Source organism: Hyperoodon ampullatus, assembly GCF_949752795.1.
Source record: "Hyperoodon ampullatus genome assembly, chromosome: 12".
NCBI classification, from domain to species: Eukaryota; Metazoa; Chordata; class Mammalia; order Artiodactyla; family Ziphiidae; genus Hyperoodon; species Hyperoodon ampullatus.
The window spans coordinates 81,719,698-81,841,593 of record NC_136925.1 but is presented as its reverse complement, the minus strand read 5'-3'; the positions used below and the strand labels follow the sequence as shown (position 1 = coordinate 81,841,593).

The 121,896-nt window shown below is 44.9% G+C and overlaps 6 protein-coding genes across 7 annotated transcripts; 1 reads left to right on the top strand and 5 right to left on the bottom strand.

Annotated features, from left to right (window-relative positions):
• Nucleotides 1–389: 389 nt before the first annotated feature.
• Nucleotides 390–1,370, bottom strand: MAS1 (MAS1 proto-oncogene, G protein-coupled receptor; the record flags this gene model as incomplete). Its single annotated transcript, XM_079716105.1, has 1 exon — nucleotides 390–1,370. The coding sequence occupies one exon, from the start codon at nucleotides 1,368–1,370 to the stop codon at nucleotides 390–392; it is 981 nt and encodes a 326-aa protein (XP_079572231.1).
• Nucleotides 1,371–36,213: 34,843 nt separating this feature from the next.
• On the bottom strand, nucleotides 36,214–54,316 carry PNLDC1 (PARN like ribonuclease domain containing exonuclease 1; the record flags this gene model as incomplete). Its single annotated transcript, XM_079716951.1, has 19 exons — nucleotides 36,214–36,277; nucleotides 37,458–37,556; nucleotides 37,663–37,838; nucleotides 38,152–38,251; nucleotides 40,248–40,290; nucleotides 40,479–40,532; nucleotides 40,971–41,035; nucleotides 43,447–43,502; nucleotides 44,987–45,072; nucleotides 46,652–46,721; nucleotides 47,251–47,394; nucleotides 47,586–47,662; nucleotides 49,384–49,484; nucleotides 50,761–50,849; nucleotides 51,032–51,155; nucleotides 51,906–51,945; nucleotides 53,410–53,483; nucleotides 53,777–53,834; nucleotides 54,241–54,316. The coding sequence occupies 19 exons, from the start codon at nucleotides 54,314–54,316 to the stop codon at nucleotides 36,214–36,216; spliced, it is 1,596 nt and encodes a 531-aa protein (XP_079573077.1).
• Nucleotides 54,317–55,902: 1,586 nt separating this feature from the next.
• On the bottom strand, nucleotides 55,903–62,781 carry MRPL18 (mitochondrial ribosomal protein L18; the record flags this gene model as incomplete). The annotated part of the gene is made up of 4 exons (XM_079716652.1): nucleotides 55,903–56,504; nucleotides 57,171–57,253; nucleotides 62,239–62,425; nucleotides 62,730–62,781. The coding sequence occupies 4 exons, from the start codon at nucleotides 62,779–62,781 to the stop codon at nucleotides 56,437–56,439; spliced, it is 390 nt and encodes a 129-aa protein (XP_079572778.1). The 3' UTR covers nucleotides 55,903–56,436.
• A 4,610-nt stretch (nucleotides 62,782–67,391) lies between these two features.
• TCP1 (t-complex 1) lies at nucleotides 67,392–74,561 on the top strand. Its single transcript, XM_079716910.1, has 8 exons — nucleotides 67,392–67,453; nucleotides 67,761–67,942; nucleotides 68,337–68,463; nucleotides 72,093–72,268; nucleotides 72,642–72,765; nucleotides 73,078–73,270; nucleotides 73,416–73,579; nucleotides 74,272–74,561. The coding sequence occupies exons 1-8, from the start codon at nucleotides 67,431–67,433 to the stop codon at nucleotides 74,486–74,488; spliced, it is 1,206 nt and encodes a 401-aa protein (XP_079573036.1). The 5' UTR covers nucleotides 67,392–67,430; the 3' UTR covers nucleotides 74,489–74,561.
• Nucleotides 74,562–74,690: 129 nt separating this feature from the next.
• Nucleotides 74,691–87,749, bottom strand: ACAT2 (acetyl-CoA acetyltransferase 2; the record flags this gene model as incomplete). The annotated part of the gene is made up of 8 exons (XM_079716749.1): nucleotides 74,691–74,872; nucleotides 75,286–75,396; nucleotides 75,977–76,131; nucleotides 76,672–76,794; nucleotides 77,982–78,125; nucleotides 81,826–81,943; nucleotides 83,912–84,093; nucleotides 87,518–87,749. The coding sequence occupies 8 exons, from the start codon at nucleotides 87,747–87,749 to the stop codon at nucleotides 74,702–74,704; spliced, it is 1,236 nt and encodes a 411-aa protein (XP_079572875.1). The 3' UTR covers nucleotides 74,691–74,701.
• Nucleotides 87,750–94,762: 7,013 nt separating this feature from the next.
• Nucleotides 94,763–113,366, bottom strand: WTAP (WT1 associated protein; the record flags this gene model as incomplete). 2 transcript variants are annotated; one of them, XM_079716647.1, is made up of 7 exons in its annotated part: nucleotides 94,763–95,401; nucleotides 96,809–96,963; nucleotides 101,949–102,127; nucleotides 105,638–105,765; nucleotides 106,813–106,871; nucleotides 110,211–110,266; nucleotides 113,337–113,366. In XM_079716647.1, the coding sequence occupies 7 exons, from the start codon at nucleotides 113,364–113,366 to the stop codon at nucleotides 94,818–94,820; spliced, it is 1,191 nt and encodes a 396-aa protein (XP_079572773.1). The 2 variants fall into 2 exon arrangements, with proteins under 2 accessions (XP_079572773.1, XP_079572774.1); XM_079716648.1 differs by lacking the exons at nucleotides 94,763–95,401; nucleotides 96,809–96,963 and adding an exon at nucleotides 101,670–101,730.
• Between the last annotated feature and the right edge of the window lie 8,530 nt (nucleotides 113,367–121,896).

The window sequence follows — 121,896 nt, the reverse complement described above, 5'->3', positions numbered from 1 at the left end:
GAGTCAGCCTGACTCCAAAACCCATGTTCTTCCCGCTCTATGGCTTCACCTTCTCAAGGTCCATCAAATACTTGTACCCTTTCCTGTAAACATATGTAAATGTTCCTGCTGGAGTAGTTTTTATAGTTGATGGGAAAATGCTGCCAGGAGAGCTGAAGAGGAACAGAAGGGGATTTTTGAAAGCTGCAGAAAGGATAGAGTTCCAACATGTATTTAGGCATTTCCAGAAGGTACAGCGCAAGAGTACAGTCTCAGCATTAATTAGCATCTCATGCATATGGGGTAATGTGTCCTTCTATACCGTATTTAGGAGATATTCAGTTGCATCCCAAGCACAAACTATGGCTCATCTGTGTCCCACTGTTTTTGTCCACAATTTCCTCCACCTGTCAGACGACAGTCTCAGTTTCAGTGGTGGTGGTGGTGTGGTCTTCCGGGCGCCTGGGTTGCATCTCATCTTTGAAAGCCCTGGTCAGGACCACTTTTAAGGACTCCTTGAACCGCTTCTTCCTGCTGCTGCCCACGAAGAAGTAAATAAAAGGGTTGGCGCTGCTATTGATTGTAGAGAAGAGAAGAGAAATGTGGTGCAAGTTCCTGAACGTCGACCAGTACTCATAATAGAGCAGGTAGAGGAGCCTCATGGGCATGGCGAAGATGAAGAATATGATGATGGTGACCGTGATGACAAGATACAGCTTCGAGGAATGGGAAGCCCACGCATTCTTCCGAATCTTCACTACCAAGATGGCGCTGGACACCGCCATTAGTGGCGTGAAGACCAGGAAGCTCAGAATGGCTATGAAGATGATCACCGCCCTGCAGTCACTTCGGGAGTGAGTCTGTCCTTCACTGTCAATGCACATGACGTATTCCATGGTGGTCACTAAGCAGGAAAGTGTCCACAGGAGGGCACAGACGAATGCTGACTGGTGCTTGGGGCGATGGCAGCGGTACCAGATGGGGTACAGGACGGACAGGCACCTCTCCACACTGATGGCTGTCAGCAGATACAGACCCGTGTTGTAGCCAAAGAGAAATGTCACCGACAATGTGACAATTGTGTAGTAATAGCTGGAAGAGAGCTCGTAATCTAAAGCATAGTCGACAGACAGAATAAAGATGCAAAAGAGTAATGAGATGTCCGCAACAGACAAGTGGGTGATGTAGACGGTGAAGGGATTTCTTCTCATCCGGAAGCAGAGGAACCAGAGGAGAATTCCATTCTCAACAAAGCCCAGTGGGGAAATGCTCATGATCACCCAGTGCACAATGGGAATTTCCCGACGCGGCTCTGTTACTGAGGTGTTTCTGCTGGTTGAGGCGTTCGAGGACTCCTCAGCAACAAATGATGTCCCGTTTGCCTCATCCATGAGGGGACCTCAGCCTGGGCTCTTCAGGTATTTTTCTGTAAATAAGTTTAAGAAAAAATCAAGGTTGATGAATTGCAGTAAAAGGGAGACTTCAGCTACGGATTATAACCTTCAAGTTATACAAAAAGTGTTTACTAGACTGTACAATTCTCTTTCCAACAAAGATAAAATTAGACATTTCACTGAGAGGGAACAGATTTAATCATCTTTTTTGATCCCCCCCAATAGCCTTTGATTCTGTGTTACTACTTGCTTGCGGTTCAGCGCCAAAGGGGATCTGCCAAAGCAAGAGGAACAAATTCCTGGTGTCCATATCTGGTCTGGCCCGAGCTTTCTGAATGGTGTTTTGAAAACCATCTCATCTTCTGTGCCTTCATCTCCTGGCCTGAGAGACCAGGTTCATCACATTAAAATGCAATGACAAAATACATCTTTGGGCAATGCTGTTGTTGTCACTTTTTAATGCATAAAGTGCCATAAATGATGGGTGATTGAGAGGGTACCAATATTTGCAAAAAGTGTGAACAATTAGAAGGTATGTGTTTTATGTGGTTCAGTAGGGTACCAATATTCAATATGGGAAAAGTATGTTCAATAGGGTACCAATATTTTCAAAAGTGTGAACAATTAGAAGGTATGTGTTTTATGTGGTCTCAATATCTGTGATGAAGCTGTGCACCTACTCAGACCAGGTATGCCCTGCAAACCATCCCTGGGGAACAGATGGTGCATTTCAACAAGGTGTATTCATATCCTCGTGCTCCATAGGCCAGACCATGTGGCAAAACACTATTGACAGATACTAAACAAAGCACTAACCTAAAACCAATAAAAATGCTAAATATTTGAGACTGCAAAGCAAAGATTATCAGCAACTTTCCCTCACACTTTAGGAATTGCTAAATAAACATATGCACGGCTCCCACCCTCTTCCTGTTATATAACAAATAGACATAAGCCACTTCCACCACTGGGGAATGGAAAAGGGAGGTGCCCACAGAGGTCATCTCCTTTGTTCCAACTCATGACGTCTTTGGCTTTTTTTTTTTTTTTTTTTTGGTGGTGGTACAACATTGTTCTTTGCTTTTGGCCCTTCCAAAACAGGGTCCTATATGTGCAAAATAATTAACCTCTAGAAAGTTAATTTGTAGGTAGATGCCTTTTCTGAACGAGCTCACCTGAGGCAGAACAGTTCATAGACGTGATATTGTGTGAGCAGGTGGGCTGGTGAAAAGGCTAGTTCCCTCTCCGGTGTTTGATCCAGGAGCCCACAGAGGTCCCTGGCTCCACGGTCCTGAGACCCCTCTCCCCACTAACTCTTCCCTCAGCTGTTCTGATGACATCCTGGAAATTATTTTTACTGGAGCGGATTCTCCTTTTGTTTCATAATTAGATAAGATATAGACCCCAGTACCCTTAGGAGCCAAACACAAGGACCGGAATTCACAATTCCATGGCATGGCTGACCAAAGAGCTGCTGTACAGACCAGGCTTTATTTGAAGTTTGTAGGTAAGATAGCCATAATCCCCAAGTTCATCCACCAAATATTTTTCAGTGCCAACTTCAGGCCAGGCACCGTTTCAGGCACTGGGCTACAGCCGTGAATGAAACAGACAAAGCTTCAACCTCTTGGAGTTTATATTCCAGTGGGGAGGCAGTCAATAACCAATAACTAATAACAACAACACAAACAAATAGATGTCAGATCGTAATAAGCACCATAGAGAAAAGTAAAGCACAGACCACGGCGCAGACCAGAGTGTGGTTTTGGAGACAGTGAGACATGGTTGGATTCTGGATGCAATTTGAATTGCTAACAGGTGAGATATGAGTTATTGAAGGAAAAGAGAAGAGTTTGTAGCCACTTGCTGAATGGGCAATGTGCAGGGAGAGCAGTTTTGGGGGGGCCATACGGAGCTTGGGAAGCTCATGCAACAGACAAACGGAGCTGTCTCAAAGCATGTCGGGAGCTGGGGTGTGGGAGCAGATGTAGGCTGTGTGCAAAGAGGTGAAATGTTCCTCAGCCATAGAAAGGAACGAAACGGTGCCATTTGCAGAGATGTGCATGGACCTAGAGACAGTCTTACAGAGTGAAGTAAGTCAGAAAAAGAAAAACAAATATCGTATAATATCGCTTATATGTGGAATCTAGAAAAATGGTACAGGTGACCTTATTTGCAAAGGAGAAACAGAGACACAGATGTAGAGAACAAACGTATGGGTACCAAGGGGGGAGGGAGGTGGGATGAACTGGGAGATTGGGATTGACATATATACACTACTATGTATAAAATAGATAACTAATGAGAACCTACTGCATAGCACAGGGAACTCGATGCTCTGTGGTGACCTAAATGGGAAGGAAATCCAAAAAAGAGGGGATATACATATACGTATAGCTGATTCACTTTGCTGTACAGCAGAAACTAACACAACATTGTAAAGCAACTATACTCCAATAAAAATGTTACAAATAAATAAAGATCATCATGCACAGACACACACACAAAAAAACGACGTGAAACGTTAAGTCATGAGGCTAGATGAGATAACCTATGAAATATGGGTCATTAAAAAGGAGAAGAGGTCCAAGGACTGCGCCTTGGAGCGTTTCAAAGTTTAGAGCTTGGGGGAATGAAGAGAAGGAAGCAAAAGAAACTGAGAAGCTAGGAGCATAATTTATTCATGGGAACAGGAGGGAAGGCAGAGTGTGTGGTTTAAGATGCAGCCAGGTGGGTCCAGTGAAGAGGGAGTGTTACAAGTTGAAAGAAGTTCTCTTCTGAATGTGCAGTATCTCTTTTTTCAGCAAAGTCAGGAGCAAGGTCATCCGCTAAGAGTGAGGAGATGTTAATGGTTTAAGGAGAGAGGGCAAGAAGTGAAGTAATTAGGTGAAAGAGGGAAAGGACTGGGTAAATATACAAAGAGCAAGATTTCCGGGCAAACCTTAGAGCTTGACTGGATTAGTGCTCATGAATTTAAAGAGAGATGATTGGCATGACGTGTGCTTTTCTCCAGCTGGCTCAGCTGTCCAGGTGTGAGTGTGCAGAAAGAGGAGAGATGGATTTAACCAGGATTGGGGTTCTACCAGCCTGGTGCAATGGAAAGTGGGGGACATATTATAGCACATAGAAAGTGGGGGACACACTACAGCACATAGACTACGGAATTCAATAGAGTTAGGAGAAAAGTGAGGCCAGGAGAGAGGTGACAGAGGGTGAACAGGAAATAGGAGCCCTCGACTGTAGATCCCAGCAGTGTCAGAGAACTAACTGCTGAAGTCCAAGTACTAAACGTAGAGAACTGGAAAATAGGAGGCGGAGGTTGAACAGTCGGATGCTTGAAGCTGAGATTGCAGTGGTGTGGTTTGGGGGTTACTGGTATCAATAAATGTAGTGCATGGCCATGGGAATGAATTGCTGAGGGAGAGTGGAGGACAAGATCCTCTGAGGTGAGACCAGGACCTGGAGCCAGGGTGTTGGAAGAATTGTCTGCATGGACATTGAACTCACTGGGAAATAGGCTAGGATACAGGAATATCATTAGAAAAAACTGGCTGTGAGCCAGGTGGTAAATCCTTAGGGAATTTGGAAGAGTGGCCCAGAGGTCTGTAGACAGTCACAGCAAGGAGGGTGGTAAATAACATAGTTGGATGGTATGCACTTTAGAGCTGGGTGTTTTGTTGTTGGTGGTGGTGATGGTGTTTCAGGGGGAGAGAAGAAGCAAACAGAAAAACCTGAAACACAAAAACGGTAGAGGGTATGAAGGGTCTAGATCAGTGTTGTCCAACAGAAATGTAATGTGAGCCATGTGTGTAATTTAAGGTTTTCTGGGAGCCACACACAAAAACATAAAAAGAAACATGTGGAATGAATTTTAATAGCATATTTTATTTAATTCAATGTGTTCAAAATATCATTTCAATGTGTAATCGATATAAAAAATATTAATGAGCTACTTTAGCTTCTTTTTTTCACAGTAAGTCTTCAAAATGCAGTGTGCATTTTACTCTCATAGAGCATCATGCTTCAGACCAGCAACACTTCACATGTGCACTGGCCACACATGACCAGTGGCTACCATATTGGATGGCGCAGATCTAGGGCCATCACAAAACCAAAATCACTTACATGAGGGAGTCAGATGTTTTCATCTTTTAATAACAAACCTAAATCAAAGACAAGAAATGTAAAATCAGGACCTAATAAGAATTTTTAAGAAAAGGGACAAGAACATCTTTCTGACTCGGTTTACAGTCTGGAATCTCTCACGGACCACAGCATCATTCAGCTTTTAGTTTCTCATTATATGCAAGAGAGCTCTCGTGTACTCCTCAAAAATATCAGTCAGGAGTTAATACACAGAAATCTCTTGCATTCTTATACACTAATGACAAAAAATCTGAAAGAGAAATTAAGGAAACACTCCCATTTACCACTGCAAGAAAAATAATAATATACCTAGGAATAAACCTACCTAAGGAGACAAAAGACCTGTATGCAAAATACTATAAGACACTGATGAAAGAAATTAAAGACAATACAAACAGATGGAGAGATATACCATGTTCTTGGATTGGAAGAATCAACACTGTGAAAATGATTATACTACCCAAAGCAATCTACAGACGCAACGCAATCCCTATCAAACTACCAATGGCATTTTTCACAGAACTAGAACAAAAAATTTCACAATTTGTATGGAAACACAAAAGACCCCGAATAGCCAAAGCAATCTTGAGAAAGAAAAATGGAGCTGAAGGAATCAGGCTCCTGGACTTCAGACTAGACTACAAAGCTACAGTAATCAAGACAGTATGGTACTGGCACAAAAACAGAAATATAGATAAATGGAACAGGATAGAAAGCCCAGAGATAAATCCATGTACATATGGTCACCTTATCTTTGATAAAGGAGGCAAGAGTATACAATGGAGAAAAGACAGCCTCTTCAACAAGTGGTGCTGAGAAAACTGGACAGCTACATGTAAAAGAATGAAATTAGAACTCTTCCTAACACCATACACAAAAATAAACTAAAAATAGGTTAAAGACCTAAATGTAAGGCCAGACGCTGTAAAACTCTTAGAGGAAAACATAGGCAGAACACTCTATGACATAAATTATAGCAAGATCCTTTTTGACCCACCTCCTAGAGAATTGGAAATAAAAACAAAAATAAACAATTGGGACCTAATGAAACAAAAGCTTTTGCACAGCAAAGGAAACTATAAACAAGACGAAAAGACAACCCCTAGAGTGTGAGGAAATATTTGCAAATGAAGCAACTGACAAAGGGTTAATCTCCAAAATATACAAGCAGCACATGCAGCTCAATATCAAAAAAACAAACAACCCAATCCAAAAATGGGCAGAAGACTTAAATAGACATTTCTCCAAAGAAGATATACGGATTGCCAAAAAACACATGAAAGAATGCTCAACATCACTAATCATTAGAGAAATGCAAATCAAAACTACAATGAGGTATCACCTCACACCGGTCAGAATGGCCATCATCAAAGAATCTACAAACCATAAATGCTGGAGAGGGTGTGGAGAAAAGGGAACTCTCTTGCACTGTTGGTGGGAATGTAAATTGATACAGCCACTATGGAGAACAGTATGGAGGTTCCTTAAAAAACTAAACATAGAACTACCATATGACCCAGCAATCTCACTACTGGGCATATACCCTGAGGAAACCATAATTAAAAAACAGACAGGGGGCTTCCCTGGTGTCGCAGTGGTCGAGAGTCCGCCTGCCGATGCAGGGGACACGGGTTCGTGCCCTGGTCCGGGAAGATCCCACATGCCATGGAGTGGCTGGGCCCGTGAGCCGTGGCCACTGAGCCTGCACGTCCGGAGCCTGTGCTCCGCAACGGGAGAGGCCGCAGCAGTGAGAGGCCCACGTACCGCAAAAAAAAAAAAAAAAAAAAAAAAAAACCAGACAGGTACCACAATATTCGTTGCAGCACTATTTACAATAGTCAGGAAATGGAGGCAACCTAAGTGTCCATCGACAGATGAATGGATAAAGAAGACGGGGCACATATATACAATGGAATATTACTCAGGCATAAAAAGAAACGAAATTGAGTTATTTGTAGTGAGGTGGATGGACCTAGAGTCTGTCATACAGAGTGAAGTAAGTCAGAAAGAGAAAAACAAATACCGTATGCTAACACATATATATGGAACCTAAAAAAAAAAAAAAAGAGAATGTTCTGATGAACCTAGGGGCAGGACAAGAATAAAGACGCAGATGTAGAGAATTGACTTGAGGACACGGGGAGGGGGAAGGGTAAGCTGGGACGAAGTGAGAGAGTGGCATGGACTTATATACACTACCAAATGTAAAATAGGTAGCTAGTGGGAAGCAGCCGCATAGAACAGGGAGATCAGGTTGGTGCTTTGTGACCACCTAGAGGGGTGGGATAGGGAGGGTGGGAGGGAGACGCAGGAGGGAGGGGATATGGGGATATATGTATACATATCACTGATTCACTTTCTTATACAGCAGAAACTAACACAACATTGTAAAGCAATTATACTCTAATAAAGATGTTAAAAAATAAATAAATAAAATGCACTCACATTAAATATAAAAAGAAAATCAGTTAGGAAATGTGTTTCAACACATAAGATCAAATTGTATTTTTCTATTACGGTCAAACTCAAGTAACCAAACTCTCTTTCTAAAGAGAGATCATCTTGTTTCCGTTGTTTAACCAACATGTAGGTTTCAGTCACTGCACTAGGAGTTAAGGATACAGAAATAAATAAGACACAGTCATCTGCACAGTTTTACAGGCGAGGCAGACAGAACTAAATCTAATTCAATATGGGAAATGGAATAAAGGAGACTGACCACATCAGAGCAAACACGCACCAGGAAGCCTTGTCTCAGCGTTTCAAGGCAGGCTTCACAGGGCTGGACCTTGAAGGGTCAGTAGGAGTTTGTTAGCTGAGGAAGGAAAAGAAAGGCATTTTAAGAAAAAAGAACAGATGGACAAAGGCATGAAGGCAGGAAGGCACAGAATGTTGGTTGTGGAGTTTGAGGAGACTGGTGGACCCAAGGTGGAGGTATGACTTAACAAGAAATAAACAACTGGACTGAAGCATGAAGGCCTGGCTATGATGCTTCTTTAAATATCAAGCTTATTTTATAGGTTATGCTTATCCAACATTAGTGCTTAAAAATTATATGGGGTTGCTTATTAAAAATGCAAATTCCAGGGCCCCACTGTTTCAGGAAGCCTGGGGTGGGATACTGGAATCTGAACTTTCATAACCCAGGGCATTCTGATGCAGATGGGTCCTGGGCCATGGTTTGAAAAACACTACCTTACTGTATAGCACAGGGAACTCTACTTAATACTCTGCAATGACCTATATGGGAATAGAATCTGAAAAAGAGTGGAGATATATATATATATATATATATATACATATATACATATATATACATATACATGTGTATATATACATATATATACATATATATGTATATATATATATATATATATAACTGATTCACTTTGCTGTACAGCAGAAACTAAGACAACACTGTAAATCAACTATACACCAATAAAAATTAATTAAAAAAAAAAAGAAAAATACTACCTTTTGTGCTAGGGAGCCATTAAAGTTTCAGTGCAGGGCTGGGATGTGACCTGAACTGTGCTTTAGAAAGGTTACCCTGGTCATAGTCTACAGGCTGAATGGAAGGGAATAGTGGATGGATCAAAGAAACCAGTAGGGGGTTGTTGAAATAGTCCCAGTGAGAAATCAGAACTAGGATAATGACTGAAGGAAAGGACGGATTCCAGAGACATTTCAGAGAAGACTGGTGAGGCCCCAGGGACCATGAAGGGGAAGAGAAATGGAGGAATCAGCGGACAGAGCTTCCCGTCTGAGGAGGCCGTGTAGACAACTCCTGTTGACTGAGACCAGGAACGGGAAGGGTAGCGGCTGGGAGAACAAAGAATTCATTTCGTTTTGTGTTGAGAACGAAGCATCAGGAGGACACGCGTAAGGGTGGATTCCAGATGTGCTAGCCTGTGTGTTCTCTGAGCCCAAGGGCCTACATCTTTTAATAAGCAGAACTTCACAAAACAAAGAATAACAGACACACGAGATCTTTAGAACATTATTCATTACTGTGCATTGGCTTGATTATAAATTTCAAATGTAGTATGTATATGCATAGCTGATTCACTTTGCTGTACACCTGAAACTAACACAACATTGTAAATCAACTATACTCCAACAAATTTTTTTTTTTTTTTTTTTTTTTTTTTTGCTGTACGCAGGCCTCTCACTGTTGCGGCCTCTCCCGTTGTGGAGCACAGGCTCCGGACGCGCAGGCTCCGCGGCCATGGCTCACGGGCCCAGCCGCTCCGCGGCATGTGGGATCCTCCCGGACCGGGGCACGAACCCACGTCCCCTGCATCGGCAGGCGGACTTTCAACGACTGCGCCACCAGGGAAGCCCTCCAACAAATATTTTTTAAAATATAAATTAAAAAATAAATTTCAAAGGCAAAAGTCACCTAAGGTCACGTGTTCCTCTTCTATTCCCATGTCTCTGGCCTGGACTCCTGGGATCGCTCTCCTCATTTCCTGTTCTCCCTGCTCCAGTCTATCCTTCCCAGACCCTCACATTGCCACTCCTTCCTTTCCTAATACTCCCTCCACCACTCTGGTGTTACTCATTAATTACCTCTATAGCCATGACATTCCTCCTTATAGAGTTAAAATTATATCTTTGCATTAAACTGCAAACTCTTCCAAGGCAAAAGTTTATTATTCACGTCTGAATCTCTAGGACTTGACACAGCCATTCAATAAATACATACTGAATTATTCCAAGAGATAAAGGCCATCACCATGGCCCTGAGAATGCACCCTGGTTACCCATGAAAGAAAACCGCCATCTTGAGCCCAGGCCATCACATGTGTCTTAATCATGATGTGGTTGGAAAGCAAATAAAAATCCCATTAAAACTAAATCTCATTAAAAACTAACAATAACCCTGGGGACTTCCCTGGTGGTGCAGTGGTTAAGACCTCACACTCCCAATGCAGGGGACGCAGGTTCAAGCTGTGGTCAGGGAACTAGATCCCACATGCCGCAACGAAGAGTTCGCATGCCTCAACTAAGGAGCCTGCCTGCCGCAACTAAGACCCGGCGCAACCAAATAAATATTTTTTTTAAAAACCTAACAATAACCCTCCAAATTGATTTGTTATAGCGTGGTTTTATTTAAATGAACACATTGCTAAAGTTACATTCCCAGTCTTACCAGACCAAACTGAATTTCAGTCCCTCAGGTGAAATAGCAGATGGCAAGCAGTGCCTTGAACGCAGCTGGTCCTACCTGCTCACCACCCCCAGACCCTTTCTTCCTCCAGGCTCCAGGGTCATTTTGCAGACTATTCATCTCCATTGATGGGTGACTAAGATGTTTGAGGTCAGGGAGGGTAAGGAGAGTAGAAGTGTGAGTGCTGTAGCTGAAAAGACCGTCTAGCTCAGAAAGCAGTGAAGAGGAGGGGAAGCAGTTGCACTGCAGGATTAACTGCTGTGGGTGACCTGTCTCCCTGTCAACCCAGTTCTGGTTCCATGGGCTCTCTGTCCAGGCACACACAGCGTCTTCTTTGTGCAGCTCTCTTTCTAGGCAGCAATCATCTTTGCAGTGATGCATGTTTATCCAACCGTGACTGTCCCGGATGGAAGGAGAGTATCCTAACAGCACTCTGCGTCCCTCACGTGGTTGGTAACACAGCAACACAGCAGTAGAAACCCCACTATGTAGGAAATGGCATCATTCTGGGACACCCTATTGGCAGCATCAGAGAAGCATCTTCCCAGCCTCTCTTCCCTCTCATTCCCTACAAGTCCTAGGGAGACAGCAGAAAGGTGGAGCGTGAGAATGCCATTGCCTGGGACTTCAGGGTTCAAGGCATCTTCCCTTTGTGTTAGCTTTGGATCCTTCAGTCAGCTTGGGAGGCTGTTACGTATGAATGAAAAATATCGCCTGCCTTATCAGTAAAGGAAGCATGTTGCAGCCATCAAGTCATCACATTACAGCCACCCTGATGGTGAGCCCTGAGGGAACTCAGGATCGAGGCAGGGTGCCCTCCCCACCAACCAAGCAGCCAGACCCAAAATGATGCACCCTGAGGAGACTCCGGATGAGAAAGCACAGGATACTGGCCTCAGATAGCTGAGGTTGCGTACAAAGGAAAGATTGCAGTGAGTCCAGAGAGACTGTGAGATACACACATTCTCAACTAACTTGAGGATTCTTACTCCGAGCTCTTCCCACTCTGCCCTGGGGCCGAATCCTCTTTTTAAGACCTTACCTTTTATAGCCTCTCTGGTTTTTGTTTGTTTGGTTGGTTGGTTGGGTTTTTTTGCGGTATGCGGGCCTCTCACTGTTATGGTCTCTCCCGTTGCGGAGCACAGGCTCTAGGCACACGGGCTTCAGTAGTTGTGGCACGCGGGCTCAGTAGCTGTGGCACACGGGCTTAGTTGCTCCGCGGCGTGTAGGATCTTCCCGGACCAGGGCTCGAACCCGGGTCCCCTGCATTGGCAGGAGGATTCTTAACCACTGCGACACCAGGGAAGTCCTATAGTCTGTTTAATCTTAACACAAAATGAGGGATTTAACTTTTATCATTGTCTTTTTTCTAACTATAAAACAATATTTGTGTTCATTGAAGAAAATTTGAAAAATTCAATAGGAAAAATAAATCACATAAAACCACTACTCAAAATTAACCTGATCTAACATTTTGGGATGTTTCTTTTTAGTCTTTTTTTCTCCGTCTCACACACACTCTCTTTCAAAACTGAGATTGCATTTTATCATCTGTTTTGGTTGCCTGCTTTTTTTTTCGCTCAATATCATACTGTAAGCATTTTCTCTGTCAGCCTTTACTTTAAAAAACATGACTTTAATCATTGCTATTTGGATGTACCATAATTTATTTTTAATAATCCTCTAACTTTGGACATACCAGTTGCTTCTGATGTTTCACCATTATTTTTTCAAAATAACAAAACACTGTAATGAACTCTCTTGGATGCAGATTTTGTGCACATCTTTCATCATCTCCCTAGGACATATTTCTAAAACTGGAATTGCTGGATCAAAGGGTATAAATATTTTTCAAGATTTTAAAACATTTTAACAAGTTGTCTTCCAAAAATTGTATCAATTATACTGACATCACGGTATGAGAATGCTTTTTTTTCACAGCATATATACTTTTTTGTCCCCATAACATCTCCATTTTAAAAAATTCCCAACTTTGATAGGTGATTAAAAAGTTATTTTGATTTAATTTGCATTTATTTGATCTCTCATGAGTTAGAATATTTTTCATGATAACAGTCATTTGAATTTCTTCTCCGACATTATTTTTTCATGTTATTTTTTTCATTTCTTTTACTGAGTTGCAAGAATTCTTCGTAAATATAATACTTTGTCAAATATGTTGGAAATTCTTTTCCCCAGAAACTGGAGTATTTGATAGAAGATGTAAGAGGATACAGCTTGGAGTTTTCATAAAAACACTTCCTGACTCTTACAAGTCTGCCTGTCCTCTGTCGATAATTGAGGTTTAGAAGTTGAAGGAATCATGTAGATACTGCAAACCACTCTTTATTTTACATGTGAGGAAGCTAGCTCATAACTAGCTCGAGATTACATATTTAGTTAGCAGCCAAGCCAGAACCAGAGCCTAGATTGCCCAGGTCCAAGTGGGCACTATTTCTCCTCCCCACTCCAGTCTTTTGTCAACAGTTCATCTATGTGTGAAGTTCACTCACCCATGCATGTGGCTAGTAGAATTTTGGGGACATTTAACAATGGCCTTAATGTCACCAGAAGTGATTACCACAATCAATTTGACTGTTAGTAAAGATTTTTATTAAAAGCCTCAAGGACAGGACTCTTTGTTTATTAAAGAATGCCATTATTTATTAGAAGATGGATTTTTATTTATTAAAGCACCATCTCATCTACCCAATGCCAAACACTGAACAACAATAAAAACAGACAGGGATGAGTTGTTTTCAGTTTCTTCTCATACGACTTTCTTCTGCAAAGTGGAGTGACCACTTTGGTGATAGCAGTCATCACCACTATTAAGAAACACCTCTATTAGAAAACAATAAAAGTGAGACAGTCCAGACAGCAGCATCATGCTTTTAGACAAGTCCCCCAAAAGGGAGTAAGATGTAATCTCATCCTCGCACCCCTGCCCACACACAATACAAAGTGTGCTATGAGATTCTACTCCATCTCCTCGCTGTGGTCTCAGAAACGACACCATTGCCTAGACGCGCTTTCTCCCTTCTGGCTCTCTTGTCTCTTTGTAGTTTCTTCTCTGTCTCCTTTCCTGGATCTGTTCTCACCCTCCCTTTGGGCCACCAGGCTCCATTCCTGGCCTTCCTCCCTTCTCCCCCTCCCTGGGTGGCTTCATCCAATCCCCTTATTTCAACTGTTACCACATACTAATGAAATCCAAATCTACAGTTCTAAGTCAGACATCTCTCCGGAATATCAGACCCTATGACTAATAGCCCTGGATACCTCTAACTGGGCCTCTCGTAACAGCACACCAACCTCAGCTGATCCAAAACAGAAATCAGACCTTTGCTGCTGTTCCATACTTCCTCTGGTATTTTTAGTCTGCCAAGCCAAAAAACTGGATGTTTTACCAGGCACTACTCATCTTGTATGTTCCCTGCCCCAGTCCCTAGAATCAGCCATTTCTCCAAGGAGCCCTGGTTCCTTTGAGTAGAGATGAGTATATAGAAGCCAAGATCTGGATGTGGGCTGTACTTGTTGCTATTGAGGTGTCACTGCTCCCAGGCCCTCTCAGGGGACAGGGCTAAGGAGTATATGTATATAAATATATATGTGCAGGCATACATGTATGCACTGACATCCATATTTCCATAACTTTCTACATATGTATTGATTACCAATGACTTCATACTAACAGCTCCAACTTTGATCCAGCATCACTGAGTCCAGTTTAGTTTTCTTCCTCTCCGTATCTGTAATTCCCATCTCTGATGGTAAGAAACCTGACTCCCATTATCCTCAAGGCATTTACCTGTTTGATCAATCCACGAATAGGGAAACAATGTCCTCTGTCCACCACTGCCCATCCTCCACCCCCACCCAGATGCCCTCCCCATTTTGTTGGGTCTTTCGCCTCATGCTGCTGTCTCCTGCCCTGGGACATACTCCTCACCCAGCAGAAGCTCTGAACTTGGCTCAAGGTCCCCTCCCCCGCCATGCAGATGACCTCCTTGTCCTGCCAAGTCACTGCTACCTCTCTCACCCCAGCTGGGCTGCTCAGGCTCCACCACCTCATACAAGCCCCAGGCTATGAGAGAGGGTGTACTTAACACCCACCTCCCTCCCCGCAAACATCCAAAGAATTGTAGGCAGTGAGGCATCTGAATGCAAAAGAGATGTTTGAAAAAAGAGGTTGGACATTGTTCAAACTACATTGCAGGGGTGACTGTCTATTCTGCCTGTACTTAGCCTGCTTTGCCTCTGAGCCACGCTTTCACTCAAACTGACCATAGATGTGAGTCCTACACAAAGCAGCTTAGCCCCTCTGAACCTCAGTTCCTTCACATAGTTGGCACATAGTTTACTGTATTTCTGGAAGCCTGGGCTGTAAAAAAAGCTAGAGACTGAAAAGCATTTTGCCAATACGAGTCTCATGGAAACGCCAAACTGAGATCATAAATCAACAAGCAGGGAGAACAAGAATGGTGGTTTCTATAGAAGTTTAAGGATGTGGGCTGGCAGGTCTACTCGACATTGCTACCTGCATTTACTTCTCAACGAAAGTGAGAGGAAAAGGTGAGCAGCGAAGGTGACATAAAAGCAAGAAGAATGAAAGAAGGCAGAGTTGTGGGGAGTTTCAGCTTTAATGAGGTATAAGGCAGAGTTTTAAATGCTCTACGTATATGCTTGCTGAAGTTTTCTCTGAAGATCTAAGAAGCAGGCATCCTCTTCCACATTCCCATTCAGTTGCCCACAGCGCTCCCATGATCCTGAATTCTCAGTCTACCACGTCAGTCTTAAAAGGAAGGAAAGAAGGAAGGAAGGAGGGAGGGAGGGAGGGAGGCAGAAAGGTAAGGAAAGGAAAGGAAAGGCGAGAAAAGCCAACCAAATGAGTGTCCAGGGTAGGCCATCTGCAACCTTGTATGTTCCTAGGCAACAAAAAGGAGACCTGACCCTAGTCTAGACCTTCCAGGTGTGCACCTCCAGAGGAAAAGGCAAATCCTCCCCTCTGTGTGTGTGCAGTAACCTGGACAAACAGAAACCCATCTGTGAGATGGAATTTCCACGGCAGGTACGGGATCTGATGGGAATGTGCCGGCAGGAACATCTGTCCTGATATTAAACGCCTCATTCCCAGCTTCCTAACCCTTGAGCCATCTGCACAGAGAAGCAGGAACTCCTTGCTCCCTTTCCACGTGTACAGCAGGGTCAACTTAGACCACTCATCTCAGAAGTGGGGGGTCTGGGGGTAACTTTCTCTCCTGGGGGACATTGGCATCTTGATGGTCCCACTGAGAGGAGGAGGCTACTGGCATCTAGTGGGCCGAGGCCAGTGATGCTGCTAGACATGCCACAGTGCACAGAAGAGCTCCCCACAGCTAAGAATTTCTGGCCTCACGTGTCACAGTGCCAAGGCTGAGGCAGCTAGAGGCAGGCTTGTGTCCACCCTCTCACTGCTGCCTACATAGCGATCGGACAAAATCCTGCACATTCTCTCCCCAGTTTCCCCTCCCCACCCTGCCTGGGAAATATTGCCAAGATACATCAAAGAGCAGGAGATTCTTTTCAACAGAACCTTGCCACCCGTGGGCCATACACCTGTCTTTAGAAGCCACAGAAACCAATACTAATGCTGGTGCCCCCTGAGGAAAGGCAGAGGAACATCAATCCAGCCTCCAGCCAAGAGATTTCCCCAGAGGAATCAAATGCACTAACAATCCCTTCACACCCCAACACCTTTATCGTTTATCACATCCCATTAAACAACCTTGAGCACCTCCAAGTCCACCATCAGATTCGTGAATGGATCCTAAGATTCTTGTCCCCTGTCACGAGTCAAAAAGAAAAAGTTAACACAGAAGTTTCAACCCCGAAGTTGAAAAACGACGTCTGGGGACAGCTAACGCAGCAAAGAAGCAAATTTTCCAAAACGAAGGCAGGAGGAGACAGAGGTTTTTGCCAACAAACACCAAACATCTAACACACTATGAAAACAACCAGCACAGAAAGAGTGGCCCGGGCAATATCTTTTTGAAGAGGGAAAATCTTACTCTGGTTGTCAAGGGTAGCTGCACCATTAGAAACTGGGGTGCAGACGCACTAGGTCCACTTGCTCAGGGAGAGTCAGAGGTGGCAGCTGGAAGGCTGGTCCTTCGCATCCTGGGGCACTGCTGCCCCACCAGCCTGCAGGGTCTCCGGTCCCAGCGTGTCCTCCCAGGATGGCTGCAGCCTCCCTTCTCTGAGGAAATCAGAGCTGCTCTCCCACTGCTGAAAATATTGAGAAGTGCCAAGCAGATGGTCCCACGCTTATCAGCAGAAGCTGTGCTTCAAACGGCATCGTTCGGTGACACACGCAAGTGAAAATCTTCACGCTGATCCGCAATGGGAAGAAGCTGGTGACCATGTGAGGTGGTTGACCCCCTTGAACCACCAGTGCCGGCCAGGGCTGAGGAGCCAGATGGCCCAGAGACACGCTGCATGGGAGGGCCGAATCGCGTGTGCAGCGGAAAGACAGACCCAGCTCGAATTCCTGACTCAGCCTGTAACTAACCAAGTGATGTCTGCCAAGCTCTGGAAGACTCAGTTTTGCCCCCTGTAAAATGGAGCTAATCACGACCACCCAAAGATGCAATGGTTAGGGACTTCCCTGGCGGTCCAGTGGCTAAGACTTTGCCTTCCAATGCAGGGGGTGCAGGTTCGATCCCTGGTCGGGGAGCTAAGATCCCACACACAGCTAAGGTCCCACATGCCTCGCGGCCAAATAAACAAAACATAAAAGAGAAGCAATATTGTAGCAAACTCAATAAAGACTTTAAAAATGGTCCACATCAAAAGAATCTTAAAAAAAAAAGTTGCAATGGTTAAATGAGGCATAGGTAGACACCTGCACAGTGAGGGACATTTTGTTAAATAGTTAAATATCCGTTCCCTTCCTACAACCCATTTTCAGAGAGTCTCACGCCCACATGAGAGTGTACGTGTGATGCAGTGGAGGAGGGAGGGAGAGCGAACCCAGAAGCTACGTCCCAGGGGTGGACGAGCATCAGTGCCCAGCTGGCTTCTCAGCCTGGTTCAAAGACAATTCCTGGGAGCAGCTGTTTCTGTTAGGTGCAGATTCGCACCCAGGCAGTCAAGTTACTTCCCTGCCGCCACTCCCCCACCCCCATTCCCTTTGTCAACAGACCCTAGGTGAAGGCGCAAAGGCCAAGCCGGAGGCTTCTGGATGGTCTGAGTAGCCAAGCCCTGTGGTGAAGACCCTCCCCCGCTTCATGGCAGCATTTATTTCTTCTTTTTTCAAAAGTATTCCTTCATGGTTATTGTGTCAAAGTAGTCATGGACTCCCGGGACTGACTAAATCAAAAGAGGGCAAGGATGCAATTTCAGGTTCTGTGGGAAAGCAGACTTAGGAACCCACAGATGAAGCTTTCCTCGGCCTATCTTCATAAGCAGGAAGACGGAAGGCGAGCCAGACTGGTCTCGTGGGAAACCTGACCTGGGGCTCTGTCCTCCGTTGGGAAGAGGAGAGGGGTGACCAGAGCACGTCCCCAAAGACCTTCAAGCCACAGGCAAAACAGGGTGAGGTCAGGGCATTTACTAGGTAGGCAGGTGCTGAGCAGCAAATCAAAAATCGGGTGAACTCAGTGCGTTTTCATTACCTGGATTTGATGTTCCAAGGGAGGCAAGGTCAGCCTCCTGAAGACCTTTACGTTTCCCAGAGGATCATCAGAAACTGCAGGGAAAACCAGGACAGCCTAAGGCAAATGGCCAGGCCCAGAGGAAGGAGCAGCCAGAGGAGAGGGATCAGACACGGGGAAGCAAATACAGATCGGACGAGAAGGAACAGGCTGGCTGAGAAAGTGCCAAGGTCACGGGCAGGAAGGACGAGACCGCAAGGGAAGGAGGAGTGAGGGAAGGAGAGTGGCGGGCTCTGCTGCTGGGCTCCACGCTGGCTGCTTCTCAGAAGCTCAGGGACCGTCCAGATCTCATGAACGTTTCACCCTGTCCCTTCGGGGGCTATGAAACCCTGAGCCGAGGGACCAACGGGAAGGAAGCCTCCAACGTCATGATTTAAGTCAACAGAAGAGAGGGTCTCACCGATCTGCTTCTCCCAGCTCCTAACAGAACAGAGGAGTCTGTCCATCCTGCAGAGAACAACAAGTCGCCCCATTTGGAAACTGGTAACCGTCAGCAGGTACACCTGCTGGAGCAAGGCAGCAGGAAATGGTGCCTGGAGAGGTCGGGTGGAGTCCAGGCAGGGGGAGAAGACCCGGGGTGGGGGGTGGCCGTGTGGGGGGAGCCCGGAAGAGACGGCGTTCTCTGCCCCCAGATCGAGTGGGCAGTGGAAGGCACCGATTGTTTTGTGAGTAATTGGCACCACTAAGGAAAGCAGGAAGTCTTGCACATGGAGCCGGAATCTCACTGTGGTAGCTAATGATTTATGGTTAGAGAAAATACGGCAACTCTGTAAAAATAAAACTGCTTGCATTTAAGCCACAAATAGGTTGGCTATTTCTGTGCCCAGCTTGTCTTTGTGAGTAAACATCCTCCTCTTGAGAAGTAGGGAAAGTTGGGGCCGAGGGAGGTGTAGAGAGAAGGGGTAACGGAGCCCACGGAGCCCCGGAAAATGAAGAGTCCCCAACATCCAGGGTGGAAAGAGGTTCCATCTTCCGCCTCCACGAGTTCCCTACAGAAACAAGATCTCTCTTTCTCCCATCAAACAACAGGGAAACATGGTGGAGAAGGCCTGGGGAAGGACCTTATGGGACCAAGGGAGGAGGAAGCTTGGTAACCGAGGAGGCCGCAGAGTGGATCTATGAGTGCGAGAACCCATGAGTAGTAAACCCATTAGGTGGTGGAGCCCATAAGTTGACCCCCACGTGGGAGAATTCCTTTCTTCCATCAAGAGTTTACTCTTAAGTTTTAAACCCTCTCAAGGCCACGTATGCTTTGCTCAGCGTTAACCCCAGGGACGCCCAGTGAATTCCAGTCACATCCTCGAATGTTCTCCTCATCTGGAAGGACCTCTACTTCACCCTAGATATTGAGTCCTTGGTTATGACGAGACAGCCATCGAGTGCTTCCCCAAAGCCCAGGGCTCCCCTTAGCGTTAGAAAAACGGAGAGTTAGCACAGCAAGGGGGTAGGGCGCTCAGACTGAGAGAAGGGCAACGGCGGGGCAGTTGCGGGCGCTCATGCCCGTAGGAAAAGGACAGAACTCAGAGTCAGGGCTGGAGACAGCAGGTCCTCAAAATGGCGGGCAAGTCATTCAGCAGCAGTTGTCTTGGTTCACCATTTGGCCTCAGAACAGCTTCAGGTCTGCTAGAAATTTGGACTAGCGAACTTGACTGGAGTGGAGAGTGAAGCTTTATCCCATCCATTTGATTGACAGGGTCTCAGGGCAGGGCTGGCCCCGCCCTCTGTCCTCCAGTCCTGCAAAAGGGACTTCAGATCTCACTGGCCAGATAAAAGTCCAAGATAAAACCCTGAGAACAGAGCTCTGATTTGAATCCCATCAGCCTCGGGGACTCTTCGCCCTGCTTCTCCTCGCCTAGCCTGGCCCGGCATCGGTTGGGTCTCTCCCAAGTAAGGATCTTTACTTTCAGGGCGCGTTTCTAAAACATCAAATCTTAAAGAGAAATGCATTTTCTACTCCCTGCCCTTTGTTTTCCTCCAACTAGACAGGCCAGCGTGGCAGGGCCCGTGAGAACACCGTGGAGCAGAGACCAGAGCAGGTGCTGCATGGGGGGAAGCAGCCCCACAGAAATCTGTGGAAGCAGCCCTCCTGGGTGGACCTCGGGAGGAGCCTGAACCCAGATTGGACCCGGCTGTGGGAGGCTAGGTCCCCAGCCCTGAGCTTCCCCGGACCTTCCCTCGGTGTTTGGAATGTTCCAGGAAGACTCTTCCTGCCCAGCACCTTTGCAGGGAGAATGTAAAGTGACCCACAGTGGGGCGAGCGGTCCTCAAGCAAGTTGGCTCTCAGCACCGAGGGGCAGTGGGGACACTCTTGGTGCGGTGGTCACCCGTGTAGACGCAGCCCTGGGCAGTTTCCTTAACGGTAATAGATGGACCGTCTCCTGCTCTGAGTCAGCACCAAATCGGCAACACAGACACTTTGCCCTCTAGATTCCTTACCTAGATTGTAATCATGTGATCTCTCTTGTCCAAACATCATGAAAAAATCCACTTGTGAGAAAGAGTATTTTTGGAGCATTGCCTTGGGACATGGAATCTGTCCATCACTCTGGATGTTCTAAATATTACCCTGGGTTCAGCCCTGCATTCTTGGCCAGCATTGTCTCCGCCCCTCATAAAACTGCAATTTCTAAATTACCTTTTGGAGATATTCATCAGCCAGCATTTAGAGGCTCTATAAGAAAAGAGGCATAAAAGGATCAAAACTGTGTTTGTGTAGGAACTGGCCAGCACCCTTCCCGCCGTACCTCCAGAGTCCCCCGTTGGAGATTCCTGCGTCAGGAATAGCTGAGTTTCTTCTGAGCAGCAGCCACTTTGTTTATGTCAATAGAACACAATAAAGAGTGTAATTGGGGGGTTTTCTGTCCCTGCTAGGAAGCCTGAAGACACATCTTTGATCTGTCTTTGCAAATGCCCCACATGGTTTAAAAGAAGAATGTTCGAAATTATGAATTTAGTCAAAGGTCAAATTTGGGCACATTAAACTTGTATTCATTGTCTTTTTTCTGCCAATGACTGTGGAGTTTGGCAAACAATGTTTTTCTACCTACAATTTCCTCAAGGAGACTGAAAAAATCAGTCACCTTCAAATGACAGAAACTTAAATATTGGGACTACCACAAGTAGCTAACCTACATAGCTGTGACTCTGGACCCATGCAGAAGAGTTCTCTAACTTCTATGACAGCACCTACTAAATTATTTTATTAGAGGTACTTGTTTATGTGTCTGTCTTCCCCCAAACACTTAGCTCCTCAAGGCAGAGGTCATGCCTTTCTCATTTGGTACTTGCTGAACAAAAGAATTAGTTGAATAAATCAATTATGTGTAAAGCTGGGACCACAATTTTAAGTATTGGTTGTTTATTAATTGTTTCTTGAGTGTTAGTCTAATTTCCCCAGCTGGACAGCACATCGTTTGGGGAAGGAACTACATGTACACTTCCTGAGAACACCAGGGGCTGAACACTGCTAGATGGTTTGACACATATCCGGCTTCACGTAACTGAGAGTGAAACTCCTAAGCCCTCGGGTGAGAGTTTGCTGAACTAATCTGTCTCCGTTCATCACAACTAGCACCTGGCAAACCCTTCTGACTATATCACGATATCATGCTGCTGACTTCCGTTTGTTTAGGGTACGAGAGGGTCCTCGGTCATCAGTCCTGCCGTGTTTTAGAGGGACTTGCTACTCTCTTTTTAAAACCAGAGTGCCCGGGCTTCCCTGGTGGCGCAGTGGTTGAGAGTCCGCCTGCCAATGCAGGGGACGCGGGTTCGTGCCCCAGTCCGGGAGGATCCCACATGCCGCGGAGCAGCTGGGTCCGTGAGCCATGGCCACTGAGCCTGCGTGTCCAGAGCCTGTGCTCCACAACGGTACCGCAAAAAACAAAAACAAAAACAAAAAAAACCAGAGTGCCCTATGGTGGCCTACTGTGTACTTGCTAGGTGATTTAGGTGGCAAGTAACGAAGGTGAAAGTGCATCCAACTAACTTTGCTCCACTTGCCTGAAAATAACACGTATGACAGGCTCATTTTTGGTAAATCAATCTCCATACGTTGCCCTAATGAAGGACGCTCAGCGTCCACAGCCGAGAAAACAATAGTTAAATATTTCTGGCAACCGTGGCTCCTTTAGACCTACCCAGCGGCCCTATGATGGTTATAAAAATTCTATCAGACAAAAACGAAAATGTCCAGCCTACAACGGTGTAAATTAGGCAAAATAACTAAAATCAGACTTAATTTGTCCCAACTTTAATCACTGTTCTGGGTAAAGAGGCAAGTACAGTCAACTCCCATTCCTTCCGACTTGACCGCTAGGTGTGTCGTTCTCCAAGACCTTGACCTTGTGCTTTCAGTGCTTGCTCCTTCCTCATTTCCGCAGACCGATCACCATGCAAGGGTGAGCCAGGGAAACAAGATGGGGGGGATGCCCACCGAGCTCATACTCTTAGCAGAATGTGCTGGAGGAGAAGGAGGTTGTGCTATTGGCCAAAATGAGATTAGGGATTGTCAACCTTTTCCTTTGAAACTTCTTCCTGTGCTCTGCTGACAAGGATGTGTTAGGTCACCTCTTGTCACCATCCCTGAGTCAGAAAGGTTGGCTTTTAGACGCCCTCCGAGCCCCGAGGTGGGTGGCGCAGAAGTGGTCCCTAAGAGATGAGAGGAAAGCAGTGGGTGATGGAGAAAGCAGAGGCCTCTGTGCACAAGGCAAAAATGAGTGACCCCTGGGACGTGCACTTCCACCCCTCAGAGAATCCCTGGAACCCCTGGGGAGAGGTCAGTGTGGTGGGCAGAGACCTATCGATACAGGTCAAGCCAAGCTCAACCTAGGTTAATTTTATCATTAATCTGAGTTGCGTTCCAATCCCTTAAATAGTTCTGATACCCTGGAATTGTAAAAGGAGTAACCTGAGGTGAAAGTTCTAGAAAGTTCTAGAACAGGAACATTCTAGGCTCAAGAGCCTTTCCTGAAAAGAGAAAGAGGGAGAGGGTAGGAAACTCAGGCATATTACCCACTGGGCATTTTTGGTGGATGGCTTTGTAACAGCAAATATGTAGTCCGTGTATCACCTGACCAGCCACAGAGAGGCTCTATTTTGTCCCCCCCCCAAGCTGGGATCAGGGTTTTCCCTGCGTGCTTTTATCAGTCCAAAGATGTCAGGTGTCCCCCTCTGCTCTGGAGGATTGCGGAGCCGAAGGCTGTCCACTCGGCAAGGGGCTGACAGAGCAGGGCAGTGTCCCAGGCACAGATGGACGAGCACCTTGCTGTGCCATGGACGACAGCTGAGCTCGGGGACAGCAAGCCGAGAGGGACGGCTCGGGGCTGAGTCCTGCCCAGGTGGCTCTCCCCTCCCCCGCTGTAATCGGGCACCTGCCCCCACCTCTCTGGTCCACATGGTCCTTCTTCCTCCCAGCCTGTTACCACCTATCTAGTCACTGTCAGTGGAAAAATTGCTCTGCAAATAGGAGCCTGATCTTTCTGTCTTGGGCAGACTGCAGCCTCTTTTTTCCCCCTGTAACTTCAGTCAATGATTGTACTGAGCAATGCGGGCTGGGGGCTAGGGAGGAGCCTTCAGGGCACAATGGTGAGAAGTTGGATTATCAGGAAACCTGGGGTCCCAGGAGTCCCCCAAGAGAGGAGCTGGGACTCTATCTCCAGCCTCTGCCTCCAGAAATGGACCAGCAAGGGGCTGCTTGTGGCCCTTCCACTTAACTCCCCAGTGGCAGCAGATAAGCCAAGGTGCACGATGGCTTATGGCATGGCACCCCTACCCCCCCGAGGTGCTCTTAGCCCTACCTCCTGCCCGCAGGTGCTCTGACTCTACTTCCTGAAGCAAGGGTAGGACGCTCTCTAATGGGCAGCAGGTTTTTCTGTGGATTATGAAGTCTTGCCCTCTTTCATCCTCCTCCCCTACTTACGGGTATATTCATTTGCTAGGGCAGCCATAACAAAATACTACAGACTGGGGGCTGGAACAACAGAAATTTATTTCTCACAGTCCTGGAGGCTGGAGGTCTGAGGTCAAGGTGCCGGCAGGGTCGGTTCCTCCTGAGACCTCTCTCCTTGGCATGTAGACGACCGTCTTCTCTCTGTGTCCTCACGTCCCTCTGTGTGCGTCTGTGTCCTAATCTCCTCTTCTTATAAGAACACCAGTCATCTTGGATTAGGGCCCCCCCAAGGACCTCATTCTAACTTATTCACCTCTTTAAAGACTTGTCTCCAAATACAGTCACATCCTGAAATGCTGGGGGCTAGGGCTTCGACACCTGAATTTGGGGCGACACAATTCAGCTCACAACAGTAACCAATTAGGATAAGGCCCTAAGCTGTCCCAGGACAGGACACAGAGGGGCTCCAGCAGTTAACTGCCCTGCTCCTATACTGCAGCCCCTGGGTCCCCAGCAACACTCTGTCCCCCTCCAGCCCCCAGCTATTGCCTATTCCCATCTGAGCAGCTCTAGGATGCAGCAGCAGCCACTCACGCGGTTCTTGTGCTTGTCCCTAAAATTAGCTGCCACTGGATGAGGTTTCCTGTGTCTTGACTCTTTCCAGGCAGAGACGGGAAGCCTATGTTCCCCCCACCCCCCAACCTGAGATGTCTGTGGCATCACTGCTACGGATGTTATGGACAATCAATAGTCCAACATCTTTAGGAAGTTTACTTAAATCTCCCTAGTTGAGGCCCCCTTGGGAATGGTTGCTGGACAGTTCTGGATTTCTGCCCTTCCCCAGCTGAGGTCCATGCCATGTGCATCACCCCCATGTGAGAGGATTCTAGCAGGAGGTCCTTACCCTGAAATGTTGGGATCCTGGCCCAGGGGGGATCCGACGCGTGCATGACGCGTGACCGGGGCAGACATACCAATGCATACCCAGGCTTGTGCTCTGAAGTTCCTAGGAGAAGAGGTTCAGACACATTAATACCTGTGACGTGCTGTCTTGAAGAGTCTACACCCAAATGTCCCTGGGGTCAATTGTCCCCCTCTGGATACAGTAAGCTCAAGGTGCTCAAATTCAATCACCACATCCTGCCATCTTGAACCAGGAACATGCCTTCCAGAAGTCCACGATCATCGTTTGATGCCTCCAGAACCATGAACATTTATCAAGAGGAAAAAACCACCCTGGAACACGGCTCTGAAGCTCTTCTATTCTACTCTAGTTCACAGTAAAATGTTGAGGTCCCCGGAGACAAAAGCTTTACTAACACCCTCAGCTCTGGAACATCCCACCTGCATCCGCCTCCATCTCCTGCCCTGGCTGAAGTGGAACAGAGCTGCCTAGTTCCACAGAGTTCTCAGCCTTGGGGATGGGGGCGCTCAGCCATGAGTCCTTACCAGACTTCCAGCAGGAATATCTGCTGACCTCTTTGAGTCCCAAATTTTCTCAAGCCTTTCCTGAGGAGGACTTTCAGTGATCTACATACGGGACGTGCGGGAATGGGCATCCATAGCTTCAGTGCTGCAGCTCAGTCCATACTGAATTCTGAAATAATAGTTAGCTAAGACCACCTCATCTCAGACCGTCTGCGCCTGTTTTGGTTCCAGTGGGCAGTTATGTGAGGGGACCACGGCCAGTCCTTACCACAAAGATGGCCCCATACACATCCTCCTGCAACCAGTTTCTAAGGGCCAACTTGACTTTAGAAATCTAATTTGATGTAGGGTTCAAGTCTCACTATCAGACAGACTCTGATACACAGAACCTTCCCTGTGGAGGACATCTTTTTTGGTAATTTTTGTGTTAAAATACAGATAACATGAAATTTACCATTTTAACCATCTTTAAGTGTACAGGTCACGGACATTAAGTACATTCATGTTGTTGTGCAACCATCACCACGATCCTTCTCCAGGACGTTTTTCATCTTTCCAAACTGAAACTCTGCCCATTACACAAAGACTCCCCATTTGCCCTTTTCCCCAGGCCCTGGCACCCACCCTTCTACTTTCTGTCTCTATGGGTTTAACTGCTCTAGGGGCCTCATAGAAGTGGAATCATAGAGTATTTGTCCTTCTGTGTCCACACAATGTCCACCTTAGCATGATGTCTTCAAGGGTCATCCAAGTTGTAGCATGTGTCAGAACTTCATTCCTTTTATTATTTTTTAAAATATTTATTTATCTATTTGGCTGCCCCAGGTCTTAGTTGCAGCATGTGGGATCTTTTAGTTGCATCGTGTGGGATCTAGCTCCCTGACCAGGGATCAAACCTGGGCCCCCTGCATTGGGAGCGCAGAGTCTTAGCCACTGGACCACCAGGGAAGTCCCAGAACTTCATTCCTTTTAAAGGCTGGATAATAGTCTATTGTATGGTATGGAAGGTGCATGTAGCACATTTTGTTTCTCCATTCATCCAACGGTGGACACTTGGGTTTTTGGAGGACATCCTTTTTTAAGAGTGCTACATTATAGATCAATGTCCAGATACCCTTCTTTCTATCTAGTTTTCAGTAATGTTTCTGCAGTCAATAGCTTGGTATACTTCACTTAAAACTACACAGGAGGTACTTTGCATATACTTCCGGCCCTGGATGCCACATGTGCTGAGGGACCTGTATCAGGGTTCTTAACTGCAAACCACAGAAATAGACTCCAGCTAATTTGAGTAAAAAGGGGATTTACTAAAAGCACATTTGCTAGCTCACAGAATCTCCAGGAGGACAGAAAAATCCAGGCTAAGTAAGGACGCCCAAAACAACTGTGTGATGCTAAAATCGTGCAGCAGAATTAGCTCCATCAAGACACCGCTGCATCCTTCGTAAAGCCACAGGCGATCCAGTTGCTGCCTCACCCCTGCAGGCGCCCAGTCCCGCTGCCCTGGGGCCCCCTGGACACCACCCCCACCAGAGAGGATCCTCAGTGTCCCTCCTTCTTCTTGTCACCAGCAGCCAGGCAAAGCCAAGACCAGAAAAATCTGGTTGACTGTGCCAAGGTCAAATGCCTCGATTCATGGGCTTCCATGGTGGTGCAGTGGTTGAGAGTCCGCCTGCCGATGCAGGGGACGCGGGTTCGTGCCCCGGTCCGGGAGGGTCCCACGTGCCGCGGAGCGGCTGGGCCCGTGAGCCATGGCCGCTGAGCCTGCGCGTCTGGAGCCTGTGCTCTGCAGCGGGAGAGGCCACAGCGGTGAGAGGCCCGCGTGCCGCAAAAAAAAAAAAAAAAAAAAAGCCTCGATTCACAGGAAGGGAGCCTGGGAAAGTGAGACTCTCATGAGGTGGGGAACGCCCCCAGGGTGGGCAGGGGTCTGGATTTTGCGTGTTCAAACAGAGAAACAAAGATCCGGGTCAGGCTTAATGGCCTCTCCAGTCTGACCCGTATCCTCATCACAGGGAGCAGGTGTTCCAGACTGTGCTATACTGCCTTAGGCCTGATGAAGTGGAGCCCCTGCCCTGAGCCCCACACCTAAAGGCCCCCAGTGACCCTTCCCTATCCAGTCCCGCCCACCAAAGTTCACAGACCCAGTCCCTGGGTCCGCCTGAAGCCGGAGGTCATCCTCTGGGTACCCAGGACCTTGGAGCACCAGGGCACCAGTGGCATCAACTACAATCACCATACTGTGCAACCATCACCACTATCTAGTTCCAGAAATTTTTCACCTTCCCAAACTGAAACTCTGTACCCATTAAACACTAACTCTCCATCCCTCCATCCTCCGACCCCTGTGACCTCTAATCTGCTCTCTCTATGAGTTTCACTGCTCTGGGTACCTTCTGTAAGTGGAGTCATACAGTATTTGTTCATGTCTGGCTTATTTCACTTACCATGATGTTTTCAAGGTCCATCCAGGTTGTACCACGTGTCAGAATGTCCTTTTCAAGGCTGAATCATATTCACGTATGGACAGACCTCATGGTGTTTATCCACATGGCAGTCAACGGACACTTGGTTGTTCCCACCTTTTGGCTACTGTGAATAATACTGCAAACATGGGTGCAGAGTCCCTGCTTTCAATTTTGGGGGGTATATACCTAGGGGTGGGATTGCTGGGTCAAATGGGAATCCCATATTTAAGTATTTGGGGAACTGCCAATTTGTTCTCCACAGCAACGGCACCATTTTACATTTCTACCAGCAATGTACGAGACTTCCAGTTTCTCCACATCCTCACCAGCACTTGTTATTTTGTAGTTTTCTTTTTTTAATAATAGCTATCCTGGGGGCTTCCCTGGTGGCGCAGTGGTTGAGAATCCGCCTGCCAATGCAGGGGACACGGGTTTGAGCCCTGGTCCGGGAAGATCCCATATGGCGCGGAGCAATAAATCCTGTGCGCCACAACTACTGAGCCTGCGCTCTAGAGCCTGCGATCCACAACTACTGAGCCCACGTGCCACAACTGCTGAAGCCCACACACCTAGAGCCTGTGCTCTGCAACAAGAGAAGCCACAGCAATGAGAAGCCTGCACACCGCAACGAAGAGTAGTCCCCACTCACCGCAACTAGAGAAAACTCGCACGCAGCAACGAAGGCTCAGTGCAGCCAAAAATAAATAAATAAATAAATAAATAAAAGCTATCCTAGTGGGTATGGAGGGTAGCTTGTTTTATAACATTTAAATATTTAGATGTAGAGGGTGTGGGCTTCCATTTGTACTTTTATCTGAGCCTCAAAATTGCTAGGGCTGGGCCTGTTCTTACCAGTATAAATTTATTAGAGAGGTGTACTAGTTTCCTGGGGCTGCCATAACGAATTACCACAATACGGGTGACTTAAACAACAGAAATTTATTTTCTCATCGTTCTGGAGGCCAGAAGTTTGAAATCAAGGTGTCAGCAGGGCCTGTTCCTTCCTAAGGCTCTAAGGGAGGAAGCTTCCTGGTCTCTTCCAGCTTCTGGTGGCTCGTAGCACCCCTTGGCTTGTGACAGCATCACTCCACTCTCTGCCTCTGTCTTCACGGCCTCCTTCCCTGCGTCTGTGTGTCCTTTTCTGTCTCTTATAAGGACACCCCCATGGATTTATTGTTATGCTTTAATCCAGTGTAACCTCAGCGCGACCCTCAGTTATATCTGCAAAGACCTTATTTCCAAATAAGTTCTCATCCTGAGGTTCTGGGTGGTTGTGAATTTGGGAGGGCCACTGTTCGATCCACTCTAAGAGGTAATTCCCTTCCCAGTGCTCCATTCCACCAGCGACACGGAGCCAGCCCATCACGATGGTGCCATAGAGGTGAGAGGTAGCTCAGGTTGCCCCAAATTCACAGTCAAGAGCAGCCCAGACAGGCTCCGTGTGCAATGAATCAGGCAGAGGTAGAGTCACTCTGACTCAGGTACTGAGAAATACATCCGTCTTTAATTTTCTAGAACCAAGCTTAAACTCCCGTAACCATTTTGTTCTGGAAAAATCCTTAATCTTGGCACCCCAATGTTACTCATCTCTTCTAGCTTAAATTGTTTCTTTCGGGTAAGCAGGCAATTAAGATTTTCAGTTCAGTCACTTCAAAGTCCCACCCAGTCTTTCTCTCCCTTCCCCTCTGCAGAGTAGAGACAGCACTGCACGTAAGGGCAGCTTTGGGACCTCGTGGGGTCAGGGGGCTGTGTGAGCCCAGGGCCTCTGAGAGGCAAACAAGAAGGTAGGATTAACGTACAAGGACAGTGTGGGGGGAACGCCTGTGTAGAGGAAACGGAAAGGGAGCAACGGCTGGGACAGTTGCCAGACCACAATGCAAGTCTGACCCTGAGTGCAGGGACGGGAAGGACAGTTGGTGGACATGTCCTGACCTCCTGCAGAAGGCTCAGCAGGGCCAGTGGGGCATCCCTGAGCCCAGCTTGGCTGTCAGGGGAGTCCCATTTGCCCCAGCATCCTGCAGCTCAGCCTTGGCTGGGAGCGACCCCAGGAAAGTGAGGCCTCGGGCGTACATGTAGGGGGAGTCCCTGCCCCGGACACAGCGCTCCCCACAGCTGTCACCTGAGCTGCTGGTCTGGGGGCCTCCGCAGCGTCCTCCTGGCCTGGCTCTGGAGTGTCTCCCTGCTGCATCCCACCTCTAGCCCCAGCGGAAATGCAAGCGCTTGTTCTCACCCTGCGCAATGAAGCAGGGGCTCATCCAGGCTGCTACGGGACACCCGGCCCACCATGGTCACCCCCGGGTCCGTGCAGGACGCCTAAGGGCCCCTGCAGCCAGGAGGAAGCAGCAGCGTGGGACCACCTCTCCTGCAGGTCCCACACCCTCTGGGCTACCCTCCCCTTGGGGTCCGTGTCAAGTGTCCTCCTGTCTGGTGCCCCTCACCTTCTCAGGCCCCGCGCCAGCTCTGCTAGGACTTCCTGACCAGCACTAGCCCCTGAGTGTCTGCAGTCTGTCTTCAAATCGACACTCCAGACTGTAGTCCTCCAGACCAGACCTACTGACATTCACAGCCCCGCCTTCAAGTACCCAGGAAACCTCCTCCTCACTGTCTGAGCCATCATTTTCTAAACTGTTTTAAACTCCAGCCTGGGCAGTGATGTCCGTCCCAGGCAGGGGAAGAGAGAGACACAGGTGATAAGCTCTTCTGAGAACAAAGATACATCAAAACATATTTCAAAGAATAGCGTCCCTCCCTCACACTAGAGAAAAATGGAGTTTTAAATTGATGTCCGCCCCAGGCAGGGGAAGAGAGTCACAGGTGACAAGCTCTTCCGAGAACAAAAATACATCAAAACATATTTCAAAGAATAGCATCTCTCCCTCACACTAGGAAAAAATGGAGTTTTAAATGTCTCTACGGGTAGGCAGTAAGGAGCCCTTTGGGGTTCCTTAGTTTTTGGTGCCATCAAGTGGTGATTTAGGTTTTTACAAAATGGAAGTCATCTAATGAATATTTTTATTCTTCTGTTTCCCTGCTTCTATAGGACATTGGATTTTTATCTCTTCAATGGTTACTTTAGGGGAATTTTTCCCAAAAGACAAGGGAAGGTCCCTTTACCTTGGCAAACCCCAAATTAGTTAAATAGGCTATTTTTTTTTTGCTGTACGCGGGCCTCTCACTGCTGTGGCCTCTCCCGTTGCGGAGCACAGGCTCCGGACGCGCAGGCTCAGCGGGCCATGGCTCACGGGCCCAGCCGCTCCGTGGCATGTGGGATCTTCCCGGACCGGGACACGAACCCGTGTCCCCTGCATCGGCAGGCGGACTCTCAACCACTGCGCCACCAGGGGAGCCCTAAATAGGCTATTTTTAAAAGTCGGTGACTGAGATATTCTGAATTTCTAAGAGGCAGCACTCAAAAGGGATTTTTAATGAAGTTCCTTCGTTTTCTGCTCAGGATAACATCCCGATATTCAGCTATCGCCCACACTTCTCCTACACCCTAGTTGATGTTTGTCCTTGAACTGTTCCAAAGGTCAAGTAGAGATTGGAGTGCTGTCCCCCCTTGCAAGGGTGGGCGCTCAATAAATATTTGTCGAATGGAATAGATGGAGGGCTTCCCTGGTGGCGCAGTGGTTGAGAGTCCGCCTGCCGATGCAGGGGACATGGGTTTGTGCCCCGGTCCAGGAGGATCCCACATGCCGCGGAGCGGCTGGGCCCGTGAGCCATGGCCGCTGAGCCTGCGCGTCCGGAGCCTGTGCTCCGCAACGGGAGAGGCCACAACAGTGAGGCCCAAGTACCGCAAAAAAAAAAAAAAAAAAAGAATAGATGGATGAGTGGAGGTATAGGACTGATGTGGAGATTAAACAAATAATCTCTGTAGAGCAACAATGTACACGTAAGTATTTAACGAGCAGTAGCTATTATTATCATTATGGTTACGCGCTCAATATGAAAATTCAAAGCATCCTTGGACAACATAACATCCTTAAAAGCATTTAAAAGATCCTGAAATGGGGCTTCCCTGGTGGCGCAGTGGTTGAGAGTCCGCCTGCCGATGCAGGGGACACGGGTTCGTGCCCCGGTCCGGGAAGATCCCACATGCCGCGGAGCGGCTGGGCCTGTGAGCCATGGCCGCTGAGCCTGCGCGTCCGGAGCCTGTGCCCCACAACGGGAGAGGCCAAGGCCCGCGTACTGCAAAAAAAAAAAAAAAATCCTGAAATGACCTTATTCTTCTGAATCCCCTTATGTCGTCCTGGGTAGGGATAAATAGTAGGTCTTGTACGACAAGAGTTGGGATGAGAAAAAAATGTTCCCTTCCAGAAAGTCTAGAGTATCCGCCTGAATAAAGAGCGTAGAAAGGATATAAGGATATTATAATCTAAACAGGCCCCAAATTCAGAAATAAAAGTGGAATTTCACCCATATTTGTCCCACAGGCAACCCAGCTTCCTCCCATGAGTCACTGTGGTGAGAAGTTCTCGGTTTGGTGACGTCAGTCCAGCGCGATCTCCCCACCCATCCCCTGGGGTCCAGCGCTTCTGTCACTCAGACCCGCAGGGTGAATCTTCCTGACCAGGATGCATAGGTAAGTAAAAGCTAAAGGGATGCAGGAATGTGATCAGACCTCTAAACAAGTTGTGTGAACCTCAGCAGGAGGGATGGACCATTGGAGGCCACTACCTCTAGACTGTTCAAGAGATAAACCAGGGTGGTGGGAATGGGTCCTTGTCCTAAGTGTCAGGAGACACAGTACTAGTTCTTCTGGAGTGACAAGGAGTGGCCTAGGGGGCTGTGACAGAAATGGCTGCAGGGGGCCTCCCGACAAAGTGAGGTGCGATGGGGATGCAAGAGATCGGCCAGCGTTTCCATCTGCCCTCAAGAAGCAGGGTGGGGAAGAGAGAGAGAGAGAATGAGCAGGCCCCGGGGGCCCCGCTGGGGGTCTTTCTGAGCAGGGATGGGGTGGCCCATCCCGACGGAGACCAGATAGGGATGCGCCTGCTTCCCACCCCCTACACAGGAGGGAATGTATGAGGACATCGAAATAATTTTCTAGGCCCAAGAGGGAGCCAATCCTGCCCCGGGTTCCAAGTCAGCAAACCAAAACTTAGATAACTTTCGTGTCCCTGTAAATGTCCTGCTTGACCAGAAACGCAGTAAATTCACCCAACTTGCCAATCCGCATATGCCAGCCCAGCTCTGGGCTCTCCACTTATGTCCTTGTTCCTTCTCATCCCAAACAAGTGGCCCCAGCCAATCAGTTATTTTCTCTCTCTTGCTTCCTTGTCCTTTATTCTCTATCCTGTTAAAGCTTGCTGCCTTCTGCTTCATTTCACAGTTCTCCAAGCAGAGACTGTCTGCTCCCTGAAGTGTTAAATAATGTTTGCATCACCGAAATCGTCTTCTCTCATCATTTTTTAACAGTTCTGTCCCCGTGAGTCACGGCCCCAGGATGCTGGCTTAGGACCAGGACAGAGAGAAGCCAGACGGATGCCCCCCTCAGGCCATGGTGGTCTTTGCATCCTCCTCCCAGAGCTTAGCACCTATCTTAGGGTTGAGGGAGGAAAGAAGCGGGGACAAATGGGGAGCAGCCCTGGACATGAGAGGGTTGACCTGTTAGTGTCTCGATGACCTCTGCGTTGGGCAGGGAGCCTGCAGCAGGAAACTCAGTGGAGTTATGCACAGGGGAGGTTGCACTGTGCACACCTGAGCCTGTGCCTTGGGAAATGCATTCTGACTGTACGTAAACCTTTAGGTGTCTGGATAAAGCTTGGTGGAGGCTCTCAGACAGGCTGCTACATCAGCACTGAGGCAGATTTCGCAATGAGGTTACTCGCAGCTGGATTCGTGAATGACATTGTGGAGTGTGGATTCCAGGTTTACAGAACTGAACTTCATCGGTCCCTGGGCCCTCTCTCTCTGACTAGGTCCTCAGACAGTAGAAGTGATTAAAAGCTTAAATAATTAGCACTTTGAATGATATTTCATGCTATTCAAAATCTGCCCACTGGTAGGTTCCAATCCTCCCCAGGTGGACTGGCCTAATTAGATGTGATTAGTGAGCTGGCCGAGCTTTCTGCTGCAAAAGCCTTGGTCCCTTGCAGCTGGAGAGAGAAGAGGATGCCACCCACGGAGCTTGTGCTGTCTCACCCGCCCAACAATAACGATCTGGAACAGTGCCTGGCACAGAGCAGGTGCTTAGTAAATATCTGTGGGTGAAAGAACATGTACTCTAGGAGAATCAAATGTATATACATATTTTAGCAAAATGATGATTAGGGCCGTCGGAAAACAAGTGCTTCCTTTTTCTCCTGTTCTCCACAACATGATATTCCTTTTTTATTTGTAAAAAAGTATAAAGTCTGGCTTCCAAAGAGTTCAAGGCATCCCATGTCACACGTGAGCACAGGTCTCTCCAGATCACGCAGGCAGCCGCCGCTGGGGCTCCTCCACGTGGCCGAGGACAGGGCAGGAGAGCTGGGCAGGTCCTTGGGATGCTAAGGGAGTCGTATTTACAAATTCATGAGCTCAAGCAACCGTGCACTTCCCAGAACAGCCAGAGGTAACTCTGGACCAGCGTTCCTCAGTCTTGCCGTCTGAGAGCGCTCATTTTTGTACCTCCGCTTTCTCCGGCCGGAGCCAGGCTCTTGGTGGGGTCGCAGCACATTCGGGGATGGAGGTGGGGTTCCCATGAGGTTTGGGGACTGGGTCTACACCAGAGGCTTGGGACACCCTCCTAGGGAGAGCAAGGACAGAGTGGGCTGGAGGAGCAGGGAGGCAGCAGGGTGGCAGTTACCACGCAACCCTGTTCCGAGCAGGCTGGCCTGGGGTGGAAGAACAATGAAGCAGGCTGACCCCTGGGTCCCCCTCTGCAGTCTTTCCCTCCCAAACGTTAGGATCAGACGCTTCTCTTTAGGAAAAGGGGTCAGAGCAACTGATAGCAGGAGTTCAGACAGTGATGGCGGGAGGAGGAGGGACCAGTGTGCGTGGGAACTGTGTCACCACGTGGCTGAGGTTACTTAGGTACCGCGGTGGAGTGTTCCAGAGACCGCGGTGATGGGCAGGGCAGAGCCACCAGCAGTGGCTGCAGCGTCACTGTCGACAAGGTTTGTCCCCAGCAGAGCCTGCTTCGGCCTCTGCTTCCTCGTCATAAGGTGGGGACACTAGTGCTTACCCAGTAGGAGGACTGCGATGAGGGTTAACTAAGCAGGTGCTCAAGAAACGTGTTACTGGAGTACATGGGAGCAGAATGACGGCCCCTGGAGATGCCCACGTCCTAATCCCACAGCCCGTGAATATGGCACCGTGTGTGGCCAAAGGGTGTTAGCAGATGCAATTACCTCAAGGGCCGTGTGATGGGGAGATTATCTGACCTCTCCAGGTGGGAGAGGAAGGCTTTGCTGAATCCTTAAGTCAAGTTCAAGGCTGAGCACACAGCCCAGCCAAGTTCAACCTCTCACAGAGAAGAGCTCCTGATAAAGCTGAGTGAAGTGCCCAGCACTGCCAAGGAAAGAAAATAATCCGATTCTACCTCGATCTCAGGGTACACATCCTGTGGTACAAGTCATTTTGTTTCTAAAGTGAATTGCTTCATGGTTTATGATAGCTACCCAAAACATGGATCAACACCGGCACCCACGGACACCTGGTTTCATTTTTCCCTTTACTAAAGCTTTGGTCATTTCTCAGGCCTAAACCCCTGCCAGCCTATCAGCTATTGCTTTCTCTCTCAGAAATAACGGAGTCTTTTGCCCACTTGGTGTCCAGCTCCTATTGTCCTAGTTGTCTGTTCAGAAGACACTCTGGAACATTAGCTCAAATTCCCAGAGGTGTGGCTTCTCCCCAGTCATTTATAGAAAGAAAACGTTTGGCCACATACAAAGGATTTATCATTGATAATATTTAGAGAATTTCACATTCAACACCTAACAAAACTCCTCGTAAGGACTGCGCAGATCCATATGCATGTAGGATGTGATTTGAACAAACAGAAGCCAGGACAGCAGCCCCAGGATCGCGCGGAGACAGGACGGCACTGCAGGCGGCCTTGCTGCGCTCAGGGGCGAGCTCTTCCCAGGAGAAACGCGATAAAGGCCCAGGTGGTGACTACGCCACAGACCCTGCAAGACAATGACACCGGTCAGCGGCCTGGATGGCGCGGGAGGCCCCGCGTGCGCCCAGCAGGTGTGAGAGCACCGGCGCAGGCTGGCCCCTCTTCCCTCCCGGATACGTTCGCCCGGATGTTATTTTCTTTCCATCCCTCTCCCGGCGCCAACATTCTCTCGAGGCTAGAATGGCTCTGGGACACAGAGGGCACCTTTCCTAGTGATTTACAGTGTAGGTTGAGGGGGAAGACGACTGCCTAGCAGCCAAGCTTTCTTCTTCAACGATGTGGTTTTCGACGGGTCTGGCTCCTAACAGGAAACCAAAATCCTTCAAGATCATCTCACAGCAGCTCTGTCTCCCCAGTTGCTCAGACCAAAAACCCTGGGTTTAAACTTGACCCTGCTCCCGTCTGTCGGATCCCACCTTCAGCACCCCCGACTCCCCGGCTCTGCCACCAAGCGGTCCAAGCCGCAGCCGAACAGTGTGACCAGGTGACCTGGCTTCCTGACGTCCCCCTGCCCTGTGCCCTCCAATGTCTCCACGCAGAGCCCCGCGCCACCGAACCTCCGGCGGCCGACCCAGCTTCTCTGCAGTCCTCCGCCGCGCCCTCTGCTGGCGGCAACCCGCCGGCTTCCGTAGCCTCGCCTGCTGATCCTTGTTCCGTCTCACAGCTTTCTCCCCGTCCCTCCACACGCCAGGAGCACCGCGCCCCCAAGAGGGCCCCTCCCCGCTGCCTCCTCTGCCTGGACACCGCCCCCGCCCCGTGTCGCCGTGCCTGGCTCACTCCCCACCAGCGACACCACCCCCCACCCCTGCCTTCTATGAGGGCCCCGATCTTCTCCTTTAAAGAGCAACCTCCCCCCAGGCCAGCCCCCCCGCCCCCCGACCCTGCTCGTTTCTAACACTTATCACCTGACAGACCATGCAGGTCACTCGTTTATCACCCCCACTCCAGTGCGAGCTCCACGAGAACGGGGTTTTGTGTCATCCACGGAGGAAGCCCTGGAACCCAGGACGGTGCCGAAGACAGCACGTGCTCGATCAACGTCTGCTGAGCGTCACTGAATGACGTGCGGTCCAGCGTGCTGGTCAACGACCCCTTGCCCAGCACGCGCCGGCTAGTGAGCTGTGCTCGACTCACACCCAGCTGGGACCACAAGCAAGTCGGAAGCAGCCTCAGTCCTGGTCACTTACTGTAACAGGCAGCTGACGTTCGGGGAGTGTCTCCAGTAGCGGTACAGGGACACCTGCAGGGTGGGGTGGCACCTGTACTCCTTCAGGACGCTCCGGGTGCTGCCGAAGAAACAAGGGCTCGGTCAGGCGCGCAAGCACCACAGCGGCTCCGGGCGGCTGGAGTGGCCGCGGGTTGGAGGGTGGGGGCTGAGAGCGAGGCACCTACTCCTTAAACTTATTGGTCAGAAGCAGGAAGCGGTTCCCCGCCAGCCTCCTGACGTCAAACTTGCAGAGGTTCTGAAACTCGCGGTAGACTTGCTGCTCGCTGACCCTGGGCCACCTCCTGACGGTGACGATGAGGATGGGAGGGCGGATACTGGGGTAATCTGGACCCGAAAAATTCTAGAAGACAGAGAGGAGAACAGGTTTTCCACAGTCCCTACTGACTGACTACCTACCCCGCCGGAAAATCCTGAGAAACTAGGACAGGCCCTGCGAGCAGGGGGGAGGGGGAGGGGGAGGGGCGGAGAGGAGGAAGGACTCGGGGAGCTCACCTTGGCTCAGGCGGGAAAACACAGGAGACAGTCACAGGCTTAGTGGGGCGTCAGCGCCTCTCTGGCCGCGTTTGGTGGCCGCCAGAAGCCCCTGATAGCCCCCAGAGCCCCAAGCTGCCTCCAGCCTGCGAATCGGGGGGAGCAAAATGAAGTCTACTTACGATCTTGGGGACCCTGGCTCGGATGAGATTCACCTGGTTCACATAGGGAGCCAGCACGCCGAGGTACAGCGGGAAGGAGGGCTCGGGGATGGGAAGAACCCTACGAGGACAGAAAGCCCCAAAGCCTTCAGGCCCACGGGGGGCGTCCCACGGCCTCGGCCGCAGCTAAGGCTCTGGTGACAACGGGCAAGGTGCTGCCCGAGACGCCCTCCCTCCTCCCCTCACAGGTTCTGTTGGTGGGCCTCCCCCAAACGACCAGCGAGCTCTCGCCACGGCCCGAGCCAAGGGAGAACTTCCAGGGGTCACCACCTGTTGGTGGCCGTCTGGTAAAGACCCCTAGGCTCACCAACATCAGCCACAGGCTCAGAGCATGAGCGAGGCCCCTGTTCAGAGGAAGGTCCACTCCACTGCCCCTCGACGAGACTCCAAATGGCCGTCCCTCACCCCACAGCCTTGTCCTGCCTCAGCCTCACCTCCACCCAGACACCACCACGTACCTGAGCACAGGCCCGTGAGAAAGCACAGCCCTTGGCACCAGGCAGGCCTGGCTGCTATGGAGCTTCTCTAAACCTAGGAGGGTTTCTAGGTTTTGAGGATTAAAATAAATTGGGGCTTCCCTGGTGGCGCAGTGGTTAAGAATCCGCCGGCCAATGCAGGGGACACGGGTTCGAGACCTGGTCCGAGAAGATCCTACATGCCACGGAGCAACTAAGCCCGTGTGCCACAACGACTGAGCCTGCGCTCTAGGGCCCACGAGCCACAACTACTGAAGCCCGCGAGCCACAACTACTGAAGCCCGCGTGCCTAGAGCCCGTGCTCTGCAACAAGAGAAGCCACCGCAAGGAGCAGCCCGCACACCGCAACGAAGAGTAGCCCCCGCTCACCGCAACTAGAGAAAGCGCATGCACAGCAACGAAGACCCAATGCAGCCAAAAATAAATAAATTAATTAATTAAAAAAATTTTTTTAAATTTAAAAAATTTTAAAAAAAAGAAATTAAGGACACAAGGTCCATGTACCAAGGCACCAATAAGCTCCACTGCTCTTCGCTGCCCTCACATTCAGAGCACAGGGAAGAAGGAGACGGGGGCAGGGGTTTCTTACTGAAGCTATAAGCCTCACATCAGTGTGTCACAGGCTATTTCTATGTATAATACCCTTTACCGAAACAGACAAATTAGGCAGTACCCACATTAACAGGGTACAGGCTGAAAATGTTTCAGTCAGTCCCAAAGAACACAGTTTTGATCAGCTCCTTCCCCTGGCCTGCTAAATCCTACTTAAAAAAAAAAAAAATACCCTCTTGAATTTATGGCACGAGGTGTCTCATGTTGGATTTTTTTGTTTGTTTCTGTTACTTTATTTTGGCCGTGCTGCGCAGCATGTGGGATCTTAGTTCCCCAACCAGGGATCGAACCCGTGCCCCCTGCATTGGAAGCACAGAGTCTCAACCACTGGACCGCCAGGGAAGTCCCTAAATCCTACTTAACGCATGTAGGCAGCAAGGATCGTGCCACAGAACACAAAGTTCACGTGTGGAGCTGGTGCCCACGAGCCCAGCACTGCAGGCGTCCAGGATGACGGTGCCCTGAGAAAACGCGTTTCAGATTCCAATCTGAGGTTTCCGGAACCTCTCCCCTGTGTCTCATTCCAAGTCACTGCCCCTCTCCCCAGCCTGACCGTGTGAACCCCGAGCACGGATCATTTGTTGGCCTATATGCTTTGCCCTCCTACCTCACTGCGGTTTACACGATAATGAGGAAACAGGAGGGTAACAGACGAAGCAAGCACACTGTCCCCGGAGCACTGCGGCGGGGGCGGAGCCCAAGCCTGACCCACTGCCTTGGCATCCTGACAGTGACTCTTACCAAGGCCGACACAAGAGGCAGGGGGGCCGGGACCAGCCCCAGGGTGGGGAGGAAGGCTGGGAAAGGCCGCCCATGGAGGAGGGCTGCTTCCATAAATGTGTCATTTACACAGTGCCGCTTGCATCCTCCTTCTTTGGGAGAGTGTGGGAGCCCCGAGGTCTTGGTTTACAGTGAGGGCTCAACAAATCCTGACCGCCGATGAGATCACAGGACGAAGGGAACACTCACCCGTGCACTCTCCACAGGAGCAAGTGGGCCACTTTCAAAAGAACTGGAAAAAACGGAGCTAGAAATGTGACAGACATCAAGGCGCAACCTGATCACCTTATCAAAATATGCAAACTCAGGCCTTATTTCCACATGTGCCACCCACCTGGAAGTGAACGGGGGGCCCAGGGATGGCGGGGGATGACTGAAGATAAGGCAGGGGTCTCCCTTTAAAAGGGCAGCAACCCTCACCTGCTCCGCACAGGAAGGCGTCGTACGCTGCTTCATGGGGATACTGTGTCTCCGCTGAAGTGTTTTTCCAGAAGCAGGAGAGACGGTCAAGCAGCGATTAGAACACAGCCCGGGGAGGGACTCTCCCCCAGCCCCGCCCCAGGTCCACACCCACGTCGGCTGTGCACACACAGCCAACTAACGGTTGTTCCCGCAGAGACCACGCACCCTTCTCTCAGCCATACCCCACTGTGACCTAGGACCTCCCCACGGCAGCAAGAGCGCCCACGGGAGGTGGAAGCACAGGGCTTCCGGACAGACGGACGCCCCCGGGACCTCCGACGCCTTCCGGGATGGCTCCTTTTGACCGGGCGGTTATAATATGGACACGGCACGGGAAAAGCCCCACCCACCCAGCCCTCCCACACCTGCCACGTGGAGACCCGGCTTGAGCTCCAGCACCTCAAAGCCGTGCCAACCTCGGAGAAGCACGGCTCAGGCGAACATACGTACCGTATTTTTCACATCTGCTTGCGTGAACAATCACTGGCCCAGAGTTCTTGGTGGGATTCAGGTCACTATTAGAGAAGAAAGATAGACAAATAACGTTCGCTGACAACAACGCTTTCTTGTTCTCCCTGCATCCTCTTAACAAAAATAAATGTCCTCAGTACTGGGGCTCCTTGAAAATCACAACAAAACACAGCTCTAATATAAAATAAAACAAACCAACAAAACAAAACACGGATCCAGACATGGGCAGACAGGTCTTGGTAACCAGGCAACGGGACAAATGAAAGAACAGCAGAGCCAGAGGCTCCAACCGCGTCGTTCTGAGCATTTACCAGACGCGGGAGCCCAGCCCGGGCATCAGGATAAAGCCTGTGCTGGCTCTGCCCCCGGGAGCTCGCTGTTCAGCGCGTCCTAGAAACGCGACGCCCGAGGCGTGAGCAGTGCACGCCTGGCTATCGAGCGACAGGCCTTCGGGCAGGAAGGCTTCCTGAAGTCGGTGGTCCTACAGGAGAGTCCTGAACCCCAGTGACTCACCTGGCTGAGGAAACGGAGCAGCACCAGGCACTTCAAGCCAAGAGAAGAGCACGCAGAGACGGCGAGGGAAGAAGGGAGAAGCCCGCGGTGAAAGGCGGGGCCAGGAAAGAGCTCGAACGTTACGGGGGGGCTTCAGGAACCAGAGGGGGACTCTGACCAGAAAAATGGCCAAGTTCACACTTTAAAAGATCACTCAAGTGGCAGCCACCAAGCTAACCGGGGAGGAGCCACTACCACCACTGGAATAAAAAGTAAAGGCCTCAGGGAAGGCAATGATCCTGGGGGTACAGAAAAAGGAACCGGTTTCCAGGACATTTAGGGAGTAAAACCAACAGGCCTGGACTAGAAGACACTGGTGGCCCAGCTCTGGGTCCCCTTCCAGCTCTCAGCTCTGGCACGTGGGTGAACGCAGCTGGCATGCGACAGGGAAACCTTCCCTTCATCTGGTTTCCCACAGAATCTATCGGTGCCTCGCTATGCGCGTGACGTCTCTGAACCCCGATTTCCTCGTCTGCTCCTAAGCCGCCAGGCGGCCGGCGCCCTGGGGGCCCGCTCTCAAGGTGACTCACAAAGCTAGCGAGAGGCAAAGCTGGGATTTACACCCAGCAAGTCTCGACGCAGAGCCTGCGTACCGAACACAAGCTTCGCTCTCACACCTGCACACGAGCCATCGGCACAGCGCCTGGCGCCGTCAGGACGTGGCAGAAGCCGCTCCAGACGCGGGAGCGGGTTTGACGGACAGAGAGGAGGGCCGAGCAGAAGGTGCCTGCGGCCACGTGGTGCAGGAACAACCAGAAGATGGTCAGGACGCGAGGAGTCTGGAGCCGCGGTGGCACAGACACGGTGGTCGCCGAGGCTGGGGGCGGGTGGATTCGGTCACCCAGGGGCACGGTAGCGAGGAAGAAGAGGGCAGTGGGGACCCTGGAAAGATGTAAGGGACGAGTGCAAGAGCGAGAGCCCGCAAGGAAGAGATTAAAACACTCACCAGAAAACAAGAGAAAGCCGGGAGAGGGCGCAACGGCAGGGAAGGGGGGCGGGGGGCCCAGGGTGTCGGACGCCAGACAGAAGTTAACACTGGGGCTTCCCTGGTGGCGCAGTGGTTGAGAGTCCGCCTGCCGATGCAGGGGACACGGGTTCGTGCCCCGGTCCGGGAAGATCCCACATGCCGTGGAGCGGCTGGGCCCGTGAGCCATGGCCGCTGAGCCTGCGCGTCCGGAGCCTGTGCTCCGCAACGGGAGAGGCCACAGCAGTGAGGGGCCCGCGTACCACAAAAAAAAAAACAAAGGTCTCACCTTCAACTGCCCCCGACGCCACCCTCTCCCCACTCTGGTTTGCTGGTCCCCCCAGCTGGGGACAAAGGAGTGGGCCGAGCAGCCCTCATCCACTCCAGGCCTTCCAGGCAACACACTCCCACCAGCACATGCCCGCAGCGTGGCTGGGACATGAGGGAAGACAGGGTCGCTGTTCCTGTAGGAAGGGCGGGAACTCACCCGGTACTAGGGCCGTTCACTCACTCCAGTGTTAAATGTGCACCTACTATGCCTCACACCGCTGTAGGCCTGAGAGAAACATCAGGGTCCGAAAGAACAAAATCTGTTCCCATGGAGCTAATCACTCCAATAATCAAACAGAGCACAGGAAAAATAAAACCCTGGCCAACAGAAAACACCAGATAATTAAACAGCTGTAGGTATTTTACCAGGCCCCTTCCCCTCCGGAAGGGGGTTTCGCAACCTCAGCACCAGTAACATTTGGGGCTGGAGAATTCTTTGGGTTGGGGGCTGTCCTGTGCATCCTGGCCTCTACTCACTAGGTACCAGTAACACCCCTGAACTGTAACTACCAAAAACATCTCACTGTTGCCAAATGTGCCCTGGGGAGCAAAATCGCCCCAAGTGAGAACCCTTGATCTATAAGCAGCTCCGAAAAACAGCTTCCTTACCTGTTTAGGACTTCATAAACTTCTGAAAGACTTGAAACCCTTGGGAAATTCAGTTCCTATAATATGGAAAACAAATTAGGGAGAATAAGACATTTGTGGTTATGTTTATTATCTGCTTCGGGTATTACCAAATGGCCATTAAAATGACCCGGAAAATGCAAACTCCTATAAACCCCTCTCTCTTCACACACACCTATCTTTATTCTTAATTCGGATGTCAGGGTACCTAGTGTCCTTGGGTTTCCTATAAGGGACCCGGCAACCCAGCCTAAGAAAACTGCCACAAACACAGCACAGCAACTTCCTTCAAAAACAAGTGTTTTAGGGGTTTGAGAAACACAGGACTCCCAGGCACAAGACCGTGGCCAAGGACACATTACACGGGGCACTAGGTGCTCTAAGGGACTGCCAGGTCACCAAGGCCTAGAGTTCACCTCATCTCGTGTGCAGTGGAGACTGGTCTGCACTAGTTGCCCCAGATCAGCCCCCGTGTCCTTCCCGCTTCGCCCTAGAACTCGGTTCCGTGGAGCTGGGCAGAGTCACAGAACACTGTCAGAGGTAGAAACACGTGAGGTACGAGTAACACGTGTGTCTCTGGGCAAAGATGTACCAAGTAACCCAGCGCCGTTTTTGTGGTTTCCTTACTGAACAGTTAATTCTGATCCGCTTAAAGCTTTATTTACAACACTGATCTGGTTCCCCTTTCTTGGTTCCTCAGTTTTAACTTCTAACCCAGCTGGGTGCTTCCGTTCTCCACACAACCTCAGCTGCAGAACAGGAGTCACCTGGCAGCTGTAGAAATGCCACTCCCAGCCCCTCTACACCAGAGAAGCTGAAGGTGGGGTCTGGGTGTCAGTATTTACCCTCCTAGGTGATTCTAGTGTGTCTGGGTGGAAATCCCACGGCCCTAATGCTCAGTAAAGATGCAATTTTTCGGGCTTCCCTGGTGGCGCAGTGGTTGGGAATCCGCCTGCCGATGCGGGGGACACAGGTTTGTGCCCCCGTCCAGGAGGATCCCACATGCCGCAGAGCGGCTGGGCCCGTGAGCCATGGCCGCTGAGCCTGCGCGTCTGGAGCCTGCGCGTCCGGAACCTGTGCATCCGGAGCCTGTGCTCTGTAACCGGAGAGGCCACAACAGTGGGAGGCCCACGTACAGCAAAAAAAAAAAAAAAAAAAAAAAAAGATGCAATTTTTCAAGTGGGATCCCTGACCCCAGCCCTGACGTTCTTTAAGCACATTGCAAACACTCACTGTGTATACACCAAGCTCTAGAACAAGTTGTTGTGCTGTGCCATCTAAATAAGCCCGTGAACTACACACCAGTAAGTCAAACCATGAGAACTTGAATGAAGGAAAGAAAAAAAAAATCACATATAAGCTAGTGTATCACTCAGAGGTGGTAGAATAAAAAAAGAAAACCAATACTGGTTGTAAAGTACGAGAAAAGGGTTCAAGGAACAATTTTTGAAAAGAATGAGAAAGCTAAGCATTAGTGGGACAAACGAAGCATGCCTTTCCCCAGAGCAGTTTAACTTATTACCTTCCAGATGTCCTTTGTCACATTTTTGGTGTCAATGAGAACAGGAAATAGGTTGTGGATGTTCAGCTTAAATTCATCATAGCTTTCTGAAGGGAAAGACCCAGAGAGTCAGAAGTGAGTTCATTGGTAAAAATGGGAAGAAATTCTCCAATCTAGCTTGTCACCAACACTGGCTAATAAAGCAAATAAAACAAAATAGGAATTGAAAACATCCTTACTCCTAATCATCAAGGATTTCTGAATCTCAAACCAAGCAGACATCACCATTTGTAACAGCAAAAGCTAAACGGTTTTCCTAAATTCAGGCCAACATTAGTTAATGCAATTTGCAAAGTTCTAGCCAATGGAAAAGGGAGAAAGAGGTATTACTGGAGAGACAGATATGAAGTCTGTAAATAACTGTTCAAAGAAAAATCCAGTAAGTTAGAAATTGTAAATGCCTTGATAAAAATTACCTATTAATTCATGTATTTATCAAAATTATACCTGCATATAGTTGTCTGCAAAACAAACAAACCCAAACCCCTCTGCTAGCCCTCTTCTCACTACCCTCCCATTTCCTATTCCCCAAAGGCAACGACCTTCCATTTTTTCTTTTGGTGTTTATTCCCACATCTCTAAATAACATGCTTATGCTGCTCGGTGATTCCCCGGTTTGGGACTCCCACGAGGTAAGAAAATAATCACCCCTTCTACCTCGTACCCCTCACCACTGCCAGCACCTGTGCATCACTCACCAAGGGGCCAGGTGGTCTCCTCCAATGACTTTCTTTCTGGCACAGCTTTCGTTCCAGCAATTTTTTTGTTTGGTTGTTTGCTTAGTTTTTTGGTGAGTGATTATTTTACCCTTAATTCTCTCCAAGTTCTCTCAAGATGCTCAAACTGAGGTGTTTTTTTTAATCAATTCATTTCCTAGAGAACTCTCTCCTAGAACCTTCTCACCCCTTTCAATCTACACTAGTGTTCTCTGTACATCGTTAGTTCATTTAATCTCCAAACAACTCTGATATCGATACTGTTGATATCATCTCCCCCGTTTTACAGACATGGAAACAGAACAGGCACGTTTAAGTAACTTGCTTGAGATCGCACATAACAAGGGTGGGATGAGGACCCAACGTGACGTCTGAATGCATGCTTTTAACTGCTATGTCACAATTCTGTGTGTCCAGTGGCATCAGTCATGGAAAAGACTGGGACAGGCATAAGACAGTGTCACGTGGCCATGAAATGATTTTAGGTTAATGACATAAATAAATGCCTCTGGCAAGTGAAAAAAAGCCAAAATCAAAATCATATATGCAGTGTGGTCAAATATGTAAAAAGCCACAACAGAGGGAAAAGCAAAAAGTGTCAGTAGTATAGCTGTGATTACACGTCCCCTGCACGTCTCTGATTTTGCTAAGTCTTATGCAATGAGACTGAACAACTTCCATAACAGGGGGGAACAGTATCAATTCAAATGTAAGTTTTTCTCCCGGAGAAAGTCCCCCAGCTCCAGGAAAATGGTAACAGGCACAGATGTACCCGACCTCTCCGGAAACCTGTGAGGCCCTGGGGATGGCTGTGTGTGTAGGGGCTCCCTCAGGGGCACGATTCTGGGCCAGTCCCCTTGCCAGATGGCAAGCTAAGCTCAGAGGAAGGAGAAGGATGGTCTGTCCCTACCTGGGAGAGGTCTGAAGAACTTCTCATGGAGATGCAGCAGATCCATCATCATATTATGTCCCACTAAGGGCTACTTGGGAGGAAATCGACAGGTGAGAGAAATGAAATTTTAAAAATAAAACAGACGCCATAGACTCACTGCTGTCTCCGGCAAAGGGTGTAGCTTTAGAACCCACTGCATTCTGACAACATGGCAATCCCATCCCCACCTGCATTCCACTCCCATGAAAGGTAGCCTGACTGCTTAAAGGCCAGAAAAGCAAAGCAGCGAGTCAGAGGGACTCGAGGCCTGGGCCGCACTGGGAATCTAAGCTGTGAAGCAGACATGTGCAGTCCCCAAGTAGTTTTAGGTCAATTAGTACTGAAATGCCCATGTGTCTGAAAGGAGCAAAGAACTAGTAATATTTCATAGGGACAGACTTTCCCCAAATTAATCTGTCATGATTTCGTGAAAGCAAGGTTAGATCCATAAAGCCAGTTAACAAAAAGGAAGTCACTTATCTTAAGGAATCTTAGCGTACTGTTGAAGGACCCATTAGTACCTACAGCCAAAATTACAAGACTGCTAAAGACCGAGGAAAGAGATATTTTTTCCCTACCTTCTGGGCTTTCACCAGCATCTGGAAAAACACAGAAAAACCCCTCGCAGAGAGAAGAATCTTCTCCTTCCAACAGCTCTCTCGATCGCAAGAGGTGTTCTCAAGATACCAGCGATGCTGTTTACTCACTTTCTTCACTGTCACCTGAAAGGAGAAGTAGAGACAAGGTCCCTGTATCCTGGGTTCCTGGGAATGGGGCCAAAAATGTGGTCCTTCATCTCAAAAGGGAGGAAAGGGAGGTGGAGAGAAGAAGCCTTTCACAGAGGCCAGATTTGGCCAAACGAGAGAGAAATGATAGAGCCACCGAGGCTGCCCCCCTGCAGGTGGGAACTCACCCCCTGGTCTCTCATCACCGTCCAGATGTCAGGGAGGGCCTTTGTCAGCACAAGCTGGACCTCGAAGGCCTGGAAGCCTGCAGCAAGGAAACAAGGCTTGCACAGAACCACTGCAGACCCTGGAACGGCAGTCCACCCTCCCCTCAAGAGAAGCCCGAGAGGAAAAGCGGCTGAGAGATGGATGGATCAAGTGGAAAGACAGCTCTTAGGTAGACCCAAGCCCACAAGGCCAAACGACAAGGATGGCACGGCATGGTCTAGGGCAACTTTCTTGAAGTTTCTGATCTCGGGGCCACCCTTAACTTGAAGACCCCAAAGAGTCTTTGTGTGTGGGGGGGTACGGATCTTGATAGTCATCATGTTAGAAATGAAAACTATACATGAAATTCAAAATCGCCAAGTTTAAAAAATAATAAACCCATTACACTTTTGCCCATGATTTTGTAACCTCATGCGGTGGTTATTTGGAGAACACTGGTTTCCTGAGTTATACACATCATCCAAATGTTCACATACCATACAATACCATCAAAAGACACTTGTACATATGGCCACTGATCTCATTAGAAAGGTCTCACAAAGTGGTCAAGCTTATGGTGACAGATGCAAGGTTTCCAAAATTCCAGTCTTTTACTGAAAGCTCAAATTTCATCTCTAGCAAATACTGAGTTAGTCTCCCTGAAGACAAGGCTTACTTTTTTCACTTGAGAAAGTGATTGAAAATACCACATTGAAATAACCTCAGTTCCCTCAAGTAAAAATTATATTCCTTAGGGGAATTCCCTGGCAGTTCAGTGGTTAGGACTCGGCGTTTTCACTGCCGAGGGAGGGCCTGGGGTTCAATCCCTGGTCGGGGAACTAAGATCCCACAAGCCATGTGGCATGGCCCAAAAACAAAACAAAACAAAACAAAACAAATATATATATATACACACACACATATATATGCCTTTAAATAAATAAATAAATAAAAGGGAGCTAATTCAGCTCTCAACACAAAAACCTGCACAAGTGCTTTTGCTCAAGACAACCACTGTACTTTGGTAAGCAGCAGCAATGTTTCATGAACATTTATCTTTTCTGTACTTATTTTGATACACAGAATATTTTAAAAGATGAGCAATCAAATGTTGAGATTTAACAAAATTAAGAATTATTTCACTAAAAAGAATTATTATTTCACTAAATTCCAAGTAAAACTGGAATTTTTGAAAACTGGAAGCAGTAACAAGGAATACGACTACCAGTGTGGTCGGACGTGCCTCCCTTCACCTGTGCTGAGGTGCCAGCCGCTCTCTCTACCCACCGCTGCTGCAGGACCATCAGTGCAAATGGCACAATGATAATGGCAAGTGATAGCCGAGTGATATTCTGACAAGAGTTTTGACCTTGTGAACCCCTTGGAAAGGGTCTCAGAGACCCCTGGGGTCCACCGACCAGGGCTGAGCACCGCTAATCTAGGGCAGGCTCATTGTGACCCCACATTGTACCGCTGGGGGAAATTCAGAGAAATTCAGAGATTAACAACAGGAAAGCAAGAGTCCATAGGGCACCAAGGATTGGGATAAGAAGGATGGCTCTGAATGGAACTTTACTCCCTCAACCTTAAAATTCAGAATCAGTTGAAAACCCTTCAACCTCCGAATTGAGGTTGGGGCTCTATCTAACCACAAGGACCATGTGTCTGCTGAGCTGCCGCCCAGGATCCACCAGGGGAGAAGGGATGCTCCCCCATCCTCCAGCACGTGACAGCGACTGGTTCCACAGCTCCCAGGCCGGGGAGCCACCTCCTGCCTACCAGTGATACCAGGGAGGGTCATCCAGTCGCCTTCCTCTGCCAGGTCCAGCCAGCGCGTCACCTCGTCAATCACCACCTTGATTTGGTCTTTATCCAGAGAACTGAAAATGGGCACAGTGCAGTGGGAATGATGGGGGAGACCACCGAACCATGAGACAGGCTCACGCGGGAGAGGCTTCTGGAGGCTCCCGTTTTAACACTGTGATCTCGGCAGGAAAATGGACCCCAAAAAGACCACTTCTTTTCTGAGTCTTGTTTTGCAACAGGAAGCCAATCGCTTGGCCTCTACCCTCTGGTCCGTCCTCAGGAGCCTTTCTGTCCCTCCCTCGGACGGGCCTACGGGCGGGAGGGCACTGGGACGCAGCCAACACTGAGCGACACTACCAGGCCTGTCTTCTCAATTCTCTCTCAGAGGTGAAAAAGCACCATCTGGTGAAGTATGGAAAAGACAGGAACTCTGGTAAGTACATCTTCTCCTGCGTTAGAAATGTAAGAACATGATGTTATGCTGAGAAAAGGAAAGACTCTTCTCCAACACTTGAAGATAACAGAAGATTAAAAATTCAAGTTGTTTTTCCCTTCCAAAAGGTATTTTTATATAAAACCACAAACAGACATTAAAAATTCCCACATTACATAATTATCTGGACCAGATAATCATAACATTCCAGAACTAAAAGTTGTCTAATTTAACCCCTTCTTGATACAGGCAAAGAGTCTCAAGCTCAAAGAGCTTAGAGGACTGGTTCAAAACCAGAAAACTAGCGGACAGCAGGGCCTGTGTGGGCCCGGGCGGCCTGCTCTTTCTAGCATACAATGCGGCTGTGCAGGCCTGGCCCCAGCTCCACAGCACAGCTGGGTTTCAAGTACAACAACAGGCACTGGAGGCCAAAGAAAAAAGGCAGAGATCCTGCCCTGGGGAACACAGCAGCGTCAAGCACGTGGGGCAACGGGCCCAAGCCAAGGCATGTGACTACCTGGCCAAGGCTACCTGTGATGTACCTTGAAAAGTCCCTACGTGGGAGGCCAACATAACATCTCACAGGGAGGCCAACAGAGCCATTTTCCCCTCTAGCACTGGAATGGAGTTCCTGCCTCTTTGATACCAAATTAACAGTCAGTTCTCTCTCCCCTTCATTGTTAAACACTAAAATCACACGCTACACAGTAAGAGGTTTCTTATCTCAGGCCTAAGAACGGCATCACCAGCACTTCGGGCTGTTGCGTCTGACTGAGCGCAGGTCAAGGAAGCTACGCCAGCTAAAGGTGATGGCGTGAGGTCACCCTGTCCTGGAGACAGCACATCTACACACAGGAAAGCCAGAAACACACCAGCAGCAAAGAAACCCACGAAGCACCCGGAGAAGCAGGCTTTACCTGCGAACACTCCAGTTCCCAGTCAGGATGCCGTGTCTAATTTTCTTCTCCTGTTCTTCGTTCATGTATGGGATTCCATTTTTGAGAAACTAAAGATGGGAACAGACAAGGAAACTAGTCAGAGGCATCCTCTGTGCTGGCAGCAGAGTGGAAAGAAACCTTCCTTGTCCGCTTTTTGAGGACAAGTCAGGAAGGGGACAGGAAATGGATTCAGACCAGGGGGGCTAGACAGCCTTTCAACCCTGCCCGGTCCCCTCCTCCGATGCTGTACCTTGTTAAAATCGAAGCCATACTGATTCAAAAACTGAACACTAGAAGCCTGGAAAGAGAACTCTGAATCCAAAGTCCCAAACGTTGTAGGGAAGAGAAAGAAGTTACACGAATGGGCTACATACCTAGAAAAAAAATACACATAAGGAGAAAAAGACGAAACCCAGGTTTAGAATTCTGGCTCACACCACAGGCTTCAGAGCGGGCTCTTCCCTCCCCTTGAGAAGTACAGCTGACCCCTGAACAACACGGGGGTTAGGGGCGCCAACCGTTCATGCAGTCAAAATCCGCATATAATTTACAGTCTGCCCTGTGTCTACACGTGGGTACCGTCATTTTAGAGAAAAAAGTCTGAGTATAAGTGGACCCATGAACCTCAGACCCTGTGTTGTTCAAGGGTCCACTGTATTTGAATGTCAGCTATATTTCAAGCACTATGACTGGCATGGGGGTGGCCAATGAAAAAAGGCAGAGACCCTGACCTTGGGGAACAAAGTCTGACACCCTATTTGAGACAGTGGGGCTGCCATTCAGCATCCTTTCTGACTGCTGCTGCCTGGGAGGTACATCACCTTCATTATAACACTGTTAACTGCAATCCTGAAGGCGCACACAGGAGACAAGGAAATGGGGAAAGGAACACCAAAGGTACAGGGGTGTTGGGAAAGGCCCCCAGAGATGGTGCTGCTTTGAGAGACTTGAAGGACCAGCCGGCATCGGCAGGGGAGGAGGGGTGGAGGGCACAGAAGCAGGAGAGTCTGCGGAGCACCCGGGGCCAAAGCGCTTCAGAGCCTGACGCAGAATTTGAAGGGGGAGCAGGTGGAGAAGGTAAGCGGGCAAGAGCCACGTGTTTTGCCAAAGGTCTTTATACATACTTGTTTGACTCGCCTTCAATACTGGAAAACATAGACAATCCTAGAAGAAGGATGGTAAAGAGAATGAATACCAAAAGAAAAGCTACCAGAAGTGAACGACAGAAAAACTTCTGGACAGTACTTTGCACCCAAAGTTATTGTACAGGCTTTAGGATAACTTCTAAAAAAGAAAGAAATGAAGAGAAGAGTCAAAACATGAGAACTGTCAAACTGTAATTCACACGGAAATTACTGAAATATAATTGTGAATGGTTGTTCAAACACAGAACCTTAAATTGACACTTTTATGGTTTTAAAACTAGTAAGAGGAAACACTAAGGAAAAAAAAGAGAAAATGGAATAATAAAAGAAAAAAAAGAGAAAACACTAAAAATCTATGAAGATGTATACATTTAATTGCTTTAGAATGTCTGTACCGTTAAAAAGACCACACACAAAGTGAAAAAGCCTTCGAAGTAGGGGGAAAACAATACAAACGCATCTAAGTGCTGTTTCCCATACTTTCAAAGAGGTGTCACAATTAAGAAAAACAATCACAATAGAATAATAGCAAAGGACAAGGACACAGAGCAAAACACACACACACACACACACACACACACACACACACACACACACGGGTGTTCACCATCATTCACAGGAAAAGAATCAGTAAAATGTCTCATGACCTGTTTTTTAAATAAAGTTTTATTGAAATACAGCTATGCTCATTCATTTGTGTATTAACTACAGCTGATTTCTCATTAACAAGGGCAGCACTGAGTAGCTGTAACAGAGACAGTATGGCCTGCAAAACCAAAATATTTAGTTTAGCCCTTTACAGAAAATGTTTGTTCATTCTGTATTAAAAACGTAAATCAGAACAGTAATTTTAGATCATTTTTCCTCTACCAGGTGGGCAAAAAATTAAGACTGGTAATACTCAGTGTGAGTGAGGGAAACAGACACATTCCCTGTTAGTGTAAGTCTCTGTAAACTTCTCAGACGGTTGGTAGGAAGAGCAATAGTTTGACAACAAATCAGTACTTTAATGCACATACTCCACTGCTACAAGTATACCAAACACATACATTCACAAATGCACAGTAACATATAAACACTAAGACAGTCAATGCAGCCCTGTTTCATCACAAACAAATGGTAACCAAAGTATTCATCATTAGGAGAGGGAGCCAACAGATACATTCAGTTTGGAGTGCTATGCAACTGTTAACGACGAACAGGAGGTTTTCCCTGATGGCGCAGTGGTTGAGAGTCCGCCTGCCGATGCAGGGGACACGGGTTCGTTCCCCGGTCCGGGAAGATCCCACATGCAGCGGAGCGGCTGGGCCCGTGAGCCATGGCCGCTGAGCCTGCGCGTCCAGAGCCTGCGCGTCCAGAGCCTGTGCTCTGCAACGGGAGAGGCCACTACAGTGAGAAGCCCGCGTACCACAAAAAAAAAAAAAAAAAAGAAGAAAGTCTCTATTTCAGTAACTTATAAGAAACAGATGAAGAGTAAACTCACCAATCTGACAGATGGTGAACTGCTGAACACTCTGACGGGTCTTTAGATACCACTCTGATGGCAAGTCAAACAGACTGTGAAAAAATAGGCATCTCAGTGCAGAGGCAAGCAGATGGCATCAAGGCAGCACAGCCTCCATGCTGGATCAGCACCTCTCAACCAGGGGCAGCACTTTCCTTGTTACAACTAGGGAACCAGCGTTTCCTGGACAAGGGCCAGGTCCCCAAACCCCACACAAAATGTTGTCCTGCCCGCCCAATGCCAACAGGGTGCCTGTCGGGAAACAATGCTGGCCGGCCAGGGTGTCATCCAGAAGCGCGCGGCCGAGAACCTCTCCAGCTCAGTTCTAAGGCAGTTTTAGCTTTACCTGATCTGCTGGGCCCCGGACAGGTCAGAACGAAGGCCGGTGAACTCTATGTCTAGACCTGCAGGGGACGCAAGAAAGACAAGAGTCCCCAGGCGCCGGCCATCGCAACGCTCTTTGTGCTGTAAACGCTGCTGGTGGTAAAGGTTCTGGCTCACCTTCTCGGCGCTCAAGAGGCCGGGTGAGGTCAAGAAGGGAGAACAGAGGGAGCCAAAGCAAGGACAAGCCAGGCCACCCCGTTCCACCTGGACCCCGCTGGGGCCAAGGCTGTAACTGCTGCCTAACCTCTCGCCCCCCAGGCCCGAGAAGGAAACCACCCCCCGTCCTTCGGAGGGGCCCTGTTTGAGCCTCCTGCAGCCTGGCAACCACCCGGCCGGGCCTCACCTCTCCGCCCTGTCCCGCCCGAGCCACACCCTCCCGCCGGCCAGGGGGCTGCGGCGACGAGGCTCGGAATCCCGGCGCCTTACCCACGAAGTCCGCGCCGAGGACGAGCTCCTGCAACAGAGGGAGGCTCTGCTCGAACTCATCGGCGCCCACGTCCATGGCCACGCAGCTCGGCCGAGGGCGTCCAGTGCGGCCACGTGCTGCCACGCGCTTCCGCCGCGCCGCCGCCTTAAAGGGCTCGCGGCGGGGAAACCGACTGCCCCCGCGCACCGCCACCAGCCCCGGGGGGCCTCTGACCGGCGGAGGGCGGTGCCGGCCAGCTGCCCGCCCACGGGCGTTTGATCTTACACTTGGCCCCCTAGGGTGAAGGGAAGCTTAGTTAGACTCCGCCCTGGCGCTCAAAGGCCATTTACCTTGCTCCGCAGCAATTTCTTCGCAATCCCTACAAGGGGAGAATATCATTTTGATAGAATGTGAAGAGGAATGGTAGGAAAAAGAAGAGCCTGAAACAGTAGGAACGGACCAGTAAACAGCACCTGAAGGAATTGCAGTAGATCAGGTACTGCAGCTACGGTGCGGGGATAGAGGGACCGCATCTTGTCGGTTTTCCAAATCCGCACTTCTTCCCAACTTGGCCATCGCCGCCAACATGGGTCTGTCCCGTCTCCTCCCCAACACCCCGCCTTCTCCCTCTCTATTTTGCATCATTGCTGCCTTTGTAATACCTTGCATCAAACTTGCCACACAAAGCCTCAAAAATTGCCCATCAAACTGAAGGAGATCTTGGTACAGAGATGATCTACATCATACGCCTAGAAAAAATCCCTACCTATGGCCTCCCTTACAGGTGAACCCTATTTTTGTCACTGTCCATTTCCAAAGCCACACTACTCCAGTCCATGGTCTTCTTTGCATCCTCCCGTGAATTCTAGACTTGTCTGAACAGCCTTCTAGGACTGTGGTCTTCAAAGTGAGATGCTCCAATCCTTAAGATGAGGGAAGAAAATATTAGAACTATACTATATACTTGTAAATGTGTCCACTGGGGTATCTGTTGATCAAAAGGGGACTACTAAGCCATTGCACTCTGAAGGCCTCTCAGAGTGAATCAAACTTTTAAAAAATGTTGGTGCATACATATTTCTTGTTAAAATAATACACTGAATACTCAGATTAACGGTAGCGATGTTATTTCACTTCTGTATAAATATACAATTGGGAGTACACATTTCAAATGTGGGGGGGAAATGCTCTAGAAGCCACTTTAACTGCTTACTGGTTCTTCCTCTTCGCATTTGTCTTAAATAGCCAAAATCAGTTAACACCTTACTTTGATTTAGCCACTCATTTAAGAGACCCGCCATGATTCCCATCTACCCCACTTCGATTTTAAATTAACCTGAATGCACTTCAAGCTTCATATCCTATCTAACCAATTTTCACGTGATGGCAAACTTAGCATACACTAACCCTGTCCATTTCCTTTCCTCGCTGCATTCCTTTCTTCTTTCAAACCTGGTTCTGTTAGGATCCAGGAGCCCAACTGAGGTTAGGACTTGCCCCTTTTATCTTCACATGACTGTTTATAATAAATTGACTGGTATTGACATATCCTATTAAAAAAACACCTCCACACCCTGAGCGGCAACCCACTGTGTCCCAGCCACGGTGACAAATGCACAAACCTATGTGTACCCATGCCACAGTGAGCTCAAAGGCAGAGAAAATGTCACATAACCAGAAAATAAGAGTTCACAATATACCTTTATTCTTTAACTTATAAACAACATTTAATTTGTTCCTCAAAAGTTAATTATAGGCTTCCCTGGTGGCGCAGTGGCTGAGAGTCCACCTGCCGACGCAGGGGACACAGGTTCAGGCCCCGGTCTGGGAAGATTCCACATGTCGCGGAGCGGCTGGGCCCGTGAGCCATGGCCGCTGAGCCTGCACGTCCGGAGCCTGTGCTCTGCAACGGTAGAGGCCACAGCAGTGAGAGGCCCGCGTACCGCAAAAAATAATAATAATAAAAAAAGTTAATTATAATTGGCAACAGCTCTTCTCAAATACTTCTCTCACGTTGGAGAGAGAAGAATTTAGCCCTGGATTTAAAACAAACACACACAAGGGGAGAAGATGACAACCTTAACTACTAATAACATTTCGCTGTTAGGTTATTGTACAAGACGTCCAAGCTGGCGGTTCTTCTAGAGACTCTCTTCTGATGAATGAATAGCTGACAGCTTTACATTTACAAGTATCAAACAACGCTTCTGCTTCATTCATAGATTCTCCGAGGCTCCTGAAGCACCACACCACCTTCTGTCATGGCACTCTGCAGTCGTTTCATCTGGTTTTGAAGATCAGGAAAAAAGGAAAAGATTAAGTCAACACCACAAGCTGACAATAGTTCACGTCCCAAGAGAAAGAGAAATAAACAACGGATTTGATCCTTGCTAACTTCCCAGCCTACACTGGTTTTTCAGAAAGTGACCTTAATAATGACACGGATAAGAAAAAAGAGGATATAGAGATGTCACGGATTAGCAGCATTTTAAAATATTCTATAGACAGATGTTACTATATGAATAGGACAGCAGAGTGGTCAACATTATGGCTATGGAATCGGTCATGTGGGTTTGAACCCTGCCCCGTGCCACAAGGACTGGGCCAGCCAGCCTCAGCCGACCTACAGAACATGAGTCCTGACACACTATAGGCTGCTGTTGAGGTAATGCACATCAGGATACTCACCTCAGGCTCCGACACTTGGAAAGAACTTAATAAATGGAACGATTATTATGTAAGTATCTAGTGTCAAGAATTAACACAATACCTTTTAACTAAGTACGTGAAAACAAAAATACCGAGTCTGAGGCTGCCTCCCACGGAGCTGGTTGGTAGACCATGAAGTTGATTCCTGCTTCCAAGCAGCGCTCTGCCAGCACTCGTCCTACACTCTCACAAGCCACCACATTTCTGGTGCTATACAGGTGTTTTTTAATGGCCCATTCACGAGTGGATGCCGAAACCACAGCCTGGCCATTGCGATGCTCAACAAGCGCGTCTATGTGATGCTGACTCCTTATAACTCGCAACCTAAACGAGGTGAGAGAATAAAATCATAAAAGAATTCTAAAGATAAATGACTTCAGGTGAATAAATGCCGAAATATTTCTCAAGAATGTAATGTCTAGTTCATTTACTTCAGTATACTTAACCTGGCTTTTACTTGGGAAAGGTGTTTTTCCCTTGCTTTTAGGAGAATATCATCAGCAATAAACCAAACACTTCTACTTAGCCTCAAATATCCAGGAGAAATTTGGTATTTCTGACTGCTGAGATTTACACAGCATCTACTTCAAAAAAGGATTTGAAGAGGCAAAGCTAAGTTGCTGACCCTACACTGGATAAAAATATACTTACTACATACTATTTTTTTTTTTTTTAAGGAAGGAAATATTTATTTTTTGGCCATGTCATGTGGCATGCAGGATCTTAGTTCCCTGACCAGGGATCGAACCCGTGCCCCCTGCATTGGGAGTGCGGAGTCTTAACCACTGGACCCCCAGGGAAGTCCCCTTATTATATGCTTTTATTTTCTAGCTAATGATTTAAATATAAAAATAGAAATCATAAGTGTACTAGAAGACAACATGGGAGAAGTTTTAAGTAATGTCAAAGTAAGATAAACCTATTTAACTATATCAAGCTATTTAACATGACCTCAAACTACATCTTATGGCTTTTGTTTTAAAAAAAAATTAACAAAGTTTTCTGCATGCTAAGAAAAACAAAAAAACAAAACAGTAAAGTGAAGTCAAAAGGCAAGCAATGAAACAAAAAATACTTTTAAATCATATATTGTGCTAATTTCCATAATATGTAAAAAGCCTCCTATAATCAATAAGGAAATGACCAGTAACTTAATAGGCAGAGGATGGACAGACTGTTCACAGAAAAGAAAAATATTAACGACTCTTAAACCCATGAAAATATGCCCAATCTCACTGCTAAATTACATGGACAAGACAATTCATTTCAACACTGTTTGAAATCATAAAAGATAATCATCAATAGGGAGTCAGTTAATTAAAACAGCCATGCAATGATATTTTATTTTTATTTTTAAAATCTTTATTGGAGTATAATTGCTTTGTAATGTTGTGTTAGTTTCTGCTGTATAACAAAGTGAATCAGCTATATGTATACATATATCCCCATATCCTCTCCCTCTTGCATCTCCCTCCCACCCTCCCTATCCCACCCCTCTAGGTGGTCACAAAGCACTGAGCTGATCTCCCTGTGCTATGCAGGTGCTTCCCACCAGCTATCTATTTCACATTTGGTAGTGTATATATGTCAATGCTACTCTCTCACTTTGTCCCAGCTTACCCTTCCCCCTCCCCATGTCAAGTCCATTCTCTATGTCTGCATCTTTATGCCTGTCCTGCCCCTAGGTTCATCAGAACCTTCTTTTTTCTTAGATTCCATATATATGTGTTAGCATACAATATTTGTTTTCTCTTTCTTACTTCACTCTGTATGACAGACTCTAGGTCCATCCACCTCTCTACAAATAACTTAATTTCGTTTCTTTTTATGGCTGAGTAATATTCTATTGTCTATATGTGCCCCGTCTTCTTTATCCATTCATCTGTTGATTGACACTTAGGTTGCTTCCATGTCCTGGGTATTGTAAATAGTGCTGCAATGAACACTGTGGTACATGACTCTTTGAATTATGGTTTTCTCAGGTATATGCCCAGTAGTGGGATTGCTGGGTCATATGGTAGTTCTATATTTAGTTTTTTTAAGGAACCTCCATACTGTTCTCCATAGTGGCTGTGGATTTACATTCCCACCAACAGTGCAAGAGGGTTCCCTTTTCTCCATACCCTCTCCAGCATTTATTGTTTGTAGACTTTTTGATGATGGCCATTCTGACCAGTGTGAGGTGATACCTCACTGTAGTTTTGATTTGCATTTCTCTAATGATTAGTGATGTTGAGCATCCTTTCATGTGTTTGTTAGCAATCTGTATATCTTCTTTGGAGAAATGTCTATTTAGGTCTTCTGCCCATTTTTGGATTGGCTTGTTTTTTTTGATATTGAGCTGCATGAGCTGCTTGTATATTTTGGAGATTAATCCTTTGTCAGTTGCTTCGTTTGCAAGTATTTTCTCCCATTCTGAGAGCTGTGTCTTTTCTTCTTGTTTACAGTTTCCTTTGCTGTGCAAAAGCTTTTAAGTTTCATTAGGCCTCATTTTGTTTTTATTTCCATTTCCCTAGGAGATGGGTCAAAAAGGATCTTACTGTGATTTATGTCATAGAGTGTTCACGCACATATGGTCACCTTATCTTTGATAAAGGAAGCAAGAATATACAATGGAGAAAAGACAGCCTCTTCAGTACATGGTGCTGGGAAAACTGGACAGCTACATGTAAAAGAATGAAATTAGAACACTTCCTAACACAGTACACAAAAATAAACTCTAAATGGATTAAAGACCTAAACGTAAGGCAACGGTATTTTACACAGTTACTTCAAACAGTTATTTTACACAATTAAGAACAAAGTAGCAATTTACGATGCTGCTGTTGCTAACATTTACTGAACACTTACTGTGCCAGGAAGTCCTAATTGTTTACAGGTATAGCTCATGTCTCAAACTGATCCCATTATTCTTTCTTTCTTTCTTTTTTTTTTTTTTTTTTTCTTTTTTGGGCTGCAGAAACTGACACAGAAAGGTTAAGTAACTTAGCAAGGTTACAACTAATGAATGGTAAGTAATGAAGCTAGGTAGGATTTAAGTCCAGGGGTCTGGCTCCAGAGCCAATGTTCCCAACCAACACAAAATATTTCCAAGATGTATTTTTAAGTGTGTGTGTGTGTGTGTGTGTGTGTGTGTGTGTGTGTGTGTGTGTGTGGGGGTGGTGAAGGAGCTGGGTGGGGGAATGCAGAACAATGTATATGATGTGGTAAGATTTATAATGAAAAAAGTACAAGTTCATACTCATCTGCATAGACTAGCTCTAGAAGGATACACAGAAACTATAGTCCCTTTTGGATTTTACAACATTTGTATACATTACACATTTAGAAATTAAGTTCATGATAAAGAAAACACTGAAATCAAACATTATACTAGGATTCTTAGTGTGAAATAGCATAAAAAGCACTAGATTTAGAAATGTGGGTTCTACTCCTAGTTTCGCTGGTAGCCCTGGTAAAAATCACATCTCTTAATCCAGGGATCAACACACTCTTTCTGTAAGGGATCAGATAGTAAATATTTTATGGTTTGCAGACCATATTGTAAGCAGAGAGGGTAGTGGGTCCCCGGAAAAAGAGAACTAGGCATGGCTTTCTTCACATAAGAGAAGCCATTTTTGGCCTAAGCCATTTTGTGATCTAAGCTTGGCCACAATGCGTGCTCTTGAACAGGTCTCAGTAATTAATGATCTTAAGGGAAGTAAGGGAATGCAGGAACAAAGGAAAAGCAGCCAAGAAACAATAGTCCAGTGGTAAAATAGAGTCCTAGGTCCTCCTCAAGGGAAATATATAACAATCTGATACCATCTTTAAGCTTCTCCATCCTCTGGTGGAGGATGGAAATGAATATGTTGACCCCTATGACTTCAATCAACTAACGCTAGGACTCTGTCGACCCTGGCCCCAATTCTATGCTGAATTCTCCTCTGCTCAAGCCCCTTCATGAATATGCTTGTAACCTTAGCTTAAAGCTCCCCCAGTTTTGCTGTTCCGGGTGACCCTGCTTTGGGTAAGATCCCCGGGGTTCTCCTTACTTGCTGCAAGTAATAAATCCTTCCTTCTCCTGATCTTTGGCTTGCCTGTGTCTTCTGGCTTGACATCCACCAAGAGGTGAACCTAGTTTTCAGGTAACAACATGGGTCAACTGCTCAACTCAGCCACAGTAATACCAGAACAGCCAGGTAAGAATGAGTGGTGGCTGGGTGCCCATAAAACTTTCTTTGTGGATAATGAACTTTGAATTTTACACAATTTTCACGTTACAAAATATTCTTTGCATTTTTAAAAATCTTTTTAAAAAAATGTAACAATATTTAGCCTGCAAGCCAGCTTTGGCCCAGGAGCCATAGTTGGCTGATCCTTGTCTTAAACCATTAGTGCAACAAAGGGGTAGGACTCATTATCTCCAAGGTCACTTCCAATTTTATACTGATAATACTGTGAATGGAGAGATAGGGGAAAAAAAGGGGGGAAAACAGATCTCCAATTATTTACATAATCCGAATATCAAGTAAAAGTGATAGTTTGGGTATTTCAAAAGCAATTCAGGATTCAAGGTTCAGATTATTTCGACGATGAACTGCCTGCCCCCTTTCTTCAACCCCCTCCTGTCTCCCTCAGCCTCAATTCCGCTGCTCCTGTGAAACGGGGGAAATTACTGCACCTGCTTCAAAAAGTACTTTTAAGGATTAAATGAGAAAACGCATACAAAGCACCTAGCAGAGTTCCTGGCAAAGAGAAAGCATTCAGCAACTAGCCATCTTTATAACAAAGAATAGACTCCTAATGTTCTTCCTGTCTCCACCACCGCCCCCTTAAAAATCTGTTCTCCTCAAAGGAACCAGAATGATCTTCCATTCGGGCTCAAATTTTAAATCCCCTCATAGTTTCCCACTGTAGTGAGAATAACGTCTAAAGCGCTTACTTGATTTACAAAGCTAATGATGGGTCTCCTACCTACCTCTCGGCCCTCTGACCTCCAGGTACACAGACCTTTCAGTGCCCCAAACCAGCCAAGCTCATTCCCACCCTAGCTGTTTCCTTTGCTGGGAACGCTCTTCTTGGCAGATAGTTTGGCTTCTTCCTATTTTCTGAGGGGTCTTAGTCAACCTTTTCCCCATTCTAACTTTATCCTCTTTCAGTTTCCTCCATGACACCTACGGATTTATTGTTTGCCGCCCCCCTCCACTAACCCTTCCTAGACCCAGCGCAAGTCAGCTTCCGGAGAGGAGAGTCGCCAGCAGTTACCTGGCACGTTCCTTAAATGAACTGATGAAAACAATCTGCAGAGCACCATGCGAGTTAATTACCTGTGCCAGAACTCGCGGGAGGGCCACACTGTGCCCCAGCCCCGCTCTTTTCTGGCGACAGCTAAGAGCTCCAGATTCCGGGGGTTCCGGTTGGTGAACTCCGGGGCAACAGCTTCATTTCCTTTGGGGTCCGCTTCAGGCTTCACCGCAGGCTTGGAACTGGTCGATAGCACTGCCACCCGACACCCTAAGAACGTAAACAACCATACGGATCTTTAAAAAATGACGAAACGGACAAAACAAACATATGATCTAATTTGTCTCCATCCTCTCCCCCTCAGTCTTCGCGCCCTGGAAGGGGGACAAAAGGTATGTTCGGTCACGGGGTGTAGTCATCACAGACCCTGGTCCTTAATTTTCTACTAGTGTCATCACGATGCTGTTAGCTCCTTTACTTTTCGATGGTATATGTTGAATGCAAAAGACGACCTGCATGTGCACATTGTGCTGACCCTGGGGAGTAATCTGAGAGACGTGGGAAGATGAATTACCGGGGTTCCTGCAAACCGACAACAGCTCCCAGAACCCCGACCGAAGCGCCATTGCTGAGGGGAATCGTAGCCAAAACCTCGGAAAGATCTCGCCTCCTCTCCTTACCGCCGTCCCAACGGCTCGCCGGCCGCAGCCATATTAACTTAGGGAAAGGCCTTAGGAGAACGTAAGATCATCGACGCCTCGAACCCGAACAAGCCCCCTGCCGCTGAGTGGCGGACAGGGCAATCCGTCATCTCCGCTCTTCCAATCAGCGCTTACGCTGGGGCGCACGCAGGCGCAGGATTCAACCAACCACCTCGCAGCAACGCGCTTGGTGGTTGGCTCACGGTCCGTTAAGTCGGGCCGAGCTCATCGGGGGCGTCTCGCGTCCAACGTGCATTTCGTTACCTCATTTGGGCCCTCGGGTCGCAAAGCATACACCGATCACTGTCGGACACACACGCACACAGACACACAGGCACACGCCATTTGGGCTCTGGGAGGACGGGGCAGCGCGAGATGCAGTTTTCAGAAAGGGTGGTTGTCGTTTTCCCACGTGACCCATGGAGCTTATACCCGTGAGCCTGGGAACAAAGCCTGCCACTTGTCGCGTGCTCTCCTAGCTAGCTCATACATTTAAGTAAAACAAGAACGCCGGTTTATACACCACCAATTAAGACTCGCTCAGCACAGGGAGATCAGCTCGGTGCTTTGTGACCGCCTAGAGGGGTGGGATGGGGAGGGTGGGAGGGAGGGAGATGCAGGAGGGAAGGGATGTGGGAACAGATGTATATGTATGACTGATTCACTTTGTTATAAAGCAGAAACTAAAAAAAAAAACAAAAGACTCGCTCAGAACCCCGGCTCTACCTTACACAGCCCCACCCCCCCGTTCCGTCACAGAACTCCGCCCTACCGACCATCTTTTCTAGAAGGCACTAGAATCTGCAAACGCGCACGCGCAACTTGTGCGTAGTAGGGAAAACTTCGGCCCAGCGCCCCCTTCCTCCAGCGGTCCGAGATACTGACTTCCGCCCTCCTACCTTCACGCCCTTCTCATTCGCTCTCTAATTGAGCGGAAGTGCTGGATCCGCCCCCTTCAGGCTCCTCACTTCCTGCGCGTTCACGATTCTCCAACCTCCTCACCATTTTTCTTTCCCGCCCTGCCCCGCGGCCCGGCCAGGGAGCTGGGAGGAGTGGGGTTCCCAGCAGCTCTCGCGGCATCGCTCGGGCCTGTTCCACGCTGTCGCCGCTCCCGTGGCCGCCGCCCGGCCCAGGGACAAGACGCTTGTTGCCCGCGGTGTGAGTGAAACTCGACGTTTGCTCTGCCGCGAAGATGGAGGGGCCCTTGTCCGTGTTCGGGGACCGCAGCACTGGGGAGGCGATCCGCTCCCAGAACGGTAAGGGCGGGCGAGGCCTGCGGCGGGCCCGCGGCGGTGCGCCACCCTCCCCTGCCTCGCTGGAGCCGTGGCTGCCGTGCTCACGCCTTCCCTTCTCTCCCCAGGAAGGGCCCCCCGGGTGGCACGGGCGGCGTCTCCGACCCGCGGCGGGTCTCGGCGCTTCGGGGCGGCAGCGCCCTCTTCCCGGAGCGCGGCATTCCCGAGGGCGCAGCGCGGTTTTAACGAGAACTGCCCGGATGCTGCGGTCGTGAGGCTGGCGAGGCGCGCCCGGTCCTGGAGGGCGGGCTCCGCGCACCGACACGTGTCGCCGCGCCTCGAGTCCCAGAGGGCCGGGTGCCCTGCGCCCTTTTGTCCCATCAGGAAGGGTGTCCACCGCAATCTCTGGGTCTCCTTTTAGGGCCATTCACCAGGAAGAACTGGCTTTAATGGCTCGTTTTACTGAGGGGCGAATGGCCATCGGCCACTCTTCAGACGACTTGCCCGTGGTCCCCCTGCAGATTCAGTCCGTACCCCACCTGTCGCTGACCACTTCTTGTAACAAAGCTAGCTGACGAATTTTTTGTTGAAGGTTAAATGATAAACTCATTTTATCTAGTAAATTTTCACCGTTTAAAGCATTGTTGAGATGGTTTACACTTCAGAAGTCATGAATGCCAGTCCATCGTACCGTCATTTGATAGATTCCTGTTTTTGTCATGAACAAATTTAAAGTATAGTCAGAACCTTTGGATTACCGCTTTTTTGATTCACAAAGTCTTGTTAATTTTAATAGAACTTTTTTTTTTCTTAAACCTGCCAAAGTCTGAAGGAAAAAGCTGATACGTATCTTTTTCTGTTCTGTGTGGGGTGGCAGAATCTGAAATGACGACGGGTAGATTATGTTTTAATTCTATGAGACAATAAAGTGGGTACTCTCTACAGCACTTGGCGTTCCCTTGGCGGTTGAATTCAGACTGTATGTTACTAGCCACTCCCCTCCCCATATTAGACTTTTAATAGCTAATTTTCAAATTGGCACGGATTTGTAGATTTGAAAAATTCAGAGGCTGTTGCATGTCACTTACTTTTTTTTAGGCTGAAATGATTGTCTCTTGGAATCAAGGATTTTTCTAATTTCATTTCTTTCTTTCATTTCTACAGTCATGGCTGCAGCTTCGATTGCCAATATTGTGAAAAGTTCTCTTGGTCCAGTTGGCTTGGATAAAATGTTAGTGGATGATATTGGTGTAAGTATATCTAAATATTGTGTTAGTCACTTTAAGGAAAAAAACGGTTCATAAACACCTCGCTTTGTAAATTCTTTGTTTTTATCAGGATGCTAGTGTTGAAAGGTATACCGAAGGTGAATGTATCATAATGGGGTTGTTCTAACTTAGGGGATATTCTGTTTCTGTGAGTGATTATGTCAGTTTTTCCTCCCCGGGAAACTTCTTAGGATGTAACCATTACTAATGATGGTGCGACCATCCTGAAGTTACTGGAGGTGGAACACCCTGCAGCCAGAGTTCTTTGCGAGCTCGCTGACCTGCAAGACAGAGAAGTGGGAGACGGAACTACCTCCGTGGTAGGTAAAGACTAATGGACTAATGGCTAAATACTAGTATTCCTTTTAAAATCAAACTTTCAGAAAGTGAAGCCAGAGAAGTCATTTGTTTTGGGGGTAGTGGTTCAGAAACAAAATTTGAAGACTTGTGGTTATAGCTAGTTTGTACAATTCAAGTAGGAAAGAAACTTAAGAGATAATTTAATATAATCCTCACTTTAAATGTTTTTGCGAGTTTTAGGAATTTTTTCTCAGCTATTCATGCATCACGCAGAATTTTTTTTAATGGTTTCTTTTTAAAGGAAAAAAAAAAGTGTCGTTTTTTTTCTCCTCCCCTCACAGTCTGAGGCCCAGGATTTCCTAAAACCTTACCAGTTATTTAAAAACAACATGTTTTTATATTTTAAAGGCTGACAAGTGATCTCATGAGTTCAAATGGGAGTTTGAGAAAGTTTGTAAACGCGATCAGTAACATGATTTAAACTCCTCGAAGATCAGCCAGCGCCCTGATGTAGTAGAAACACTATTATTTGGGGAGGAGCAAATAATTGCTGTAAAGAAACAAACAATGGTTTGTGGTAGAAAATGGTTGTTTCTAGATTAAACTTTAAGCCATGGAAGAATGGAATCTACCTCTTCTAAAATAATGATAATGGTCGTTGTTAAGGAACTTGTTTATGATAACATAGTTTTTTAAATAATTTTTGGTGTCCTTAGAAGGATGATTTTTTAAATAATAACGTGAAATAGTACAGATCAAGAATTCCCTGACGGTTCAGTGGTTAGGACTCCGCACTTTCACTGCCGAGGACCTGGGTTCAATCCCTGGTTGGGGAACTAATACCGTGCAAGCCGTGCACAGCCAAATAAATAAATAAATAGTACAGATAATCTGAGTGGTGAGGCTCTTCATTTAACTTATGTTGAGCACTTCATCTTGAAGAGTAATGGATGTGTCTCCTGTTGTTGTACTGTAGAACTAATTTATTGGCCAGAACACTTTTCTGGCTTTAGCCATTTGCGTATAAAATACCGTGTAGGGGTGTCTTTTTTTCTGGTTTCTAATAAGCAGTTATGCATTTCTCCACCGTTACCATTCTGGTTCTTAATATCTGATGCGTGTTAGTGTTGTTTTTACGTATGTGTTGCACATAATGAATGTCAGGCTGTTATGAGAGTAATGGATGTTTTCTCTGCAGGTTATTATTGCAGCAGAACTTCTAAAAAATGCAGATGAACTAGTCAAACAGAAAATTCATCCCACATCAGTTATTAGTGGCTATCGACTTGCTTGCAAGTAAGATTGTTTACATTCAGAGAAAATTTTATATATTATTTGATGTAATAGTTGTCAACAGTCTGTTCTTTAAATGTTTCAATTAATGACTAAATTTTACTTTGAAAAAGTTGTATTTTAGCATTTAAGTAGTCAACATTTGAAGTAAGAAGTTGGGCCAGTATCCTTTTCTTCCCATTTGACTACCACATTATCTCCTAATAATAGATTTAGTGGCTATGCTTATGGGATAGATTAAAATTGCCGTGATCTGAAGAGGGAGGATTATTTGTGTCCTCCTCCTATATGAAATGGCTGAACAGAAAATTGATGCCTCTGACATCCTGACACAATGATAAAGCAAACATTTTGAGTAGTGAATTTATGTGTTCTTCCCCACTCTTCAAACAGGGAAGCAGTGCGTTATATCAGTGAGAATCTAATTATTAACACTGATGAACTTGGAAAGGATTGCCTGATCAATGCTGCTAAGACATCGATGTCTTCCAAAATCATTGGAATGTATCCTTGTGATGCTCCAGTAAAGTTTAGGCTTTTTTAAAAGTAAGACGCTGTGTTAGTTTTTGTGCCAGATGATGCTGTATTGAAATTGCCTGTTCCCTTCTTTCGTAGGGGGGAAAGGTGATACAAAGTATGTGTAAAAGTAGTATGCAGATAGTGATACATAGTACTCTAACATTTTGGTGGCATATATAATGGTGGTTTCTTTGATGAGATTGCTAAAAGGAAGTGCCTTTGAATTACCCTGATTTTTATGTGCACCCACTGTCCATCCCGAGTCTCTTGTTCTCCTTAACTGTTGGCTTAGAAGCGGTGATTTCTTTGCTAGTTTGGTGGTAGATGCTGTACTTGCTGTTAAATACACGGATGTCAGAGGCCAGCCTCGCTATCCAGTCAATTCCATTAATATCCTGAAAGCCCATGGGAGAAGTCAGATGGAGAGTATGCTCATCAATGGCTATGCGCTCAACTGTGTGGTGGGGTCCCAGGGTAAGGCTTATGGTCTGTTTGGTCGTGTAACGAGAGTACTGAAGGATAAAGGTAGCTGTCTGTGGGCTGTGTAACTACATTTTCAGGTGAACTATCCAGGATGTGCATTTACTGTTCTTTAGTGAAGCCCAGAGAAAAAGGAAATGGTACATAATGTTGCCAATTCCTCTTTTGTAATTTAATTACATATAACTTAAGAAAAATGCAAATTAAAAGAAAACATGTGTGTTTAATGCCATTTAAGTGTTTGTTTCTAAGGTTAAAAGTAATAAAATTCGTGTGTTTACATATAGCAATTTAAAATCTCTGCAGATCTCTAAGGATAGGTGTGTTTTATAAAAGGTAACAATATTATAGTTACTGTAAAGGTACTTAATGTTTTGTTCAATTTTAGGCATGCCCAAGAGAATAGTTAATGCAAAAATTGCTTGCCTTGACTTCAGCCTGCAGAAAACAAAAATGAAGCTTGGTGTACAAGTGGTTATTACAGACCCTGAAAAACTGGACCAGATTAGACAGAGGTATGTTGAGAGATTCATTTTGACCTTGGACAGGGGGTGTTTGTAAAGTACCCTTTTTTAGAGCAGGTGACAGTAAACTAAAAAGAGTGACAGTAAACTAAAAAGAATGAGTGGTAGGTCTAATAGGTAGCAGGGTATGATGATTAGGCAAGTAGGTTTTTTTTTTTCAAGTGTGAGTGTCTTGGAGGACTTCAAAAATTAACATTTTTAACCAAAGTTTTAACTGAAGTCAAACTATATTTTACCCAGACTGCCTGGAAAATTAGAAAATATGGTGATGATTTAAGAGAGATTTGGGTGATACATGAAAATCAACATTCTATGGAATTTTGGTTTTATGAGTATATTGATATTAAGGCTTGAAGATACATCCAGGAATGTATTTCCTCAAGTGGCACAGGAACCAAACAGTATAGTGTTGACTCTGCCAGATACCAGGTAGTTCATACGGCCATATCTATCGACTGGCATGCTAGAGAGCTAGTCGGGAAGATGTACTTCCTTTTCTTTTTCTTTGTTTTTTGGCCGAACCATGCGGCACACGGGATCTTAGTTCCCCAACCAGGGATCGCGTCCCCTGCTATGGAAGCATGAGGTCTTAACTGCTGGACCACCAGGGAAGTCCCAGGATGGACTCTTAAGTCTATCTGCATGTGTCCTCTTTCCATCAGAGGTCAGCCCCTCTAGAATAAGTATTCAGATCCTATTGCCTTCTGCTTTTAGGGTCTTGCTTCTTCTATTATTCTTTCTCAACTGCATCTTCAACTGCTAATTCTACTCTTCGTTCCTTTCTGGACTCCACTTGTACCTCTCTTATCCCTAAATAAAAGCCTCTTGTGCCCCCACCTGTTCCAGTTATTCTCTGTCCATCCTCAGTTCTTTATAGCCAGATGTCACAAGAGTGATTTACACAAAAACCTCCCTGGTGTTTTCTGTCTCGTACCCTTTTCAACTGTGTTCTCCACCGGAGGACCGCTTGCTCAGGTCACTAGTGATCACGGCTGTGAGATTCGTTAGACATGTTCAATTTCCACTTGACCTTTATCAAGCCTTTGACTGCTTGAAAGACTTTCGGAGGATAGAGCAGCTTTGTGATACTACCTCATCTGTATTCCTGTGCCTGGGTGGCCAACGTCTCTGTGCTGGAGACTCCCAAATCTATTTCTCTGAGCTTCAGTTGATTGAATGCTTCTTAAGCATCTAAGTTATTATATCTAAAATGGAACTTGTGCTCATACCCCCAAATCTGCTCTTTGCCATTTTAATTAGGGACCCCTCTGTTCAGGCAGAAGACTGGGAAGTGTCTGTAACTCCTTTTTACGTACTACTCTTTCCCTTTCTAACCTGTCATCAAGACCACTTGATTTCTGTCTGTAAATTAAATCTCTAATTCACCTACTTTCCATTTCCGTTTTCTTGCCCAGACTATTGCAGAGGCACCCAAGTTGGTCGTCTTGGTTTCAGTCTTGTTCCCGCCCAGGCGATTCTCCTCACAGCAGCCAAGTGGATCTCATTGCTTGCAAGGCCAGAACCTTTTGGAGGCTTCCCATCACTCTAGGATAGGGTTTTTTGGGTTTTTTTTTTTTGTGGTATGCGGGCCTCTCACTGTTGTGGCCTCTCCCATTGCGGAGCACAGGCTCCGGACGCGCAGGCTCAGCGGCCATGGCTCACAGGCCCAGCCGCTCCACGGCATGCGGGATCTTCCCGGACCGGGGTACGAACCCGTGTCCCCTGCATCGGCAGGCGGACTCTCAACCACTGCGCCACCAGGGAAGCCCTAGGATAGGTTTCATGTAACTCTTTTTCCTGTGCCCTAGCATGGCTGAAACTAGAATCCACCAAAGCTCTACTTCCACAGGCCCCTAAGAGTGTTCCTTCGTCTGCCCAAAATATATTCTGTGCCTACTTGTTTTGACTGGTTAATTTTTTAGTTTATTTTTTAGTTGATAAATCTCTCAAAGAAGCTTTTCTTTCCCCCTCAGTCTGAATTGTTCTCTGCTGTGAGCTCCTATACTTTGTCTTCCTGGGGCTTAACTACAGTTTCTAACTATGTATTTCTGTGTCTTAAATTGTAAGCTCTGTGAAGGTAGAGGCTGAATGATTTCCTTTGCTTTATAGCCCCCATCCGTAGTATCATGTTTGACATACAGTATTTGTTTAGTATATATACAGAGTTCTATTTTGAGGTTCACCTTTAACTCATTTCACTTTAAAGATCCTTTGATCTCATCTACTATTCTTTGAATAAGTAAAATGGCTTCAACTGTCTATATATTGGCTATTTTTCGCATCTCTTTATGTTTCCCATGGTTGGTGATTTCCATTTCCTTCTGTCAGTCTCATCTGAGTATCCCAGGGGCTTCAGACTCATCTTGTTGAAACAGGAACTCTTTTGTCATCTTGCACCCCTACCTTTTAGTATTTATTTCACTCCAGGAGTCAGTGGCTGAACCTCCCAGTTACCCAAGCCATAAACTTTGACTTATCTGCTCAGGCCATCTATTCTCAGATAGATTCACCTCCAGTTATCGCCTTGTTGTGTTCATTCCTTCATCTTTTTAAAACGCAGATTGAGGGGCTTCCCTGGTGGCCCAGTGGTTGAGAGTCCGCCTGCCGATGCAGGGGACGCAGGTTCGTGCCCTGGTCCAGGAAGATCCCACATGCCGCGGAGCGGCTGCCCGTGAGCCATGGCCGCTGAGCCTGCGCGTCCGGAGCCTGTGCTCCGCAGCGGGAGAGGCCACAGCAGTGAGAGGCCCGCGTACCGCAAAAAAAAAAAAACCCACAGATTGATAATGTTACTTTCACTTAAAAATATTAAACAACTTCTCAGTTCAGACTAACATCCCTACAAGGTTCTTCATTTTTTGATCCCACCTGCAGTTTCAACTCTGGACCCCTCTATTAACTCCAGACCTTCAGCTTTCCTTGTCCCACCTGCCAGGCTGGATACATGGATCTCATGCACTTGTAATCTCTGTACTGCACTGAGTAACATCAGCCCTGGAGTTTGATTGTCCCAGATCATTGAAGGCAGTGACACTGCTTCCTTTCTAACCACAGTTCTTGGTTAAGAGCTCAAATTGGGGTGGGGGAGAGCTAACTGGTAGTTTTTAATCCCTTTTCTGTAAATTGGACCGATTTAAATTCTGGTCATAGAAGGGAGAGAATAGTTAATTTTTTTTCTTTTTTTTTTCTTTTTTTTTTTTGGCTTCATTGGGTCTTTGTTGCTGTGCACAGGCTTTCTCTAGTTGCGGCGAGCGGGGGCTACTCTTCGTTGCGGTGCGCGGGCTTCTTATCGCGGTGGCTTCTCTTGTTGCAGAGCGCAGGCTCTAGGTGCACAGGCTTCAGTGGTTGTGGCTCACAGGCTCTAGAGCGCAGCCTCAGTAGTTGTGGCGCATGGGCTTAGTTGCTCCGTGGCATATGGGATCTTCGCAGACCAGGGCTTGAACCCGCATCCCCTGCATTGGCAGGCGGATTCTTAACCACTGTGCCACCAGGGAGGTCCCTAGTTAATATAATTTAATCTGCAATTATTTTGTGAAAAATACTTAATGGAAGTTCGAGCTATATTTAACATAAAAAACACAGCATATAACTTTGGGTTACTACTCAAATACTTATCTTTGTAGAGAATCAGATATCGCCAAGGAGCGAATCCAGAAGATCCTGGCAACCGGTGCCAATGTTATTCTAACCACTGGTGGAATTGACGACATGTGTCTGAAGTATTTTGTGGAGACTGGTGCTATGGCAGTTCGAAGAGTTTTAAAAAAGGACCTTAAACGCATTGCTAAAGCTTCCGGAGGTGAGTCTCCTGCCGGTTCTCGGATACTGTTACTACCCGGGACCATGTCCCTTTACGTTGGGTGGTAACAGTAAGCAGCTCCAGAAACACAACAGTTCTTACTTTTTACTCCCTTAATGCTTTGTGCTACAAATATATGTATAGAGGCGTGTTCTTATGTAACTGGGCGAGTTCTTTTACTTGCTCCACCTCAAAGTGACATGGTTCCATCTTAGGATAAAAGGACAGTTGCTTGCCTGATGCTTAACTGTAAACCTTAACCTTACCTTTATATGTCACCTCTATCATAAATACATGTGTCTGAATCTAAGGCAGGATTTGAAAATATTCACGAAAGAACAGTGTTTACAGATCTTTGTAATTACTTTAATAGCAACTATTCTGTCGACCCTGGCCAATTTGGAAGGTGAAGAAACTTTTGAAGCTTCAATGTTGGGACAAGCAGAAGAGGTGGTACAGGAGAGAATTTGCGATGATGAACTGATCTTGATTAAAAAGTAAGAGCTGCTTTCTAAATTATAAAGCTCCACAGATTTTATTTATTAAATGAGTGAAAATAGGTCACCTTCCCATTTATTTGCTGCTATATAGTCTTTCAGTGATATAAGCAGTTATACGCATGGGATAAAATAATGTTGGGCCATTGTAAATTGAGGTGAAGTAACCATTTCATCTCTTCTCCATGGTCTAGACACTGCTTCCATGTCTAAATGTCCTGTGTAAGCAGGATTTAATCAAGGCACTTAGATTGAATTTCTGCACCGATTTATTAAAGCATTGGTTTGAGAATTTCACTGTTTTTTAAATAGCACTAAGGCTCGTACTTCTGCGTCAGTCATCTTACGCGGGGCAAATGATTTCATGTGTGACGAGATGGAGCGCTCTTTACATGATGCGCTTTGTGTGGTGAAGAGAGTTTTGGAGTCGAAATCTGTGGTTCCTGGTGGTGGCGCCATAGAAGCGGCCCTGTCCATATACCTCGAGAACTACGCAACCAGCATGGTAAGAACATCTGGAAGCCCGTTTTCGTTTCTAGAAGGGCACGGCACTTTGTTCATATGAATACGTCTCTTCTGCGACCTTAGCTGCCGCTGTGGGTTTTAATTTTCTTCCTTTTGTGAAGATACCTCATTGTCTTTCTTCTTAGGGCTCCCGGGAACAGCTTGCTATTGCCGAGTTTGCAAGATCTCTTCTTGTTATTCCCAATACTCTGGCAGTTAATGCTGCCCAAGACTCCACAGATCTGGTTGCAAAATTAAGAGCTTTTCATAATGAGGCTCAAGTTAACCCAGAACGCAAAAATCTAAAATGGTAAGCATGCTTAACATTTTTCATTGTCATCTGTATATCATATATGGTAGTTTGGTTTTTGTTTTAAACTCATGAAGGATGATGACTAGTGATTATTAACATTGGTGTGTCTTAGTTATCAAATCGGATTCCTCACCTTTTCCCTGCTGCTCTGGGTAGAGTCATTTACCTACAGTAGGAAGGTTCCAGAGAGGAAATTATTTTGGGGTGGTCCACACCTGTTTTTAAGCAAGCTCCTTTTACGATATTAAATGATGTTTAGAAACAATTTCTTTACTACCATCTAGGCTTTCTACCCCTTTCAGTGCTGAATTTGTTTATCCATAATCAATTACTTTAGACTTAAAGGGATCTACTGTAAGGTCCCAAGGTTTCCCAAGGTTAACATTTGAATGGAATAGCTAGCACTAATGAGATTACCACCTAGTAAACTTGTTAAATATTTATTTGGCTGCACCGGGCCTTAGTTGCGACATATGGGATCTTCAGTTGCAGCATGCGGGCTCTTGGTTGTGGCGTGTGGGATCTAGTTCCCTGGCCAGGGATTGAACCCAGGCCCCCTGCATTGGGAATGTGGAGTCTTAACCACTGGACCACCAGGGAAGTCCCCCTAGTCAACTTTTAAAGGGGTGGAATAGGATGGGTGTGAACTATGAAAGAGGCTATTTACTAGGTTTTTTTCTAAATTGCAGGATTGGTCTTGATTTGGTCAATGGTAAACCCCGAGACAACAAACAAGCAGGGGTGTTTGAACCAACCATAGTTAAAGTTAAGAGTTTGAAATTTGCAACTGAAGCTGCAATTACCATTCTTCGAATTGATGATCTTATTAAATTACACCCAGAAAGCAAAGATGATAAGCATGGAGGTTACGAAGATGCTGTTCACTCTGGAGCCCTTGATGACTGATGTCTTTTATTTATGACAATGTTAGATGCACTTGTTGTACCTCGAGTATTACACATTAAAGTGCAAAAAGCTGTCAAGTCTTGGATTCTTACGAAGTGGGAGATAGTTTCCATCCTCACTTTGGTCCTCTGATTTCACTAACTTGGTGTTTTATTAGTTTAAAAAGAAACGAGGTTCGAGCTTAGTTTAAGCACAATTAATTGTTAAGCGGTTTCATCCTCTCAGAACACACATGGCTATTCCCATCCCACCCCCGATGCACAGGGCAGCAACCCCACGATGTCCACCCTTGCGCTCCATCGTGTGTAACAGGGTAACAAGAATCCGGCAGCCAGATGCTCCAAGAGGATGGCCCAGGGCTATAGCTCCTCCTTCGGTGTTGACCTAAGGGGTAGATAAGATTTGTATCATTTTTCTCTGGACATAAAGTTAGAATCCCAAACTTGTCTTTTTCCTCTTAATGTCATACCGGTTAACTACCCTTTCAAATTCAGTTTTTAGTTCAAGTTGCTTAGGAAGTGATTTGTACCCTGTGACATCCATTCTGACTACCTTAGTTTAAGACTTAAAATACCCTCTTCTTGTGGGAAGTGAACTCATGCACACAAGTTTTTTTTGCCTTAGGAAGCAAGAAAATAAGTGAACTCCCGAGTCCCAACAGGAACTTAGCTAGTATCCACCCATTACTGTATGGCCAGTACCTGGGACACATCCTGTGTTTTGCCATTTACAATATTAAGATGGCATTGTGAATGTTCATTTGCAAGCTCTCTTCAGGACTACTTGCTCATGTTTACCTTCTCTGGGTTTAATCCAAGTTCTTTAGCTATTGCAACAGAGACGGCTGCAAAAGCTTCATTGATTTCGAATACGTCAACATCCTCCAGCGACCAACCTGCTTTTGCAACCTAAAGGAAAGGTTAATGCAAGAGAGGTCTAAAAACTCAAGTGGAACCATTCTTCGTTGTAGGTGTAGAAGCAGAATATACTGTATGATATTGAAGGATCTCTTGAAAATGCCACTTTGAGTTCCAAGTGGTAACATATTTTGCCTTGGTGACACCAATTCTAAAAGGTTTAAGGATAAAACACCCTTTGGAAATTCTGTGCTATCTTCAGATTTGAACCACTTAACACCTGTTACGTGTACGTGAGGTTATAGAGCAGAACTAGTTGCCCTATAAAGCAGATGATCCAAATGCTGGCTGCTCTTTGTGGGAGGGAAAGAACACTATAGATACACTTAAATGAGTAAGTTCATTTAAGGCACATGGGGGCATGTCTCCTTTTGAGACAATGCAGATGAAGCCTGATAGGAATAACTATGAAAATAAAATCAAGCTCAGTCTCGGCATTTTGGAGTGGGAAGGATCTGAGCGAAGGTTTGAAGGAGGTAGAAGTTAATCAGCATTTATGAGTTATTGGTCTGGTCCCAAAGGGGCTTTAGCAACAAAAAGGACAGGTGCTAACATTGGAAATTAAACTCACAGCTTGCTTTATTGCTGGAATTGGTCCTATTCCCATAATGGAAGGCTCCACACCCGCTTGTGACCAGGAAACTATCTGTGCTAGGGGTGTAAGCCCACGGTTATCAGCTTCTGACTTCTTCATAAGAACCACAGCTGCAGCACCATCATTTATTCCTGTAAAATATGAATGTCTTGATTTCCAAAACAGTGCTCAGTAAGTTAACATACCTGTGTCTACTTTATCCAACACCTGAAGACATGGGTTAAGTTAATACCTCTTGACAAGATGATGTAACAGACCACAGAACATTCCAATGGGATAAAGAGCGGAAAGATTAAAGCAGTGGGGGAGGGGAGATTAATGAAAAGAAATGGAAGAAATAGCCCAGACCTCCTAGGAGGTAATGGGAGTTCCTGGTTTTGGAAAAGGACAGAGGTGGTAGATAAAGTCTTGAGTTGCCTAATTTGCTTTTTCACTTGTGTGTCTCCTTAGGTTACTGCAAGGAAACCAAATCCATTTTTCAGTATATTGTACAGGTTAAGTCATAAATCTAAATATGAAGAAACAAATCAAAACTACATTTTTTCCTAAAGCAACTGAAACAAGGTTTTAGAATAATTTATATATAAATAACTGATGAAATTAAAAAGGTATTAACTTAGTAGACCTAGCAGAAGATAATACTCCCACACCTGCCCTTCAGAAAATCTAACCTGAAGCATTAGCTGGGGTGACTGTTCCTGTTCCATCCGTAAGGAAGCAAGGCTTTAGCTTAGACATGGCTTCCATGTTGCTCCCATGGCGAGGAAACTCATCTGTTTTAACTTCAGTAAGACCTGAGAAAAGGGAAAGTCATTACCCAAGATTAGTACAGTTCCTCAGACATGATATAGAAGGATTCACATGTGGAAGAAAAGGTTTTTATAATAATACTTTTATTCCAATAGGAAAGTACACCCTAGTACAAATGACTGTAAAGACATTTTATTAGCATTGTCTTCATGAGTGTTTTCCATATCCAGACAGCCCTTTCTGAGGAAGGCAGTTACAGGGACTTATTTGTATAAAAGGTGGCTAAGATTTGGGGTATATAGGTCTTGGCTGGTTACGACTGACTGGATCTAGGGTGTCAAAGCCAATCTCATAAAGGCTGGGCATAATCGATGTCAGTTATCGGTTAACAGAACTTGACTAGAGCGTTCCACATTAGAGAATAGCTAAGTGACCCCAAAAGATCCACCCTCAGATATGAAACGCACACAGAAGCAACAGGAAGTAATGGACATTTGCTTCGGAGGAGATTGAGCCTGTAGGCGGAGGAAGGTCGGCTGCTTTCTCCACAATTTCTCCTAAAACGCTCCATCTACACAGCCATGTGGAGACCCTGGGGGAAAAGTGTCTGGATGCTGACACAGCCTCCCATGTCTCCTTCCCCACCTCACGTTCAGATCTATCCTGAATATATCTTTTCTTTGCAACCTGAAAGACATAACTGAGACACGATGTATAAACATTCCTATGTTATTCTTTTGAATATTAATAATTTACTTATAAATAGCCCCGTTGATGTTTAAACCATTATGACTGGGCTTCCCTGGTGGCACAGTGGTTAAGAATCCCGCTGCCAATGCAGGAGACGGGTTTGAGCCCTGGTCCGGGAAGATCCCACATGCCACGGAGCAACTAAACCCATGTGCCACAACTACTGAGCCTGTGCTCTAGAGTCTGTGAGCGACAACTACTGAGCTCACGTGCCACAACTACTGAAGCCCGCCTGCCGCAACTACTGAGCCTGTGGTCTAGAGCCTGGGAGCCACAACTACTGAAGCCCGCATGCCTAGAGCCCGTGCTCCGCAAAGAGAGAAGCCACCACAATGAGAAGCCCGCGCACCGCAACAAAGAGTAGCCCCCGATCGCCGCAACTAGAGAAAGCCCATGCGCAGCAATGAAGACCCAACGTAGCCAAAAATATAAGTAAATACATTTATATATATAAAGACACCTTTATGACTTATATACCCACCTTTTTTAGAAGATACAAAAACTGGTACAATCTCTTTGTCAAAATGGCCAGCTTTCTGTGCACTCTCTGTCCTGTTCTGGGACACAACTGCAACCTTGTCCTGATCTTCTCTACTCACTTGCCATTTGTTGGCTACATTTTCAGCTGTGAAAGAAAAAAAGCAAACCCCGAACATTTTCAGGAACTGGCTTTTGGTAGCTCCAGTTTTTCACCTTTAAACAAGCCCTGAGGCCCAACGACGGCAGGCTCGCTGGTGGACTGAGGCAGTACTCTGCAGCCATCTTGCCTCCCACTGAATGTGGAAAGGCTGCAGTGATTCTAAAGAAGCCATTTCCTTTCTTTGCTTCCTTCTCGTTTCCTTTCTATACAATAACTTCTGGAAATTTCGTTTATGTGGCTTCACCAGTTCATATTTTTTGCCCCATTTGCTTTATCATTCTCTCTGAACCATTTGAGGGAAAGTTGTAGACACCATGCCCCTATATCTCTAAATTTTAATTTCAGTGTATATTTTCCCCCCACAAAGGCCATTTTCTTACACAACCACAGCTACCAAAATCAGGAAATTTAACATTGATAAAATACTATTATCTAATTCTTGGTCCATATTCAAGTTTCACCTATTGACCCAATGATGCCCTTTAGAGCTAATTTATTCAGTCCAGTAACATCCAATCCAGGATCACGCACTGCATTTCACTGTCAATCTCTTTAGTTTCTTTTTATTTGGAACACCTCCTTAGACTATCTTTGTGTTTCTTTCTTTTTTTTTTTTAAAGTTTACGATGTGTTATGTGAGGCTCAATAGTTCTAGGAAGCCATGTTTTTATTTTTATTTTATTTTTATTATTATTTTTTTGGCCACGCAGCATGTGGGAATCTTAGTTCCCCCACCAGGGATGGAACCCGCACCCTGCACTGGAAGCGAGGAGTCCCAACCACTGAACCGCCAGGGAAGTCCCTGTCTGTTTCTTAACCTTGATATTTCTGAAGGGCAGGGGCCAGTTCTTTTGTCAGATGTCACCAATTTGGGTTTGTTTGACTCCTGTTTCCTCAAGATTAGATTATGTGTGAAAGCACTGAATGATGATTATATACTATCTTCTCACTGAATCATTTATTTATTTATTTATGGCTGTGTTGGGTCCTCGTTGCTCTGCACTGGCTTTCTCTAGTTGCGGCGAGCGGGGGCTTCTCACTCTGGTGGCCTCTCTTTGTTGCAGAGCACAGGCTCTAGGCACACGGGCTTCAGTAGTTGTGGCACGAGGGCTCAGTAGTTGTGGCTCACGGGCTCTAGAGTGCAAGCTCAGTAGTTGTGGCACGTGGGCTTAGTTGCTCCACGGCATGTGGGATCTTCCCGGACCAGGGCTCAAACCCGTGTCCCCTGCATTGGCAGGGGGATTCTTAACCACTGCGCCACCAGGGAAGTCCCTCACTTAATCTTATCAGGATACAAGTGGGAGTTTATCTCAGGTGATGTTAGCTTTGCTCACTTGATTAAAGTAGTATCCACCATATTTCTACACTGTAAAGTTAGTGTAGTGTATTATGTGTGCAATAGCACTATATCTAAGAAAACAATGTACATACCTTAATTAAAAAATACCTCATTGCTGAAAAATGCTAACCATCATCTGAGCCTTCAGCAAGTTCTAGTAGTAACATCAAAGATCAAAGATCTTTCTGTTTCCTGCTTTGTCAAAATTGTTTTGGCTATTCTAGGTCCAGGCTTTTCATATCACCATAACAAATATAAAAATGAAAAAGTTGAAATATTGCAAAAATTACCAAAATGTGACCCAGAGACCTGAGGTGAGCAAATCCTGTTGGAAAAGCGGCACTGACAGACTTGCTTGACACAGGGTGGCCACAAACGTTCAATTTGTAAAAAACACAGTATCTGTGAAGCGCAACAGAAACTTGTTTGAAATTTGTTTCTAAGATAATTAGTTTGGGTCTAGAGTAGCCCTTACCCTGGGCCCACCCTGGGCCCTGCCCTAAACTGTGGCCTTTCTTAGATGTCAATGGAGTGTCCAGTGGCTTCAGTAAAGTCTCTACTGTTGTTGGTCAAAACTTCTATGTCCCCCAGCAATCTAAAATCTCCATTCAGGGACTTCTCTGGTGGTCCAGTGGTTAAGACACCAGGCTTCCACTGCAGGGGGCATGGGTTCAATCCCTGGTCGGGGAACTAAGATCTTGCATGCCACATGGAGCAGCCAAAAAAAAAAAAAAAAATCTCCATTCAATTTCCTAGAAGCTGTTTCTACTAGGCCTTGTAGAGTGTTGCCCTGAACATACATAGCTAAACATTTGGCCAGAGCCTTAAGGGGACCCTTACGCAGATTTCTGGAGCTCCTTTTTTCTCTCCAGTGCCCTGCCCCACAAACTTAGCCATCTGAGCCCCAAACTCTGATCTCTACCTCTCCAGTTCCTTGAAGCCACTTTTCCCCAGATAAAAAGTTTGGAAAGCACCCCCAGGTAGAAATCTAGTTATAGTGGGTCTTTCTCTTTTTTCAAGAAGCTCAGTTTTGCATGATTGTTGGCCAACGTTTGAAAACGGTTGATACATTCTGACCGGTCTTATACTTGTTTATAGTAGGAGGTCTAGTCTTTACTAATTACTACATCATGGCCTGAGCCATTATCTTTTTTTTTAAGCAACAGAAATTTATTTTCCCACAATTCAAGAGGATAGGCGTCCAAGATCAAGGCACCGGCAGCCTTGTTTTCTCCTGAGGGCCCTCTCCTTGGAAACCTTCTCACTATATCCTCTCATGGTCTTTCTTCTGTGCCCACATCTCTGGTATTTCTTCCTCTTTTGATAAGGATACAAGTCAGATTGAATTAGGGCCCAGGCTAAAAGCCTCATTTCAACTTAGTTACCCCTTAAAAGGCCCCACCTCCAAGTACAGGTCACATTCTGAGGTCCCAGGTGTTAGGGTTTCAACATAGGAATTTTGGAAGAACACAATTCAGTCCATGACACCTCGGAAAGGGCTGGGGAGCTAAATTTTTAATGACCGTCTCCGGTGATGTTGAGGCAGTTAGCTGGACTATGGCACTTTGAGAAACTCTGACACGTTAGGCCCTAGTACAGCACACATCGCCCGCGATGCCCAGCCGTCTCTGCTGCGGCTCTCAGTCCCACAGCGACAGAGACGCCCTGAACTTCTCACTGTCCCCGCATCTCCAAGCCCTCCCTCCCTTCCAGGCACTCGCAGGCACTGTTCCCTCTGCCTGGAACCTCGCCCTTTCCCTCCTTATCTTTTTCACAAGAATTCTTCTCACAGAACCAGAGCTGCTGCCAGGCATCTGATCAAGATGCTTAACCTCTCAGGGTTGGTTTCTTTAACTCAAAACTTAAAATGTTCTTAAGTTTTATATTTGTATGCAGTAAAGACAGGAGTTCTTTTGATCTTCCAGTTGCTTTGCCAGTACACCTACACCACAGGAGCCTTCTAGACAGATGAAGACCTGACTGCGTAGTGCAACAAAGACAGAGGTAGGTACCAGAAGTACTAGTTTATCTCTGATACTGCCTTTGCCACAAAGCCACTATTTGTGAGCTCTGTTCTGTCATATGGTAAAGTGAGAGTTTGATCCAGAAGAACTCTGAGGCACCTCCCACTACTAACATTCCCTGACAATCAAGGAGTCACAAAGGACAGAGGGAATACGTCCCCACTTCGGTTCATCAAATGGGAACTACCCCTGTCATCAGGGATACAAAATGATTAGGACACAGTCCCTGCCCTGAAAGAGGAAAGCACCTGCAAAGCCGATTATTATAGGATCTTTTTTAACCTTTTTACAGTTAGTATGTTTTCAGCCATGTTTGCCTTACCTGTAATGCCCATATGATAGCTGTGAAATGCATCTATAAGCCCATCACAGAGCATACTGTCAGTTAGTGGTGTGTCCCCCATCCGGACTCCTGTCCTCAAGTGAACCAAGTGAGGAGCCTGGAAACAATAAATACAAATAGATTAGGCTTGGTTGTAACTAGTCCTCTCCGTAGGATCCCACTCAAAACTATCCAGTGGGGCTTCCCTGGTGGCACAGTGGTTGAGAATCCACCTGCCAATTCAGGGGACACAGGTTCGAGCCCTGGTCCAGGAAGATCCCACATGCCATGGAGCAACTAAGCCTGTGCGCCACAGCTACTGAGCCCGTGTGCCACAACTACTGAAGCCTGCACGCCTAGAGCCTGTGCTCTACAACAAAAGAAGCCACCGCAATGAGAAGCCCACGCACTGCAACGAAGAGTAGCCCCCGCTCGCCGCAACTAGAGAAAGCCCATGCACAGCAATGAAGACCCAACACAGCCATAAATAAATAAATAAATAGTTATTTTTAAAAACCCAGAAAAGCTATCCAGTGATTCCTCAGCCTTCACCTAGTCCCCCTTGTGACGCTTCTCCGCTGTTCCAGTCCATGTTCCTCCCCACCCAGGGCCCAGGGCCTGAAGACCCCTGGAATCAACAGGCTACCCCACCCTTCCTACTCCTAGAGACCCACTGCTCTCCTCCCCACCCATTTCCAGCCTTCCGTCAAACAAACCTATGCATTCTGTGTCCTATTTCCTTAAAAAGCTCATTCTTTCCAAAAAAGCAACTAGTTACCTATTAAATGAAGAGCTCATCAAAGGGCTTAAGTGGTGGGAACAATGTGTTACTTATTTTGATGGGACACATAATGCCTACGCTGAGAATAATCAGGTTGCTTAATTAACTGATAGGGGGAGATTTCTCAGTAGGGGATCCTCCTAACTCCTACCAACTCAATAGCAGCTATCATAGAATGGAAAGACTTAAGAGTCAGACTTAAGACTTAAGACTCTATTGGAGTCCAGGCTCTGGGCCTCAGTTTCCTTACCTGTAAATTGGGAATAATACCAAGACTAAGGGCTGTTATGTCTGCATGTTTAAAAGCACAGCTATTAGTATGGTCCCATCAGAATCACTCTGATTATGTTTGCTACTTTCACCCTGCCTCCTCCAGAGCCTCAGCAAATGTGGGGCTGAATCGACCTCTGCCTGTGGGATCCCCAGGTGAGACCCTGAACTCCTGCAGGAAGCAGGGGATATATTTTTTCCTTTCCACCACTGTGCCGGTTTGAGGGATGGAACTTGGTGAAACTAATCCCACGTGGCAAGCCTACTGGAGAAAGGCACTACTCAGTGGTCCTCTTTTCCATGTTCTGCACTTACCAAAGGTCAACAAAATGTGGTCCCTGGAATACTCCTTGTCCTGTGCAGGAAGGTAAGTGGCATCATTTGTTTTCAACTTTTACTCACAATGAGAAAGAAATTTAAAGCGAAGGGTATCAACTGACTAATGTTACAGGCTTAATTCAGAAAATATTCTACGCTTCAGTAACATTTAATTTTATTTATTTATTTTATTTATTTATTTTTGGCCGCATTAGGTCTTCATTGCTGTGTGTGGGCTTTCTCTAGTTGCGGCGAGCGGGGGCTACTCTTCGTTGCAGTGCGTGGGCTTCACTAGTTGTGGTGCACGGGCTCTGTAGTTGTGGCTCACGGGCTCTAGAGCGCAGGCTCAGTAGTTGTGGTGCACGGGCTTAGCTGCTCCGTGGCATGTGGGATCTTCCTGGACCAGGGCTGGAACCCCTGTCCCCTGCACTGGCAGGCGGATTCTCAACCACTGCACCACCAGGGAAGCCCCAGTAACATTTTAGAAAAAAATATATTCTGTTCCAGTCACACTGGTTGATAGGCTTTTTCTTCAACCTGGATTTCCCATCCAATTTGAAGAATAATTAATAATCAGGCAGGGATCAAGGTTTAATGCGTTTTTCACTTGTTCCCTGTTTGGTTCCAGCTCTGATACCATCGGTCTACCCTGCTATGGCAGTGGACGAGAGTTTATCAGTGAGAGGTCGGCGAGAGCCATCTCTTCAGAGGCCTTACCTTGCTCATGTTTTCCATGCCTCCTGCGACCACAATGCTGGAGTCTCCTACCACTATGGACTGGGCTGCAAGGCACACGGCTTTTAGGCCTGACCCACAGATCATTTGGCAGCTCCATGCTGGAACAGAGTAGGGGATTCCGGCACCCACACTGGCTTTTCGAACAGGATTCTGCCCACAACCTGGAGGAAGGAACACAGAGGCCTCTCAGCAATCAAAGAGAAAGATAAAATGTTGGGATGAAGGTGAATGCAAAATCAGGAGATTGCCAGCTGGGTCTCCTGCCACTTCCCAGCCAAGCCAAGTCAAGTTCCCGGCAGAGGCAAAGACCTGTGTGGACCTCACACCCGTCCCAGTCTGAGCCTTCAGTACATATTATCTTGTGCTGTTCTACAGATATTTTATTAATATAAGCTTTCGGGGCTTCCCTGGCGGTCCAGTGGTTAAGACTCCACGCTTCCAATGCAGGGGGCACAGGTTCGATCCCTGGTCGGGGAACTAAGATCCCACATGCCATGTACCAAAAAATAAAGTGCAACAAAAAATTAAAAAATTTATGAACATAGGCTTTCTTCTCCACAAAGAAGCTATTAATACTGTAAGAAGGAACTGTCTTCCTGATCTTTCTCTAGGGCTTGAATAAGCACACACTCCCTTATAGACAGAGGGCAGAGCCTGGCCATTACTCCTGTTTCTAACTACGGTTATTTGCCTCCTCGATCACGGCGTAAGACACCTGGGCGGATACGAGAGTCACTTAAAAGAGGAAACCTCTGCTAAGAAGCACTTCCTTCCTTGCTTAATATCCATCACACCATGATTAACTGGTTACGTAACGAGATATGTACAAAATCAGAACTGACAATCCCTTTCTATAATTCAGCTGTGGGCACTTCCTTCAGGGAACGGGAAGAAATACATCACATACGTAAGTTAACCAAAGTGGCAGAGAAGGGGGTGGAGTGGGAAGTTTCAGATATCTTCAGTCGCCATTGTCTGTTACCAACAGGTCAGTGTTTATACAGTGGCCGCTCTATTGCAAATTTCAGGTACACCCATACCGAACACCTCTCCTCAGTGAGTTTGTTGGAAAAGAACTAGCAGATGGGTCACTGAGAAAAATTTAGAGATTATATTCATCACGGTGTTATTAATCTGGGATTAGGCTGGAAGCCTAAAATTTGAGATTGAAAATAGACGTAGGAAAAATTATTATTATTTTTAAATATTTATTTATTTATTTGGTTTAGTTGCAGCACGGGTCTTAGTTGCAGCACGTGGGATCTTCGTTATGGCATGCGGACTCTTTAGTTGCGGCATGTGGGATCTAGTTCTCTGACCAGGGATCAAACCCAGGCCCCCTGCATTGGGAGTGCGGAGTCTCCGCCACTGGACCACCAGGGAAGTCCCAGGAAAAATTATTTAAAAAACAGTATCAAAATGTTCTCGGGGACTTCCCTGGTGGCGCAGTGGTTAAGAATCTGCCTGCCAGTACGGGGGACACAGGTTTGAGCCCTGGTCCGGGAAGATCCCACATGCCGCGGAGCAACTAAGCCCGTGCGCCACAACAAGAGAAACCACCGCAATGAGAAGCCCGCGCACCGCAAAGAAGAGTAGCCCCCGCTCGCCGCGACTAGAGATAGCCCGCGCGCAGCAACGAAGACCCAACGCAGCCGAAAATAAATAAATGAATAAATAAATGTTCTCTGAATTAAATTCATCAGATACTAGTTAATAAAGAAGACATTAATATTATTTAAGGTTCCTGCTTTTTAAGCTACAATGAATTACATCTGTATTTAAGTAAACAAGTCCTTTATACACATTTTATGCATTTATTCATAATCCCCGTCTTCAGGTACTTAGCATAGTGCTGAACATAATAAACTAACGGTCTAGCATTGAGCAGAAAGGGAGGTCCACGAGGCTGGGGATTCCTATCTGGTATGAACACTGTTTCTCCGCAGCTCACAGAACAGTGCCTGGAGCGCAGCAGGTGCTCAGTAAGCATGAGTTATGTGACCCTGGAGGGCACCTGCGCAGGAGGCAGGACAGATGTGGGTTGAAGGCTGTGATCCTGGATAAGTTACTCAGTCTCTCAAACTTTCATTTACTCGTTCGTAAAATGGAGAGAACATGATCCAACAGACTTCCTCAGAGGATTAATGAAAGCACTAAACACAGGGCTTTTAAAGGCCCAGCACTTAGCAGGCCCTCAATAAACACAGCTATTATTTCTATTATAATTGTGTGGAGATACCACACAGGTGAGAGGTGAGGTGAGGTGAGATATGGAAGAGAAAACAGAAACCAGGAGTGGAGGATCCTATGGCAACAGAGTAAGTCTAAGTCGTGAGTCTGGGAAAAAGAAAGGAGGGAGTGGCCCAAAGGCAGCCACCTTTGGGCCACCAGTAAAGTTACTCATATGCTTTAAAGCCCTGGAGAGTCAGGAGGAAGTGGCGTGTTTCAACTTTAAGGCCGCCCAAAAGGACAAGGTGAGAAAGGAGAATTAGGAAGAGGAACTACAAAACTACAAAGTAAATGCACAGAAAAATGGGCCGGGTCTCAGATAAGGTAAGGACAAAAGTTGGCTGTAAGTGAGCGTGACCAATTATCACTAGGAGTAATTAGAATTTATGCTACTGAGTGAGCAGTGATACTAGTTTAGAAGAACTAATTAGGAACTGTCAGTGGTCGTGGGTCTGTGAACCTAGAGGGAATCAGAAGTGAGCTGGAACACTGGTGATTCACCTACGCCAGCCCTCCAGGGGTGATGCGCCCCTGTCTGGCAGCAACCCACCTTGCCGGCTCAGAAGTGAGCCCTATGCGGGCAAGGACTAACCTGTGTTGGAGCTCCATCCCCAGCACCTAGCACAGTGCAGGGCACAGAGGAACTCAATACATTTTTATTGAATGTGTGACACTTTAGGGAAATACGGAAGGCCCTGCATACTCTCCCATGTGTCAGGCTGACCCTGCTTCTAAAGAAAGAAAAGGCGGGCTTCCGTGGTGGCGCAGTGGTTAAGAATCCGCCTGCCAATGCAGGGGACACGGGTTCTAATCCCTGGTCCGGGAAGATCCCACATGCCGCGGAGCAACTAAGCCCGTGCGCCACAGCTACTGAGCCTGTGCTCTAGAGCCCACAAGCCACAACTACTGAAGCCCACGCGCCTAGAGCCCGTGCTCCGCAACAAGAGAAGCCACTGCAATGAGAAGATAACGCACCGCAACGAAGAGCAGCCCCTGCTCGCCGCAACTAGAGAAAGCCCATGCACCGCAATGAAGACCCAGTGCAACCAAAAATAAATAAATAAATAAATTTATATTAAAAAAAAAAAAAAAAGAAAGAAAAGGCAGTGGAGGACGGTGATCTAGGATCATGTAGGAAAAGTATATTAAAGACGCTTAGTGTTAAGCTGGAGAGAAGCTACTGTTGGGGCTTGACAGAGGGGCGACAGGAGGTATTCTAACAGAGGGAACTCCGTAAGCAGATGTACGGAGGCAAGAACACAAGCCTCTGAGTGTTGGTGGGGGGCCGGGGGAGGGGAGGCTTAATGGGCTGCTTCCAACAACCTGACCTCTCTGCTGGGGTCACTGTGGAGTTACCTGCTGCCAAAACGTGTCCAAATATGACCTCTGATACATCTTCGGGAGCCACAGCGGCCCTTTTCAGGACCTCTCTGATGACAGTTGAGCCCAGGTCATAGACAGGAACGGTGGATAAGGCACCATTGAAGGAGCCTGGAACAGAGGGAAGGCGAGGGCGATGGAGAGCGCGCCCAGGGCGGCGGGGGACCGGCGGCCCGGTGCTTTCCCCCTGCGCAGGCGCCCACCGCATCTCGTCTGGGCACAGAGAGGAGCGTGGGTGCCTCTCAGCAGCCGAACCCCGGGGAGGCGGCCCCCAGGCCGTGCGGGGAAGCCAAGGACCCGCGAGAAACCTACACATCCACTCCCCAAATCCCAGCGGATGGGCACGGCCCACGCTTTCCTAACAAGAGGGGTCCACACTCCCGCGAGTCCAGGGCCTTTGAAATCTATACAACACTAAGGACATTTGGGCAATTCTCTGTAATCCATCCTCCTTTGACTAACGCAACATCTGCCCAGCACCCTGGCGCCCACCACCCAGCGGCCCCGCCCCTGAGGCCACAGGGCTGAGGTGGCGTCTCCTGAGGCTGGCCAATCAGGGGCCTCCCCAGCCAATGGGAGAGCCGGGAGGCGCAGTGGCCCTACCCAAGAATCCAATCAGAACACTCGGAGTGGAGTGGACCTCACCGCGCGAGGAGGGGGCGGGGAAGGCAGGCGGGCCAAGGAAGGCGCGAGGCGCCGGGTGCCGAGGGTCCCGGAGGTCCCGGGGGTCCCCGCGACCGGGCCGAGCTCGCGGCTCAAACCCCACGCCGGGTCCGCCGACCACTCACCTATGATGGTCCGCGCCGCCGAGACGATAACCACGGGGTCTGAGTCGGCACTCATCCTGCCGCACTACTGCCTCTCGAGCTACGGTTGGCCCAGTGCAACCGGCTAGTGAGCAAGACCCAGCCCCGCCTCTGATATGCCGCGCTGGGGGCGGAGCCTCAGGCAGCCCCGCCCACCGCCTCCTCGGGCGCCGGTGCGCAGGCGCGAGGGCGGAGCTGGGCCGGGCCGGGGGCGGGACTGTGGAGTCCGGACTCACAGGCGCGCATCCCACCAGCAGTTCAGACGTTTATCTGACCCCGGTGTCGTCGTTTCTGTCTTGACGTTTTTGTTTTGGGGGGATAAGGTTGTCTTTTTTGAATTTAATGTTTTTGGAGTCAGTGAAAAGTGGGGTGACCAGAGTATCCCGCGCTCAGCCGGGGCTCTCGATCTCGGCAGCGAGAATTAGGTGCGAATCCTCCCAACTGCGGGCCATTCTCTTTCTGTGCTTTTGCTCTCGTGGCTTTTAAAGTTCCCCTTTGTTTTGCCTGGGCGCCAATAATCAGTCATTCGTTTACTTGGGGGTTAACTTGGTTCTCTGTGCAAACAGTGGGAGGAGTCCGTACCCTTCCGTGGGGCTGGCCACACTTGCCAAGTTCTTGTACTGGAAGATCAGCTGTAGCGACGAGTGTGTGAGAGCCAGAGAGCCTCAGTGTCTCACAGATAAAAGGATTTCCTCCGGTTGACTGCGGACAATCTGGAAGGCGAGGAGCATGTAATCACAGGTTGGAGGACTCTTCTGCTTAAAACCTTTTCCAACTTCATATCCCCTACTGGGCAAAGTTCAAAATCTTTCAGAGTTCTCTATAGGAAGCTCAATACCTGGCCCACTTGGCAGCCTCAGCTCTGGCTGTTTCCCCCTGGACACGCCCCACGATCTAGTCTTCCAGAGAGAGGTTTGCTTTGTCTGATTCTCTTTAGCCCCTGGGACAGAGTTGGACACACAGTAGGGACTTAATACTTACCACATAGACGTTAATGTATTTTCATATTATCCAAGAACTTTAACCATCCCCAAGGGCTGCATATAGAGAGGTTGGAGTTTGCCATAGATACGGAGTTTTACAAATATTTGAGTAATAATTAAGATTGGACAATCATTAATTGTCAATATTGACAAGATGTATTTGAGTAAAGGGTAAGTACTTGGGTGGGGTAATCAGTGATGGCTGGAATTTCAAAGCTGAATAGACTTATTCTGTTTAAACCATTAAAAAAAATAGACTTGATATTTTTCACCGCTTTCCATAAACCCAGTTATAGTGATTGATTCCTAACATTCATTTTACTCCAAAGAATTAGTCTTAGCCCTGGCCAGTGGTTTCAGAATGTCCACATGACCTAATCTTGGCCACAAAAATGTGAAGGGGAACTTGCTCGGTGGCTCTAGGAAACGTATTCTTACTTCTAAGAGATACAAAGATGGATCCTTTTTCCCTCTGGACATTGTGGTGTCTGGGTGTGATACCTGGAACTGCTGCACCCACCTTTTGAGCCAGCATGATTGCAAGGCCAACACACTGAGGACAGCAGAACAGAGCTGGAAAGAACTCTGGCCTTTTGAGGACATCTTCGAGACCAATCTAGAATCCACTCAACCTCTGATCTTCCAACTATGTGAGACAAATTTTCCTTCTTGCTTAAGCCAGCCTGCGTTAGGTATTGTTCTGTTAAATGTAACTGAAAGCATCCTCATTCATCCATTTCCTGGTAGAAAGCTGAGATTTTCAGATGTTTGGTGAATCAAAGAGAATAGGCTAACATGCTAGGAAGGAAGGAGTTTCTCGGCGGGCAGTGCAGCGTGTTGAGAACACTGGAGCAAGAGAACTTACTTACAGGGATGTGGAGGGAAGACTGTCGACAAGACTGGGGAATCCTTCTGAAGAGCTTTCAAGTAGACTGAAAACTCATTAGGGCCGGGGAACCACCATGAAGACTTTGCAGAGTTACGCAGATGGGCCAGATAAACCAGAGAAGATAACTAGAGCATAGCCCCTGTGGTGAAGGAAATGCTTGGATAATGGTGGTCAGGAGAAATCCTTAGGGTCTGGAGTAGTGATAGAATCAGCAGTCTTCTGTCTGGAATGTGTTACCTGTTCCGGAACATGAGTCTCCAAGGAACTTAAAACTTGTCACTCGACTTCATGCTGTATCTCAGTGTCCCCTTACATCTCTGGCCACTCTTCAGTCTCCTTTGTGGGCTTACTTTGCCCCTGAATATATTCCCCATGGTTCTTCCTCTGCACGGGCATCCTGGGTAACACCAGTCTCTCCCATGGCTTCAGTGATCACCTCTATGCTGACAGCTCCAAAGTCTCTCTCTCTCCTGATTGTCTCCCGAGCAAACAGACCCTCTCTAGTAAAATTTTCACATCGAAGCCAAACCCATCGTATCCACCTCTTCAAGCCTTTGTTTTTTCTCTGTTCAAATCTCAGTTTCTTCTGTTAACCAGCCTACCATGTGGCACTCTACTTGGACCTCTCTTCCTCCAGGAAGCCTTCCTGTCTCCTGCATTTGATGCCTCTTAGCATGTTCTACATATCCTTCTACTTACCACGTTAAAATTCCTAGTTTCATGTGTCTCGTCTACTAGACTCTGTAAGCTTTGCAAAGTGATCTTGTTCTACTGCCCTATGCAGAGCTCCTAGCACATTATAATTAGAGGAATGAATGCTAATATATTCTTTATGCCCAACGCCTTACACACCTGAATGACTATGACTGTATTCTTCTGGATGCAAGAAATGTATTCACTTGTTTCTTACCTGGAGGCTCCATTTAGAACCAACCTAACGGCAAAAGCTGAAAAGACAATTGCTTGCTTTTGGTGAGTGGCTGCTCAGCACCTGGCCTCGAGGGAGTCCTCGTACCTATTCCAAGCTACATATGGGCCAGATAGGGACTCAGAATAAAGAAGAGGTGAAAGAGGGGGACAGTCCTTTTAAAAATTACATCTCCCTCATGATCCAGCTTCAAGGGGAATGAAATGACATTGCCCAGCGTTGTAAGAAGTGTTCACTATAATCAAGGAATAGATGAGCTCCCAAGGAAGTGTCATCAGAGAAGAGCAGGCAATGATTGGGGGACAAACCACTATTAGTGAGAAATAAGGAGCATCTGAGAGAAAATGGTCAGAAAGAATGGCTTTGCACTATGTTTGCAAAAGTGTCCCAGAAACTAGAGTGCTCAGTTGCATCAAATACAGCTGAGAGGCCAGGAGAACTAAAGTCTAGTGAGCCCTGTGTAACAAGCACTTGTACGTATCTTTCTCATTAAAATGGCCCCGGCAGTCAGTATCCACTGAATCTTATGTGAAAAGACGGGAACTGGTACATCGTCTAACAGTGCCAGACATTATTAGAACTAGTCCCAATCCTTTTGTCCACAAACTGGTATAGTTTCCTTCAAGGGCTAAATTGACCACTTCTGAGAGATTATGCTTACCTAAACCCTCTTACCTTAGCGAGCTAGCATCTTGAGCTATGTACGTGGAATCTTTGTAATCTGCATTTTTTCCATCACTGCATTGCCATTTCGTGATTTTCTTATCGTTTAACTTAGCACAGCAACTGTCCAGACGGCTTGTGAGATGTCATCCTTAGAAGCTCACGTACATTTTTCCCTCCTGCTCAAGATGAAGGGAGGCAGAATGGCGCAGTGTCCAGAGTCAGCTCTTGGCACCTGGCCTGGTTCAGCTGCCAGCTTTGAGTTGGTATTGTCCAGGGAGCTTTAATGACAGCACCCTGGAGGGCAGCTCCAACGTTTACCAACCGTTTGCTTTTTATGTAACCCTTTTAAGTGCATTTCCTATTCTGTATGTGGGGATAACAAGTGCCTGTTTCATGGGGTGATGATAAAAATGATTATGCATATAAAATACCTGTCAGTTTCCAGCATGTAGGTACTCAACAGACGTCAAAAAACGTTAAGGCATTTTTTTGCTACCTTCACAGCAAACTGAAATAATGCTCAAGTAGAGACATTGGAACTTTCTTATAATCTTGGGCTTTATCCAAGTTGACTGCCCATAAAATTACCCCTTTGGCAGTACTCAGCAAGCTTTCTGCCAAAAGCTGCATTTCTCCATTTCCAGGATTCATCAAAAGAATGCTTAGGCACTTGCACTTGTCCAGCGTAAGGAGTAACAGACACACTTGTAACTCAGGAATGCAAGTAAATACAGGCAGCTTTTCACTCTTCCATCAAAGATATTACAATCCATTCAATTAAAGCTACTGTCTTTTATCCTTCGGTGGGAACTACCCAAACAATAAAAATGTATATTTGGAGTAGTGTGACCTAGGCAGTTTGTGATCAGGACTGGAACTTCACTTCAAGACAACAGTACTGGCGAACATCTACTAGCAGTCACTACGTGCTTGGCACTGTTGTGAGGCTTCACACGTATTAACTTATTGCTCTTTACACGGCAAAACTTGACCCACAGAGAGAAAGTAGTTTGCCCAAGCCATGAGGTAGACACACGGTAAAGCCAGGATCCAAACCCAATCTAGGTCACTCTCTCAACCTAGATTAGGATTTACCACCTCTTTTATTATAGTCATACCAGCAAATAAAGCATCCAATTCCAGAAATGAAGAATCCTGACTCTGCACAGCCTTAAGTCCTCTCTGCCCAGGTCATTCATCCATTAATGCAGATTCAACAGAAATCTGAAAATTGGTAATGACACATAACAGGCCTATTAGTCATAAAATTTTATCACCAGTTGAATAATTTTTTTGCACACACCAATGATTACATAACACCAAAAGGAAGAGAAATTCCATCTTTGTTTAAATTGAGCAAGTTAACAGGTATATACATACCAAAAACTAAAGCTAAAGCCCACGGTACTTAATAAAACCAAGGGAGTATTTAGTATTTTAGTACACACCAAAATGTTTATAAGCAAATTTAGTTAAAATTGTGTAGCATCTTTTTATCTGAAGACTGCACAAAAGGTTAATCAAAAGGTAAGAAGTGCAGTATTTTACATACACCATGAAGACCAAATACACTTGTATGCCAGTTAAACAAGCAGAAACATAGGAGTTATTTTCAAGTAAGTTGTACCTCAGTTTCAAATGTCATTATCTCCACTTTTGAGGTTCCCTGGTTATATTACAAGTAATATCTAAAATGAGAAAATATTTTGCTTTCAGCAAAAATCGTATTTCATCTCCACCACATATGTGAAAAGTTATTCTAAAGCCATTCAATTCCATAGACCTTGATTCTTAATGTTTAACATGACAGGAAAAGAAGCAAACTTTATCTCTTTAAAACATTTCACCTTCATTCTAACACCCTACACCCTTACTATGTAACATTAGCAGATATTATTAGTACAAATCAGTAGAAGTGGCCAATATTTTAACACAAACATCACTGACTACAGAGATACCTAATTACCTGAAATCATTTCACAAAAACAAAGTCTACTTTTTCAATTAAAACCTAACAAATACTTAGGTGACTATTTTCTTCTTTATATTTTTTGTATTTTCAAGTATTTTAACAATTATTTTTACAAGTCAGGAAAAAACATTAAAGTGTAGTCCTAAACTCCAAGTTCATTTTCCAAAACAAGGGATAAATTAAAAAAAAATTAAGTTCACAATTAAATTTATGCATGGACTTAAGTTTCACCTTTGTGGTATGTTGAAGAATAATGAGTAGACATTCAGCAAGCCAATGAAAAGAAATGACAAACGCTAAACACACATAAAGAAACAAAAAACAACTAATGTACGGAGTTACAATAAAAATCTTTATTTAAGTTTGGTCAGTACAGGTAAGATATACTGGAGTCACAGAGCAATATGCATTAACAGGATACAACAGTTCATAAAAACTGAGTAACTATGCACACAAAATTCTTAAACATTCAGTCACCTAAAGAGAAAATGCACAGATGTATGGTGGAAAAAACTGTATCTAACACTGAAACTACTATAGGACTCCTTCAACAAGTCCAACTTTCAGTGATAAAACTACTGTACTGGGCAGACCTGGCAGTCATAAACCCACATCTACGCTAACAAGTCTGAATGGTGCGTAAGTACAATAACAGCATGAATAAGAATGCCCTTACACAGCACAGGTTCTAGGATAGACACAGATTTAAACAGACATCATTGTGTTACACTTTAAGGAAAGATTTCCATTTACAACTTCACATTAACTCATATAAAAATAACCTGACCCTACACAAAATGTCCTTTTAGCAACATTCAAAGTAATTAATTAACTGTTACAATTTCCAAAGTGGCAGAGGTATTGAAGCAAAAAGAAAAAAAAAAAAAAGGAAGAAAAGAAAAAGGGAAAGGAAAAAAGAAAAAAAAAACACCCACAAAAAAGGCAAATTGTGACAAAAGTATGCGTTCATTTTCCGGACAGTATCCTCTCCCAAATTAAATGACACTGTATAAAAGTTTGCTGGAAAAAATTTTACAAAACTGAACCCTGTACATTTACACTTGAGTCCAAGCCATTCTGAACGTGGCGGGAACCCGCAGTTCGGTTACCTTTCCCACTCACTGTTTTCTCCTCTTGAGGGTCATGATTGGAGTCTGTGTCATTTGAGTGGTGTGTGACAGAGTTTTCACTGCCCGTGGGAGAGTCTACACTTTCATACCCCGCACTGAGTTGGTTTACGTAACTACTACCTCCTCTGCCAGTTCTCTCCTCCGAGCTGTTAGAGGCCTTATTACCGTTCCCTGGTGAAGAAGGGAAGTCATCTTCGGCCGTGTCCCCCTCCCTATGAAATCCAGACCCAGACGTCCTCTGCCGGGAGGAACTGCCATTACTTGGTCCGTTGGCCAGACGACTGCAGTCTTTACCTGTGGCCTCTGCCTGTCCTGCAGGCTCAGAAGATGTAGTCCTGCTGGTACTCGGGCCGGGGGCTTGAGACTGCTGCTGCTGGTACTGAGCCAGCTGCTGGCGCGTCTCCTTCAGTTGTTGCTGAAGGACTAGGATGGTACTCTGCATGCCCTCCACTTCTTCATCGAGTTGAATGATGAAGTCATTCAGTTCTGTGCAAAGGAGAGTCAAACCTACTTTAATATCTCTGTTAACATCTTTAAAAATATTTCTTAGTGCCTGCACAAAGCCAGGCAACCAGTCAATGTTTAAGTAAACAAATACAATTATAAAATCACAAAAGAGTACTTTAAAATTGTGCTTGGAATTTTAAAATAGCCATTCAACCATGAGTTTGTTTTGGGGAGGAAGGCAAAAACTTAAATATATTAAAGCAACCAAATTTAAATCTATTCAAACTACCTAGCCACATAAAACGGGTCACAACCCACAAAAGCTGCTCCACGTTTGCTGACCTCGGGGCCCCCACGTCCAGCCCCTTCCCCCTCACTCTCCTATAGCCGATGTCTCAGCTCCACAGCAGGTTAGCCCCTGGGGAAGTGCGGTCCCCTACTCTAATACTCCAAAGGAGCCTATGCAGTCACCGAGGATTATCCGAGAAAATAACTCTTGAAAACTGATAAAAATACAGATGTCTATTAAGTTCTAAAAAGGCCTGGGGGGTGGGGGGGAGTCCACTTACTACTATACAAAACCTCCTATTTACTGTATTTACACATAGTGAGAGCTAAGAACCATCACTTTGAAAAGGCAGTTTTAAAGATACTGCTTGGCTAGCGACCTTCTTTGCAATTAACTACAAATTTGCAATTAATTTAATCTCCAGAGCTTGGGTATTTTTCTTACTACTAATATTTCTCACAAAGGAGAAACAGCATAGATGAAACTATACTTGCCCAACAAAAAAAGAGAGGGCGGCTGATAATTAAGTTCCATTTGTCTTAGCAAAGAACTATTACATCTTATTCACTAAATAGGATCTTAAAAGGTAAAATCAACTATATACTTTTACTTATTATTTTCTATTTTTGGCCATGCCGTGCGGCTTGCAGGGACTTAAGTTACCTGACCAGGGATCGAACCCAGCCCCAGCAGTGAAAGCGCCGAGTCCTAACCACTGGACCGCCAGGGAATTTCCACAATCAATTATATATATTTTCAGATCCCTGGAAATAGCCAAATACTTCCAAGATTTACACTTACAGAAATTGGTTAAATGAAGATACTCCCTCTTTTAAGCACTGAATATAAATTTATATAGCTACATAATGCCTTAGTAATACAACAGCCTTTCTATCTTTTGCCAAATCCCACTCCTAAAAAACAAAAACTTCTTATGAAATTTGCACCATAAACAACTCAGGGGCTGGGGGGGGCGGTGAGGGGACCGCTAAGATTAAATGGCTTTGTTTGCTGACTCAACTGGAAATATTTCACTTATAATTTTATAGAACCATTGGCAGAGATGAGCATATACAGACTCTGATCTATAATACTCATGCCTGGCAGTATTTTAAAGCCAGTGCAAAGTTAACCAAACTTTTCAAAAAACCCCTTACCATCCTGACTGCTTTTAAGCTCCTCACTATATTTCTTCTGTAAAGCCAATTCTGCTTCAAGTTGTGCAATACGTCCCTGGGACAGCTGCCTTCCAAGCTCTTGATTCTCCTGGATAAGCATTCGACACTTCGCCATTAACTTTTTGCCTGTTTGGCTGTAAAGGAAAGAGCCATTCATCACAAAATGAAGACAAAACTCTCTACAACCTTCTTTGCTTGCAGTTATTACAACGATAGATGTAACACGTACAGAACATAACACTATGTCACAGCAGATGCCTCCCTACAATTACCATCTTCTTTCTGGAACACATCCATCTTGTACATTTCAGTATTTTGCCAATACAGCAGCAAAAATTTAAAAAACCTAAAGAAAAAGTATCTAAATGGCCACTTTTTGTTTCTATTAATAACTGATTCTGAAATCTATTTTTATCCCAAATTATAATTTGAAATAGAAACAGGCCAGTTAATTAACACACATTTTAGATATACCAGTATTAGTAAAACACTAAGGTACTTAGCTTTATGGAACAGAAAAGTTCTTGAAAGGGTAAATGCAACATTAACCACAAATGTAGACTTTAAAATACCTAATATATAAAAATCAGCACCTATAAATATATAAATGAATGAGAGTATATTTATTCCTGCTAGATCAGCATTTTTAAGGATGCCTCTTAAGAGGCAGTTCTCACAAGAATGTTTATTTACTGCATTCAGTGAGGCCTGTTCAGTAACTTTTTAAAAAGCCTTAAGACTATTCCTATTCACCAATCCCTCATTTAATTTCATATGAGCTGTCTTAAACTGGGATGGAAGTTTTTGAAATTTTAATATTGGTATGTGGTGAAGATTTTATCCATGTTGAAAAGATTACCCTTAGGACACAAAAATAAGGTTGGAGTTACTTATCATAAATAATGCAAATATGTAAGTGTCTGCCAAATTAGGAGTGCCATACTTTCAACAAATTAGTTACCAAGTGCTAGTGCAATGTACTATAGACCTACGTGCATATACACAGTAATTGCAAAAATGCAATCAATGTTCATCCCCTATATTACTACTAAGGATGAGATGAACTTGAAGTAGTATATCAGGCAAATGAAAGCCGTATTAAAGGAGTTAAAAGAAGAAAACAATAGAAAGTGTGAGCAAAAATTTTTTTTAACCAGTAAGGTCATTCTGAACTTTACTCCATCACAAGAATATCAAACTGTCCCTATCCAAGTTTCAAAGGTAACATCACAGTTATATACTTAAATTAGAACTCTTTAAAAGTGATTACTTCTATTCTTATTAATGAGGCTAAAGAAAAGCAGTGAAGTTTTATTGAGACACTGTTACTGGGGCTTTTGATTGCATTTTTGCAATTGCTGTACACACACTTTTTAAATGTTTTAAGATGGGAGCACTTTGTAAATGTTTCTCATTCTTTGGCTCAGTGTTGCAAGGTTCTTTTATCAATAGCACATGTTCTAACCCAATATGATTCAAGCAAAAGTTTTTAATACATTTTCCTTACACAAATCTCTGGTAAAACCTGGGGTACCACTGCGCAAAGGAGCCTCAGATGAAAACCATGAGTTAGCATGTGGTAAGGGTTTTTTCTCTACATGGTAACTTTATTAGCTGATACTTCTGTTCATTGTTATTATAGCTCCAGATATCCCCCATTTCCTATAAGCACCCTCAGACTTTAGCCTCTAGGGAACAAGAGTTTACAAATCAAATGAGGAATAAGAAACACGCACCATCATCTAAGACAGGGGCATTCCTTCCACTTTACTGCCTATGCTCCCACAACGCTGCTTTCTTGCAAAGTATACAGCATCAGTGTTTACCAACCTGAGAAATCTTTTATATGAATTTTTTAAAACATAGACAATTGTAAAATCAATACATTAATTTGTGACCTGACTTAACCTCATATAAAGTATCACAAATTCTAATGCAAAAAATATTTCATTTATGAAGTCATGCCTTTTTACAAATGCCTGTTCTAAAATAATCCTACTTCTAAAATTAGTGATCACTTTAAAACAAATCTTCAAAAATCTGCTGTTCTTTAAACATTCTGTAATTTTACTATGTCATGTAAAATTTGTGTGTGTTCATCATATCACAAAAGATGGTAAGAATCCAATTACAAGTAACTTGTCTTTGGAATCATTTTACCAAAAAAAAAAAAAAAATCTAATCCATTCCTAAAAATCAAATAACCCACAAAGAAAATACAATAGGAAATAATTTAAGAGAATGATTTATAAAAAAGAACGGACACTGTACACTGCTTTGTTATCAAGGGGAAGGGAGACAGGGTATTCTGAAGAGGTGTACACACAAGTACCTAAATGTTTAAATTTAAATGCAAACTGAAAACTGTCAAAACACTGCAATATATCCCTCTACTCTGAAATATATGCACTATCTCATGTATGAAATATTTTAACTAAAGTGGACAACATAATTCATGAGATCTTTCTTAAAATTAAAACAGAATAAAAAAGTGGAAAACAAAACAAAACCCACATAACCCATTCTATTTGAATTATTCCAGACAGAGTATTGATTGAGGACTATTTGTTTCAAATTAATGATGTATTTATACCACCCGATAAACTCTGGCTTATAGCCTACTTTTTACAAAATAAAAACCCATTTATAGGTAATTAAAATAAATTATGATTTACTAATACAATGAAAATATTATATAACCATTAAAAATGGTAAGTAATTTAAATATAGTAAAAAATGGGAAAATGCCCAAGGATAAAGTGGGGTGGGGAAAGCCCTGGTACAAATCTGTATGTATGTATACATGTATGTCACATTTGTTTAAAATATATATATATATATATATATATATATATATATATATATATATATATATATAATTACTGTATACGCATACAAATTATCTTGATGATACCCAAGAAATTTAAAAGTGGTTACTACTCCTGGGGAATAGAACAGGGAAGGGCAAGGTCACACCCAGGAGTAAAACTCACTTTTCACCTCCACTTTTCTTTACACTGTTTCATTTTATACATTATCATGTGTTACCTTATTAATTAAAAAAAATTTTTCAACAGTAAGAAGAAAAAACCCACTTCAAGGTGACTGTTACCTAAGTGGCAAAGAAAGATGCTTGGCTAAATTTGAGTACGTGTTAATGATACCTTTTATGAATTATTTCCTGACCTACTGAGAATACATAGGCCATCTCTACTGTGATCTTAAATGGCATAACATATACACAAAAGCCTTAATTCGGGCACAAGAAGCCAATTTCAAACAGATTTGGTTACTTACCCTCCAACCCCACAAGCAGTGAGAATTTTAGAAGCGATTTCTTGCCGTGAAGTCACACAAACCACTTCTCCAGCCCACCCTCTGCCCCACAACCAGTTCCCTAAAGCACACACATACAAGATACTTACAATTGATTTGAATGATTAAGAGAGAACTTAAGTCACCCTTGTTAAAACTGCACTTAAACGTTGGGGCAATCTGGAACATTTATCTTCCACTCATCTTAGACTCCATTGTCACCAAGCGAAAATTCGAATTGGTGACTTATAGAATGATCTGACGAAAAAATTCACCTCCAGGATTGGATGGAAGCATGAAGAAAATAATGCCTCATTTATCTAAATGATCAAATGAATTTGCTAGAAATGATCACTATACCTTTTTTTTTTTTTTTTCCAATTCACAAAATGTCTCACTTAGGCCAGCCCACAGTTCCAATACATTCTGTCCCCAATCTTCTGGCAGGCACCCTGTGAAGCTGTCCCACATTAATGTCTACTGCAATATCCTGGGACAAGGTGTCAAAAAGCAACAAGTGTCAAGTCTCCTTGTCTTTTATGATACCAGCTGGAAAAAAGTAGGTCTTTAAAAAATGAGACACAGAGCCTTTTCCTTCACTTTGAAGAGCACAGCAACAATTTTTTCGAAATCAATCTGCTCTCACAGCCCCCCCAAAACCAAAATGTTAAAAGTACAACAAAATCATCATAATAATCCTTGAACTTAAAAAACAAAACAAAACCAAAAACAAAACAAAAAAAAAAAAACCAACTATTTCAAGGCACATTTAATTTAATATCAAGAGTGCAATACAAAAGGCCCAAATACAATGAAGGAACACATTCCCCCATTAACACCAACGACAATGCTCTTTCAACATGTGCCTGTTGAATGGAATGGGGATTTAATAAATTTCACTACTGAAAAAAATAACGCAGTGAGTCTCATCACAGCTAATATCCTTATACAATCTAGTTGTGAAATGAATGTTTATAATGCTTCAAACAGTTTAGACCTGAAGTTTGATACCACACCTTCATTATTTGTACAGTCCTCAATAAGATTATCTACAGTATTAGCAACCATTCAAAGAACAAACCATTGAGTAAAACCACATTGATTTAAGGCTCAATCAAGTAATATGGAGCCCCAAACTAAATGGTTAAATATATGAACTACTTGTACTGACATCTATTATTTGATTCTCTCATGACTATTAAGTTGGTTCTTAGCAAATAAACCCTTTAAAGGCAAAATTCACCTCATTTGAGTTTGACCCAGAAGTTCAACAACGATCACGAAGTCCACAGTCTTATTGGCAAAACTGATATACAGTGTCTCTAAGTCACTATGCTCAAGGTTAAGAGCGATGCATATTCCATCTTTACATTTACTGGAATTTTACATGTTCAATTCATGATTTTAAATCTCTAGGTTTTCATTCCTCCAAACTGTCTGAAGACACAGTGTGCCACAGACTTAAGACTTCTGTTTCTCCCTCTATTTTCTTCAAACAGAAACATTTCTCAAGTGTCTACACGTTCTAGAAGGGGAATTTTTCGGAGGTGGCCACTTCTTCGGAATAGTCCGACGCCATCAGGCCTCTGAAGCAAGGGGAGGGGGAAGAGAAAAAAGCTGAAACACAAGGTTCATCTGGTAAGTTTTACATTAACCATTACAAGCTGGATAGTGTAAGAATGTGGCTTTTTTGGCTCAAAAAGTCTGAGTCTTGGTGTGGAAACGAGTACTTGGCTGTCCCACCACAGCTTTCTCGTAGTGGGACTGTCAGGGAAGTCTTGACTGGGGAGTATGATTTGTTTACCTATCAGGCGTAAACTTCCAGGCACTCAGTTCATTTTGGGCTTGTTCCAGTTTGTCTTTAGTCTGTTCCAGTTCACCTTTCATTTTTAGGAAAAACAAGTTGATCGCTGGGTCTACCATTGTTGATCTCAGTTGGGCAACGCTAGGCTGCTGGACTTGCTTGAGGTACTGGATTTGAGTCTGTGCAAAGCAAAGAAACCCCAATTACTACCAAATCCAAGGAAACATACCTAAGAAGATGAGATAAAATCCCTTTCATTCACTGGATTTACAACTTGTTTGTTAAGTCCTTTCCCCCCTTGATCATAAAGTCCTCTAAAAAAAGTACAAATTAAAAACAACTATTTGGGAATTCCCTGGTTAGGAGGGTCTAGTGGTTAAGAGTCAGTGCTCTCACTGCCGGGGCCTGGCTTCGATCCCTGGTCAGGGAACTAAAATCCTGCAAGCTGCGCAGCCAAAAAAGAAGAAAAAAAACCCCCACGAAACTATTTAAGGTTATCCATGTAGGAATAAAGGCCATTTGATTGCACTCCATATTTGGAAACTTCAAATATAAGGAGACTAACACGTTGGCAACCAAAACAGTACAAAATCAATCAATCAATCACTGTTATATTTACTAAAAATGCTGATGCCCACTGGGGAAAAAAAGCAAAGTTTAAAATATTACTTATGTAAGTAAATCTGTGCTTATGGGAAATTAGTCTATATACAAGTTCCCTAAAAATACATCAGGTACAAGGTTATAATTTAAAACATATTTGCATTTCTAAATTTAAAAATGTATAGTACTTACATATTTACATGAGTTGGCATTACAGCTTTATAAACAGCACCTTAACCCAAAATTAAGCATTTTTTTTCCCTCCAAGGAGATTTGAATCACAGCATTGTAAGGCTGGAAGGTGACTGACCTGGTCCAAACTGCTTTTTTTTTGAGACATTAAATAAGCCAACTGTCCAAGGATAGTTAGTTCAGTGCCAGTACTAAAACTAGAATTTTTGTTCTCAAGCCTCCTGACTCCCGTATCTAGGGCTTCTTCCACCATACCAAATCCCTCTGCTTACATATGAAACCTTCAACTTCAACTTTGGTTGTACTATTTACTAGCACACTAAAAATACATTTCTAAAATATGAGATACAGTATATCATCATTAAATGCATCACTTTCTTCACACCCAAAGTAGATCTGGTTCAAGATCCTGCTCCACACTAAACCTTAAATAGGATTGAAACTAACATTTCCTAAGCAGCTAATTTCTACCATAAAAGATACAAATATACTAGGATATATTTAGTTAGTATTTCACTGAGCAAACAGAACTATTTTTTCCTCTTTTAGCTTAAGGAATTTTAAAAGTAACTCATTTTAAACCAAAAAGTACACCTATTTATTCAATATAATCCAGCTGCTGAGGTAATCTAACAGGAATAAAGCACGCCATGTAACATACACCATGTACCGCTATCACTGAAGAAAACACTGCCTCTCTTACACTAACATAGTTCCTAGTATTTAGATTACACAGTGGACGGCCCTCATCTGCTACACATTAGCTTGCCATTTCCTTGTGTTTGCTCCTGCTGCCCTCTCTGAAAAACTTTACTGTGTTCTAACTGAAAGAGCAGTGAGTTCTTCGGCTGGCCTGTGCAGAGAAGAGCTGTAAAAAAATGTGGCTGGAAGAAGTTAGGTTCTACTTGAAAAGAATCTTAAATATAGGTTGAGATGACAAAAGGTGATGAGGCATCACCAAAGGCCCTGATTAGGCATAATATGATCAAAACTGCCAGTGTATATGGGATGGCTGTAGAATCACTGAGGTGAGTCAACAGCACATACTATCTAGGCAAGTGTTAAGAAGTATCTGGACTAGAATGTCAAGAATAGGATTCAAGAGACAGAAAGAAATCAAGATGTACTGGTTTTATGAGACATTATCATCAGCACCATCTATTCACACTCTATCTACCAGGTGCTAGCACTCTGAAGGTAAGATTCATCCTTGGCATGTGTAAGCATCTGGCACAGTGCCATGTTAACAGGGAAACCTAAAACTATTAATGAGTAAATGGCAGAATCTAGAGTCCTAAATATCACAAAAAGAAAGAATTAAATGGTTTTGAGATTAGGCACCTGAGAAGTAGTACTCATGCCATTAGACGTGAAAATCCTGAGAGAAAAAAAAAAATTGAATGGGATGGGTGGGTGTTACAGAAAGGAAACAAAAACAAAAACCTTATATTCAAAATGTTGGTAAGACTTCTTGGAACCAAGTATCTAGGTTAGGAAAAAAAAAAAAAAAAAAAAAAAGCCAAAGGTGGGAATAGTCAATAGTTGAAGTTAGGGAGAGTAAAGGCATATGAGTGCTCAGAAAGAAAAATTTCTTAATACGTTCATTAGTGACTTTACAGAAAAAATATCAGTGGCAGTGCAGATGGAAACTAAATTGGTAGAAACAAAAGGAGTGGTGAGAAGATAGAGAAAATAACAGAGGCTACTCTTTAACAGGTGAAGAAGTCAATTTGAAGAAGTGAAGGGGACTTCCCTGGAAGTCCAGTGGTTAAGAGTCCGCACTCCCAACGCAGGGCACAGGGGGCGTGGGATCAATCCCTGGTCGAGGAACTAAGATCCCACATGCCGCACAGCGCGGCAAGAAAAAAAAAAAAAAGAAGGAAAAGGGACTAAAGACTTTTGTGGAAATGTGGACAAAAGACAGCGTCTGCACAAGAAGAATAAGGATTGTGATTAAGCCCTAAAGAACATCTTATTGGTGAGAGAAGAAACAGAACTGTGCCCCACAGATTATTAGTCTCCAGTGACCAGAATATTGCCTTATGCATTAGATTTTAATAACTATCAAATGGAGATTACACAAAAAAATTCAGGAAAATGAGAAACAACAGGGAATTCCCTGGCGGTCCAGAGGTTAGGACTCAGCACTTTCACTGCAGGGGCCTGGGTTTGATCCCTGGTCAGGGAACTAAGATCTCGCAAGCCGCGCAGTGCAGCCCCAAAACAAAAAAAAACAAAGAAAGAAAGAAAGAAAGAAAAAAAAACGATTAGGAACAACAGGAATAGAGCTGCCCCTATTTTATATAACTGACATATACAAACACTAGAAGAAAGTGCTAAGACTGTCAAAGACAGCATAAAACTGACTCTAAATTCAGCCCCAGAGCTAAAGGATCCAATATATCGTTAGATTTCAGATCTATGTAGACATGGCAAATAGTACAAATGAAAGATTAACAATTAAAAGACATGGCAGAAGTTGATGATACTAAGAAAAATAACTTTATTCAGAAAGGGGTAAAGACAGCAGAGGAGAAACTAATCAGATGGCTTGCTTATTAGTAAAGAGTAAATGCTGCTTATACCCTCAGATATCAGTTACTTAAAGATATGTGAACCAATATACTAATTCTTATAAATCATAGAGATTTCAGAGAATAATTTAAGATTTTTGACTTCTTGGCTACAGAAAAATTACTTTAAATCCAATGATGAAAGGTTATCAAAATTTTACATTTAGCACATTTAAGCTCAAAGCATTTCTACCTTAACAAAATATGCATCTATAATTCGTATTAAGTATACAAAATTAGCTTAATGTGAATTAATACATGTCATCATGTGATCCAAAACCCAATTCCTCAAAAAGACTTTAAAACATTTGAAAGACTTACAGTACACTCTTGCATCTCTTGCTCCTTGGTTGCTAGTCGCATTACAAGAATGTTTTCCCTGCGTGCAGACTCTTGCTGTTGTTGCTTTAGTTTTTCTTCAGATTCCCTTAAGCCAGTTACGTCATTAGCTGATGATTAAAAGGAAAAAAAAACCCCAACATCATGAAATATAATTTCAAGATCAAACTGAACTAACCAAAAGAAAGTTCTGATTGCCTTTGAAGAGATGATAAAAACCATGGTAAAAAGTTTAAATCTTTACTTTCTATTCTATCAATGCTTTTGTAACAGTGAAGTTTGTTCCTGATCATGAGTGCTCTTTTAGGAGTTAGTGCTGTTACACGGGTCCACAGCCACTTAATGCTAGACGGGATTACGTTGTTATAGTCTAATCTGTTGCCAACAAACACCAGGAAACTTCGTTATTTGCATTTGTTTACACTATGAAGTATTCACAAAGTCCTGATTAGTACTGTTTTTAACCTATTCAATATAAACATGCCCATAACTGCAGAGACAATTATTACTTTAAGCTTTCATAATGTTCACAACTTCTATGGATTATACTGTAATCATACAATGATTGAGATTTCATGATATTAAGCTTTCTGAACTTGGAAAAGTGTACTGGTTTTTATACTCACAAATAGTATGTTACTCTAACTCAGTGAATAGTGACAAAGACTAAATTGGTCTGAAATGATAAACTCTGTTGTATTATTTTTAGATGTTGAAAAATCCATAAATACATAGCTATATCCTATTGTTACAATTTAAGCTATCATAAATTTAACACTGGTTGCTTCTCTCTTCTAGAGTAATAACTCATGCTTCACTTCAAATTTCTCTGTGGAAGGGACACATCAAGGAAAGTTTCAAGTAGTTGTGAATTTCCCTATCTGTGCTCTCTCAGAACCGTGTAGTTCAGTTAACAGAGAAGTGCTATTATAAGATCATTGCATGCTGGTCTTCTCCAATGACTGCGAACTCTTCAAGAAGAGAGGGCATGTCTCATCCACCTATTTCTTAGCACCCAACACAGTGCCTGGACAGAGTTTCTCAATAACATGCTTGAATAAAAATTACTTAGTAAGACCAGTTATCCTGTGCTTCTAACAACAATCTAAAAGGCAACAGTCACATGGTCTTTAGGAAAAGCTAAAACTCAAACTTACAGCTAAGATCTGTGTACTTGCCCTCCAACGCTTGCACATATGCTTCATATTGTTTCCACCTAGTGCAAAAATAAGTCCATATTAGTTGTCATGTTTAAATTGCTTTTGTTAAATATACTAGAAAACCACATCCATAAGCTTTAAGTAATACTGAGAATTCCACTGCATGAATTTTAATGTCTCTTCCATTTTGAGATAACTATAAATCTAGTTTAACCCATAATAAATGACTCACTTCAAAATTATTCCTTCTCAACTTACAGGAGTTAGGTAAATGGAAATACAGAGAAAAGTGTTCCCTGCTGAGAATACACCAAGCAGCGTTCCCGTGGGTCAGATCACACACCTTACAGGACCTTGTATCACTGATGTTCAGCATGTTGCCCAGATATGGAAGCTGACTGAATAACTTAACACTACTCTTCAGATATGCTCTCCACCTCAAACAAAAGGCATTTTAAAAACATGCCTAGGGACTTCCCTGGTGGTACAGTGCTTAAGAATCCGAATGCAGGGGACATGGGTTTGAGCCCTGCTCTGGGAAGATCCCACATGCTGCGGAGCAACTAAGCCCGTGTGCCACAACTACTGAGCCTGCCCTCTAGAGCCTGCGAGCCACAACTACTGAGCCCGCGTGCCACAACTACTGAAGCCTGCGTGCCTAGAGACCTTGCTCTGCAACAAGAGAAGCCACCGCAATGAGAGGCCTGCACACCACAACAAAGAGCAGCCGCTGCTCGCCGCAACTAGAAAAAAGCCCATGCGCAGCAACGAAGACCCAACGCAGCCAAAAATCAATAAAATTAAATAAAACTAAAAAAAACATTTAAAAAAAATTTTTAAGTGCCTGATTATAAGGGACTGAAGGTTATCTTGGCTCTTATGTGAAAATACCACGTGATTCTCTCAAAGTAAAAAATAAATAAATAAACTGGGGGGGGGGGGAGAACATACTATGTTTCCAAAGCATATCTAATTAGCAGAAACAACTTTCATACATGCCATATGCCATCAGGACCTTTCTTCATTATATTCCTCTACCCTCGAAATATAGGCCATATTAGCTGCTCTTGGCAATTACTGCAGATAACAAACTTTCCCCAGTCCTACGTTTAAGCAACTGCTCCTGGAAAGTAAGCTGTCTGCCACCTTGCTTACTGAAGAGCTGTTTTCAGGGTGCTCTTCAGTTACAGCTAATTAAAATTCACTTTGATTTTACAAAATATTTGTATAATCTTAAAATCTTTGACAAGTTTGCTATGAGATTTATTAACATTACAACACAATGAACAAAAATATCCCATAATATCAAGCTAATCCATTCTACATAAAGACTAGGCCAAGGGCATGCTCATTTTTACGGCCTCTACAACCTAGGACACAAAGAGGAGTTCACTGAACGTTTTGGGATGAATAAAGACATTTTGTGGAGGTTATATAAGAACTATTTATTTTAGAGGAAATGAGAAATATGAAAGCTCAGGGACTTCCCTGGTGGTGCAGTGGTTAAGAATCCGCCTGGCAATGCAGGGGACACGGGTTCGAGCCCTGGTCCAGGAAGATCCCACAGGCAGCAGAGCAACTAAGCCTGTGTGCCACAACTACTGAGCCTGCGCTCTAGAGCTTGTGAGCCACAACTACTGAGCCTGCGCTCTAGAGCTCGGGAGCCACAACTACTGAAGCCCAAGTGCCTAAAGCCCGTGCTCCACAACAAGAGAAGCCATTGCAATGAGAAGCCCGCGCACTGCAATGAAGAGTAGCCCCTGCTCGCCGCAACTACAGAAAGCCCACGTGCAGCAACGAAGACCCAACACAGCCTTAAATTAAAAAAAAAAAAAAAAAAAATATATATATATATATATATATACATATATAAATGCTCAAACCACAAACATCCTCATCAAGCAGAAAAAAAGAGAGACTAAGTAGCAGTTAATTTAAAATCACAAGGAGAATTAATGAGGAAAAAACCTACTTAAAAGTCATAAATGAGAAGTCCCTAAATAAAGAAATTAAACTGACCTCAAAAATATAAACTGCACATGATTTTAAAAACCTTAAAGATAACTTAACATAAAAAATTGTTCCTCGTTTTTAAATTAAGATTATAGTACCGATTTCTCACCCAACAGTTAAATCAAGAGACGGCACATACTAACCAGAGGAATTATCTAAGAAAAGGATACAAGGCAAGGAGTGTACCATATCAGAGGTACAAAGAGAACATCAACACGAGCAGTAGTATATCACAAGTGTCTACATCAGCAGGAAAGGGCAAGAGTATTTTAAAATACTAAGTATTTAAATTTTACGTGCAGGAAAATGAAGGTATGCAACAGAAAAACTGTTCTATGCATGAGATTACAGTAAAGGGAAATAAAGAGCATGTCTGCAATAGAGTAGCTAGTTAAGTAAACAACGGTGGGAAATTATTGGGCTCTAGGAAACAATGGAGCATGTAATCTGTTTCCCTATCTTATAAAACCACCTTTTCTCTCCCCAACTTCCACTCTGTTAAATTTACTCAGTTCCTCAAGTAAAAATTCCTTGCAATTTCTAGAAGAAAAAGTTCAATGAACTTGCAGGTTGCCCTGAAAAACATTCATTTCATTTTTATCTAAAAGTTACCTCGTAAAAAACTTACCATAGTGATAAAATGCAAAAAGAATATATTTAAGTTATAAAATACAAAACACACGTGATCCCATTTTCTGATTTCTTACATTTGAAAAACGAATAATATAATGCTGTACTTGACAATCTGCTTTAGTAAGACATTTTAAGATAACCACAGAAATTCAGAGCTGGAAGTCATCTTTAAAAGTAATTTAATCCAACTGCTTTAACTTGCAGATAATAAAATGAAAGATATATAAAGTTAAATGAGTTGATCAAGGTCACAGTTATGAGAAAGAGTAACTTTGCTCCACCAGTAAATATTTCTTCCAAAACGAGAAGAATATCCTTAAGGAGTACAAATTTTCCATATGTTACACAGAAAAGTAAAAAAATTAACTACATCAAAACAAGTCTATTCATTTGGTAAACTGAAAGCTTCTGAGAGCAGGGTCTTTCCCCATAGCAAGTTATGCACATGAAGTACAAAGGCTTTTCAAGTTAAAGTTCTGAATATTTGCCCTCTACAAGAAAAAAATTCAAGTTACCTATCAGTCTAGAAGTTACCCAAGCTAGTGCTTTAGTTCTTTAAAGTGTTATGCTTTCCCCAATGTTTATATAATGCAGAAATAGGCCATACGAAAGAGATTCAAAAAATATATTAAATGATTTGAGGATGTATTAACATTAAAAACAAAACAATACCTCACATAAACACTATAGGACAGAATCACAACATAATGTTCTATAGAAAGACTTGTATTTGGTAAAGAACATTTTACCTGAGAATTAATTCATCTCGTGCCATAACTTTGAAGTCTGTTTCACTCAGTCGAACCTAAAAAGAGAATTATGATACAAACTAAGTGCTCTTTCTAAAAGTTTTAAATATTAAATACCACCAGCATTTATATTCTTATTTTTATGAAGATAGGATCATAACTTTTAATCCAACTGCTGGTTTCTGTTATTAGGAATCCCCTTTTTCCAAAGACACACAAAGCTCCTCCCAAAAGGAAGCCTGTACTGAAATGTCTGAAACTTAAATGGCTCAGTGCACACTACGACGTTTTTTAAAAAAAAGTCTTAATTTTTAGAACGAAGTTTTTAAAAGGTGGACTATTTGTTATCTTTAAAACAGGTATCATTATTAGGAAAATGCAAATTAAAACCCAATGAGCTATCATTACACCCTATTCGAATGGCTAAATAAAAAAATAGTGGTAACACCAAATACTGAGTGAAGATGCAGAGAAACTGAGCCTTCATACATTGCTAGTGAGAAAGTAAAATGGTACAGCTGCTCTGGAAAATAGTGTGGCGAATCCTTTTAAAACTAAAAATGGATGTTCCATGCAACTCAACAGATGCACTCTTAAGCACATATTCCAAAGAAATGAAAATTTATTTTCACACAGAAACTTGTACACAAATGCTCACAGCAACTTTATTTTTAATAACCAAAAATTGGAAACTACCCAGATGTCTTTCAACAGGTGGATAGTAAACTATGACACCATGAAATACAGCAATACAAGAAACAGACAACTGACATATGCAACAACTTGGATAAAGCTGAAGGAAATTATGCTGTGTGAAAAAACTCAAAGGATACGTAATACAGCATAATTTCACATACACGACATTTGTGAAATAGCATAATTTTAGAAATGAAGAACTGATTAGTGGTTGCCAGGGGTTAAGAATGGAGTGGGAGAGGATGGATGTGGCTATAAAAAATGGCTTAAGAGAGACTTGTGGTAATGGTTCAGGTAACTATTTTGGTTGTGGTGCTGTTTACATTAAGTTACAAGTGATAACACTGCATACAGCCACACACAGAATGCACGCATAACCAGGGAAGTCTGAATATGCTCTGTGGATTGTACCAATGTCAAGTTCCTGGTTTTGATATTCTTATGCAAGATGCCTGACAGTTATGCAAGATGTTAATGCTGAAGGAGGCTGGGTGAAGAGTGCACAGAACCTCCCTGTACATTTCTTTTTTTATAGAGTTTTTTTTTAAATTTATTTATTTTTGGCCGCGTTGGGTCTTCGTTGCTGCACGTGGGCTTTCTCTAGTTGCAGCGAGCGGGGGCTACTCTTTGTTTCTGTGCACTGGCTTCTCATTGCGGTGGCTTCTCTTGTTGCAGAGCACAGGCTCTAGGCGTGCAGGCTTCAGTAGTGGCACGAGGGCTTAGTAGTTGTGGCTCGTGGGCCCTAGAGCACAGGCAGGCTCAGTAGTTGTGGCGCACAGGCTTAGCTGCTCTGCAGCACGTGGGATCTTCCTAGACCAGGGCTTGAACCCATGTCCTCTGCATTGAGACAGATTCTTAACCACTGCACCACCAGGGAAGCCCCCCGCTTTTTTTTTTTTTTTTTTGCTGCACTGGCTGTTCGTTGCAGCTCGCGCGCTTTCTCTAGTTACGGTGAGTGGGGGCTACTCTTCCTTGTGGTGCACGGGCTTCTCATTGCGGTGGCTTCTCTTGTTGCAGAGCATGGGCTCTAGGTGCACAGGCTTCAGTAGTTGTGGCACACGGGCTCAGTAGTTGTGGCTCGCGAGCTCTAGAGCGCAGGCTCAGTAGTTGTGGTGACAGGCTTAGTTGCTCTGCGGCATGTGGGATCTTCCCAGACCAGGGCTCGAACCTGTGTCCCCTGCATTGGCAGGCGGATTCTTAACCACTGCGCCACCAGGGAAGCCCCCTCCCTGTACATTTCTTTACAACTTCCTATGAATCAGTAATTATTTCAAAATAAAAAGTTCTTTAAAGTGGGCATAATATTCTAATGAGATGAAATTGCTTTGCAAATTGAGAAATATGAAATGTTTTCTCTATACCAAAAGAAGATTGTAAAGCTGAGGCACCTCTCCTACTTTAATATAAAATTAAGTCTTATTAATTTCCCTTATAAGATATTAAAACATTTTTCTTTATAAAAATGTTTCAAATTGTAGCATTTACCAGTAACATGTTACTATCAGAAAACAGAAAAGGGAAAATCATTATACCAGAATATATTAAAAGCCTTCCCTGGTGGCGCAGTGGTTGAGAGTCCGCCTGCCGATGCAGGGGACACGGGTTCGTGCCCCGGTCCGGGAAGATCCCACATGCTGCGGAGCGGCTGGGTCCGTGAGCCATGGCCGCTGAGCCTGCATGTCCGGAGACTGTGCTCCGCAACGGGAGAGGCCACAACAGTGAGAGGCCCACGTACCGCCAAAAAAAAAAAAAAGCCTAACAGAAAGCACCCAGTAATTCTCAAGATTGTTAAAGCACTTGACCCCAAAACTTAGGACAGAAATTTCCGTAATATTTACTATTTAAATTGTCCACTTAAATATTCACTGGTTAATAAGCACATACTCCTACTTTCCCAACTGAATTATAAATACCTCTTAGAAAGTGTTATTCTTTTGTAACCTCTTTTGTGTGTGTGTCATAGTGACTAAACTGAAGATAAAATGGGGAAAATGAGACTAGAAAATAAAACTTCAGAGGAAATGGTAGAATCTAAGAACCAACTAGCTGTAACCTTTTTTGAAAAATATGGAACTGGTTCTGCATTACAACCAAAGAGATTTAAGTTAGGGAAAAAAAAGAAAATAAGTAACTTATAGGATCTTGTAAAATAATCTCTTATTTTGACATTATTTGTAGTTATATAGCTGGGAATATTCATATGATAAAGGTTACAAGTTGACCACGGGGATGTCATTATTACAAAAGTTTTCCAAAGGCTGAAAATATTCTAAAAATATATTATGTATTAAATACAATGTCTCACACATTATACACCCATGATGCTATTATTAATATAAGGCAAGGGAGTAAACAACAAGCAAACAATATGGATAGTCCCTCAACTCTATTAGTCAAAAAAAGTGCTTAGAAACTGCTGAAAAAACAAACCTTTTTAGGAAGAGGTTCCTCGTTGGTCATCTTGAATCCTAGAAAAAGGAATAAAGAGAGGAAAGTCAACTGATTTTCTTCCAGTTAAGGTAGGAAGAAAAAAATACTGGCTTTTTCAAACGAATTTATTACTAAACTCAGTTATGACCAAATCATTCGGTTATTTTTTTTAAATTAAAATAAACCTTTTAGGAACGAAATTGAGTTATTTGCAGTGAAGTGGATGGACCTAGAATCTGTCATACAGAGTGAAGTAAGTCAGAAAGAAAAACAAATACCGTATGCTAACGCATATATATGGAATTTTAAAAAGCGGTACTGATGAACCTAGTGGCAGGGTAGGAATAAAGACGCAAATGTAGAGAACAGACCTGAGGGCATGGGGTGGGGTGGGGTGGAGCTGGGATGAAGTAAGAAAGTAGCACTGATTATATATACACTACCAAATGTAAAATGGATGGCTAGTGGGAAGCTGCTGCATAGCACAGGGAGATCAGCTCAGTGCTTTGTGACCACCTAGAGGGATGCTCAAGAGGGAGGGTGGGAGGGATGCTCAAAAGGGAGGGGATAAAATGTATACATATAGCTTATTCACTCTGTTGTACAGCAGAAACAAACATTGTAAAGCATTTATACTCCGATAAAGGTGTGAAAAAATATATATACCTCTTAGACTAGTTTTAAATTTACAGAAAGGCTGCAAAGATATTACAGGGTTCCCATATACTCTGCACCCAGTTTCTCCTTTGTTAACATCTTACATTACTATTGTTATTAGTTTTTTTTTTTAAACTCTCTTATAAAAAAGTTGATCATTCTTTGTAATGTTGCCACAAAGGATTGAAAGAAATATAATTAACCACTGGACCACCAGGGAAGTCCCGAAGAAATACAATTTTTCAATGCATTCTTACAACTGCCCTGTGAAAGACAAATCTGGCAGCAGAAGTAATAGGTTTGTGCTGAAGTCCGATACTGGCGTCAGGCAGTAGCCAAGGCATCTTGTTGAAAGGACAGAGGAAGGGTAATACCTGTTGCTAAGCCTTTCCTTTTACAGAATTAACATTGTTATAGTAAGGTCAAATCTATCATCCTCATGATAATTCATCACTACACAATGCAGGTATGAAGGTATTTACACTTTAATAAAAATATCCCTACATTATTTAACTTCACGTCACAGAATAATTTGTATCTCAAAATTAGCTTCTTTTATAAATTTACATAAAATTCACTTAATCCTGTTGAAAAAGACAGATTAATGACAGAAATACTCTCATTAACTTTATTATGCTTACTGAAAAGACTTGTGCTATTTCCTAATGTTCAAATTTAACAAAGAGAAGCTAATTTAAAGTTATTCCTAGGTATCCTTTCTAGCAGCAAAGTCATAAATGTTCCCTTACATCTTAAACTTTCTTCTTAGTTTATTTTACCTACCCATACATACTACAAACTCCAAACAATTAAATAAGTAGCCAGTAAATAAGTCACGGAGATATAATGTACAGCACAGTGACTATAATTAATAATACTGTATTACGTAAATTTGAAAGCTGCTGAAAGAGTCAAAATCTTCATCACAAGAAAAAAGTTTTGTAACTACGTATGGTGACAGATGGTAACTAGATTTATGTGGTGATCCTCTTGCAATGTATACAAACATCAAATCACTATGTTGTACACCTGAAAATAACATGTCAATTATACGCAATAAAAATAACTTAATCAAAGAATTTACAGTGTAAAACTGAGTTTTAAAAGCTACTTGACTTCTTAATGAATATCTGAGATTCCTCAAAAAGAGATGATTTTCAATACCATTTTTTGTATTACATACAATCCCAATTCAAATATTCTAATCATACTATCATTAAACCCTCATTTTCAGATTAGGTATACTGAGTTGAAGAAATCAGTACATTTTAAGGAAAAAAATTATATATTGATCATGTCATAAATTAACTGCCTTAATTCTTCCCTCTTTGATAATCTTATCATTGGATGTAAAACAAAAACCTGAGCATATATCATTAGTTTCTGAGCTGATGGAGTTGACCAAGTCTCTATGACCAACCAATACCTATGAAGACATGACCATATTTCTACGATTTAAAAATCGGTATTCTTTTTCTCTGAATTGGCCCCTGCCTACTTTAGGCCCCTTATCACTCAGTTTATAATCTCTGTTGCAAGTTACAGACAGCTGCTTAGTGACTATCGTAACGTGACTCTAGAGTGAATCCAAGCATTTGGAAACAAACCCTCACCATGTTCACCTCCAGAGGCCTGACTACTTCTATTTTAAAATGGTTTTAATGGGCATTCACTCCACTAGACTGCAACCTCTTGGAATCCACAACTCAAGTTTAACATTTCCTTTGAACTTCCCATTTGTCCAGTGCTAAATAGTAGGTAAATATCAATAATGTACTAATAACGTATTAAAAAGGTACAAGAAAATTTGAGCCATTTGAACTTTTAACATACTTAAATAGTATATAAATGTGTACCTATATGTCAGTCTTCTGGTTAAATCCTTCTAAAGGCTTCCCGTCTCAAAACTGTGCATGTGGTACATATACACAATGGAATATTACTCAGCCATAAAAAAGAATGAAATAATGCCACATGCAGCATGCGGGCTTCTTAGTTGTGGCATGTGGGATCTAGTTTCCCCAACCAGAGATCGAACCCTGGCCCCCTGCATAGGGAGCCCAGAGTCCTATCCACTGGACCATCAGGGGAGTCTCCTGTTTTTGTCTTTAAGCCCCACTGCAGAGTTCTTGGTGACCTCCAGTTTTCAGAATTCTAAACAGCAAGTTATTTACATTTTTAACACTGACTTATGTTCTCTTTCCTTTTAAAAAGCTTGATGCTGGGTAGATTCTAATTACACATTGCTTAAAGAATACCTACATTTTCTTTATAAAAACATGTTTAAATTTGTAACGTAAATCGGGATAAATACAGGTTTTGTATATATGTTTGCGTTTCACATGTTGACTCTCAATCACAAGTCACTCCACATGATATGGAATATGTGACTTGGGAAATCAAAGCATAAGCATTTAGTAAGAAATTCCTCCCTTCTCTTTAGCCGATGAAAAGTCAATCTTTGCTTGAGATTCCGTGATATGCCACAACAGTTAAATGGACAGTGTGGCAAAAGGCAAATTAGAAACAGGCTTAAAATTTGAAAGCATCAACATTCAACTATTTAATCAAAATAGAACCTGGTTCTCAATTCTGACACTCCCACTGCACATGTGCTGTGAAATTTATTACTCCCCAAGGCAATTTTTTTTTTAGCACAACTGACAAGCACAATACCATCTAAAGTTAATTCTACCTTCATAAAGACAATGGATATTCCAGGTTCTTAGAACAAGCTATTCTCATATCAGAAAAAGAGAATGACTGAAATATCATTTGGAGTTGAACCCTGAGTCTTGAAGGGAAAAAATGAATATATACCCAGTGCTATGAATCACTTATTTAATAACCACAACTTTTAAAATCGAAGTTAGTTTCCATTTTCCAGATGATGAAAAGGGTTATGAATCATTAGGTGATCAGCTCAGATTAAAACAGCTACTTATTTAAAAATGGGGGGGGAGGACAAAAGTTGGTAACTGATGAAGACAGATAATTCTCCCATTCCTCCATCCTCAATAATGATCAAGCTTAGCTAGAGAATGCAGAAAAGCAAAATAGAAAAAAAGCAAAACTTGACCAATTTGGCTACCTTTTAGCAAGTTTAAGAGGATTGGCTAAAACATGGTTTTATGTTTTATGTAAAGTTTTGTTATCCATGCGGATAATTCAGAGGTAATACAGCTCTTAAGTTTAGACTGTCAGAACCACCATCTACTCTTGATGCCTTTACACTGAGAAACAGCATATGATGGAGAGTTCGGTTTTGGTTGGCTAGGTGCCTAGCATCCCAGATCCCAGTACTTCCCTGGCTCTTAGCATTATGATCCCAAGTTATGCAACTCAGTTCTCCCTTAACAGAGAAGCAAGTACCAGCCAACGCAACTTCAGTAAGAAACCATGTACCTTGCTGAAACTAATCACAACTCAACGTAAGAAACTAATAATCTGACACTGTATTAGCCTAGGCACTGTAGTAGAAGTGTACTTGTTAGGAATTGGAAGCCCAACTTTTCTTGACTATGTATCAGTCATGTGATCTTGAGCAAGTCACTTTCTCTAGATTGCAGTCTCCAAATCAGCAAAAAGAGGATACCAATTTTGTCTGCCCCACAAAGTGCTACAAATGTCAATGTTTTAAGTGCCATAAAGATACTATACAAACAAAAGATATTTCAAATAAAATACTAACATTAACATAAAAGAGAATTTTAATGTGTATTTAGGAAAAATTAAAGTAAATACCACCAACTACATTTTCAAGAGTTGAGAATGTCTGATAGCACTGCGTCTAGCCTGATGCACCGCCTTAATATCTAATGGGATATACTGTTATAGGAATATTTAAAAGTTTTGCTCCAGTAAGCTTAGTAATAGAAAATACTTAGATGCAGAAAAATGGGAGATAATAAAAACAAGAATAAAACCAAATACGATCTACGTCTTGCTTTGCAAAAGGATCCAACAGAAAATTTTTAAGAGCAAGAAAAATATTTTTTTTTCAAGAGCAAGATAATGTACAATTGAATGAAAATGATCAAGACCTCTAAACAAAGCATATTTTCAAGGGAATTCTATATTACACCTATACATACATAACAAGAGTGTAACGGACTCTGAAAGCTGTAACATACTGTACAAATACAATTATTACAACTCTCATCTCCATGCCACAAGGCTGCTATGGATTTTCTGTATTATACCAACCCATTTCTGACAAATACTCAAAATTCAATCAGGAAAGCTATATATTATGAAGTTCTATAAATCAGATGAGCTAAGTAAAAAATAGCAGTGTCTGGGATACACTTTCATCAGTACTTTTGTCCTTTGGGAGTTAGAAATTTAGGTAGTTTGCCTAAGTTCCGCCACAGAGAAGTGAAAATACTGATCTCTTAGCTATAGCTATCTGCTTAAGATAACGTAAAATCTGAACGCACTCTAGGAATACAGCCACCCAAACCCTTGAAATTTAACCTCCTCTTTATCACAAGCCCCAATTTCTTTCCCAATTTCTAATGGACCGCAATTTCTTTCCCCAACTTGCCTAATCAGATGCTACTAAATGGCATGTAGTACATACGTAACATTTAGGCATCCTGAAAAGATTTTCACGGTAGCTTTATACGGGGTTTTAAATGTCTACAACATGTTTATCTGTCACAGAAATCTTAATGGTCAAAGTTTTTAAATAAAAAAAACGGTAGATAATCACTTTGTTGTACACCTGAAACTAACAACATTGTAAATCGACTATACTTAAACAAAACAAAACAAAACAAAAACCCGGTAGGACTTGTGGTGACAGACGCGTGACTTTCACTTAAATTCCTCAGCAATGGAATTAACTAAATTCTGAGAAGGAAAACTACATGGACAACTCAGGACTGTAACATGATCATGAAAGTATTTCTTTATCTTTTTTAATCTCAGGCAAAAGAATCGTTTCTTGCTTTATAAACACGGTTATTAAGGATTTTAACACACTCCTCTAGGATCAAATATCCAACTGACTTCATCAAAACAAACTTGGACTTTTCCACTATGTGCACCCTACTGACTAGTGAAATATGGTTTAAAAAATTAATAACAGCCTTACAGGGATCCGAGGTGAGACTCTAAAATTTCACGAAAACCTCTAATTCAATAAATAATTTTTTTCTTTTCTTTTAATTCAGAACGCATGCCATCATTTAAAAATGGAAGTCTACAAAACAACGCAGCTGCAATATTAAGCTACTGCGCGACGTGAGATTTGGTCAACGAACGCTGCTTTCCCTCCCCTGCTGAACTCGTTCATGCCGCCAGTCCTCGCGCTCCGGCCGAGGTGGGAGCCGGCGACACCGGGGCGGAGACTGGACGCGCACCGAGGGGGCGGCCTCCGGGTGTCGCCCGCCCCGCGGGAGCGCCCACCTCGCCCCCGGGACCCTGAGGACGGAGGTAAAATGGCCTCGGGGTGGCGGAAGTGTCCCCGCAGGCGGAAAAGCGGCGCGGCTAACGGGAGGCCGGCCGGCCCGGGAACCCCGAGTCGCCTCCTGTGCTCCGTCCGCCCCTTCCCGGGCCGGGCGGCCGCGCCTCAGCCCTGGGGACCCCGAGGTCCTCACCGCCGCTCCGGCGGGCGGCCCGCACCTACCTCTCCTGACGGAGGCCGCGCCGGCGCCGCCCAGTCACATAGGCTGATCCCGCGCTACCCGCTCGCTGCCCAGGCCGCCCGACCCCGCTGCCGCCGGCCCCTGCGCTCCTCCTCCCGCCACTGCCCCGGCTCTCCCCTTTATTTGCAGGTCTCGCTGCCACAAAATGGCGCTGAGGGAGGAAGCGAGGTCCCGTCGCCCCACCCCCTTCCCGCTCCTCCCGCCGCCCCGCCCCGTGCCGCCGCCGGCGCCCGCCCGCTTCTCCGCCCCGCCATGTTAGCGCCCGGCCCACTCACCGATCAGTTGTCTCACGGACGCGGCCACAGCTTCCCGCCCGTCGGGCCCAGCCGCGGGGAGGAAAGGCGAGAGGAGGGCGCCCCTGAGGGCCTCGAGTCGCTACAGGAGGAGCTGCGCCTGGTGGCACGCCCCGCGGCCGCTGAAGCGCTGCGAGCTCGCCGGGGGCGGGGAGGGAAGCGGGCCGCAGGGAGTGGTGAGCCGCGAGGTCGCAGGTCAGCCGCGGGGCATCACGGGAAAGGCGGCGGGGGTCGCGATTGGCGGCGCCGGGTGGACAAGCTCCCCGGGCGGACACGCTTGCCGAGCCACCTGCGGCTGCGGCGCTGCCTCTGGCGGAGGAATCTGGGCGAAGGCGGCGTGTGATTGGCCGTACTTTGGTACAGCACCCATCTGTGATGCTTCCGCGCGCTGTCGGCAAGGTGCAACCTAAGGAGCGCCACCGTCGGCGGGGAGTCCGGGCAATTGAGGCTTCGTGAGCCCTTGCTGTTTGAAGTTTTGAGAATTTGGAAACCGATGCTCTTTCTTCCGTCAGGAAGTGCTGCTTCCTGGACACTTGGTTCGTCCCCGCCTGGAAATCTCGAGGCGAAACCGGGGAGCTATTGTCTAGTACGTGGAGGTTTTACCTATGTCAGCAGCTGTAGGGGCACCTTGCTGACGCAGAAGCGAGGGGAAGGCGTACCTTGTGAGGTTTTAATGGACCCGATAATATAAGTTTTTTAATTCGAATATGCGCCCTTACGCAAGGCTGTGTGTCATCCGGACCGTCGCATAAGACCGATGGTGTTACCTGGTAGACGTGAAACAAGTCTCATACTTCCTACAGGGGTCAGGTAATCTTTTGATTGGGCTGCCCTTATCCAATTTTACCAAAACCGTTTATCCCCAAAGGAGGTGTTCTGGAATGAGGTGATTTATAGGGATGAGATTAAACTCTACTCCAGATGGTCAAAGACCAAAATCCGAAGAGAAAAATGGGCAAGGACTTGAACAGACATTTCACACAAAAGACCAGCAATGGTCCGAAACGTAAAAGTCTGTTCGTCCTCACTTATAATGGAAATGCACATTGAAATTACACGGCTGTGGAGAAACAGTGCTCGTAAATTTTCTGGTGGGAGTGGGAAAATGATTCAAGCCCTATGGAGTACCAAAATTATATATGCACTTATTCTTACGTCTTGCAATTCCACTAATAACCCGAACCTTATTCTGAAAATACACCTTCACTTATAGAAGCAACATGTAGGCAGGGTTACTTGTTGTAGTGTCATAGCAAAAGTTATGAAATAACTCAAATGTCCATTAATAGGGAACTGGTTAGACACCGTACATCCATAACATGGAATACAATGCAACCCCCCCCCCCAAAAAAAAGAATGAGGATGCTATTTATGTGTTGCTTTGAAATGCGTCTCAGGCTATGTGGAAAATTGGAAGCATATCCTAGAAACAATAAAAATGGTTACTTATAAAGAGTGGTGGGGAAAGATGGAGGCGAAAGAAATAAAAGCAAGACTTCTCTGACTTTGAACTTTTGAAGTTTTATGTAGCCGAAAAGTACATTGAAAAGGAAACAAACCCAAAGTTGATAGCAAATTAAAATAAACTTAACTGTAACTCACATTGGTAATGCAACTATCTTGTTACACAGAGAAAGGAATTAATTCCCCAGGGCTTTTGGACATAGTACTCTTAAGAGAATTATCTGTGGTGAGATATAGTCTGAGGTTGAGAAAGAACTGCAAAGGAATCTTCAGCTTCGCTCAGTGGTTTATAATTAATGGTAATTTTGTTGCTGTGGTTTGAAAGTATGTATATTGTAGGATAATACAAATATTTTCATTTTTAATGTACAAGACTTTCAGTGTAAGAGAAAATGAGGTACAAATATAAGATCAAGGAAGTTCAGAAAAAACCTGTAATACATTTAAATTGGATATATCAATTTGAGCATATTTAAAAAATAAATTTACTAGTTC

Bases quoted from the DNA above. Each gene is read 5' to 3' on its own strand.
- TCP1 (XM_079716910.1), top strand. From the start codon at position 67,431: ATGTCTTCCAAAATCATTGGAAT. The intron at 67,454-67,760 runs GTATCCTTGTGA...CTGTTGGCTTAG, and splicing joins TCTTCCAAAATCATTGGAAT to AAGCGGTGATTTCTTTGCTA. The intron at 73,271-73,415 runs GTAAGAACATCT...CTTTCTTCTTAG, and splicing joins AGAACTACGCAACCAGCATG to GGCTCCCGGGAACAGCTTGC.